We start from the raw sequence: 102,803 nt of genomic DNA on the forward strand, positions 1-102,803 counted from the left end.
ATACCCTGTAGAAGCAACTTGTCCCAAATGGACAAGTCCCATTCCCAAAGTCAAAGTGCTTGCAGTCGATAAACCTGAAACAGAGCAAAAGCATTGTTTCATGAGAGAGGGGAGTGGGAAGAGTGAGAGCCTAAGTTGTACCTCAGTTTTGTCTTATAGCTCTGAACAATTTCTTGTTTTTCCTCACTCGAGGAATACCAAACGACACTAGGAATGACAAAGTATGAAAGTCTTCGACATATAGGGCAAGCTCTTATAGCAGAATTAACATGAATCCCAGAGCTCGGAGAGCTACTACGCCAATTTCTGATACACGATATGCAAAATGAATGGTCGCACTCTGATAGAATCCCGAATTTCCTTTCCGCTGATGTAGGCTTCGAGAGGACAGCCTCCAGGCACACACTACACTCTATATCTTGACTACACCTCAGTGCTTCTAAATGTTTACGCCTTTTCTCACAAGACCTCAAGTGCTCTTCTCTTTCTTGAGGCCTAAAGGGATGCAAGCATTGTTTCTCACAGATTGGACATACATCCCCATGAATGTGAGGGCAGTCTTCCCCTCGCGGGCAATCACCAACAGCAGCAAAAGAACACATAGCATGACCAGATGGACCAGCATCGTTGGAATGGCCCATATAACTATCCTCATTTGGCATATCATTTCGTGCCAAATCTGTGGCAGTTCCAGAAACAACGGGGAGGGGAGTATCCGATGAAGAAGGAGAAAGTTTGACATGTTCGTATCTGCATCGACTACCATATGTGCAAATCCCCTTTTGATAGAAGGTACATATCTGCAATATGCGGATAGAGCAAGTTAGAAGAAATGCACATAAAAGTATTGGTAATCCAAGCAGATTGACAGAATGATACATTGTTAGTTGGGGCCTTCCAATCATGCGCAAACTCACAGTGCTCCCCTTTCAAGCAAGCGCCATGGACAAAAAATTTACATATAACCCTGTTTTCAAAACAATTATTGCTACATATTTTTCACCCACAAATAAACATGTTCCAGAAAGAAATTGCCAAAAACAATAACAATTTGTGAAATTTACAAGAATGAATTTTAATTCTCCCCCCTTCCGGAACATTTCATCATTACGCCAAACAAATGAAATGATTTGCAGCATTTGTAGAATTGTGGAGAGGTGAGAGAGGATGAATACCGCTTAGACATGGCGTTCGTGAGAATCCGTGTGGAAACTCACGAATTCGCTTGCTTGAGTATAACGAAAAGAAGGCTCGCAAGTGAAGAATGATGAATTGAATAAATTAGGAAGAAATTTGAGAGCGTATATAGGGGATGATGCAAGAGTCCTCAACTTTCAAGGATCACGCCTCGTTTAGCCATTGCTCAATATAGTAATCTTCAAATAATTACTCATAACAATTCTATTTCCATATTTTTTTTGAATAAAATCCACCCGCCATCGCTTTTTGAAAGAGGAGAAAAACAGAACACAGAAATTGGATATTGACATCTATGATTAATGTAAATGAAAAGCATGAAATTAATTAATCACTTTGTCAGGAGCTCTCCAGTGTGTATAGGACTGTATTATTTCATTTCTTACAATTAATCTTGGAGAGGTGGGAACATTAGTACATGGTGAAACCATCATCGTAGGATACATGGGGGCCTCGTTGGCAGGGAGGGGCGTTCTCGTCGTACTCAGCGCAGCAGCTCCATCGCTTCTTCCAGTTGGGCCGGCCGGTGTTGGGGCGCTCATCCTTGTCGTTCCATCTATAGACGATTACACCGGAGAGGTCGCTCCACTCTCCATCAATGCCTTGGTGAGGTGGGGCATATGCAAATAGCCCCTTCTCCCCTGTTTATATGAAGAATGGTGGTGGTCAAGTAAGTAGATAATATAGTAGGAGTATGTCTTCTGAGACAAGACAAACTAATATGACAAGAATTTCATCTAACGTTAACAGTAGGAAGATCCGTGCACAATAATCCCCATTACAAGCTGAGTTGATGCACTTTGCAAGGATGAAGTTACAGAAGTTCAAGCTTTAATAAGTCTATTGAAGCAACCAAGATTAGCTGTGTACAAGCTTCTCAACACACTAAAGAGTGCATTAGCCACCATACAAGCCTCTTAACACACAGGCATATGCGTATACCATGAAGCTAATTGCATCTTTCACACAGACTACTGTGTCATTTGTTGCCTACTTTTAATTTCTCCATTCTCTATAAAGATGGAAATGGCCAACTACTTTGGCTACTTCAGGGGGACCAAAAAGGCTGAAAACCTTCATCTGTCATCCACATTCATGAGCCCATCAAGGACAATATGTCTTCCTTTATTGAAGATTAAGACAAGTTTTCAAACAGCAAGACACAAAAGTAAGGTTCAAAGATTATGCCACATTAGGTGCTTGTATTAAAGATCTACCTAAAAGACGACATCAACGTTAAGTTCTCACAGATTTAAATTGTGTGCAGACATTTTCCAAGTTAAGCAATTTAGTGTTAGATCATTAGTATCTGATCCAATAAAGACCCCTTTTCCTTTTGGATAAACATTCTCAATATGATATCCCTCCAACTGAGGATACATTTTCTAACCTGATTCACTGAAAGAGAGTGTATATCCAAGATCTTGATTACAAATTCCCATGAAATATGTCAATTCCTACATCTATCCATGCTGGTTTATGTAAATAACAGTCTCCACATAAGTTCAACATATTCATCCAAATAGGACCATCTCCTATTCACCAGTCAATCAGTCATCAATATCACCAATCATCTAACAAAACATGGGACTGTTTACCATTTAAGATTAAGCTACCGTATTTTCATTAACCGATAAACCCTAGTTGGAAATGAAGCAGAAAGCCCCAATTCAGACCAATTCCATACATTGAGTAGTTTGAATTTACACATGTAAGATGCCAAAGATAAAAAACAACCACGCAGACTCCCATACTTTTTATGAGATTGCACAAAGAAAGCTCTGCCCTCCCAAGCTGAGAGAGAGAGAGAGAGAGAGAGAATTGGGGAATTGACACAGTCATCAAGAATGTTGCACATGTCAAACCATACACTGGAATAGTAAAGGAGGAGTATAAAGTTGTAAACTTTATGAACAAAAGTTTAAATGGGATTACACTTTAAAGCTTACAATAAACTTGGAGGTTTATGAAGAAGGGGTGGATAGACAATACCAGTGGCGTGGCCATGGAAAGAGCAAGCAGATGGGGAGTTGTGGGAGTCGTCATAAAAGGTGTTGCACCTCAAACACCTTTTCTGGGCGCTCAAAATCTTTAATTTTGGGGATGCTCTGCTCTTCACTCTTGATGATCTTGTTGCATTGGGTTGGAATTGGAATAGTGGTGAAGAAGAACGCCCATATGCCAAATTCATCTTCCACAACATTTTCTTGATAATACTCCCAATTTATGTCCACGTGTGAGTTAGTAATAAATTCCAATTTATGAATATTAGAATGAATGTCAGTATGATTTTAAAATAGTTGTTGAGTAGTAAAAATAAAAATTTGAATATTTTAATAAAAAGAAAAAAAATAAATTTATTCTAATAAAAATGAAATCTGTTACTCCTATCTATTTTCTTTTTCTTTTTTTCACAGTAAATTTTCGAGGTCGAAAATATGAAGACAAACGCGGGCCCACTATGACGTATTTTATTTTACTTTATTTGTTGCACATATTTTCTGGCATCTTCCTGGATCCCATGTTCTATGCTTTAGATTGTGGTCTAAATTCCCCCCTGTTTTCACATTCCGTATTCTTTTAATCATCATGAAAATTTGTACTGCTGCAACTACATTTTGTAAGAATTATTTTTGTGCATAAAATGATTCCAATCGAGGTTCCTCTAAACCCGGTGCATGCTTTTCTATCCGGAAGTCTTTAATCTTTATCATATGCTTTTTGACAAACTTTTTTCCCCATATTTATCAATTGTTAATAATACTCCCTTTGAATAGTATAGTTACAGTTTCTATGATCATTAAAGCTGTGGTCTCGAATCTCTCCCAATCATAAAATTATTCATCATTTTTCACAAAAGTAAAATTGCTAAATTTAAGCATAAATCTTGTGCATTACAAGAAAAAGGAATAAGGTATCCACTACATAAATATACATGTAAGATAAAATCACAGTATACAAAAGAAGAGAGGTTATCTCTAACTATTAATGGGGCTGGGGTCTTTTATTTATCGACCTAGTAACTAACAATTTATTTCATTGCAACAGAAAATGCAGTAACACTTTTTTGCGCACTAAAAAAATAATCTTTTCTTTGGACAAGGGTCATACAACAAGCAGTATTTGAAATTGATTAACCCACGCTGTCTGAGACCACTTCCACAGTCCACCCCCACCCATCTCTCTGTTTCTTTGTAGTCTTCTCCCATCAGTGAGTTTTTTCTGCCCAAATTCCTGCTAATTTCCGCCCTTTTACTGCTCTTCTATGAACATTCTTGGTGTCTCTCTCTCTCACTTCAGTTCTTTGGCTTGTGTTGTGTGTGCATTGTGTTTATGCTTGGGCCTTGGCTAGTGTAATTTTGAACTTGCATTTACTGCCCTTGTGAAATTATAGCATAAAGATTTAGTTTTTAACCTGTTCAGAAAGATTCCTAGTTAACAATAATGTGGTTTTGCTACCAGCTATTTCTTTAAGGCGGGATTTTCCACTAGATTAGCCATTCTTTGTTTCTATATTTGTTAAGTTGTGATCTAGAGAACAATATTTATATGTAGTCTTCTATTATTATATACTTCAATCTTTCTTCGAGAAAGTTTAAAACTTGTACATGGGTCTGAGATCTGTGGAATGAGCCTTAACAAGATAGTTTGGACATAATTATGCAGGTTAAGACATCTGATGGTTTAATTTAAGCTGTTTTACAGCTGTGGTTTCTCACTAGGATTGTGTATGGATAATGTGACGGCATGAGGTTGTATATATATATAGGGTTATGTATCAGCAGACCTCTTGCCTGATGATGGTTTTATTTTTTCTTCTCATTTCAGAGTTATTCACAGCATATGCATTCCTTTGTTGGATTGGATCTCTTTATATAGTAACTCGAGTTGGGTTTTCGCTGCATTCTCACTCATAGTAGTTCTGGATTCTCATACGGGCAAAACCCCGAATTGATTTATGCATGTGCTAATGTGTCTACAAAGTCCATTTGCTTGCATTTATGTTGTATGTTAGTTCAAAATTGACATACTTGAGTTCACATATTTCATGGATTTGTCTTGCTTACCACAAATACTCGGCGTATGCATTCAAAGGCTTTCTATACATATTTATAAGCTCAATTTGTATATTACTTAGTTCCCAGATTATTGATGCAGGTTTGCCCTTTGTCAATTACTAGGTCATTTGTTTGTATAAAAGGCAGAGGACCTATTTCCTAAGTTTTCAACATATTTAGTCTTCTGAGGGGTAAAACTTGCTGGTTTTCCTTTGCCAACAGCGACATTATCAAAGGACAGCGTTTCAGTTGAAGGAACGTTGAAGCTAAAAGCTCTATAGTTCTTGCTGATGATGCTCCGAATATGGCTTAACGCGGTCCTGCTAATATGTGGTCTTTTCTGCAATGCTACTGGTGAGTCTGCGAAATTCAAGCATCCTTTGATGTATATATGCTGGTCAATATTTCGGGATACCTGTCCAAGTTCACTAGATGTCAGATAAATCTTCTGGATGAACTCCAATTATTAGTATGGTGTCCTTTTGAAGATAATGTTGGACCAAACTACATTTGATTATCGTATAGACGTATACGACATCTTTAACTTTGATACTAGAGAAGTATGATCCAAATAAGGACAGTGACACCTATAGTATAGTTGTGGAAATTTCCTAATCAAATAATGTGATAGGGCTAATTGATGGCTTAGTTTCTTAGCTTGGAAATTAACATTGTTCAAGTTTCTTTTATTTATAACAAAATGTACTGAAATTTCGTGCAGGGGCGTTCGTGGGTGTCAACATTGGAACTGATGTTTCTAACATGCCATCGGCTCCTGATATAGTTGCGATTCTCAGAGCTCATCAAATAACTCATGTGCGTCTCTATGACGCGGACGCGCACATGCTGAACGCTCTTGCAAACACCGGCATCGAAGTCATGGTCAGTGTTACAAATAAGGAGGTCCTAGGAATCGGAGAACTGGCTTCAACAGCAGCAGCTTGGGTTAATAAAAACGTCGCCGCTTATGCTCCTTCAACCAATATTACCGCAATTTCTGTGGGAAGCGAAGTCCTCACTACTCTCCCACATGCCGCGCCTATTTTAGTCTCTGCTATGAGCAACCTGCACAAAGCCCTGGTTGCTTCAAATCTCAACTACCAAGTTAAAGTGTCGACGCCTAATTCAATGGACGTCATTTCTCGGTCTTTCCCTCCTTCCACGGCCACGTTCAACACAGAGTTGAACTCTACCATGATTCAGATCCTTCAGTTCTTGAGGAACACAAAGTCCTTTTACATGCTGAATGCTTATCCTTATTACGAATATGTAAAGAGCAATGGCATTTTCCCTCTCGACTACGCGCTTTTCAAGCCACTCTCGCCCGTTAAACAGATTGTCGACCCAAACACCTTGTTTCACTACAACAGCATGTTTGATGCATTGATCGATGCCACTTACAACTCCATAGCCGACCTCAACTTCTCGGGTATCCCTGTCGTTGTAACGGAAACTGGATGGCCGTGGTTCGGTGGTAGCCACGAGCCTGATGCAACTTCAGGAAATGCTGAGGTGTATATCAATAATTTGATAAGGCGCGTGTCGAATGATTCTGGTCCACCTAGCCAGCCTGCGGTCCCTATCAACACGTACATCTACGAACTTTTCAACGAAGACAAGAGGCCTGGGCCAATTTCTGAGAAAAATTGGGGGATAGTTTTCACTAATGGCACTTCTGTGTACGACCTTGGTTTGGCTGATGCAGAGATCAGTACCGGTGCAAATTCTTCACGCTCGTTTTGTATTGCTCGACCAAGTGCAGATGAGAAGTCGCTGCAAGACGGACTTAATTGGGCTTGCGGGCATGGCCAGGCTAACTGTGCAGCGGTTCAGAAAGGGCAGCCTTGCTATAGCCCGGATACGTTGCAAAACCATGCTTCTTATGCGTATAATGACTACTATCAGAAGATGCGCGGTTCTGGTGGAACTTGTGATTTTGGTGGCACAGCTACAACAACTACAGTCGATCCTAGTAAGTTTTTCGTATCTTTATTCCTTCTCCGCTAACATATAGGTAGTAGCCTATTGCATTAATAATCAGCAGTCTCTATTCTTCAAAAATATCATCAGACGTCTTTGGACATTGATATAATATCGCTAGAATAACTTTTGCACTTTTAAAGACTTTTTATGACCAAAATACCCTCAAGCTATTTATCAGCTTACATATAGTTAGAAGCCTGATGCCACATTTGTTATAATTTGTTAAACCAGATTAATACATCTATAAAGATAGGAAACTAAACTGATATCTCACACCGACTTGGTAAATGATTTTGTTTACATATTAAACTTATTGGGAAGATCGATGTACCTAATTATGTTCATCTTTCGCCTGCATTTCTAACAACCTTGGTGTCTCCGTTTTGCGTGGCAGGCTATGGATCTTGTAGGTTTACAGGAAGGTGAGCCCCAGATTTATTAGACCTGTTAAATATGGTGTGTGTATGGTAGTTTCATGATTTGTATTAATTGGGTGCAGTTCGAACTCGACCCTGGGAGGGTTGCTTCCATCTTCAGCACTAGGACCGGTCGGCCAGTCTTCGGATAGCACAAGGACCGCGGTGGGCCTTCATTTTGGCACTATGGTTGCAGCAGCAGCTGTCTGTTTGGTCATATGAATTTGAGAAGCTTTTTTGTAGCATAGGGGTTTACATGTCTCGTGTTTCCACTTATTTTGAAGCAATTCTCACACTCATTCCATCCATATTTTGCTCAAATGGTGTTTATGTTGTGTTGATTTTAGCAAATCAACAATTGTATCTTTGCATATTTAAACTTGTTACTAATTGGAGTGTGATACGTTACTGGGCATTGCTTTCCATATTGTCGTCATTGAATTTATTAGTAATATTATTTTCAAATACTCATTACTATAAAATTTCCACACAATGACAATTGAGATATATGGACATTTAGATTTGGATATCTCCATGCGTTTGACTGTTAAAGAATAAACAATACATTTTTTTATACTTACGCGTTATGTGATATTTCGGTCTATTTTGGGATAATTACACAAGGCATACAAATATTTAACCAATGTTTCAATTTAGTACAAAAAGTTTTAAGTTTACATTTTTCATTTAAAAACTTTACTTAATGTTCCAAAATCCTAATTAATACATTCAGTAAAATCTCATCTAACATCGTTACCTTTTTTTTTCATTTGCTTCTTACTTCTCTTCTGTTTTTTATTTGCTTTCTACTTGTTTTTTTTATCGATGAAATTCAATAAAAAGATAGTACACCGTGATTTTGTTGCTTAGATTGGTTGCATGTAGTTAGATACTGGTAAATTTATTCCTCATTTCTTGATAAGATGTTTCCATCAGAAATTTTGAGATGAACAACATTTAATTTATATTTATAATTGTAGTTGGAACCGAAAATAATTTTGTATCAGTGATTATTATAAAGAAATTAAGTTTGTATAAATGATTTATATATGTAAATAATATTAAGTTTTTAACATTTTATAATATAATTTGGAAGTGAATATGATGGAAAAAAAGAAGAGAAATAATGGTGTTAGATGAGATTTGACTGAATGTATTAATTTGAAACACTAAGTAAACCTTTTGTACTCCCTTCATCCTCCAATAATTGTCCACTTTGATTTCGGCACGAGTTTTAAGAAATACTCTCCCCGTCCCGCTTTAGCAGTCCCATTGACTTTTCTGCACTCGTTTTGTAAAAATGATAATAAATAGTTAAAGTGGAGAAATAATAAAGTAAAAGAGAGAATAATATAGAGAAGAGTCTTATCTACATTATTCTCTTTTTTACTTTATTATTTCTCCACTTTAACTATTTATTATCATTTTTACAAACAAGTGCAGAAAAGTCAATGAGACTGCTAAAGCGGGACATAGGGAGTACTATAAATGAAAGTGTGTTAAAAAAGTTAGTGGAATATGAGTTCCACCTTTATATATAAGTTTTATAATAAAATGTGAGTTTAATAAGTTAGGGGAATATATGGCCTACTTATCATTTATAGTAAAAGTATAAGTGGACAATTAATTGGGTGCGGATGAAAATGACAAAAGGAGACAATTAATGAGATAAATAGGAAAAGTATGAAATATATAAACTTGAAACTTTTTATATTAAATTGAAACATTAATGAAATATTTTATATATATCATGTAATTACCTCGTCTATTTCACGTTTTCAGAACAGTGTCTCCAAAAAACAATCAAAAAAGTTTAAGCGGAGAAGAGTGTTATTTGAATATTTCATTCATCCATACAAAAAATCTGAAGGATGTGGCATGAATTTTTAATATAAGTTTAATTTAATGAGTTAATTAACAAATTAATCCTCGGTTGTTCCCAAACACATTATCAATTTATTGAACTCAAAGCATTCTGACATTCCAACTCGAGAAACATGTTTAACTAAAAAAAAAAACATGTTTAACTGGCGATCATATTATACACAATTTATGCCAAAACTCTTGACACGTGACAAACACGTATATTTCCTTATTTCTGAAGCCAAGATGATGTTAAATTAATCTTTTAGGAAATTGTGTATTGATCTTTAATTTGAGCTTTTATTTTATTTTAGTTTTAGTTTTAGTTTTTTAGCCCAGTTAGAGCCATAGAGTCAAACTGATATAGTACTAAATTAAAAGTCAAACAATTAAATATGGAGGCTACTATCTAGGAGTACTTGTAAAGGTGAAAAGCAAATTTTGCAATTGGGCTTTGCGTAAGCTTAGCTAATTAAATTAAATTCCTAGAAACCGTTGGAAAACCTATTTTTCTTTCGATAAGAAAATTACAAAGTATTTTATTAAACCGATCGATAAGAAATTTTCTTTCGCTATTACAAAGTACGTTATGTATCCAGGGGGATAAAAAGAATAAAACTCTTGTGGAAACCACACTGTCTAGCTAAATCTACTTTGAGAATATAGTGTTCAAACAATTCCATCCATTGAAGGGACTTATACCAAAGTAATTTACTGTATTTTATTCGTACTAATTAACATAAATTTTCGATATTTTATATAAATTGTTATGCAAAGTTCCTACGATCACAACGAAACATAGAAATAAGAATGTGCTCAAATTTTATGTGATCAAGAATTTTATGGAAAGCATACACAACTCCAATTTTGTACTACTATAGTTATTATAAATTTTCTTTTCTATGTAAAATTATGAACTGTTTTTGTTGGCAAAATTCAAATTTGGAGTGATTTTAGAAAAAAAAAACATGTCAATGCTTTTGGCGTGTTCAAATTTAACTTTTTAGTTTATTTTACGTTTAAATGAAACTGGTTAATAGAGTTGGCATTAATATGCCAATAACATTTATATATTTCTATTTAAACACGCCAGTAGCATTGACATGTTTCTCTTCCAATGGAATAAAAAAAATGTTCTCATCAGGTGACTTTTTTCCTAAAAAATCCAAAACTAGAATCTTGGCTGTTTTTTTTACACATAATAATAATGCTTGTTTCATCTATATATAAACGTTACACATAGTCTTCTACGTATAAATACTCCATTATACTACTAATTACTAGTAGTGATCATCCGGTGATCTCAACGAACTCTTGAGCTTGCTCAAACATACACACAACGTTAAATGTGTGGCTCAGACACTGCATACCATTTAGTACAAAAAGTGAAAATCAATGGCAAGATTGAAAACCTTGATACATCACACCAACAACAACACAAACAGCAATCCATGCCATTTACAATTAATTTCACAACTGTGGAGAATAGGAAGAGCCTAATTATAATTACTAGTAATAGGAAAAAAAAAAGAAGAAAAAAAATCTTGCAGCACAGTATAACTACACTGCAAGCCAAAATCAACCTCCCAAACACAGCACATTCCATATTTAAACAGAAAACCTATAATATAATAATTATAGAAAAAAGAAAAACAAAACAAAACTAGAAGTGGTTGTTGTGAGGAAAATGATCATCCCCAGCCTGCTCAATCTCTGAGGTGGAGTCATTATCCTCGTCGTCGAGATCGGCTGGAATTCCGTGGGCGCCATGGCCGCGGCCGAAGGCCTTGATGTGGTCCTTGAGCGACCTCTTGTGCTTGAAGTCGGAGCCGCAGAAGCAGTACCATATCTTGCCGCAGTTCTTCTCGTGCGTGCGCCAGTCGCCCTTCACGGCGAACGGCTTGGCGCACTTGCGGCACATGAACGGCTTGCTGCCGTGCTTCCGCTTGTAGTGCGTCTGAAGGGTCCGGAAATCCTTCAGGGGCCGCGCGCGCGGGTGCTCGATGTTGTGCTTGCACCCCGCTGCGCAGCAGTAGCACGGCAGCCGCAGCATCGCCGTCGGCTGCGTGCCTCGTAGGGATTCCGGGCCCTTTCTGTACTGCGATCCGTGGCCCCACATGTGCATCTGATCAAGAGAGAAAGAAAGAGAGATTAGCACCTTAACCTAATAGGGAACATTGACCTAATACAAAAATTAGGAGTTTCGCATATAAATGAATAATCATTATTGATATTATTACTCACATCATCACTTTGACCTAAGTTGGTTTTTTTCTTTATTTTATCTTTTATTTTTGGATGGAAAAATGAATTACATTTCTCTCAAAAATAAATAATCGAAGTAATTCTTCAAGCTAAACAAAAAATTGTTTTATGGTTACAAAATATTCAAATCTAAATATAAAAACTAAGTAAACTCTAAACATTATGGGAAAGTGGTGAGACATGACAGTAATCAAGAAGGATTGAATTGAATGTATGTATACTGAAAAACATATTGATATAAATGGGGTGAGACAGATGAGCAGCCATTGGGTGTTTGTAAGCATTTAGAGCAGTGGATGAGTATGTATTTTGCCGTTGAACAAAGTGATGAGAAGCAAACATCTGAAACAACTATTACCTTTGCATCTTGTCAGTTTTTATTTTCAACCACACATCATTTTTAGCTCAGCTAACAGTGTTCATGCACATATTTCAAAGGTTCAACACATCTTAGCTCAGATCAGCTCAGGCCCCCCATCTCCCAGTTTCAAAACAATATACCAAACGAGCAAAAAAAATAGAGAGAGAGAAAGAGAGAGTCTAATAAGGTATTATAGGACTAACCAAGACAAGATGAACCGTAAAAAGAGGAAGAAAATGGATATACCTAATTTAGTCATATCTTACTCTATTTAATTTAACAGATCCATCAAAATGTGTAGTGACATTGTTTGGTTAAATAAAATTGAACCCAGATCTGTGTAATAGCTAAATAAGAAAGGGAGAAGTAAATTACAGTTACAAAAGGCAACATAGTTTTATCTTTCTTTTCAAGATTTGATTGAAAAGAGCAAACATAGGAGGGACTGATTGACACAACAAGTCCTAGCTGTTGATTGAATCTCAAACTAACTTTTGTTTTCCTTGACAAGACAACAATAATAAAGAACCAATCCCAAATCCATTCAACCATGGTTTTAGAAAAAGAGAGCCTAGATTTTACTTTACATTTCATGAAATGTATCAAATCAAGAAAAGATAGTTCATGTGACCCAATCAAAAGATCAATTAACAGAATTTTTTAAACACAAGTGTTTTCACTCTCTCTCTTTCTCCTCAACACACACCAAAAACACACACATACCACGAAAATTGAAACACCACTAGGTAAAATCAAAGCCATACCTGGAGATTATTGTATCTGTTGAAAGTCTTGCAACAAAGGTGACATGAAAACTGAGTAGGTCCGATGAGGATTTGGGAAGGGGTGGGAATCCAGTACTGCCCCATGTTGAGCCTGTTCAAGGGCAGCCCGGAGAGGATGTCGACGCCCTCTTTCTCCGGAGCCTCAGAGGAGCCCGAGCCTGGGTCAGAATTAGGGCTTGGAAGCCCTATCTGTAGGGCTATCGTCACATCCTCGCCGTCACAATCGCAATGCTCCTCGGGCTTGATGGGGCCACCATCGCATGATTCTTGGGAGGAGTTGAGGGTGTTGAGGAGAGGGAGGGCTTCTCGAGGAGGAGGAGAGGAAGAAGAAGGAGAAGGAGAAGGAGGGTTGATGGTATGATGAGGGTTTGGTGATGATGAAGATGAAGAAGTGGAGGATGAATAGTAGTGGGAGTGGAGATGGGAACTGAAGTTGAACCAGAAATTGTAGTAGGGCTCAGTCATGATTATTAGAGTAGGGAGAATTGAATGGAGTTGATTAATTCATTAGGGTGTTGCAGGGATTAGCTGACACAGAGGTGATGAGTTTGTGTGTCTATATATACACTGCACTGGATGAGAGAGAGAGAGAGAGGTGGCAATGGTGGGAGAGATGGAAATGAAGAAATATTGAAGCCTTGTAAAGCTGCAAAATAAAGGAAAAATACAGACAATTGGGAGTGGGGAATGAGGGAGTAAAAGGAGCAAGTTAATGCAGTATGATTTTTACCCCTTAAAAAAGCAGCAACCTTTATTCAGAAACTACATTTTTTGTGACTTGAGGAATTTTTCCATGACAGGCCAACAGTGGAATGTGTTATGAAATTTAACTTTTTCTAAGTAATACACATTTTAACAACCAAAAAGTCATTTCTTTTGGTCGCCTTTACCTTTTTTGTGTTTATCTTTGTACCTTGGCTGGAATTCATTTATGAACATAGATAAATTGGTACTTATCCTTAATAAATACCCCAATTATTCATTATAAGAAATTTCTTTATATGTATACATCTAACCTAACTAGTATAAGTTCACTAAAAAAATGTATAAGAGAACATTTTAATTCCATTAAAGATACTAAATTTGTGTTTCTAAATACAAAAACATCATCAATCTTAATATTCCAATTAAAAATAAGGGACGCAGATGAAGGTGTCCCAGAAAAAAAAAAAAAAAAAGAAGATTAAGGCCTAATGATGGACAACTGTATCCTTAACTTAAGAACAATTTTTTTGAGCTTTCAATTTTTGTCATTTTTCAAAATTTTCCAATACAAGTAATTGTTCACCTAATTTTGTGTTCAGATAAGTTTATTGAAATGAAGGAGTAATATTTTGAAAATAGTAGTAGTAGTTAATTATCTAAGTAGATAGTGTTGGAAAATTAGCAAACTCAAGTATCATGTAACTCATTAGCTATGCACCAATAACATCAAAGATATCATACACATGTAATTAAGTAATGTGCACTGATGCTATAACATTGGATTAATTAGTTTAGACATACAATGTTCAGACAATTTATATTATTAAAATTATTTCAATGTAATTTTATTTCAACTGATCCAGCATTTGCTATGAAGATTGTGCAGGCTGTTTCTTAAATACGTGCACATTAATTTATTCATCAAAGAAACTTTAAACTTAGACTGCTGGGAATAAACAACAGTCAAAAGTCAATTCCCATAGAATTTTCTCACCGTACTGTTTTCGAGGCCTAGGTCACATTTCCACATTACACATTACACAACATTATATAAATATATCTTTAATTATATTTTATGATCACGTCCCTTTTCAATTTTGATTATGTAGCCTAATACTAATACTATTGGAATGTGAGTTAACAAATGTAGATAACGATAAAAGACTTTTAAACAGTCGAAACTAGCAACAATCAGCCGACATATACATAGGTATATTTTATTTGTTTTTCAAGTAATATAAAATACACACAGCATAACGAGAGCCAGTCCATCCAACCAAATAAATGCACGAATATTTGAATTCGTCTGATTTTTTAAGTAGAAATTTTAGAATTATTAGTTACTAAATGTATGAATGTTGAATAATTAATTCTAATCAGAAGATTGTGTACTAGTATAAATTCTTGTAAACATTCTGATCATTGTAATTAATCATCATGTTATAAAAATATAATTAGAAAGTAAGATGCCATCACCCGACCTAGGCATGCACACGGTTCAAAAACCGCCGGTTCCGGTTCGGAACCGGCGGTTCACAGTTCAAAAAAATCATGAACCTGAACCGGCCCGCCAAGGGTTTAGGCGGTTCCGGTTCCGGGCCGGTTCGGCGATTCATTTTTTTTTCTTTATTTATCTATGGATAAAATTCAAAAAATCACGAAGAAAATTGCAATTTTATTAATATAAATTTAAACAAGGCTACAAGTTACAACAATTACAAATCACAAAACACTTGAAGTCTTAAACAATAAATTTAAATACTTGTTCTTTTTTAATCGTCTATTTTTATCATTATTACACAAATTATATTAATTGTTGCTTTTTTGCACATTTTAATCAATACATTGAGAAAAATGAGTAACATAACTACATTTAAATCCAATTATTTGAACATGTCCACATTCTATAAATATATAAATTATGAGCAACATGCCACATTCAAATCTAATTAAACTATTCTAGTTGATGCTATTATTAACTATAAATTTGTCTTATAAAAGGAATTATGACAAAAATAAATATAAAAATAGTAAATAATAAAATATAAAAAATAAAAAAAGTTTTGTCTTCTACGTTGAAAAAAAATTAATGAATGATCTAAACATATAATTATAAAAGAAAATACTTCAACATATTCTGTCCCACATCGAAAAGTGAAAGATAAAATATTCAAGGATGTCTCTATAAAAGAGAAACAACCAAGAATGGTTTCTTAGAATTCAGAGGCCCAACAAATAAATATGAGCTATTATGAAATTCTTGTATATATTTACTCGTGAAAATTAATTTTTAAATATAAAATTAATTTTTATAAATAATAAATATATTTTTTTAATTTTATGTGAACCGTCGGTTCGAACCGTTGAACCGCCGGTTCCGGTTTCTGAAAATCGTGAACCTGAACCGGCCCGCTAGAACCGCCGAACCGTCTGCCGGTTCGAACCGCCGCCGCCGGTTCCGGTTCGGTTCGTGAACCGGTGGTTCCAAACCGCCGGTTAACCGGCGATTCGTTCGGTTCGATTTGTGCATGCCTAACCCGACCTGATAGCAGAGGCCATGAAATCACTATTAGGTCAAAAGAAACTCATGTAACTTGGTCCACTATTAAATTTCAAAATGTGGGTGCATTTAATTTTATTGTAAAGTACTAAATCGTAGTGGTATTTAATTTTGTCTGGTTTAAATATCATGAATCTTACTCTTACATGTATTTATAATATTAAAAAACATACTCCCTCTGTCCCATAGAAAAAGGCTATATTTCCTTTTCGTTCGTTCTATAGAAATAGTCCATATCCATTTATGGTACTCCTTCCGTCCCGGCTAAGATGACACATTGCTAGCCGACACGGGATTTTATGAGTTATTGGTTAAAGTGTTTAATTAGAGAGAGAAGGTGGGTGTAGGTATTAAAGTAGAGAGATGAAAATAGATGAATATTTTAATAGGAGTGAGAAAAAGTGATTTAGTGTATTAATTGGAGAGAGAAAGTTACCAAAAAAGGAAATGTGTCATCTTAGTTGGGACAAACTAAAAAGGAAAACGTGTCATCTTAAGTGGGACAGAGGGAGTAACATTTTTCTCCTTTTATTTTCCTTTATCATTTATAGGCTCCATCACCACTACACAATTTCAACTATTTTTTCTCCTTGTCTCTAATGTTACCAATTACGCATTAAAACTCGTGTCAATCCTAAATGACTTATTTCTATAAGACGGATGAAGTATAAAATTATTACAAATCTTGTACTTTATAGCGATATGCCTCGTAGTCACTTGTCAAGTGTCAACCACCAAATGCCCCTTCCCAACTCCCCAAATACATAGCATTATATGTAACCATGTTCGGTTTACTAGATTAGATATTCTTATATTTTATGGAACTATGAGGTTATCATGTTTTTTTTTTTTATATTAAAGCATGTCTAATATTATCTTTTGTTTGATTGCTTATATTTTTCTCAAAAGTTCATCCCGTGATAATATATATTGACTCATCTCCATAGTACAAAAATTACATTATATCTCATGATTATTCATATTACCTTAACTCGTATAGCTAATTTAATAGTAATATACAAACTTTATTAATTTTATCTCATATTGTATCACCCTATTATTTTGTCTAACGAACCGAGCACTATCTGCGAATATTGTTTGGTTGGATGTATCGTCATAATATTTAATATCATGGCAGTGTCACGTACATAGATTATTAATTATGGGGTTATAAGTATTCATCTTCTCTTTAAAAAAAATTAATTTCAACAAATTCAACATCGGGCAATCTCATGTTGAATTAATCTTAAGCTATTGAAACCCCCCTATACTACTATATTAGGAAGGAAATCTCCTGTTTGAAATCAGCTTGAGTTTGATTTCATGGAAATTTTATAGTTTCTTCAAAGTGTAACGGCTTATTATTAGTATTTATTTATTCGAGAGCTCAACGACTCAAACCTCCACTTGCAAATTAGAGGTGAAGTGTCTAACGACTAAAAATAGTAGTAGTAGTAGTACTGGTACTTAGAATGATTTATATATAGTTCCTCTCAGAAAGAATTAAATCACATACTACTACATTATATGAATAAAACTATATGTGAAGCAACATAATGGCATGCCATACAAAGTTATTTTAGTAAATATTCATATAAAATAATAAATTATAAATGCCACCAAACTTGAGAATATATAACTTTGCAAGTAGCAAGTAATCATAAATAACTGAACTTGACCCGTATTACAATAATTAAATTGATTGTACATATAGTCAATCTTCTACTATATAAATTTTGGTAATTGTAGCTATAAGTGAACTATTAAGCCGAAGTAAAATAATCCCAAATTTGAAAATCAGTGTCCATGCTTTGACTGGTAGCCATGATACTGATGTTTCCAAGAGTGCACGAGTGTGTGTCTGTGTGTTTCAATGCATTTTTAAGATGTCCACATTTATCTTTGATCATCTCCATACAATCTGTGCCTTCCAATTTAGCAATTCTAGATGGACCACTTCATCAATTATATAATCTTTAATATCTGCTTTGTTTTCCAACTAATTCTTCATTTTTTCCCTCTTTGAAAATTGTTCTATTTGGAAAACCAATGCTTCAATGAGGACTAACTAACTAATAATCAATTAATGATTTTATTTTTATACAATTTTGATGTGTATAGAAGTTAAAATACTTTGTTTCAACTTGTTGTTTGCCGTTGTTCTTAACTACTCTATACCTTATTAGTTATGATATGATAGTTTGGATATATATTCTCCTCACTGAAATTGATTTATCATTCGAGTGCGTATTGTAGGTCAATTTGACTTAATATCGACCTAATTTAGAATGATGCATAAATATGGATTACCATATATAAACACATTAAGTCTCATGCTTAAGAAATTCGCGGAAAAAACACTTGAGTTCGAATCTTATTTCTGGATTTCTTAATTATGTATTGGATTTATTACGTTTATATATGCACATGTAATTTGTATTTATGCGGAATTCTTAATCCTCACGTTAAATACAATTCTCATTGGTTATCATTCCTACACATGTGTATCTATATATAATTATTAGTATGAGAAAAGAGAATCATTAATAATCAGTAATTCAACTATGATGATCTATAGAAAATGAATCTCCTATATAGTTGAATGGATGAAGTAACATAGTGGAGTAGGAGTATTTTTTTTATTGAATACAATAAAACTAAAATATGGAGTATAAAAAATTGTTTAGCAAGAAACTCGTTTTTTGGATCAATGTTTTTTAGTTAGACACATTAAATAATCAACCATAAAATTATTTTTACATACTCCATACGGATACACACATAACTTTGATTATTTTGGTAAATTGTTAATTTTTCTTGTACAAACCAAACAAAATTAACTTAACAGTTAAAAAAAACTACAACTCCTATTTCTACTACTAATAATGAATTATTCAAACTATTTACTTAAACTTTTTCATATTCTTGAATGGAATATTCACTGTCACCTCCTAAACATAAAACTCATGTTTGTTTTGAGCAGCCAGGGTTTTTTTCTTTAATGTTTTGGTGGGTGGGGCTAAAATTTTGATTATTAGAGCTGTAGATAATTTGTTGGAGGTGCATTTCTTAATCAATACAGAGATAAATATTCAAGTCTACAGTCTTTTGAACTTTAATTCAAATATTCAATGGTTCTGATCCATTTAGTTACTGCACAGCCTAATAATTACTATTGACTCTCTATTTATTGATTTAACTAGCATCTATCTTATCGAATCTCTCTGAAATGATGTTTCTATGCCATCTTTTCACATAAAGAACTAGGAATTTAGTACAAGTACAAAGGACGTATAATATATCACCAGAAGAAATTAATTTCATTTTCAAGAAAAAATTAAAATTGTAATGTTAAAAAATTGACCCTTTTCAGTGTCACCAAAAATGATACTGGTAAATTATGGAAGGACAATATTTTTTCTAGTTATTCATTGGAAAGTAATTAATGTTTCATAGTCTTTTTGACCCAGTACTATACTGTAGTATGTATGTACTATCGCAATATTTCCCTATAGTCTTTAATTTGTGACACAATAATAATATATAAATAGCATGCATAGAAAATAAAATAGAGATGGAGAAAGTATTGAATGGGAGTAGACAAGCTGGATCCCACTAGCATGTTGTGAAGAGGAGGAAAAACCTTGATGGATGAGTTCGGTTGCAGAGAAAATAACAAGGGAATTGGTGGGAGAGAGAGGTGGAGATGTGGACTTATGAGACCTTCATTTTTTTCACTTACAAAAGTAAACTTGAACATTACATTGAAATCTCAAAATGAAAATTGAATTGAAGTATTTTGCAATGATTAGATGTAACTGTTGAGATAGAAGGATGATGTCATTCATACTTTATTGGCATTTGCTTCTTTGCCTTCTGCTACCTGCCTGAACGATAGTGATATTTTGCCCCATCCTTCTTCTACCATTTTTACCCTTGCACATACATACATAATTTTTGTATATATGTATTTTCACTAGTCTTATGTAAATAGGGTTGCCGCGGCCAAAGGAGGAACCTAAACCCGCCGACAAAGAAAGTGACGGTTACAGTTCCGAATTGGAATTGGCAGTTCACTAGTCTTATGTAAATAGGGTTGCCGCGGCCAAAGGAGGAACCTAAACCTGCCGACAAAGAAAGTGACGGTTACAGTTCTGAATCGGAATTGGCAGTTCAGTTTCGGTTCAAAACTGCCGACTTTTTGTCATTTCAACCAATTTTTTTTTTCTTTCAGTTTTTAACGTTTTAAGTTGAAATCAACAGTTAGTTCAAAAAGGTTTTACTCCCTCCGTCCCATTGAAGATGACCCACTTTCCTTTTTAGTTTGTCCCAACCAAGATGACTCATTACTTAAAATGGAAACACTTTTATCTCTACTTTATTCCCTCTCTCTTACTTTACTCTCTCCTCTCAACACACAAAATAAAGTTGCATAAAATCCCGTGCCGCCCAAGAAAGGGGTCATCTTCCTTGGGACGGAGGGAGTACTATATCGGTTTTGATTCAGCCCATAAAAGACAGGCATGATTCGATAAGTGAAAACAACGATTTTCGATTAATTTAACCATGCTTCCTATATATAATTAAATATACATTAATTTGTTCATTTTCCCCGACAATTTTTATGCATGTGCTATACATGTTGATATGTACTATTGACCTACGAATTAATAATGTCAAATTTAGTGATGGATATTGTAATATGCATTGATTATTAACTTATGTAGTTATGTGTGTGTTAGATGCACTCTAGGTGTGTACGTGCCATTGAGGAATATATATGTTCATATATACTATTTGCCATAAAATTCACATAGCGGCTTGCCTCAATTGAGAAACAGATATTAATGATATAGCCTATATATGAATATTTTATAATTCCATAAATTTCTCTTGCAGAACTTAAACTGTGGCAAGAGAAAGTGTAACTGTTGGAGCTTTATCATCTTTAGAGTATACTCAGTATTTTATTTGCTCTAAGTATATTAATCGATGCACCTTTTCTTAACCGCAAATGAGCGGTGTAACGATAGTATTAATGTATAATAAGAAAAGATTAAAAAAGATTTCACACATTAGGGCTTTGGACAACAACAATTGTAATAATAAATATTTGTGAACAAGAAGAGATTAAAAGATCTCTTATTTATGTAGTTGTATTTCTTTTTCGATCATAATAAGAAAATCAGTCGTAGTTAGATTTCTATATTTATTTAGTAGGTGTTTATCTCATACCTTTTCAATTCACCCCACTCCTCAAATAATGAAAGTTAGGTTCACAATGATCACTTCTCTAACAAATTAATCATTGTTTTTTTAATTTGAAACCTTTTGCGACATCGTGTAAATGAAAACAAATGAAGGAAGAGAATGCAATGGCCTAATTTCCATTATGGTCACAAATAATCAACGACATTTTCCATTAATTAAATACCACAAATTACATTAATTTTAAAATCTAAATTAAACTTTAATTGTTACGTGCCCAATTATTTTGGATCAGATCTTGTTGAGATTCATAAAGAATGAGAGAAATGAAGGAAAAATATACGTGAATGCGGGTGTTACGTATGCCGGATGTGCTGCAATAAGACCGGAAGATCCAAACACTCGATCCAAAAAGTGGCAAGTTTGTGACAAAAGATGTAGACCTCACTAGCAAGAGAGAAAAGGCAAAACCCTAGATATATAAATAGCACTAAATATTTTGACGATTATTTGATCAATTGAGATTAGAATTGCTCAATCGAACATGTGTACTCGTACAATGCACAATCGGGTCCAGCGGTAAATTAATATCCATAAATTTGGTAATACATCATGATAAAGTAATTTATTATTATTTTATCTTTATGTTATACTCTTTTTAATGGTTAAGCTAGCATGATCGACAAAGAATTAAAAGAACCTTACTTAAGATATATAGCCTAATTCATTGAAATTAGTTAGTATCAACTATTTTCCCAAACAGAAACTATGTCATTGATGACTTCACGATGGGGATTTCAGTGAACTAAATTTAATTTGGTCGATTTTTCTCCCAAATAAATCCTTGATTAATGTATGCACGCATAGGATTGGGAAAAATTCCTACATCGACGACCCTGCTATCAGCCTATCACGTACGTAAATAATGAAAAATCCCCCACTTATAAATGGCTAATTTTGTCCCTATTTCCAAAAATGTATTGGAGTCATCCAATGACCAAAAAATAAACTGAAAAGCTTTGGTGACACATGACCCGTCACTTCATTTTCTGCACCAATATCCAAGTCCACATTAAAAACTCCTAAATTTGGTTCAAATGCATTTTCCTAATACAGAAAATTTACCCTGCCCTAAAATGGCATCATGCCTGCCTCCTCCATATACACATCCCAAAACCTGAAAATAAAAATTGTGCGTGGTCAATCTCGTATGAATTAACGTGTACTAATTTGTTTTATTCTTTTGCTTTTCAGAAACTCGGAATATCAGAAGTGTCTAATTTTCTCCTATAGTCGGTTGGAAACACAATGACTTCCCTCAATATGCATGTCCTTTATGAATATGTCAAATGTTGTTGTTTTTATAGAGTACTCCATCCGTCCGCGAATAAGAGTCTCATTTTTTTCATTTTAGTCCGTCCACGAATAGGATTCCCTGTTCATTTTTACTATAAATGGTAATAGAGTCACACATTGCACTAACTCATTTCACTCGCATTTCATTTAAAATAATATATGCAAGTGAGACTCATATTCCACTCACTTTTTTCCATCCACTTTTATTAACAATTCTTAAAACCCGTGCCGCCAGAGACTGTGACTCCTAATGGCGGACGGATGGAGTATCTTACAAAACTTATATTTTGAAATTACAATTAAACCCTCAATTAAATTAGAAAAAAAAAAAACATTTCCCTCTCGTGTTCAATCATTTTACTTCAGGCAACAAACAATGGATCCACCACGAAAATTATGTTATGGATCTGCCATTACTGGTCGAACATGTATGAAGGCGAGGAGGCATATGGGTAATGTTGAATTAAACCCATATGGCAAAGTCATGGCCTTGTTTAGTTGTTTAGGATAAACGATCAGTCGAGAAAATCAGCAAGAATCCATAGCCACTCATGCATGAGAGTTGATGCAAATTCGAGAGGGAGTGAATTAAATACTAAGTGTCCCCACTCATCATAATTCTTAGAGGAATATCATATATATCCAATTCCCACACACAATTACATAAAAATGGAAAAGAGGGTCCCTTTGTTTGTGTAGCTAAGAGTGTTAATTAATGGGCATTTAACAAGAAACAGAAGGGGGTGTACTTAAAAGGCACTGACATCATGTAGGAGACATGTGAATTATGGAAGAAGAGAGTGCACAAAGAATCCAAATAAAAATAATAATAAAAAAAAAAGAGAGGGGGGCCGAAGCAGCAACTGCAGTCGTGAAGAAACAAAGAGCAATTCTCACAAAAGTGAGTGAGGCAAGAAATAGACCACTCAACCAGCATGGGGCTCGTCATCGACAGCGACCCCTTCTGCTACCTTCGAGGCTCCCATCCATACATCCATCCCCATTTCAGCATTTTCTTAATTATCTTAATTACTACTACTACTAAAAAATTAATTACTTCTTGTTGACTTGGCAAAACTCGTTGAAGCAGTCCCATTAGATAACGCTGAAAACGTCACCCTAGGCTTGTGAAACGGGGTGACTTGAAATTTGCCATGACGTATGATGAAATTTGGCCATTTGAGCGCATTTAAGGGGTGAAATCGTCATTTTATTTTATAGGAGTTTCTATTAATTTGTGTAAGTTTGTTTTATTTTCTTTTAGTTTCTAGGGTTTTTGATCTATTTAAAAGAATGAGTGTCATGTTTTGTAGTCAATTGTTTTTTAGTAGTATTATTTTTGTAATTTTCGATTTTCAAATTTTTTGTGTTTCTCTAATATATGTGCAGTTTGTCATTCCTGTGGCACGTTTGCATCTTTAGTCCATTTGGCATCAAAATGGGCAACCAGTTCTTTTTTAAGATAAAAAATAATTTCATAAAAAATCTAGCTATTCATCATTTAAAAATAACAATTAATTTTATTTTTGTCCGTTTTTTAAAATTGCGCACTTTCTATTTAAGAAATTATGATCTCAAATGAAATAAGACACATTCTCCACAAATAGTATTTCAATAAAATTTTCCCACTATCTCTCTTATTTTAATATTTGTACATTAAGGATGTCTCCGGTGGCGCCCCTCCCACTAGGACCTCCACTAGCCCTTCCCACAAAAACTGTCTGCCACGTCAGCACTAGCCCTTCTCATTCCACTGTCACATCACTAGCCCTTCCCACTGCACTAGGACTTCCCACTAGGACTTCCACTAGCCCTTCCCACAATTAAATTAATTCACAATTAAAATTAAAATTCAAGGAATTAAAATTCGACACGAATACGAACGAGAAATACGAATATTTCATTAAAAAAACATACATCATTCGGAAAAAAAAATTACATAGTAGATAGGAAAAAAAAACAACCACATCAACGTCCACCCCTCCGCGTCCAAACCTCTTCGATGATATCCTCCTGAAGTCGAATATGGGCATTTCTTTGCCGCATGTCGGCAAATGCGCGCAACCACTCAACCTCTCCATGAGGTACCCCCATGTTCACATTCGCGGTGGCCACGCCGTGGCTTGGACCGGCATCCGTGTCATCTTCGCTGGTCCACTGAGTCAGTTCGTCCCTTTCACTTTCGACAATCATGTTGTGCAAAATGATACACGCGTACATGATGTCGCTGATGTTGGGAATATACCACTGTCGTGCCGGACCCCTCACCATCGCCCATCGACTCTGGAGCACACCAAATGCGCGCTCAACATCCTTGCGCGCTGCCTCCTGCCGGGTCGCAAAGTAGGACTTCTTTGGCCCGATTGCATGCTTGATCGTCTTCACAAAGACGGGTCAGTTTGGGTATATCCCATCCGCCAAATAGTATCCCATGTTGTGTTGGTTGCCGTTGGCGACGAAACTGATGGCGGGACCAACGCCATTGCACTGATCGTTGAACAGGGGAGACGACTGGAGGACGTTGATGTCATTGTTCAACCCGGCCACTCCAAAATAAGCATGCCATATCCACAGTCGGTAGTCAGCTACAGCTTCAAGGATCATCGTGGGATGCTTGGCTTTGAAGCCCGAAGTGTGTATCCCCTTCCAGGCGGCGGGGTAGTTCCTCCACTCCCAATGCATACAATCGATGCTGCCCAACATCCCATGGAACTCGTGCACCGACCCGTGCATATTAATCAGCCCCTGGCAGTCTTCGGGGCTCGGACGCCGAAGATACTGATCCCCGAATATCGATCTAACGCCCGCGCAAAAATTCAACAGACACTCGACGGCTGAAGACTCCCCAATGTGGAGGTACTCGTCGAACATGTCGGTCGGGCCTCCGTACGCCAGTTGCCTGATTGCGGCCGTACACTTCTGTATTGGCGTGTGTCCGGATTTGCCAACCGCATCCTCCCTGACCCTGAAAAACTTGTACCTTCTCTCTAAAGCACCAACGATATGCATAAACAGAGGACAATGCATCTTAAAACGTCGGCGGAATAAGGCATCCCCAAAACACGGTTGCGGAGCAAAGTAGTCCTCATACAACCGAATATGTGCAGCAATGTGGTCCCGGGGTACAAGCCGTCGGTGATGGATCGGCCGAGGTACCGTCGCCGCCGCCGTCGCCTGCTGCCGCCGCTGCCACCTCTGCCGGAGCAATCGATCAATCGCCTCTTGCACAGCGAGATCCAATTCATCATCACTATCACCATCACTATCACTAGCGCCTCCGCCACTACCACCCGCACGACTACTCGCCATTATAGATAATTGAAAAAAGAGGTTAGAGAGAGAAACTTGTCAACACAAGTGATGTGAATGAAATGAAGTTGGGGGAGCCCTATTTATAGAGGTTTTTTTTTTTTTTTTTTTTTTTAAATTAAAAATTGCTGACGTCCGACCGGGACGTCCGCCATTGGAGACATCCTAAAATCCATTACATTCCAAACAATACTAGTACTACTTTTTAAGATCGGAGTGAGTACTACTATTGAAACTTAGATTAGGGTTTTGTCCAAACCAATGTAAAGAAGTTATTTTCTTATTAAAAATCCTTCTTTGTAACATTTCAGAACCAAGATTATGATAAAAATCATATTTGATTTTTTTATAATATAAAAAAATATGCATGGATGGCCATGTGGACCGATTTGGGCAAACTACACTTGTACCTACGGTTTTGTCGCCTATTATTTATGGGGGTGTCAGATCATGATATAAAAACTGAATATTTTGATATCTTAAAATACATGTGAGTAATAATTTTCCATATATATACATTAATACCGACTAATTAAAAAAACCAAAAAGAGATCGAAAACCCCACAAAGCAAGAACAGTTAGTTATACATAAATCTGTGGCACATCGTATTTTGAGGACAAATGGATGAGTACAGAAACACCCTCGAAGTAGCATAGTGTCTGCATACATTTTGGCCCCTCCACACCCTTCACTTGCTAATATCCCGCAAATCCTGCAAAGAAATCGACATAACCTCTTCTTTTTTTTTCATTAAAGCCACAATTTTAGACTTTACAAATGAAATGTTTTTTTTTTCTTCTTTTTTCTTTGGTAAGTAATAAAGCTACTACAAACTATTGCAGATAAGGTACCTGAGAAATTTAACAGCAGTGGAAAACGTTAAAAGCTGAATACCATATTTTCAGCTAGTCTTTTTCGTGGAAAAGTGGAGGGTTTTTTTGTTTTGATGAAAATGGGTGGGAAAGGGTTATCAATTTTGTAAAAAGTGCATTTATTTTATTACTATGTTGATGAGGAAAGGGACTCGGATTATCCTGAGATGATGGACCAGTTCTTGTGCAATCTGCATCAGATGAGATAACACATGGCACATGTATCTCTTTCACTCTCTTAATGGAACTGCATTGTTCAATGAATGAGTTTGGATGGATGAGATATGAACAAAACTGTTTATTTATATTATAAATGTGCAAACTTGTAGTTTGGTATTGGTTATATTCAGTTATAATGTTTAATGTTGTTTGCCAGTGGCAAAATCAGTTAAAGTTTTCCTTGCATTTGTTTGTGAAAATCACTTTTTTTTTTTTTTGTCAATTTCAGTAGGACATTACTTTTAAACAATGATATGAAGAGAGGAGCTTCATGGTAAAAGGGAAATTCCCTTGTATCATGCTTGAAATAGTTGAATCAATCACTTGTATTTTTTGGTTAAAATATTTCCTTCTTTTTATAGACAGTAGGCTAATTCCTTTGTAAGGGATGCTGTAATATAAGAAAACACACTATACCTTTCAACCCTAAATATTGTGTCTATAATAGTAATTAACATGATATCATAATAACTAACGATTGATAATACAAAACCAAGCTTTCGTACTCAGAATTAGATTCATTATCGTTTGCATGACCTCCAGACCCCAATCGGATAAACCAGGGAAACAAATTTTCCTCCAATTACTATGGCCTTTTTGTTTCAAAACCAATAGCTATTCCATATGCTGATTTGTAGGCTTCTCGCTAGATGAACAACTATAGCCCATAAGACTAACCCCTAACCATTTAGTTAAGGATGGATCTCATGCCACTCGACCACACCTTAGGATTAACGTAGTTACATTTTAATTGATCATGTATCAAGTAGTCCTCCATAAAGGAGGCCATATGCATTTTTACTTATTCTGCGGGTTAAGAAATAAGTATATTTTCTAATAAAATAAGAGAAGATATGTTGAAATTAATTGAATGTATATCTGTTCGTATTAGAGAATTTGTGACACATTAAAAGTAGTTAATTTCTATTTTAGTTTATGAAAAATGAAAAAAGATGGCCAATTAATTTGGGCAGATGGAGTATCTATCAAATATCAATAGTGGGGGCATCGGTAAGTCTATAACTCGCATATTTGAAATTGTGGTTAAATACATCCAACAAAAAAGTTATTAATAGGACAGGTTTAATAGTAGTACTCCATTTAAATACAAGATCATATTTGATTTGACAAATGATAGAACTAATTCGGTTTAAGTCATTCACTGCTCTAGTCACTATACAAATCCCAAAAATGATCAAATATTAGTATTTAGTCGGGTTGACCCAATGCGGTGTATGAAATTGGGTTGGGTGAGCCCAATGTTTGATATGTCTACGTCAGGCCCATTTAAATAACCCCGTCAACGGGCCTATATATTGGGTCGGCCCGATTGTTGGTCGTGCTACCAACCATTTAATTTGGACATATGCTGAATAATTCTTATATGCGGAACAATTCATCTAGTAATTGTCTTGCCATACCAAGTTTTCTCGAGGATAAATTCTTAAACTTTGGCAAAATTTTGATTTTTTATAAATTTTTGCATGTCACCTTGAAAGAATAGGGCATGTCTAATACAAACTCAAAACTTTAATTCTAGCCATTAATTATAATAGATTTGTGGTTAATATTGCATAGAATTTTCATCTCAACAAGATGATGTATTTTGTCAACAGAGGGTATTTTTGTAAGTTAAGTTTCTGAACGGTTCTTACGTTCCTAATTTCTCTCCCACCTTCCAAAACTGAAAATATTTACATCTTCGATTCAACAAAAAACAACACATATTTTAGAATCAACATAGAATCAATACGGTTTCAACAACATATTCAACATCGGCAGAACAAAAGAAATAACACAAAAAATCACCAACAGCAGAACAAAAGAATCAACCAAATTTCAGCGCAAAAAATTAACACAGATTTCAGAATTCAACAAAAAATCAACACGATCGATTCAACACAAATTCAACAAAAAATCTACAAAAAATCAACACATATTTTAGAATCAATATGATTTCAACAAAATATTCAACATCAGCAGAACAAAAGAATCAACGCAATTCCAACTCGAAAATTCACCAACAGCAGAACAAGAGAATCAACGAAATTTCAACGCAAAGAATCAACACAGATTTCAGAATTCAACAAAAAAGCAACACGATCGATTCAACAAAAAATCTTCATAAAATTAACACAGATTTTAGAATCAACACGGTTTCAACACAAAATTCAACATCAACAAAGAATCAACGCAATTTCACTACAAAATTCAAGCAATTTTTTGAGAAAAGGTGAAACGTTGGAACGGGGGGGGGGGGGGGGGTAATTGAAATGGTTTAATTAACGTGAATAGTGGAAGAGAGAGAACGACGAAATCGGGATTACACAATTATTCTATAATTAAATGATTCACCGTATTATGAAAGTGTCTAATATACCATCTGTTGATAGATTCATAGAAATTTTAATCTGGAAACAAAATAAGCGTTGATCCGTAATAATTAGTGGCTAGGATTAAAGTTTTGAGTTTGTATTAGATATATGGTTTTCAGTATAGAGTCCTATTAACCACAAATTCACCTTTAAAGACCGAACTAGAGACCAAATTAGGGCCACTCATTTTTCTTAATCTTATGGTTATGATTAATTTATAATTAATTTAATATTTTATTCAATAAAAACGTTTTTTTTAATTTTTTTTAAATTTTTTTTATTTTTTTTATTCGATAAAAACTTGCTAGAGTAAATAATAAACTATATTCACTACATAATGAACTAAATGAATGTATGTTATGAACTTATTACTTCATTCAGTCGTGCTATTACTTTATTCCGTTAGTTTATTACTTAATTTATTCATTCTATTACTTCATTATGTTAGTTTATTACTTCATTCCATTAGTTTATTACTTCATTCAGTCATGCTATTACTGTTAGAGTTTGTATACTAGAAATCACGTTTCGAGTGATTGAATATTGTAAAACTCTTATTTTATTTTCCAATAAATAAAACAGATTATTTTTGTCATAATGTGGTTATGTTTTACATTTAATGGATGTTAATGCATGTTTAAATGTATAAGTTAACTTAACAAAGTCTAAGTCTTTGTTTTAGTAGACCGGTTGTGGGCGTCGTCCACGTTAAGGTAATACGGTCAGTTCTAAACAAAGAAAAAGATGAATTTCACAACCTAGATGGAATTTGACTATCCATCGAGAAAGGTTGCAATGTCAGTCCGCATATTTCTAAGCCTTACTGAAATAAGATGACATTGGTGTGGTATAGCACTGAACGGATCTAACAGCAAGACTTGCCTTAGGCTATCTACTGAAAAGCGAGGTCTTGATAAATATTTATTTCTTAATCAATGTAGGTTAGCATTGAGCATACGGTATTGATTATGCACTGCTTTGACTTATCAAATGGTGCGGGTTTTTCGTAACCCAATTATCCTGATATATTGGGTAGTGGTGATCGATATCTAGCGGTGCTAGGATTGCTATTATATTGAATCGTGCGCGAGCTGAGTCTCGCTTGATAATGTCCTCAAGAGGAGCGCAAAACGAGGTTTTATTATTCGGAACCTAGCTAGTTGGAGTGTGATTACTCTATGAATAATAAATAAGCGTTTCATGCTAAGTCCACTCTTGGAATTAATAAGAAGTTAATTAATTAAGTCAATAGCAGACATTAAATAATTAATGGACATTTTAATCTTAAACACGGGAAATGAAAGTTAAACAGAAACCCGGATTACTTGTAATTTCGGATTTGGATGGGAAGAGTTCAATATTACTTCTGTAGTGGCTGCTCGTAATATTCCAATTATAACTTATATTAAATTGTGGGTTCAATTTAATTAGTAAAAAGTAAATTGGATGAGCCCATATCCAAAGCCTTCCATAGATCCCTGTCTGGGCCCAAAAGGAACTTAATATAAATAGGAGAATAAAGGAGACAGAAAGAACACAATTCTCATTATTGTTTTTTTTTTCCGAAAATTCCACTCCTAAGCTGAGGAGAATTTTGAAATTCTCTTCTATTCCAAAAGGGATTTCTTCTGTCTTCTTTATTTAAGTCCTAGTATTCTAGTAAGATCAGCCCACACTGATATTGGGATACAGTTCGGGAACCAGAGAGAAGATTTGTGGTTTAGTACTCAAAGCATCACGTGGAGAAGAAGCTAGCCATCTTCAATTCTTTGGAGAATTAATAAGGTATTTTTCTGCTCCGTAGAAAAGCATGTTTTAGGTTTCAATATTCTTAAAACATGATTAATTCAAGTTATGAGCATGATACATGTGATAATTACGCGAATAGGTTTTGTCTAAATAATCTGCTAAATATATCTGATTATTATGTGATTGATTTATTTGCATGCGCTTCCGCTGCCAGCACCTACAATTACTTCATTCCATTAGTTTATTGCTTCATAATGTGTTATGACATAATTATCTTTCAGTTGTGTTTAGGGTTATTACTTCATTTCGTTAGTTTATCACTTCATTCAGTCATGTTATTATTTCATTCCGTTAGTTTATTACTTCATTCAGTCATGTTATTACTTCATTCTATTAGTTTAGTACTTCATTCCGTTAGTTTATTACTTCATTCAGTCATGCTATTACTTCATTCCGTTAGTTTATTACTTCATTCAGTTATGTTATTACTTCATTTCATTAGTTTAGTACTTCATTTCATTAGTTTATTACTTCATAATGTGTTATGACATAATTATCTTTCAGTTGAAGTAAATTCAGTATATAATGAATGCGAAAAATGACTTCATAACATACATTCATTTAGTTCATTATGTAGTGAATATAGTTCAGTATTTACTCCAGCAAGTTTTTATCGAATTAAAAAAAAATTTAAAAATTTTAAAAAAAATTTAAAAAAAAATTAAAAACTTTTTTATTTAATAAAATATTAAATTAATTCTAAATTAATCATAACCATAAGATTAAGAAAAATAAATGGCCCAAATTTGGTCTCTAGTTCGGTCTTTAAGAAGGGTTCGACATTGATCACAACTCTACACTAAAGAATATCTGCAAATTTTTGAATTAATTTGTTCTTTACTTTTTAATAAAACTAGTAATTTATTTTGATTTTATAAGCAATCATGATTTGAGCGCTAATATAGTTGGATGACTTAGGGCATCCACAATGGGACACCCTAAACGACGCCCTATGCACCGCCACGTCAGCATTTTATCCTCCTCCTATTCCACCTGCAGTGGGGCGGACTATAGCTCGCCATAAGCGACGCCCTAAGCATTTTACTTCTATTTTGTATTTATATTTTTAGCTTTGCAAATGTAAATAGAAATAAACATATAAAAACAACAAAATTAAAGGGAAATACTAAATTTACTTAATTAAAAAAAAGTTACAAATTAAGAAATAAAATAAAAAGCACTAAATACAAAAAAAAAGGAGGCTGGTCTAGAGTAGTCCCAACTTGCGGCTGAGGCCATCGATCATCCGCTGGATGCCTTCGATTTGAGCCGGGTTGGTCGCCTGCATGAGGGCGGTGTGCGCGTCCAACAACGTCCTGTAGTCGGAGGAGGCCGCCAAATCCGCGTAGGCATGGGCCGCAGTCAAAATCGCGGACGGCGTCGAACTCGGGGTCGGCTACGGGGCCTGGTCAGGCGGCGCGGCGGAGGAAGATGTGGCCTTGCCCTTGCCATTGGCAGCCTTGACGCCAGGGGGACGCCGGGAGGACATCTGTAACACCCCACTTTTTCGAACCCTAATTTTCGAGACATAAAATTTTTGCATTAAATGCTTTTAATGCTATGGAGTATGTGAATTAAATGATGAGTGATGTAAGTGCATGATTCTTTGTGACCTAATTGCGTTTTGGAGTTGAGATTGAGTTGAATAGTCAAACTTGTTGATTATATGACGTGGCTATTGAATAGTCAATATTGTGGAGAATGTGACGTGGAGGTGGAATAATAAAAAGGGGTTGAATTTGTGATGTGACCGTGTGAATATTCGATGCCGGGTGAAATAATATTGTGGTGAATTATTTACTATGAATAAATCTCCTATATATGGGAGAAGGGATTATTTTATTGTATTATTTGATCCCTTATTTATTCTCTTCCATGAATAAATATAAATATTCTAGCATATCTTACCATATCTAAGGAGATCTTGCCATATCCTATTTAAATTAGGATTTGAATTTAAATCCTAGGCATAAAATCGCTTACTCCATATTTATTTGGGAGGATTTATTTTTTTTATTTATGCTCTGTAATATATTTTATTCTACTCCGTGAAATACCAAATTAAATCATAGGCTAATTAAATAGCCTAAAATTCGAAACCCCCTTATTTCTCACTAGAATTAACGCCACTCTCCCACCATATCTTTCCAAATATTTATTTATTTAATTGTGGGATTATAATCTTGAACTCTATAAATAAGAGACAAAACTCTCTCTCAATTTTTCTTCTACTTTTCTCCAAGATTTCTTCATCTTTTGAGAAGAATTCAAGTTGAAGCCTCAAGACTTATTGAAGAATCAAGATTCTACTTTGTTTCTACCGTTCGTTCTACCGAGAAAAGGTATTTTTATATTAATCTTTTCTCATCTAACCGACAAATCGGTGTTCTTGAACCCTCATGCATATATATTTTAAGTGAAAAGAGGAAACAATTGATGAATATGGGATGATGTGTGTGTTCGTGTGTGTGCGTGTGGATGTGTTGAGGAACACTCATGCATGACATATTTTGATGATGGATCTGGAGTTGTGGTGCGAATAGAAAGTGATATGTAATCATGCCATGATTTTTGAATGATAATTAAAACGAATCGATGGGAAAAAGGGAAACGTTAGGAACATGCATGATTTTGAGTAGATGATTGTGACTTACTTGTGATATAAATAATTTAAAGGTGATAACTCGCGCTCTCGACGTGATAGAAAGAGGAAGAGCGTACTTGTGATCTAAGGAGTCAAGGTGGGCTTTATTCACTAAACTCTTTTATTACCAAAATATTGATTATGGTGTTATAAGGGTGGATTAAAATGTTATGTCATGCCTATGATTGTTTTGGTTATGTTGTGTGCCTGATGCCTAGTTTGTGAGTCCGCTTCATTAGGCTATAGGACTATGTAACGAATTCGGGTCTGAGTATGGCCGCAAACCCTATCAGGCTAGTGTACACAGTTGGGATCGGGAGCCGTCCTTGCTAGTCGGCCGGTCTCGTGGGCGAATAGTGTGGCCACACTTTCGTCGCACTATGGAATTGTTAATTGTTGAGAAAATGGGAGGAATTGTTTGACTGACCAGTCTATGAAATTATTTTGTGATACTCGATGATATTCTTTTATAAATGCAAACTCAAGTTCACTATGGTAAGGATGACATATCTACTAAAAATGTTTTGACATGAGTCCACTGAGTATGTTTAACATACTCAGCCCTGCATGGGTTTTTTCCCTATGTATAGGTTGAGCGGCTTCGAGCGGTTGGCGGTGTTGAGCAAATAAATTGATTGATAATATGATCGTCTTGAAACATTGAGTGAGGTTGTGTCTTCATACATGACTTCACTTTTCTCTTGGTTGCTTCCGCTGAAACATGAAACTTATCATCGTTTGTTTGAGTTTGAACTTATTCCTTTTGGTTTAGAATATTGAGACATAATGCGTTTTTGGATTATACTAAACCCTTGTCTTTTGAGCATATTTTATGATATCTATCCATCATTGGTTTTCTTGATTAAGTCGTTGACTTATTGCTTTAATAGTTCATTTAATACCTTGGTCAAATCCCTTTAAATGAAATCCTAGCCTATGTTCTTGTTGCTTTTAAGTCCGCCTAGGTAGCGATCGCCGTATTTATTATACCCTAGAAGGGCGGGCTGTTACAACATCGGTGTGCCGGAACTCTCATCCTCGAACACCGGACTGTTGAGGTCCATTGGAGACGCGCCGCTATCGCTACTTGTATAATCAGCGAGGGTGCGCTTCGACGCCCTCCTCCTCGCCGCCGTCGATTGGGGAATCACACCACCAACGAACTTCTGCTTGTCCCTCAAGAGCGCCCAGGACTGGTAGTGCTTGAAATCGTCGTACAATGAAATGTACGACTGCATCGCTTTGTCCCGCATATCCGCGAGACTCTCGCCACTGCCTTACTCCCTCTCGCACTTCTCGTACCCCCCCGCGAATAAATTTACCTGCTTCTTTATTTGATCCCAGTGCTTGCGGAGCTGCTCCCTGTGGCGCTTGTACGCGTACGCCGGCTTGGCCCCGTTGTATTTCTCGGTGATGCGCTCCCAATACGCAGTCACCTTCTGGTTGTTGGCGTACACCGGATCCTCCAAAACATCAATCCAACATCTCGTCAAGACGATGGATTCGGGGTCGGAGTAGTTCGTCCTTCCCGTGGCGAACTCTTCACACACCTCCGTTGTAGGCAACTTCTGGGCTCGTGCCTTGGTCCGCTTCTTCTTGGTGGCGGACCCAGACGCGGCGGCGGCGGAGGGAGCGACGGCAACGGCGGAGGGGCGGTGGCGAGGTGCGGCGGCGGAGGAGGGGCGGTGGGGAGAAGGCTCCATGTCGTACAGCCCGTACGAGTCGGTGTTGAAGTCGGGATCGTACTCGGCGTTGGTGTCGAATGGCCGGTATTCGTCGGGTTTTGTACCCGGCCATCGTGCACCACCGAACATCGGACTATTCGGATAATCTCCGGAATCCATTTTGCTTGAAATGTAGAAAATATGTAGTGTGAAGTGTGAATTTGAGAGTGAAGTGAGTGAAAAATGAAGTGAAAAGGAATATATAGGTTTTGAAAATTTAATAAAATTAAAAAGTAAAACGGAAACGCGTCGCATCGTCCGTTACACATCGTCCGCGTCGTCCACAGTGGCGGACGATGCGACGGACGATGGGTATCCTCCGCGCATCGCATCGTCCGCCCCATTGTGGATGCCCTTAGTTACGTTACATTATTGAAACTTAACTAAAATGACGTCACATTTAGGCAATTTAACAATATTCAACATATAATTATACGATAAAAAAAATTTATTTGTTCAATTATAGTTTATATTAAACAATGTTAGTATCAAATTTTTTATGAAATGTAAAATTAGAATAAGTGAATATACATTTACATGCATATTTGAAATTTGGTGTGCAAAATTAGAATTCGATAAATTTAAAGTTTTACCGCAAAAACCTTTTTTAGTATTGAAATCACAATCAGTTATCAGACATTTTTAAAAATATCTAATGACCTCTCGATCTCCAAGTCGAAGGGTGACATCAATTTCTCTAACAAAATCGATGATAGGAAAATTTAAGGGATGGTTTCAAATTTAATTAATTAAATAATAATTATTATTACTATTATAAAAAGAAATAACAGTTGAAAATTATTAAAAATATTCTTCGGAAAAATCGAATTTCTGGGGCATAGGTCCCGCAATTGTGTTTGAATAACCGCAGTTCAACTCAGTGAGTTTGTCAATTTCTCTGCTGGATTAGAGGAGTACTACTCCGTAGTTTTTATCAGGCGTTGTATGCCGTGGTCTATGCTTACACAACCATCGAGACCAATTGTTGTAACTAGTAATGGAAAGTTGCAGGTCAATTGATTCAAGTTTCTTTCCTTTATATGATTTGTAAGCATTGGTGAAATCACGTTTGAGTCAAAAGGAGATGAATTCTTTGCTTCGATATAAGGTAATTGGGGGGCCCCTCTGATCGCCTCATGTGTTTTTATCTATCTAGCCGCCCTTTTCTTTTATTTTTAAAAATCAAATTCTGCTCTGAATATGTTTGAACTCAGATCAATTTACCCAATTTATGTTAGAGAATTGGGGTTGTGTAGTTGATCAACCCAACCAAACATTAACCAATGAAGATGTTGGGGAGTAGAGCAGTTGATCATCCCAACAACGAGATTAATAATAATAGGGGATTACCATTAAACAATGAAGGAGAAGGGGGACCAAAACAAAGAAATTGGATTTGTAGATATTGTTGGTACAGTGTAGGTGTAGGGCAAAGATTTTTGCAGACAGTATTTTGGGGAATCGGCTGTGCCTCCTCCTCGATTCCCATCTCCCTCTTCCAACATTTCACTTTTTCACACTTTGTTTTATTTTATTTGTTTTTTAATTGCAAAAAGTTGTTGTAACAGAGTGTACATACAAAATAGGGAGGTTGGCGTGTAGTGCTGCTCAATTCGCCACAAGCAAACCCAGACAAAACACGCTGCCACACCCCATCACTCCCCCCCCCCCCTCTCTCTCTCTCTGTATGTGTGACTCTGAATCTACACCCCTTTCATTCGCACTCAACATCTGTAGCACCAAACGTATACACCCCCGCTATTATCTGGTTTGTGTTTTGCGTTTCTTCATCCCTTTCTTGTTTATTTCTGCATTTTTTTCTTTTTTACCTCTTTATTTTGGATTCTTGAATTTTATTAGTGTAATGCTCCTTTATGTTTTCTGGGAAATTTTAGATTTTTACTTCTGATGACTGTGGATGTGGTGATTAAATTGCTCTGCTTTTGGAATTCCTTACAGATGAAACCTAGTAATAAAGCTCTGTAATTTATAGTAGTACTATTTATGTTGCTGTGTGTGTCTGTGAATTTAAGTTGGTTCAGTTGTTTTATGTAAGACCAATGTTTTGCAGGCAAGAATGAACGAGAATGAGCAAGTGGTGCATTACATGGACAGCAGCTACTCTTACCCTGTCTCTGAGGGTTATGTTGATTTCTTCGGCGGTGTGCCAACAGTCCCTTTGAATTATCTCAACTTCGCCCCAATGCATGATCTGGTATACTGTTATGTTGCTTTTCTCATTGTTAAGGAAGAGTTACTGCATATATGAATTCAGTATTTAGTTTATTATCAGTGTTGAACTTTGTTTGCGATGCATAGTATTATTATTGTGTTGTTATGCATTTTCAACTCTATCTGCGTTGGATTTAGATTTAGTAGTTAGTACAACAATGAATGTAACTTCGTGTTGTTGGGGCTGATGACATTTGCCAGTCTGATTAATGGAGGGTTTTTAGGGATTAAGTATGCTGTCTTACTAATTACTATCAATGGTTGCATATAAATCCAGTTTTGATACACGTTCGGAATGTACTCTATGCTGAAGATGAGTTCTTGAATATTTGCTATGCCGGGGATTTCTAAGTAGCAAATATCTCCGACTAAGTTATTGAAAAGCATGAAGTATTGGTTTTGAAACTTTTCTTTTGAGCAAGATCGTATGCTTGAGAAGATGTCTGCTTTGAAGTAGAGGATATTCCTGTTAACTGTAGTCATTATTATTGGTTACCTATTCTATTTTCTTTAAAGGAGTTTCTGAATGCATTTGAATATGTCCCTATGGTAGTCTTGATTTTCTTTTGACGATTCTATTCTTGAATTTATAGTTTTGACATTATTGTGGTAGGTTATAGAAGTATCTAAAAGCATTTGAGAGTTCATTCTATCTTATGAAACTATTCATTTTCATTCAGGAAGCTTTATATTGGTCAATGCATATGAATTCATATAAATATAGACAACCTAATCCAGAGGGTATCTATTATGGACTCTATGAAGACAATGACCTTGCCCCAAGAGTGGATTCTAACAGGAGAGTTTGGGAATATTCTTCAATGACAACCGCAGAAGATCCTATAACTGTAGATATACCACCTGAACAAAGTGTGGTTTCTGAAGTGCATTCTATTCCCGAGGAAAGTAAGTTCTTAGAGCACAGGTTGAGATGAAACACAAACACCAAATTTATTACCTATGAGCAGGATGAAAAATCATTTACACATCTAGTGCCTTTTTTCTTAAAACCCAAATTATTATTCCAGTCTTGAGTTTAGCATGTTCTTATATTATTCCCCAAATACGCAGGATTACCAAATGATCAAGATGCTGCCAGTGATGAGGTTGGAATTTTAGCATATGCTCATTCGTACACATTTCTACTTTTTTCAATAGTAGTAGTAATGTAAATGCAAACTGGCTGATTGAGAACTCTGAAACATGTTACATATCCTACGTTTCTAGTGAAGTGAGACACATTTGTGAGTTTGAGACTAAGCCCCTGAAATAATTTTCACAAGTACAAAAATGCTTGCAAAATAAATGAAAGCAGAATTCTGCTAAAGTTTGATTTTGAACTTATGTTTCTTGTATGTGTTGCTGTAGGTTGCATGGCAAGATGATATTAACCCCGATACCATGACGTATGAGGTATGGCATAAACATTTATTTTGAAATGTGGATTCCTCCCTTCTTAATAACTTTTTCCTTGTAAGCTTGGCACTTATGAGTAAGAGAAGTACTGACTCTAGAGTTATGTTTAGTGTAGAATTTGTTCATGGAGTTGGGCAATGGAGGATTTCTGGGAATAATAGGAAACTATTTCAGTGTGCTATAGTTATAAATTTATATTTCGGAATACTAGTTTGATCTTTGTTAGGTATTAAGGAAAATTAGAATTGGGATGAAGAATGCAAATACTCTTCAGAGTAAGCTGTTGAGTTGTGTCGTCTCACAAGATTAAATGCTTAATATTGACAAAAAGAATGTACGTGTGGTGTTATACCACTTTTCAAAGGGTTTTGGACTCTTGCCTTACCACCCCTACTGAATTGTTGATCTGTTGCCATTCCTCTGTAGGAACTACTTGATTTAGGCGAGGCAGTGGGAACTCAAAGTCGAGGACTTTCCCAAGAGCTCATTGATCAACTTCCGACCTCAAAACACAAGTCTGGCGGAATTTTCTCACGGAAAAAATCTGAAGAGAGGTGACATTTTATGAATGATACTATTTTTTTTTCTACACAATTGTAGTGATATTATGTACAGGAAGACTTTCTCTCTTTTATGCACTACCTTACTACTTCCCCAAATTCCTTCAAATATTCTTTTCTTCCAAGTTCCAAATCATTATGGCAAAACACTTTTTAAGACAGGATCATTACTAGATTTTTTTTGGTTTTTATTCAGAGTCCTGAATTAAAGTGTTTTCATGGTTTCCTGTGGGAGAAACAGATGTGTCATTTGCCAGATGCGATATAAAAGAGGGGACAGACAAATCAATTTACCGTGTAAGCATGCTTACCACACCCACTGTGGCTCGAAGTGGCTTAGCATCAACAAGGTACACTTCGACACCATCTTTAAAAACTCGAGTGTGTTTTCTGTATTACTATATTAATAGCAGATTCCACTTCTTTCCAGACATGTCCAGTATGCAACACTGTGGTATTTGGTGATCGATGATCAGCACACAAATTGAGTGAAAGTTCCATAGAGAAGGAGCTGTTTATTGCACATTTATGCTCTCTCTCACACATAGAAGCTATGCAGAGTGTACTAGTGTGTAGTTTAGAAAATCTACTTATATTTATTTAATAGAGTGGCATCCAATTTTTTGTTTTCTAACGCTCAGAAACTGCAACCCACAGTTGCTTAAATTAAATGCTGAAATTAACATTAGTTTCACCCACAATTTATTCCTTTGTTTATTTACAATAAGAAGTGACAACAGTATTCAAGCATCTTAGTTCAAAACATTGCGTAAAGTATACATTCTTTGAAACTGCATTCGAGTATAACTGTAATTTGATGAAGCAGCTCATTTTTATTTTTCTTTTTCTTGTGTGACGAAATTTTAGTTGGAGCAAGACAAGAGTCCACTATTCGATCAATCTTTTTCTCCATGTGAATTCTGTAACTTTCTATCTCTATTTGCCTATCTAAGACAGCATGGCATGAATCCCTTATAATTCAAGTTTTAGGCTTATTTATAGGTGTTACCGTGTTAGGAAGTTGAGTGGGCTTTTTATACGAAAATGTACCATCTTTGTCTCACGGTAGTTAAGTCTGTTCTTTCTTTTATTTTTAGTTATCCTAAGGTAGTCTGAGTCATTTTATCCTCTTACGTACTTTACTTCTTGAGTTCTTTCCCTCTTTTAGATTTTACTACTTCTCTCTCTTACTTTATCATTACTCTTCACTTTAACTTTAACTTTAACTTTTAACATATTACTTAATTTCTTAATACTCGTGTCCGAAAGAAATGTCCCAACTACACCGAGACGGAGGTAGTATTAAAATAGCCCAAAATCTTGTCAAACCCATCTTAAGCGAACTACGAGGTAGGAAAGTCCGACACATGGTCCATATGACGTGTATTTCTCTTCTAACCGTGGATCTTGTTGAGGGATTGTGTTCTTGGTATTGCGCTTGTGAATTGTGTGTTGTATATTCTGCATCAATGTCACACTTTATGCAGACCATGTACTATGTTCATCCCTAGTACGCGAGCCATGTTTGTTCTAGCTTGATTCCACCTCTCACGCGGACTATGTAGAATCTCTAACCATCCACACGATTTCACATTGGTTGTTCATTTTAACTCTAATGTACCCAGTGGCGGACCTAATTGGTGTCATGGGGGATCCCCGGAACCCCCAAATATTTTCATTATTAGTATGTATAATATATTCATAGAAGAATAATGTTAGCAGATGAGGTAGTAGAGTTGGTGGCAACTGTGACTTGGAAAATTGAGGGCTAGTGTCTAGGGCTAGTGTCCGAATTCAAATGCTGAGCTAGGCATTGTTTGTGGTTTTTGATGCTACACAGTTATTTAATAGTTCATTTTATATTTTTTAACTTTAGTAAAAAAAAATTACTTCTTCATTTGTATAAATATTAAGTGATGATATTTACAACTCATTTGTATATTTTGTAAAATGCAATGCACTATTTCATACTTTTTCATATCTTTTACTTTATTATCTCTTCATTTCTCTTACTTTATTCTTTCCACTTCACATATTAAATATGTACTCCCTCCGTCCCGGATAATTCGGATCACTTTGACCGGGCACGGATTTTAAGAATTGTAATAAAAAGTGGGTTGAAAAAGTTAAGTGGAATGTGAGTCCTACCTTTATATATTAGTTTTATAATAAAATGTGAGTAGGAATGAGTTAGTGGAATATGGGGTCCACTACCAAAAATGGTAAAAGTGAAATGAGACAAATTATGTGGGACGGACTGAAATGAAAAACTGGGATGAATTATCCGGGACGAAGGGAGTATTTCTTAATCTCCGTGTCGAAAAGATATGTCTCTTTTAACATGGAACGAATCTTTAGGGTTCATATATTAATATTAGTTAATTTAGTTTGAAAGTTATATTTTGTATTTTAAAATAAATAAATTTCTTAATTATTTCGGTGACGACAATAATAACATATGCAACAATTTTTAACTATAGTTTGGACCCCACTAGAAAAATCCTGCGTTCGCTACTGAATGTACCCACGTTATATAAGTACATGCTTACGTGGTACCTTATTTGAGCATCATTTGTGAACGCTCTTTTTCATTTATTATAACGTTTGCATTAGCCTTTTCTTTTTATCCATTTGGTTTAATTAAAAACTTAAAAAGTTACTCCCTATGTTCTATAGTAATGGAGGTAAAAATTTTCGGTACGGAGATTAAGAAAAATTGTGTTAGGTGAATTAAGTAATGAGAGAATAAAGTGGAAAATGAAAAAGGTAGAGAGATGAAGAGAGAAAAAGTAAGAGAGAGTAAAGTAGTTGTGGAAAAATGTGTTGACTTTTACTAAAAAAGGAAATGACTCTATTACTATGGAACAGACGGAAATGGAAAAACGCCCCTTGTAGCAAAAGGTGATGCGGTCACCCTGGCCGCCCCCACACCCCGGCCCGACAGTTTGTGAGGGGGTTCAATCAGGGTACACAACGGCCCGTTAGAGAGGAGGCCTTCAACCCACTGTCCTGACAGGAGCCCATCTCCCAAGGCCTCACACTTGTGCCTGAGAGATGGAAGCTCCCACACGCCAGTAGTGGGATTCGAACCCAGCTCCTTGTAGCAATATCTGCTCCCCCGGAACCAACTACGCTAAGCCCCTGCGGGCTGGAAAAACGCCCCTATTACTATGGAACGGAGGGAGTATTATTGATGTCGTTAATTTTATAAAATAAAAAAAAATGAAAATATTAAAGTAGACTTAACAAGAATACTGCTCACATATAAATGCTATGTAGCTAATTGGTGCAACATGACAAATATTATTAATCTAAAGTCAAAGTGTCAATTGTAGTATACATTGTGAAAAAATGTTGAATAAGCAACTTTTAAAAGGTGCGTGATCTTTAAACAAGTAACAGTTGATGCAAGGTTATAATGTCAACGCATTACAAATACGCCTAGTTAGTTTAATAACTGTGGCTTTGCCTAATTTGATCAACAAGGTGATTTACAGTTAGGTTACTAAATAAATTTTGCCTAACTTTAGTACTACTTTAATTAATGAAGTATGAATTGTAGTGAAAGAAAAATACAGCAAGAATGAGTTGAAGAATTAGGGCATTGTGTGACGCCTATAAATAAGTGAAAGTAGTTTTGCATGGAATAGGCAGCCATGGATCTCAAAACAAGGAATATTTTGCCTCTATTGTTCTTGGCAATGGCTGCTACTACAAATGCATTTCTTGTTTGTATTCCACGTCCTCCAATTTCCCTTTCATTCCCTTTCTCGATTCCAATATTCTGCCCACCACCACCTACTCCATCTCCACCGCCGCCTCCTCCATCACCGCCTCCTCCATCACCACCTCCTCCATCTCCACCGCCTCCATCACCACCTCCTCCCCCACTTCGATCTCCACCGCCTCCTCCATCACCGCCTCCTCCATCTCCACCGCCTCCTCCAACACCAGTGATTTTGCCACCACTACCACCACTGATTCCTCCGACTCCAGTCGTTTTGCCACCACTACTTCCTCCGACTCCAGATATTTTGCCACCACTGCTTCCTCCGACTCCAACTCCTGCTCCAGATGTTTTACCACCACTACCACCACTGCTTCCTCCGACTCCTGCTCCTGCTCCAGATGTTTTGCCACCACTACCCCCACTGCTTCCTCCAACTCCTGCACCAGATGTTTTGCCACCACTACCTCCACTGCTTCCTCCGACTCCTGCACCAGATGTTTTGCCACCACTACCTCCACTGCTTCCTCCGACTCCTGCTCCTGCTCCAGATGTTTTTCCACCACTACCCCCACTGCTTCCTCCGACTCCTGCACCAGATGTTTTGCCACCACTACCTCCACTGCTTCCTCCGACTCCTGCTCCTGCTCCAGATGTTTTGCCACCACTGCTTCCCCCGACTCCTGAGGCTTTGCCACCACTACCACCACTGCTTCCCCCGACTCCTGAACCTTTACCACCACTATCTCCAGATGTTTTGCCACCACTATCCCCATTCCTTCCTCCGACTCCTGAGGCTTTGCCACCACTTGCTCCAACTCCAGCGGAAGGATGAACCAACAACACTAAATCTGGTTCGCATGACTATTACGTCCTGCACCTCTACTACTAATCTACTATCATTCCACACAATAAGAAGCCATGTGCTTCCGCCATCAATGTATCATCACAACTTAACCAGATTATTTAAACACTTGTACCATTATATTACTACATTATATTTATATATCATCCGCGTGCTTAACCATCTATATATATATATATATATCATCATGGTAGTGATATATATTGTACAAACTCCAAACTCCTCAACACAGTATCAACATAGTAACACAATGTCAACACAGTGTAAAATTTCAAAATTTTAATGTCAACACAGCATCGACCGTTGACACTATGTTGACATTTTTTGTTGCTGTTATTTTGTCACTTGTTGACATTTTTTGTTGCTATTATTTTGTCACTTGTTGACATTTTCTAACGGTCCAGATTATAGTTTGGAGTTTCTACAATACTTAGAGTTTGTATTTGATTACATCCCTATATCATCATGCCATATTCTTATACAGTTATACTATATTTTAAAAATTAAATATGCCGAATTGCCACGAGACGAGATTGACCAGTTTTCTCGAGAAAGTTTGCATGAAAGTTGAAAAAACGAAATACTATTAGTAAATCATGAAGTTTCAAATTTACTCAATTTTTCATTCATGTACAAAACGACGTCTTTGGTGATTCTCAAAACAATGTTATTAGTTAAAATCCATAAAGAAAGGAAAAAAAAGTATTGATTTAATTCAAACATCCTTTTATCAAAAGATATCATTTTGTATATTGATAGGAAAATTAAGAAAAACTAAAATTTTATAATTTAATATTTTATTTTCAATTTTCATGAAACTAATTTGAATATAACCAAAATCCATTATTTAAATGAGTGTTATGTACTCCTTTTGTCCTACAAAATTTGTCTCAATTTGAAGAAATTGTTTGACTTTGTATTAAATGGGAGTGTGTAGTGGAATAAGGCTTTCACATTAAGGAGATCGAGGGGTGTATTTAATGTCTATTTTTGGAAAGATTTCAATTGGAATAAACTTTGTGTGACGGATGGAGTATTATTTAACTAGAGTAAAAATGGATATATACTACTCATTTTCAATAAACTTAATGCATGGTTTGTTATATACTCCATTTACTGAATAATAGTAGTAGTATATTTCGACTATCGGGAGCATATTCGAGTTTAACGATACCCACCAGCTTTAAATTTTAAAGTAGATAATATTAATTTATTGCCAATAACTTTGTACTCAATATTTTTCATTAAAGATAAATATAATTAGAGACATTGATCAAAAAAAAAATTCCAGAATTACTGAGTGCGTGGTTTAAAGCTAGTAAGTCAACTTTGTTAGACTAAATACTAATCAAGTACGTATTATATACTAATACCACTAAGTCTAACAATAATATAAGTAAACTGTATTTAATTACCGGCCAAACTACATTAAATAAAATAAAGGGTGACAAAGCCAAGAGTTAATATATCGGAGACTTATCACTTCAAATTGATGAATGATGCCTATAATTATAAATATGGAAATTCATTCCTATTGCATCTCATGGAGTTATTAATTAAGTCCTAGATCATATTTATAGATATTGGGGTGCGTTAAAATGCTAACTTTTCTTAAATTGTTAATTTGTTAACCCATCAACGTAGGATATTAAAAATGTCAACACGATCGCATTAAAATGTCAACACATATTTGTGTTGACATTTAAATATCAATGTCAACATAATGTATTAAAATATTAACTTAAGTTTATGTTGACATTTCAGTACCATCGTATTGACATTTTCAATATATTGCATTGATGAGTTAGTAAGTTAGCAACTTAAGAAAAGTTAGCAACAAATCACACTCCTATAAACATCATTCTAACTTAAAAAGTTAATTGTAAGAGATGATTGAGAAATGTAAAAAATTATGATTTAATTAGTCATTTTTCAAGTTATTATAGAATTGATTAGAAGCCAATTAAAATAAAAATTATTTTAATTATCTTAGTTTTTTCTTTGTTTTTTATAATTACAATATTAAATTCAAAGATAGCGTTACAAAGAACTCAAATGTGACGGAACCTGATATTTAAACAAAGCGTTGAAATTTAGAAAAAGGTACTCCCTTCGTCTCAATTATGCTGAGACACAATTTTTGGGCACAGAGATTATGAAATTGTGTTAAAAAGTAAGAGAGAGGAATAAAATAAGAAAGATAAAGAGAGAGTAAAAATAGATGGTGGAATAAAGTAAGAGTGATTAGATGTTTTATTTTTTGTTAAAAAAGAAAATGACTTAACTTAGTTGGGACATCCCAAAGAGGAATACAACTCAACTTAGTTGAGACGGATGATGTACTAATAGATCATGAAGCTTACTTACCTTAAGAGCCGGTGTCTCCTTTCACTCTGTGTGTAGAAGCAACGCTTTAGGCTTTAGCGTATAATCTCTCTGTTTAATTAAAAATGAAATATTTTATTTTTGGATTGTCCAATAAAAAATGAAGTGTTTTTCTAAAATTGAAATAACATCTCTCTGTTTATTCTCTCTTTATTAATTTATAAAATAATCCTACCTGAAATCTCATGCCGATAAATAAATATTTCATATTTAATGAGACGAAGAGAGAGTATTAACAAAAGAAGGTGGATTGGGTTTGGACCGAAACTTTTACTGATGAAAGAGAGAGAAATATGAGCTCAATTACTTAGCCTAATAAAAAACATAACCAATTCTTAAACTATATATAGTAGCAGTATCTACTAATTTCAATTTCTCAAGAAATTAATCTTTAACTCTTATTAAAAGGCCAAGTTCAACTTTTGAATTACTTTTTACAAGTCCATATTTGATATGAGGCCCGACAACATCACCTTAATCCAAGCTTCTACCCCTCTCTGATAGCATCTCCAATAGCGGCTAGCCCACCGGCTAGTCAATTCGCGGCGCTAGCCGGTCGGCTAGCCGAACTACTGCGACCGGCAAGCGCCGAATCGGCTAGCCATTAGGCGAGCGCACGCCGATTTGAAGGCACTGGCTGATGCGCTGGCCGCCATTGCAAGGCTGGAGATCGGCCAGCGCAATTTTTTTTTTTTTTTTTTATAATTTTTTGAAACACTATATATTCGCGATTTTCATGTCATTTTCATTTGCACCACTTGTTTTAACGAGTTCTCTCTCTATCTAAATTTCTGTACAAGAACAACATCGACAGATGGACAACAACAACCAGTCTACACCGGCGACGAGCGGGTCTCAGACTCCCACGGTACCCGTGGGGTCTGGATGGGGGCAGATGGGTGGGCAGATGGGCGGGCAGTACAACATGTACCCTTGGCAACAGTTGATGGGATTGATGGCGGGCGGCAAGCCAGCGGCGGGCAGGCGATGCCGAGGAGGGGAGGTACGCCGCAAATGACGCCGCAAATGATACAGCAGATAATAGGGATGATGCCGGTATGGTAGGGGGTGCAGCCCGGGAAGCAGGGGTCGTGGGGGGGGGACACGGTCTATCGTCCCACTCTTGACTTTTTGACGGCTTCGTCTCACACATCGACCCCGGTGGAGACGCAGTTCACTGGGGATGACCGTTTCTCATTACAAGAGTTGGGGATTGATATCGATGAGGCGGACACTCCCGTTCCAACGGGGGGAGCACAGCGGGGTCGGGCCGCGCGGAAGAAGAAGTAGAAGAACAAGGGAAAGAGCAAGGTGGTCGGCGAGTCATCGCAGCCGGCTGTTGACGACACCCCCGCATGGAGTAAGTGGACGGACGATGAGAACGTCGCCCTGTCCAAGGCGTGGGTGTCGGTTTGCGACGATCCTCTGGTTGCGAACAACCAGAGGATCGTCAATATGTGGGTTAAGATTAGAGCAGCCTACAAGAGGAACTGCCCGCATGGAAAGGACTTCACCGGGGAGGAGTGCCGGAAGGCGTGGGAACGCATCAGGGCCGCGGTTGGCCGATTTTCGGGCTTGTACGCCAATGCCCTCCGCATGTAGACCAGTGGGTAGACTGAGGAGGATTGCCGGAGGATAGCGAAGAGTCTGTTCCCCAAGCCGGGGGTTTATAAGGAATTCACCTACTAGAACCGCTATCTGGTGCTGAAAGAATCCGAGAAGTTCCGGACGGGGGTCGAAGCTGTGTGGCCGAAGAAGCAGAAGCTGAACTATTCCGGCGATTACAGCGGCAGCAGCGGCGGTTCCCACGACCTCCCCCCGGATGCTGAGGAGTTTCCGTCCCCTCCATTGTTTGCTCGCCGCACTCACCCGGTTGGCCAAAAGCGGGCGCAACAGGCAGCGAGGGGATCCTCCCCCCTATCGCCCCAGGAGGTCCAGTCGGCAACCCCTCCACCCGCGCTCTCCTTCTTCTCGCGTCAAAAAATGCGGGAGCAGATGTACACGGTCTTCCAAGATTGGAAGGCCGCAACTGACCCCATGGAGAAGAGGTTTCTTCACTCGATGCTCGAGAGCATGCGGGTCGATTTGGATGCCGTGAGGGCACAGTTGGGGGGCTCAGATGTGGAGGTCTCGGGTGGCGGCGACGACGACGAGGAGTAGAGAGAGGCGGGGCTCGTGTGTGGAAGCCCGATTTTTTTTTATTATGTAATTTTTTTTATTTAATGTAATTTTTTTAATCAATGTACCTTTTTTATTTAAATGAAATTAATGAATTTTCCCGTATATGTCTCATAAATTTATTTCCATAATTTGTCATAAATTTAATTCCGTAAATTGAATTATTTTTATTGCGGCTAGCCTATTTGCTTAAAATGATGATGTGGCAGGTGGAATTTTAGTGCTGATGACGTGGCAGGGAGAGTTTGCCCCCAATTCGCTCTCATCGCCCTTTGGTCCGTGAATGTTGGAGGGAGAGTTTGCGTTCGTCGATCCCTTCAACCCACCTTGGTTACCGGCTAATAGGGGCGGACGCAAAAAATTGTTTTGTTTGAGGCTGAAAAACAATTCAGAAATTTGAGAACATAATTACCCCATGTTTTGTTGTGATAATAGGGGTTTTTGCATAACGATTAACACAAAATACTGAAAATTCGATGATGGTATATGAATGAAAAAATGAATTACGTAATTGAGTAGGGGCTAAAGCCCCTTATTAACTCCATGTAGTTCCCCTCCATTGGTTACCAGTGAGTGGGTCCGAACAATTAAGCCCTTCCTAGAGCGGCAACTTAGTCTACGTTGGTTATGTCCTGTTAATAACAAATTCAATGTTAATGCGATTTATATTTTTATCTTATAAATTCTTCGTTTACATCATATTTTTTGTATTTGAATAAAATGCAATAACTAATATGAGAAATACGGTGATAAAATTTCCCTATATGTACTAATTAATTAGATTTATACTATAGATATGAAACTTTTTAGCTTGAAAAATTAAAGAAATAATTTCAAGATATTTTTTCTCTATTTCAGCAAATTATAATTTCATGTTATATTTTTATTATATGAACATTATAAATACGTTTATTTTAAATATAAATTAATCAAAATATATTTGCAATAATGTCACATAAAAATTCAGATTTATTTTGGTATTATAGTTTTTCTTTAACGAAAAATGTTACGTTTAATAAGTGTACTTTTTTAATATTTAATTAAGGGTACTGAGAGACCGAAAGTTCAATTCACCTAAAATATAATCTAAATAATGTGTAAAATAATTTAATCAATATTAGTAGTGTTACTTTTGCTTTCTAGGTTGAGGTTGTGAGTTCATAATTAGGGGGTAAACTATCACTTCTTTAGTTTAATTTGCACGTACAAATAAGTTATTGATGACGGGCTACATATGGATCTATTTTAATTTCTCTATCTTAAATAGCATGCACTTCTTTATTTGCTCCGGCTTAACTTCTACTGTACAAGTCAAAACCTAGCTAATGTGCTCTTTATTAATTAATAATCTTCGAATATACTTTGAAAAAAATTAATTAAATGATGAGTCTCAAAATTTAGTTATTGGTTTTTGCATGATGCTTAAAAATAAGTTACTATGATCTTACAAGGTTTTTTTTTTTATATAAAAAAATGTTAATATATCCTTATTAAAATCTGTATGATCTTACAAGGTTTAGATTAGATGATATGCACAAGTACAAGGTAGCTATAATATTTGAAGCTATTTATATAAAAATATTTCAGTTATAAAAAGCAATACTTGTAAATTAAACTTAGTAAGAATTTCCGGTCAAATTTAATTCAATCGGTTATACATATATACGAAGCAAATGCTAATTTTGAGCACTATTTCAAATTTCGCTTTTTTGAGCTCATTTAGTAGTGTAGGGATGGATTAATTTAGCCAGCCCTACATATGAATAGCCATTTATAAATAAATAAAAGTAATTGAAGCATGTTGGCCTCTATATAAATGGTCTGAAATTAGTGGAATCAACAACAAACCAAGCCCTATCTGTTGTTAATTAGCCAACAAAAATGAAATTCAAAATATGTGTTTTATTAGTAGCTATTTTGTCGATGTTGGTATCAAGCATTGAGGCAACTTTCTTTTTTCACATGAAGCACTGCATAGAATGGCCTATTTATTGGTCTCCTTTTGATCACCGCGGCCACCATGGCCACCACGGCCACCACTACAAAATATATTGTCCACCACCACCTTCCCCTGAATACGAATCACCACCACCACCACCACCGCATCCACACAAACATAAACATAAACATAAGCCACCACCACCACCACCACATCCATACAAACACAAATCGCACAAACACAAATCACCACCAACAATAGAAGCTCCTTCTCCGGCACCAATGAACATTCCTCCGCCTACTCCGGCTCCCTTAGAAGCTCCTTCTCCATCACCAATAGCCATTCATCCTCCTCTGCCGCCTTCCCCAGCACCCATAGAAGCTCCTTCTCCGGCACCAACGAACATTCCTCCGCCTACAGAAGCGCCTACTCCGGTACCAATAGAAGCGCCTACTCCGGTACCAATAGAAGCGCCTTCTCCGGCACCCATAGAAGCGCCTTCTCCGGCACCCATAGAAGCGCCTTCTCCGGCACCCACTGCCATTCCTCCACCTACAGAAGCACCTTCTCCGTCACCTATAGAAGCGCCTACTCCAGCACCAATAGAAGCGCCTACTCCGGCACCCATAGAAGCTCCTTCTCCAGCACCTATACAAGCTTCTATTCCAACTCCGGCACCAATAGAAGCTCCTTCTCTGGCACCTATGGCGATTCATCCTCCTCCGCCGCCGACAGAAGCACCTTCTCCGACTCCAGCTTAAATTAATTTGCATCACTAATTATCCTTTTTCAGTTATGCACACTCCTATTATGCTTGCAACATTGTCAATTTACTAGCCTTTTCTTTGTTTAACAAGCATTACTCAATAAATAAATTTAACTTGTTTCAAAATTATATTTTTAATATCATCTATCGGTCTCCTGAAGCAAATTACATGATTTTATTCAAATTTTGTTGCAAAAATAAATAAACAACAAATAAGTACTTATATTCGTACAGATGAACTAGTACTACGTACTGATTATAGTGGAGTACTACTACTTAAAAAACATTTATTACTAGTACTATAAAATATGTACCGTAGAAAATATTATCGATGTGCATATTTCTGTATAATGTAATCTAGTGTCCATATTCAAACCATACGCAATTAAGGTCGTTTTCCAATTCTACATAGTAGTATGACGTAATCCACGTCCATATATCTATTTATCACCTCACCTCCGTGGATATGGGTGTGACTTGTGAGTTGTGAAGGGAAAAAGAATTTTATGTTGTCTATTGTAACGTTCCAAACATCGTGCTGAATTTTCAAAGTGGATGGATGTTTGGGCATTTATTACTACTCCTATAATTTTTATTTTAATCAAATCATAAAAATAATATTACATACTTAAATAAGTAAGAATCGTGAACTGTGAAAAAGACTATTTAAAAAAATTAAAATAAGAATACTGAAAAGATATTCTATTTTCATTGTTTATAAAATTTCTAGTTACCTTTCTTTTAAAAAACACATGAAAATCCGATTAGTTTCGTTGCACAAATTATGCCAAAGAAAAAGACACGGTATTATATATTCTGTATTAACATGTTTTTCAACCCCTTTTCTCGTATACCAGTCGCCAAATATATATAATTATAGACCTTATGAGTGGTTTTGTTTTATACTTATTTTTTATCTAATGAAGTACTTCAAAATTTATTAATGAGTCATTAACTCTAGATTCATATATTAATTAAAAATCAAAGTTCAATTTGTTAATTTGTCTATAAAACTTCAAATAAATAAATAAAAATAAAGCGACCTATATTTTTTCATATAATTTATAAAAGTAATATTGTCAAATAATAAATTTTAAGATATTTTAAATCAAACCACATACATATAAATACTCACATAAAGGGTCATCTTCTAATGCTTATAGCACCCTAATCCAAAATTGAGACCAAATCTACAACCTTAAATTTTAAAATGAGTGGATGAAATTAAATCTTACGAATCTCAATAAATAGTAGACAAAATATCAACAAAAGGGTAATATCGTCATTATATTATCATATGATTATTTTTGTGAGTGTTTTTTTATATTAACATAGTGTATTACAAATATCAACAATATGGCATAAGGATATCAACACTAGTACAAAAAAATATCAACACATATTTATTGAGATTTTTACAAGGTTTTATTGAGATTTTATATGCATTATATTGAATTTTTTTGATATATTTGTTGATAAAAATCTGGTTATCAACATTTACGAAAATTAAAATAAAAAATATCAAGTTTCATCATCTGAACGTCGTCGGAACATATGCAATTGTGATCTCGTTGGAATCCTTATAAAATTATCTTTAATTTGATATATTTTTTGCTAAAAAATAATTTAAATCGAAAGAGTTACGCATATTTAAAGTTTTAAGATGATTTTAATGAAAGAAAATTGACATTAATACCTCTTATTTTTATTTAACAATTTTTTTAATTAAAAATATAATCCATGTAGCATTATTTCAACCACTACATCTCCTAATCTAATGACTAAGATTTGGTTTTAATTTAGAATTGGTAATTAGTTAGCAATTGATCACATGAGATATGCAATTATGTAGGTAGAGGTATCATGATATTTTGTAGGGGAAAACTAATACGTCATATTCTTGCACATTATAATATATTCTATAATAAAATTTCATAAATCAATAAGGTAAAATGGCCTTGTGAGGATACAATATCAATATAATTTTATCAATAATAATAAACATTACTTTCTATAGTGAAATTAAGGCGGTCACTAGTTGATACTCCATTATGCAGTAGCAGTAGCAGTAGGTCCTCCTGCATAATACAATGACAAATATATATATATATATAGGGGTATGTTAGGGTCATAACAGCATCTCAGCGTAAAACACAGCACAAATCACAGCCCTTGGATCCTTAGATTGGATGGCTGTGATAAGCTACATTATTATACTAAAAATGTACATTATTCGCCGAGGTACATTATTAGAATGGAAATGTACATTATTAGACTAAAATGTTACATTATTATCATATGTACATTATTAGGCTAAAAATCTACATTATTAGATGACACGTGGCATTAATCTGACCGTTAGATCACACGATCCAATGGACTGCAAGTGTTTTAAGTTTTACTCATACTTAGCGTTTTGATATGAATACATCCCTATATATATATATATATATATATAGAGTCCTATTATCCACAAATCCACTCTTAAAGACCGAACTAGAGACCAAATTAGGGCCATCCATTTTCTTAAGCTTGTGGTTAGGATTAATTACAATTAATTTAATATTTTATTTAATAAAACTTTTTTATTTTATTTATTTTATTTTATTTTTTATTTATTTTTATTTTTATTTATTTTTTATTTATTATTATTTTTTATTATTATTTTTTTTTTAATTTTTCTTATTTTTTTTCTTCAATAAAAATTTGTCGGAGTAAATAATGAACTATATTCAGTAAATAATGAACTAAATGAAGTATGTAATGAAGTAATTTTGACATGTTATTGAAATACATTAATGATACAACAAATTTTAGTGTTAAACGTAAGCGGTAGTAATGAACTATATTCAATAAATAATGAACCAAATGAATGTTAGTAATGAAGTAAATATGACATTTTATTGAAATACAATGTTAACTGTGTTAAACGTCAAGCAGTAGTAATGAAATTATTACTTCATTCCATTAGTTTAATACTTCATCTCGTTAACTTATTACATTTTTCAGTCATGCTATTACTTCATTTCATTAGTTTATTACATCATTCATTTAGTTTATGACTTCATCCCGTTAATTTATTACTTCATTCAGTCATGCTATTACTTCATTCCATTAGTTTATTACTTCATAATGTGTTATGACATAATTATCTTTCAGTTGAAGTAAATTCGGTATATAATGAATGCGAAAATTTACTTCATAACATACGTTCATTTAGTTCATTATGCAGTCAGGGGCGGAGCCACTATATAGCCAACTGGGGCATTTGCCCCTCCACACCCTTCTTTTACTATTACATTTCTATAAGCACATTTCCAATTATATAGATCAAACACACTAATTGCCCCTTCTCAGATCTATAAAATTTTTCTATATGCTAAATTTTTGCCCCTCCTTAAACATAATCCTAGCTACACCCCTGTATGCAGTGAATATAGTTCATTATACACCGTATTTACTTCAATCGAGAGACAATTATGTCATAACACATTCTGAAGTAATAAACTAATGAAATGAAGTAATAGATAGCATAACTGAATGAAGTAATAAGTTAATTACCACCTCTTGACGTTTAACACAATTAACATTGTATTTCAATAAAATGTCATTTTCACTTCATTACTAAAGTTCATTTGGTTCATTATTTAGTGAATATAGTTCATTATGTGGTAAGTTGAATTTAGTTGTAGATGAAGTCAAGCGGAATATTTATCAATGCTGAAATCCATAGAGACCAAATCTGCCGGCAGCACCAAATCTCGGCGGCAGCATATCTCAACACTGACCGCCTCGATATAAATCGATCATCATCCAACACCGACTGCGGCAGCACACCCGCCTCCTCTTTCCTAACCTCCATCCGGCTTCCCTCCCCCTGCCGTCGTCTGCCCATTCACACCCAATTTTTTCCCCATCCGAATCCTTCCACTTCCTCACTGGCAGCGCAAGCTCCTGCTCCCTCTCCTTCTCTTCCTTCGCCCTATTCTTCGCAACAGAAGCAGCAGTAGCAGCCTCGCCGTTCGGAGCAGGCTGCGGCCGCCCCGCCTTGAGGTCCAGGTTCGAATTCGACGGCTTCAGCCTCGCATGTGGAAGCTCTGGCGACGGAAGGGCGTCAATTTGGCCGGAATCGCTGGCATAGGTCTCGCCGAAGAATTTAAAGCGGAATCCGGTGCGTTTCTCCCATAAAGAGGGGGCATTGCAGCGGAATCCTGCCCCGGCAGTGGCAATGGACGCTTGTTGGGGTCTGAACTTGCCATTGATTGATTGAGAGAGGTAGAGAGCTAGCAAGCTACAAATGCATAGCTGCTTAATTAAGAACAGAGCACATTAAATTTGGGGGCGAGAGAGGGGAAATGGGGAGTAGATCTGCGGAGATGGTTACGGTTTTAGAGTGGGCGTCCCAAATTGATTAAAGAGATTTCTCAAAAACGTATGGACCAGATTTGGTCTCTAGTTCGGTCTTTAAAATTGGTCCGACATTGATCACAACTCTATATATATATATATATACTATATAGGGATGTATTCATATCAAAATGCTAAGTATGAGTAAAACTTAAAACACTTGCAGTCCATTGGATCGTGTGATCTAACGGTCAGATTAATGCCACGTGTCATCTAATAATGTAGATTTTTAGCCTAATAATGTACATATGATAATAATGTAACATTTTAGTCTAATAATGTACATTTCCATTCTAATAATGTACCTCGGCGAATAATGTACATTTTTAGTATAATAATGTAGCTTATCACAGCCATCCAATCTAAGGATCCAAGGGCTGTGATTTGTGCTGTGTTTTACACTGAGATGCTGTTATGACCCTAACATATCCCTAGTGCTGTGTTTTAACTGAGATGCTGTTATGACCCTAACATACCCCTATATATATATATATATATATATATATATATATATATATAGGGATGTATTCAGGTCAGAACGCTAAGTATAAGTAAAACTCAAAACACTTGCAGTCCATTGGATCATATGATCTAATGGTTAGATTAATGCCACGTGTCATCTAATAATGTAGAATTTTAGACTAATAATGTAGCTCGGATAATAATGTAGCATTTTAGTTTAATAATGTAGCATTTTAGTTTAGAAATGTACAGTTTTAGTCTTACAATGTACATTTCTAGTCTAATAATGTACCTCGCCTAATAATGTAGATTTTTAGTATCATAATGTAACAAATCACAGCCATCCAATCTAATGATCCAAGGGCTGTGATTTGTGCTGTGTTTTACGCTAAGATGCTGTAAGGACCCTAACACACCCCTATATATATATATATATATATATATATATATATATTACACAATTAAGCCCCATCCCTAGTTCCCTACTCATCATAGATACATTCATTAATTAGTGTCATCTCCAACGAAATACTCCATATTTGTATTAGAAATTTCGAATACAACAATATTTATGGAAACCCCATACATATATATACACTTTTGCTAATTTTATTAACTTCATCTTTTATTCACTGGACACACTACCCTCAATTATTGATCTAGACTTTGATAGAAAAATAAGGCTGGAAATCGCCTATATATAGTTGCTTCATTGATTCGTTGGTCCATCACTTCATAAAATCAATATCTCAAATGTGTTTATAGCTTTTTACCTAAGGTGGCCTAAGTAGTAGTCTTGGGAGCCTACTGAGTAGTAGTATTACACAAGCTTATCGTTCAAATTAAATTAATAGCCAAACCTATACAAATAAAGTTGTTATTGCCTTAACTAATCTAGATTAATAGTTCAAGAATAAGTCCTATATAAATGGAGAAACATTCATCCATTTATGCATCCAGTGAGTTCATATTCGAAAATTGCATTACTACTTATAACTAGCAAGTAGTGGAGAGTAAAATGAATCTCAAATTTTGGGTATTTGTAGTTCTGTTATCTATGTCGTCCATCACAACCATAAACGCTACTTACTTTGATCATTATTACTGCAAAAAATATTACTACTATTACTCTTCATCACCACCACCACCAACTTATGGTGATTTTTTCTATCTTCTTCACAAACATTGCCACTCTCCGCCTCCACCACCAATGTACGAGCCAGAGCCAGAGCCCGAGGGTCCATCACCGGCGCCAGAAGCAGAAGAGGCTCCTCTAGCTCCATCTCCTATCTAGATATGTTTTATTAGGTTGTTTTATCGTGTCATCTTATTCTACCAATAAATCATTTTGTCACTTGTTTTAATCTCTAATTAATTAAGTAAAAAAGCTTGATATAATAAGTACTAGTATTAATGTATTATGCACCTAGGTCGAAGTCTTCTGAGAATCTAGCTACCTGAATTTTGGAGAGTTCGAATTAAATATGGTTCGATGATAAGTGAATGCAGAAGTTATTTCTAATATGAGGTGTGAATGTAATTTTGTTTTTGATGCTTATGTTGTGTTCCCTCTAGTCTACACTAATTTCCTTAATCATTTTAATGCTTACCTTGTTGTTCGCTCGATTGTGATGAAGTCTTACAACCTGGATTTGAGTGATCTTGATTTGATAGTGCACCTATAGACCTGCATCATCATGTTTTTTGACTGGAAGACTCAATGCTAACTATCGAGACTTTGGATTATCCAAATGGAGTACATACTTTTGTGAAATGGTTCATCCATATTTGGTGCCAGATTCAACAAGATTGAGTTGGTAAAGATTGATCTTTTAAGTTTTATGGAGTACTATATGATACTCATGAATAGACTCTTTACCAGTATTCCGTTTGTATATGTATGGTAGAGTAGCACATTAAATCATTTGTCTATAGAAGTGGCTTCCTGTTGAGGGACGGTATATACGCAGATAGATGCTCCACAACTGTCAGTTGTGTGAGCACCACCAGTTGGGTCGGGTCGCAGATGGATCCATCCTATAGGAATTTTGTGCTCTATAATGCATGTCTCACCTAAGATCCATTTGACCCAAAATAATAGTATTCCATTTGATGCGATAATGTCCCCAAAAATGTTTAGATTGCACCATTTACTACAGCGAGAAAAAAGTAGTTGTGGTCGCATTGAAACATTGATATACTTGCAAAAATAGATGTTAATAGTAGTCCAGGCATTTATATTCATAAAACAAGATTTCTTGATGTGGCATAACACTTTTGAATCTCAAGAATGAAGATCGCTTAATTTGTCATTTGAATTTAATGTTTTGGGGTAGCAAATATTATTTCGAAAAGCAAAGGGGCAAATCCGCAATTACAGAGAAACCTAGACTCTCTTTCCCCAAATCCCCCACAGATTCAAGTTTTACAATTTCAGTAAAAAATTTGTGATCGGAGAAGATGAGCATGTGTATGAGGCGCATGTTCCCCAAATCAAACTCAAGCTTCTTCCTCCAAAGCGACACGCCCTAAAACCGAACCGTGCCCCTACGAGAGGACACCTACGTCATCGACCGCCTCCGGACCGCCTTGGCCAATGAATTGATAGATCCACCCAAATCCGCCGCTTTCTCCACCAACGTAGGTTTCCTCCACGCCTTCAAGGGCGAATCGACGGTGAATATCTCGCTCCTGCAGCGATGTTTCGTGGATCTGGTGACCGGAGATTCCCGGACGAAGCAGAACGCCACGACATGGTACGGCAGACGGACTCCGCGTGCGGGGGCGAGCAGCCGCGGAGGCTCAGGAAGCAGCGGGTTTGGCAGGAGCTGCAGAATAAGTTGAAGTCTAATCGGAAGGTGAAGGGTTTCGTTGCCGGAAAAGTGAGGGGAGGCTACTCCGTCGGCGTCGCTGGTTTCCTTGCATTTCTTCCGGCTCGAAATGTTATTAATTGAGAGCTTATCCCCTAGGAATTTTGTGGTTACTAAAGTAGGCTGAATTCGGCATTTCCTTTGATTTTCTTATAATAATTCATGAATATGAATGATTGAACTGGTTAGAGGAATCGAAATTTGTTTTACTTGATCCTTTACATTCTGTTCTCAGATGAAAACAGTAAACGCAACTGACAATTCAATGAATAAAATTGGTAAATTCAATCGTGATGAGTAACCAAATGCACAATTAACACTTTTCAAACTGGAAGCAGATGAACCCTAAATAAAAACAAATTGGAAAATTCAAGTGAAAAGTATAGTAAATTAAAGCAGCAATCAGCCAAAACAGCAGAGTCCGATTCCAATTTATTCAATTAACAGTACAACTCAACGTATCTATCTACTCCTCCCGCTTATATAAGAAGGAAAAAGAAATAAATATTTACAGCTTGTGTTTTCGATTTGAAGTCAGGTGGAGAGCATAGAATTGATCAACCGAGAGAAGGCGTAGCGCAGGCGTGGATATAGCCTGAGAGTTTGAGCGCTGGATTCCTTCCACATAGCCTCAATTGTTTCAATGAACAGATTCAAGCTCCTCACCGGCGGGATGTAGAGCGTGAGCGGCGCCGCCGAGAACGCCACCGTGAAGAACAAGTGCAACACCATCTATTCTGATCGTCTCTCGAATTGGGCGGAGAAAGGGGATAGAGAAATGGAATAGTATGTTGTTATCTAGCTTTGAAATGGACTAAGCAGCGACGTGTTATAAATACTGCTCACAAAAATTAATTTTTTATTGTATACAAAATAGTATGGATTTTAATTTACTAAACTAATTAGTATTGGACAGAAAATTTGGCTAAAGTGTTGGTATTAATTATAATGATATCAACTCATTAGAAAGAAAAAACTTATTATAAATAAATTTAGCTTAATTTTTGGTGAATAATCCAAACAAAAAAAAAATTATTATTAATTTATTAGTGAAATTGAAGGGGATAATGAGATTGTAAAATTAATTTAATTTTGAAGAAGGTGAAAGTAATAGTGATTTGTTAAATTTCTGAGAATTTACTTAAAAGTTGAGAGGACATAAATTGGATCAACTAATCACATCTTTTATTGTGGTAAAATGATTAAAAAGGTAGGTGAGAATGACTGAATAAGCTTAGGTGTTACATGTGAGAGAAAGTTGGCATCTGTCCAGAACTTTCTATGGATTTCTGTGGGCGTATTTATCTGTTTCTAATCATTTATTGCCGACTAATACTATTGTTTTCGAACATTCATCGTAATTGAATTTATTATTCTACGTATCGTTCAAATTTTTGTATAATAAATCACATCAATGAATAGAACTTAAAATGATTTAAATTGATAAAATGGATAAATTTTGATACATTTGAAAAAATGACTAACTTAGTTGATCGGATTAATTAATTTAATTCAAATCTGGAGTTCCTTTATTTTACTACTACATTCTAAGACCACCTTCAATCATTTACACCAAACTTAAATCCATATTGAATGTATATCACACTAAAAAATAATTTTATTCTAACCATTTACATCAAATTTAAGATTTATACCATTTTTGGAATTTTGTCACACTAAACTTTTGCAATAACACCAAATATGGTGTTGTTTCACAAAAAACACCAAAAATGAATTTGAGTTTGGTGTATGGTTGGAGAAGATTTCTACACCAAACCTCATTTTTAGTGTATAATTGGAGATGGTCTAAGGATATCGACGATTGTGATTTGAAAATTAACTTAGTTACAGTCAAGTCAACCAATCATAACTCATTTTCTCAATCTCAACATTTTTTTCTTTTCTAATTTGATACTCCATAAACGTAAATTTTAAATGATTTTATATGTAATCGTGATTTTAAAGCTAAGCTGATTATTTATGAAGTTGTTTAACACGCTCATCATAAAAATCCAATTCTTAAAATAAAATATGTAGACCTATAAAATAAACGAAAAAATTAAAGGGATACAAAATGTTTAAATGCATCAATACAAAAGTCTAGTCTCCTCACGAGGAAAACACACAAAAAAGAAAGCAAAACTAAAACTATGAACTGTTCAGTCATTATCATAATCACATGTAACAACAAGTAGCTAGCCACGTTTATCGTTTGAGACCATTGTTTATTCAAAGAATTGTTGTTTACATTGCTTAGAAATTAGAATATGAGTATAACGAAATACTGGTGTGACCTTATTTTTAATATATCCAAACAATTACAATCTTTATAAAATCTAAATATTATTATATTTATTAATATGAATTAACATAAATAGAGTTTATTTTTAGGTATAATATTAGTACTATTAAAAAAAATTGATTTTTCAGCTTTTCAGCTTTTTTTCGATCCAATCCAAATCGAACCGGAAAACCAAAAAAAAAAACGAATCAAATTTTAAATTTCGATTTGATTCAGATTGAATATACAATTTTCGATTAGTTTGCTCACCTAGGTGATTCCTGAACTTACTTGAGCATGAGCATGGAAAGAATTTTAGACCACTTGATGACAAGCGGGCCTACCACAGACACGAGAGCCCCAGATGGGTTCAGGCCACTGTGGTTAAGATAGGCCTAGCGTAGAATGCAACAATGCTAACTATAGTCCATAGATTTTGTGTTCACGGTCGGAGAGTATGGAGGAAGCTGTCATTCTTAATACTCGATCTTATTTTGTGTTTCATTATCTTCAACCTCTTTCTATGTATGTGCACTCAATAACTATAAGCAGAAGAATCTCTTTTTATGGTCATTTGAACTCTTTTTGTGGTCACTATTAGTTATTTGAAATATCATAAAGAGTTCATTTTATATTTTGGCTTTACAATATATGGATGGTTGCTTTCTTTTATCTATAGTCAATACAATCAATGTACGTGAATGATACGAAAATACAATGTACATAAAACACATTCATACACTTGGAGTATATTTTTGTGCAACGGAAAAAAAAAAGATTGCGATAATGAGTAATCATAAATCTCACAATAGGCCTCTACTTACGTTCATTGGCAGATTCAAGCGGAGTCTGTGGATAAACTAACACATCACCGACCCTTTTAAATTCAATCATTGGAGTTGCCGATGATCCCATCTCATGGTAAGGTAGCTCTGCCCCAACCTTAGGTTGGGGTTCACTCTGTTTCTTGATTTCTTCATCCGCCATCCATTTTAAGCAATAACCACTGCACCGAATCTTTCTTTGTAGGCTGTTGACAACCTTTTTTGTTGTGAGTTCTATTTCCTGGATCCGACATTGATACGATGCCCTGCATTAGGATGACTTTGGAGTAATACCAATCAAACTAGTGCTGCTGTCTGATAAAACACATTCCTCTCCAAAATCAATGGATTGGAAATCAGATTCCTCATGATAAGATGCCAAAACTGAGGCTTCTTCCCTTGCTCTAATTCCTTCCATTGCCACTTCCTTCATCGTTGGCCTTTTCTTACCAATTGGATTCAGACATCTCCGAGCGAGATCTGCCATAATTACAACCTCGTCCACACTACCTTCCAAAACCTCCGGATCAAGAATGTCGAACAAGCGATTCCCCTCCATCGAATCCAAGAAATCCGCAGCTAGATTCCTCCCTGATTCCACTCCAGCAGCCGAAACCGCTTTCTCCCCTGTTAGAATCTCAACAACAACCACCCCAAAGCTATAAACATCGCTCTTTTCTGTGAATTGACTCGACCAAAAGTACTGCGGGTCCAAGTACCCAAAAGTCCCAAACACCCTAGTGGTGAGATGAGTCTGCTCCACTCCCACTGACCTCGATATCCCAAAATCCGAAACCTTGGCATGGTACTTGCCATCCAACAGTATGTTTGTCGACTTGACGTCTCTGTGATAGATAGGTGACGCCGCGGAATGATGCAAGTACGAAAGCGCTCCAGCCACCTCAGCCGCGATCCTGACACGCATCCTCCACGACAACGGAAAATCCCTGTTCCGGACATGGATATGCTGGGACAGGGTCCCGTTCGGGACAAACTCGTAGACGAGGACCGGAACCTCTATCTCGAGACAACACCCCACCAAGGCCACCACATTCCTGTGATTGATCTGCGACATTATCACCACCTCATTCACGAATTCTTCAACATCTCCAACCCTCTTCGCCTTCTTCACCGCCACAATCCGCCCATCGCGAAGCATCCCTTTGTAGACCGTGCCCTGCCCGCCACGGCCTAGTATGCGGTCTTCGTTGTACCCATCCGTCGCGCGAGCCAGCTGTGTGGGGTCGAAGAATTTGATTCTTTCCGCGGCGCCGGATGAAGAGAGGCGCTGCTCCAGCAACAACCCTCCGTTGTTCTTGAAGTATCTCCTTCTCCGGTTAGTTCTGATCTTGTTCCTGATCAGTTTGGACAATAACCATAATCCAGTTAACAACATTAAGACTGCGACGGCGCTTCCAACGCCGATGATTACAGACTTGATGCGGCTGTCTCTGCTTCGATTCTTGCAGTAGAAACTCCCCTGTGTGTTGAAACAATCACTTCCAATTCCACAGATATTGCTCAAACTGGAGCTGCTGCATTCGTCGATGTCAACACAAGACAAATATGGATTCCCCTGAAACCCCTGTCGACAGCGACATCTGCTCATGTTGAAGCTATACTCATTATCATCGAATGTATGTGCATCCACGCTCCGATTCTCACACACAACCCCACTCATCAAATTCCATTCATCGACATCGAGCCGCCACTCCAGCGTTGCTGGCACCGTCCTCATCGCTAGTTCCATCTCGGCCACCGGAGCTGAGAAATTCACGTAGTTCTCGTACTCACTCGACAGCCATCTGTAGTCTGCGAGAAAAGCATACCCACAAACTAGAGAATCACCACCACCACCACTGACGGCGTAGGCGGCCTCGACTCGCTGGGACATCTCCGGCACGATGATGGAGCAGCAGTTGATGCCGTAGCAGGCATTGGTGGAGTCGCCGCAAGATGGGCGGCATCCGCCAGAGGAGGGAGCGGGGCCCACGAGGGAGACCTCGGAGCTGCAGCCGACTACGATGAGGCGGTTGATGGAAGCGCCGTAGGAGAAGGGGGAGTGGAGGAGGGATTGGCCGAGCTGGAACTGGCCTTTGGTTGAGGAGCAGTTGAGAGGGGTGGTTTTCTGCATTACTCGGACTGTGTTGTCGTTTAATGAGAACTCGGTGGCTTCCAAACCGGTGGATTTGAGGATTGGTTTTGAGTGGTTGGTGCATTCGATGGCGTAGGAGGAGTTGAAGCTGCAGTTGGGGCCGATGCCGAAGGGGTAAGGGATGCTTATGTCTCCGCATTTTTCTTGGCACCCTTTTTTGGAAAGTGGTGTTTCTTGAGATGATGATAAGGTAAAGGTGGTGATGATGAGGAGTGTTAATGGAAGTAGATTCATTGTTCTCTTGATTCACAGCTGCAAGGAGTTGAAACAGATTATTATAACACTCACTTTGAACAATTCTACGAAATGCGTTTAACAAAAGTAGTTTGGACTTTTCGAGTCTTCCACCTAAAAATAAAAGCATGTACTACTAGATTTTATCCATGTTATTCTATAACATGTTGTGTATGTTTGATACATGTGTTCAAGTGGGAATGAGTTCAATTAAGGATTTGATGTGCGTGGCCTAATTAGAGAAAATTCCAAACAAAGATACGTCTTCAAAAACAAAACATCAAAATGAAGCAAATAAGTGGAAATTCAATGCATCAAACTGAAGCAAATAAGTGGAAATTAGCAACAACTAAAATGGACTTCAAGAAAGACTCGGTACGTTAGGGCTAAACCATTTAATTTATTCTTGTGTAATAACGTGACCAGCATCTTATGATCTTAAGAAGAAAAGAAATGGAGTAGTAGAACATACCCTTGAACTTTGATGATTGGAGTTGAAGATTGCAGACCAAAATCTGGATTATAAAGAGTAAATATTTATATAGATGGATTGCTTCCTATGATGAATAAGTATTCCTCCTATATACGTGGGAATGCAATAAGAGAGAATTTGTTGACAAGACTAATAATAGTTGAATTTTGAATTTTCTGTTATACAATGATATAATAAGACTTATACTATCTTCCTGCGTACTATTTTCCTCATCCGGTACAAGTAATTCATTAATTTCCCACTTTAACAATATTAACATATTGTTCTAACATAACTGACAACAACTTATAGGGTAGTGATAAAATGCAAATTTATATATTGTACAAACTCAAAACTCCTCAACACAGTTTCAACACATTCTTAATACAATATTAACACAGTGTAAAATTTGAAGATTTTAATATCAACACAACATCAATCATTGACTATCGTTGAAATTCTGTTAACATTCCTGTTGATGCTTTTTTGTGATCTGTTGACATTTTTCAATGGTTCAAATCATAGTTTTAAGTTTTACCATATTTAGAGTTTTCATTTGATCACATTTCACGGCTTCTAAATATGAAAAAAATGGAGAAATAGTCCACAATATTCTCACATCAAATTTCTATGCATGTGACCAAGACATTTGAGCTAAATTTAGAAAGCCAACGTTTTCTTCCTAGCAAATGTCACTTTGTGTCAAGTCAACAAATACTCATGATTATGTATTTAACTCCAGATTCAGCCATAATTATATTTTAGTTGTCAAGTTCATCATGTCATTTTTTAGCTACAATAACCAAATACTAATATTTTTAGTCATAAATTCATTCACAATTACTTTTTTTGATTTCATCATTTTTATATTATTCTCTCATTTTTAATTTTTATTTAAATTACAACATTAGTAAAATAGAATAAAATGAATGAATATTTGAAAATTATTCAATAAAAATTCAAAAATTAAAAAATAAAATTGAACGTAAAACTTAAAAATAGGAAATGCAATATTATAAAATTAAAATACTGAATGACAAAAATAAAATTATTAAAAGTAAATTTGTATAAATAATCATTATTTAAAAAGCAACATAAATCATAGATCTTGCATTGTTTATATGCATTTCGTAAAAAAAAGGCTAAATGAAGTAGTAATATTATATGACGACAGAGATGGGCTTTTGTAATGAGCATATTTCGTAATTAGTTAATTAATTAAATCATTCGGTAACACGCAAGTCCAATCAAGCAGGTAAAACCACTTGATTTTACGCTAATTGTCTTAATTTAATTTGTCGATTAAGTATATTATCATGTCAATTTAAACGATGACACACATAGATTGATCTAACTAATTAACTGCTAATAAAAAACACTAATACAACCCACAAACTAGAACTTCATAGATTATACGTTGAAAACTTATTCAACATATATTTCAAAAGCTTGTTAAATTATTTTTCTATAATAAGCAAATGCTTAAATTTATCGAAGTGTCGAACCCAAATTTAACAAAAACAAAGCTAAAAATCATCATATATATAATCGTGTTAGAAAGAAGAAAATGAGAGACACCCTCGGTTAGAAAGAACAAGAGGAAGAGACTAAAAAACAAACAAAAGAACAAACAAGCTAGCCACCAATAGGGGCTAACTAATCAAAATCTACATACAAGCAAGGAGATGAAGTTCGTATATAATCGTGTGTTGCGAAAGAACTCACTTAGCTTCTTATGACAAAATTTGATGTTTGTGTGATAATCATGGTCTCACTCAAACTATGATATTGTTAAAATTCTTAATTACTAGTAATACTATGTCTTTGGTGAAAAGGAGAAATGTGGACACCAATCTCTCACCTAAGTTCTACTCCATCTTCTACTTCAATGTGTTTAACCTCACAAGTTTTGTTCATGAATCTGCCATTGCTTGGATTGGAAATGATATGCCCCGCTTAACACAATCCTCTACATTATCAATAGATTGGACAACATACACAATACCGTCAATGTGACCTATGTCGATGGCCATAGGAGGAAATTTCACTAATAATGTGAAAATAATTACAAATGACTAACACCAATTTTTGGGTATCAGAATTAGAAAGCCCAAACTGCAAAACAGAGGAGAAAATAGAAATTTTAAAATGCTCTGTTCTGATATACTACTACTAGACACTAGTTGTGCATAAAAAACTCATTCTCCGGAGTGATCTATTATGATGTTATTAACACTCAGTCAAACACTCATATTATGATTATGTATAATTACTTATCTACTCCATGGAGACAGTCAGTTTGTCTTTGATGGAAGATTTATTTGATGTCACTTTCTCAAAAGGAAGATCAACCGTCTGCAAGAATGAAGTTGAAGCCATTATTAGAGCAGATTAAGACAAAATAAAATGATTCAACTAACTTGGGATAACTACTTAAAGACAAATGAAGTATATTAATTCATTTTTTAAAGCATTAAAACTTTATAGATTATCAACTTTCTTTATAATACTATCTAGATCAAGTTTTATTATCATGTTTTGATTTCTTCTTCAAATTAAACTTATGCAGTGAGACAAGTTTGGGAATCAAAATGGAAACGGCCTCACTATTCCTGATCACCGCGCTCTTCATCCACCTAGCAACAGCGGCGGCAGCGCAAGGCACGTCTCTGTCGAAGCCGGGCTGCCTGGAAAAATGTGGAAACGTCGTCGTTCCATATCCTTTTGGCATCGGAATGAACTGCAGCGCTAATGCAGCTTTCACGATCATCTGCAACGAAAGCTTCAATCCCCCGAGACCATTTTTTATGGAGCAAATAGGGTTCGAAGAGTTAGTAGATATCTCGTTGGCCACCAAAACAGTTAAGGCGATGCAGTCCGTCTCTCCTCTCAACTGCTCTAAAGATAGGAAGTTGCTGCAGCTGGCACAGCCCATGGCTGCATTTTATGTAGCCACCTTCTCCAGCGTCTACAACAGATTGGTCGTCGTCGGCTGCCAGAACGTCGTTTCGCTGCTCCCTTCCAACGGCGAATGCAACCCCATCTGCGCAGTCTCATCCACCTGCGAAGGTATGAACTGCTGCCAGAACGTGATCCCGCCACGGAAGAGTGAAATCGAGTTCTTCTACAGTAATCCCAACGTCGATAGCGATGCTTCTCTCACCTGCGGTTATGTGTTCATGACTGATCAAAGATGGCTGATCAACGAATACGCTAACCACACCAACTTACATAACATGACGGAGCCCAAAAAATTCTCACCCAATCTCCGTACACCTCTGGTGCTTGAGTGGGAGTTCGAGATATCCAATGCAACGACGCTGCCTGGGGTTCAATGCAACAAAATTGAGTTTCCATTTTTCCTGTTAGATAATGGACAAAACATGAGCACGACCATATGTTCTTGCAAGCCTGGTTATCAAGGCAGTCCATATTTGAGCTGTGAGGACATCGACGAGTGCCGGAATTTGTCATTGAACAAGTGCCAAAACGGGACTACGTGTGTCAACACAGTCGGTTCATTCTTATGTCAAGTTCAGGGTGATGGCAAAGGGGCCAAGACGAAAACAGTAATCATCGGTATCAGCTGCGGCTTAGGTGGGTTAGTTTTGCTAGGTGGGGCGTTGGTGTTTTCCAAAGTCGCGAGGAAGAGAATCGAAGCCAACCGTAGGAAGAAGTTCTTCAAGCGAAATGGTGGATTCTTGCTGACGTCTTCTACTAATAACACCACCGAGAATATCAGATTCTTCAACTCCAAACAATTGGCATTGGCCACTGACCGCTACAACGAGAATCGCATACTGGGACGTGGCGGGCAAGGCACTGTCTACAAAGGAATGCTACCCGATGGAAGAATCGTCGCAGTGAAAAAATCCGAGAAGATGGATGAATCGGAGGTTGGAGCATTCGTGAATGAGGTCGTGATACTGTCCCAGCTCAATCATAGGAATGTGGTGAAGTTGCTAGGGTGTTGTCTGGAGACCGAGGTTCCTCTTCTTGTCTATGAGTTTATTCCAAACGGTACGCTCTTCCAACACATCCACGATCTAGGCAACGAGTTCCCTTTGTCATGGAAGATTCGTCTCAGAATCGCAACAGAAGTAGCAGCTGCTCTTGCTTACCTGCATTACTCTGCATCGGTTCCTATCTATCACCGAGACATCAAGTCGACCAACATACTCCTAGACGAGAAGTATCACGCCAAAGTGTCGGATTTTGGGACGTCGAGGTCGTTCAACGTGGATCAAACTCACGTGACCACGCGAGTGATGGGGACTTTCGGGTACATGGATCCCGAGTACTTCCAGTCGAATCAGTTCACAGAAAAGAGCGACGTGTACAGCTTTGGCGTGGTTGTGGTGGAGCTTCTGACGGGCGAGAAAGCGGTCACTGCAGCGGCTAAGGAGGAAGGAGGGAGGAGTCTGGTCGCGCAGTTCTTGCACTCGATGCAAGACGATAAATTGTTCGACATTCTTGATCCGGATGTGGTGAGAGAGGGTGGGGTGGAAGATGTTGTGGTGGTGGCAAGGCTTGCTCGGAGATGTCTGAGTTTGGATGGAAAGCAAAGGCCGACAATGAAGGAAGTGGCGATGGAGTTGGAAGCCGTCCAAATGGGGAAACTAGCCTCGAATCTGCAAACATGTAGTGAAGAAGAAACAGAGCCTGCAGTTTATGATTCTCTGTATATCTCAGACACCACCGGTTTTAGCACAACTGCAAATTCATCGGAGTTTCCTTTTCTGTCTAGGAGTTCATGAACTGAAGTGTTTCTGTTTGTAACAATTAAGATAAGGAGGCAATGAAGTCAACTTAGTTTGTAAGACGTTTCTTCTCCAAGGACTAGGATAGCAAGGAGGTTCCTCTTAATTGGTCAGCCATGAAAAATCCTCTTTCGACATACATGCATTCAGTCATTCACAAAACAAAAATCGAAAAGATAGCAACTGCATCAGATCACAAGTCACTAGTATAAACACACCTCATATTCGTGTGGCATGTTTCCATAGTAATAAGCATTCCATTCAATTTCTTCAACATAAAACATCAATTCCCAAACCATTTCCTATACTAGTCATTATTCAACCTACAACTTCCACATATTAAACCAAAACATTCGACTTTACAACCCACAGTTGAACACCTACAACCATTTTCTAACACATTCAACATAATTACAGATTAGTTTAAGCTAATAAACAACTCCCTGACCCTAAATGAACCCTTAATTTTGGTCTTATGCATAAGGCTTTGGTCTCCTTCACCAATGCATATTCAAACCTACTACATTACCTCCTAATGAAACATAAATTAATTGAATTCAACTTAATCAAACCAAATTAGCAAAAAAATTCATCCCTAGGTTTTAATTATTTTCCCGATTTAAAAACAGTAGTATTCAAGTTCCTATGGTATATCAATAATTATGAAAGCAAAAACCCAATTTAAAAATGAAGAACCAGCTAGCCTATGTGTTTGTGTCAAGTGTATGCAGAAAAAGAGAAAAGACCGGACCTGTATACAGACGCGGCGGTCGGAGTCAGTGGTGCAGCGACGGCGTGGCGGTGGTTTCGGCGATGTCCAAGAAAAGGAATGTGACTTTGACTCCCAATTTTAGTTATTTTGATCCAATTAATTATTAATGTTTCCAAAATTATCATTAATTTTTCAATAATTTCTCAAACTTTCTCCAAACTTATTTAATTACAATTATTTTTTAATTTTCATTAAATTATTTTTATACGTAAATTCGTTGCTTAAAAAAATGAAGTACTCCACAGTCGGGTCATATTTTAATGCTATAGCATCCTAATCCAAAATTAAGACCAAATCTCCATCGTTAAATTTTAAAATGAGTGGATGAGATTAAATCTTATGAGTCATATTTTAATGCTATAGCATCTTAATCCAAAATTAAGACCAAATCTTCACCCTTAAATTTTAAAATGAGTGGATGAGATTAAATCTTACGAATCTCAATAAATTGTAGACAAAATATCAACAAAAATGTAATATCGTCATTATGTTATCATATGATAATTTTCGTGAATGTTTTTTTATATCAACATAGTGTATTACAAATATCAACAATATGACATAAGAATATCAACACTATTACAAGAAAATATCAACACATATTTATTGAGATTGTTACATAGTTTTATTAAGATTTTTACATGGTTTTGTTGAGATTTTTTGATATATTTGTTGATAAAAATCTGGTTATCAACATTTACAAAAACTAAAATAAAAAATATCAGATTTCATCATCCGAACGTCGTCGGAACATATGCAATTGAGATTTCGTTGGAATCCTTATAAAATTATCTTTAATTTGATATATTTTTTGCGAAAAAATAATTTAGATCGAGAGAGTTACGTAAATTTGAAGTTTTAAGATGATTTTAATGAGAGATAATTGACATTAATACCCTCTAATTTTATTTATTAATTTTCTTGATTAAAAATATAATCCATTTAACATTATTTCAACCACTAAATCTTAGTTTAAGATTGTTAATTAGTTAGCAATTGATCACTCCCCCCTCGTATTTCCAATTTATTTTCCAATTTCCTCAATCCAACTAAATTTAAATATCTTTCTATTTAAATAAACTACTACTTTTAAAATCCAGAACAAATTATTTGAAATTATTACCCTTTTCTCAATTTTAAGTATCTTTTATATTTCCTATATTCACTTAATATATTTCCATAATATTTAAAATAATTTTAGATTTATTTAATGTGTTTTTCTCACTTATTATTTCTTTTGTGAATCTTACCGGTTAATTAAAATATGACTTTTTTAAAATTATAAAATCTCTAATTTCTTTTAATATACTCCCTCTGTTCCTCGCATTTTTCATTTTTTTGTCGTAAATTTTGGATTTATTTTTTAGTGTAATTAAATTACTGTATTTTAAGTGTAATGACAAATCATTTAATAAAGGAATACTCAACTAACTATAATATAATATAAAACTAAATACTCTAATTCTTACTTAAAATAGAAACAGTGTCACTAGTTTGGCATAAACCAAAACTGAAAAGTACGAATAACATGGGGCGGAGGGAGTATTGAATAGTGAAAATAGATATGCATTCAAACGTCTTTCAATATCAACTACTCACCCCGTCCCTTAAAAAAAATACTCACCCGTCTATGAAAGTTTGTCCCATTTTTTCATTTCCGTCCATCACACAAAATTCGTCCCATTTCACTATTTACCATTTTTGGTAGTGGAAATCATATTCCACAAACTCATTCTTACTCACATTTTATTATAAAATTATATAAAAATAAGACTCGCATTCTATTAACTTTTTCAACTCACTTTTCATTACATTTCTTAAAACTCGTGTCGGGTCAAAGTGGGGCAATATTTGGGGGACGGGGGGAGTAATTATAATAAGAAAATCGATCAAATCATTATAGTTTAAATTCACATATAGTACTATTATTAGATGAAGTACGTGCAACCGAATATATGTTTATTATGATAATCCCTTCCTCTACGAAAAATAGATGGTTGTCCACTAAAAATAGCATCATCTAAAAATGGAAGTTTCTCTCGAATTATTAACCATACTTTATTCATTTTTTCTCTTTTTATCTCGTACTATACCCACTTGTTCTACTTCACACTCATATTTTATTCACTTTTTATTTCTTACTTCATTGGCTTTTCTTTTAAAATTTGTGTCATCCATTTATGGATTATTTTTTTTGGACTAAAAGAGTAAAGATTATGTGCAACCTAACACATGTCAGTGATGCTCATTCCAGTTCCCACTACCACTTCCTCTCTGAGCGACCACAACCACTCAATCAAGAAATGCATGAATATATGTAATTATGTAGTAATCATTCCGTCTCATAAAGATTGTTCCATTTTTTCATTTCCACTCGTCCCATAAAGTTTGTCCCATTTCACTTTTATCATTTTTAATAGTGGATCATATATTTCACCAACTCATTCTTACTCACATTTTATTATAAAACTAATACTTTAAAAGCAGGATCCACATCCCACCAACTTTTTCAACTCATTTTTCATTAGATTTCTTAAAATCCGTGTTGGGTCAAAGTGGAACTATCTTTGTGGGACGGAGGGAGTATGTGTGAATGGTCGTTGACCATTGTTGTAAAAAGTTGAGACGTATACTGAATTTGGATTTCTTTTGAAAAAGTCTTGTTCACACCAATTTAGAATTTTCAATACATTGACTGGAGTTGAACATTACAGGGGCGTGGAATTAAATCAATTTGACAATTTCAACACGTTTAATTGTTTACTAATACAATTTTCAAGCATTAAAACTTATGCAGTTAGACAAGTTTAGGAATCAAAATGAAAATGGCCTCACTCTTCCTGATCACCGCGTTCTTCCTCCACCTAGCCACGACGGTGGCAGGGCAAACGGCCTCTCTGTCGAAGCCGGGCTGCCAGGAAATGTGTGGAAACGTCGTCGTTCCATATCCTTTCGGCATCAGCACGAACTGCAGCGCCGATATATCTTTCACGATCATCTGCAACCAAACCTTCAATCCCCCGAGACCGTTTATCATGGTCCAAGTAGGGTTCGGAGAAGTGGTGGATATCTCGTTGGCCACCAAAACAGTTACGGTGATGCAGTCCATCTCCCCTCTCAACTGCTCTACCGATAGAAAGCTGCAGCAGCTGGCACAGCCCATGGTTACATCTTACGCCACCTTCTCCAACGTCTATAACAGATTGGTCGTTGTCGGCTGCCAGAACGTCGTCTCCCTCCTCCCTTCCTATGGCGAATGCAACCCCATCTGCGGAGAGTCATCCATCTGCAATGGAATAAACTGCTGCCAGAACATCATCCCGCCGCGCCAGAGAGAAATCGAGTTCTTCTACAGAAATCCCGAAGCGGGCACCAATGCTGCTCTCAGCTGCGGTTATGTGTTCATGGCTGATCAAAGATGGCTGCTCAACGAATATGCTAACTACACCAACTTGCATAACTTGTCGTACTCGTCCCCCGTTAGCTTCCGATCGGATCTCCGTGCGCCTCTGGTGCTTGAATGGGAATTCGAGATATCCAATCCCACGACGCGGCCAGGGGTTCAATGCAACGAAATTGATTTGCCACTTGTCTTGTTAGGTGGAGAGAACATGAGCTCTACCGTATGTTCTTGCAGGCCTGGTTATCAAGGCAATCCTTATTTGAGCTGTGAGGACATAGACGAGTGCCGGAATCCGTCATTGAATGACTGCCCAACAGCGGCTACATGTGTCAACACGCCCCCCGGTTCATTCTCATGTCAACTTCCGGCCAACGACAACGAACCCAGGATGAAACCAGTAATCATTGGTGTCAGCTGCGGCTTAGGTGGGCTGGTTTTGCTCGGAGGTGCGTTGGTGTCTTCCAATGTCGCGAGGAAGAGAATCGAAGCCAACCGTAAGAAGAAGTTCTTCAAGCGAAATGGCGGATTCTTGCTGCTGTCCTCTACTAATAACACTCCCGAGAATATCAGATTCTTCGACTCCAAAGAATTGGCATTGGCCACTGATCGTTACAACGAGAATCGCGTACTTGGTCGCGGCGGACAAGGCACTGTCTACAAAGGAATGTTACCCGATGGTAGAATCGTCGCAGTGAAAAAGTCAGAGAAGATGGATGAATCCGAGGTTGGAGCATTCGTGAATGAGGTCGCCATACTGTCCCAGCTCAATCATAGGAATGTGGTGAAGTTGCTAGGGTGTTGTCTGGAGACCGAGGTTCCTCTTCTCGTCTACGAGTTTGTTCCAAACGGTACGCTCTTCCAACACATTCACGATCTAGGCAATGAGTTCCCTTTGCCATGGAAGATTCGTCTCAGAATCGCAACAGAATTAGCAGCTGCTCTTGCTTACCTGCATTACTCTGCATCGGTTCCTATCTATCACAGAGACATCAAGTCGACCAACATACTCCTAGACGAGAAGTATCACGCCAAAGTGTCGGATTTTGGGACGTCGAGGTCGTTCAACGTGGATCAAACTCACGTGACCACGCGAGTGATGGGGACTTTCGGGTACATGGATCCCGAGTACTTCCAGTCGAATCAGTTCACAGAAAAGAGCGACGTGTACAGCTTTGGCGTGGTTGTGGTGGAGCTTCTGACTGGGGAGAAAGCGGTCACTGCAGCGGCTAAGGAGGAGGGAGGGAGGAGTCTGGTCGCGCAGTTCTTGCACTCGATGCAAGACGATAAATTGTTCGACATTCTTGATCAGGATGTGGTGAGAGAGGGTGTGGTGGAAGATATTGTGGCGGTGGCGAGGCTTGCTCGGAGATGTCTGAGTTTGGACGGAAAGCAAAGGCCGACGATGAAGGAAGCGGCGATGGAGTTGGAAGCCATCCAAATGGGGAAACTAGTGTCGAATCTGCAAACCTGTGATGAAGAAACCGAGCCTGCAATGTCAATTGCAGTATATGATTCTTTGTATACCTCAGACACCACAGGTTTTAGCACAACTACAGATTCATCAGAGTTTCCTTTTCTGTCCAGCAGTTCATGAGCCCAAGAATTGACAATGGGTTTTGTAAAAATTTTAGTGTATATTTATAAATTAGGGAGTAATAAATAAAGGCTAGGTCATAAGTCACAACTCAATAGGGAGTAATAAATAAAGGATAGACACGTCGCATGTTCATATGTAGGGCTGACAATTTTTGACACGACACGATAACACGACACGAACCGGCACGAAATTAATGGGTTTGGGTCAGAGCTTATCGTGTTCGTGTCCTTATCGGGTCGACCCATTAAGGACACGAAAATTTCGTGTCGTGTTCGTGTCGGGTTCGTGTTATCCGTTAACAATGCGTGTTCGTGTTGTGTTCGTGTCGTGTTCGTGTTATCCGTTAACACATAATATTTTAATATTATTATTCTTATTAACACATAATATTTTAATATTATTATTCTTATTATTTTAATTTTTCAATACTTATTTTCGTGTCATTAACGGGTTCGTGTCGTGTTGACCCGAAACGGTTCGTGCCGTTAATGGGTTCGTGTCGTGTTCGTGTCGTGTTCGTGTCTGAGGGTAGCGGGTCGTGTTCGTGTTCGTGTTTGAGGTTTTCTTAACGGGTCGTGTTCGTGTTTGTTGTTATCGTGTTCGTGTCGTTATCGTGTCGACACGATAACGACCCGACACGCACGATTTGCCACCCCTATTCATATGTGACATATTTCTATAGTAATAAGCACTCGATTCAATTTCTTCATCACAAAACATCAATTCCCAACCATTATACAACTCCTATACTAACCATTATTCAAACCTACAACTTCCACATATTAAACCAAACTTTCGACTTTATAACCCACAATTCAACACCTACAACAATTTTCTAACACATTTAACATAAATTAAGTTAAAGCTAATAAACAATTCCCTGAGCCTAAATGAATCCCTAATTTTGGTACACAGAGATTATGCAAAAGGCCTTGGTCTCGTCTCCTTCACCAACATTTCATTTCTTCTCCCGATATAAATATATTCAAGTTCCCAATGGTCTATCAATAATTATCAAAGCAAAAACCACATTTAAAAATCAAAGCAAAAACCCCATAGAGAGGGAGAGAGAGAGACAGAGAGAGCGAGAAAAGACCAGACCTATATACAAACGCAGCGGTCGGATTCACTGGTGCATCGACGGCGCAACGGTGGTTGCGGCGATGACGAAGGTAAGGAATGTGAATTTGACACCCAATTCATATCGATCCAATTATTTCTTCAATAATGTTTCCAAAATAATCAAGTAGAGCATTCAATAATTTCTCAAAATTTCGGCACTTAGAGCATCTCCAATGCTATTAGGCCAGCCATAGGCTAGCCACTCTCTCTCCGTGCCACGTCAGCAGCACTAAAAATCCACCTGCCACATCAGATATAGGCCAGCCGCAAAAAAAAATTCAAAATATACTACATTTACGGAATTAAAATTACGATTAAATTACGGAATTAAATTTACGAGACATATACGGGAAAATTCATTAATTGCATTTAAAAAGGTACATAGATAAAAAAAATTACATTTAAAAAGGTACATAATAAAGAAAAAAAACTATCGCCGTGCAGTCCTCCGTGCCCACAACTCTTCAATTATATCCTTTTGGAGTTGAATATGAGCATCCACTTGGCGCATGTTGGCAAATTCCTTGAGGCGGCCGGCTTCATCGAGAGGTACCCCCTGTCGTACACTAGGGGTGGCCGTTCCGTGGCTTGGACCGGCTTCATCGTCATTGGCCCAACTAGTCAGTTGTACGCCTTCGTCTTCGACGATCATGTTGTGCAGGATAATGCAGGCGTACATTATTTGGGATACGCATGTGACATCCCACAAACGCGTTGGACCCTAAATTGCCGCCCATCGAGACTGGAGCACACCAAATGCGCGCTCCACGTCCTTGCGCGCCGACTCCTGTCGTTCCGCAAAGTAGGCCTTCCTTTCATCACTTGTTTGCCTGATCGTCTTCACAAAGACAGGCCACCGAGGGTATATCACATCTGCCAAGTAGTAGCCCATATCATGCCGGTTGCCGTTGGCCACAAATGAGACGGCTGGACCGACGCCCTGGCACTTCTCGTTGAAGAGGGGAGACGAGTTCAGGACGTTGAGGTCGTTGTTCGACCCGGCTACCCCAAAATACGCATGCCAGATCCACAGCCGATAATCAGCTACGGCCTCGAGGATCAACGTGGGATTCTTTTGTTAGAGTTTAGTATACTGGAAAAGCATCTTTCGTATGCTTGTATATGTAATAACTCTTCTATCCATTTTTACCATTTAATGAGAAAGAATATTTTGTTACAATGTGTTTTGCTTATGGGTTACTTATGTATTTATGAGATGTTGAAATATGTTTTCCATTTAAATACATAGTTTAAGCAAAATGAGTCTAAGTCTTCTGCACAGTAGACGAGTTGTGAGCGGCGTTCACAGTAGGTAACTTGTCGGTTCTTGCAGTAAGAAAAATGTTTCACAACCTAGATAGACTTTGACTACCTATCGTGAAAGGTTGCGACGTCAGTCCGAAAATTTTCTTACCTAAGGAAATGAACGGCGTCGGTGTGGTATAGCACTGAAAGGATCAAACAGTGAGATAAGTCTTTCTTGGCTATTTACTGAAAGACGAGGTCTCGGTGATTGTCATTTCTTAATCATTGTTGACATAACATTGAGCATACGATATTAATTGAAAATAACTTTGACTTATCAAATGGTGAGGGTATTTCGTTGCCCAAGAATCCTGATAGATTGGGTAGTGATCATTAATGTCTAAGTGGTGCTAGTATTGTTATTGCAATGAATCGTGTGCTGGGAGAGGCCAGTCTGATAATATCCTCAAGAGGTGTTTAGAAAAAGGTTTTATTATTCAAAAAACTGGCCAGTTGGAATTTATTCCATGAATAATAAATAATGTTTCTAAACTAGACCACTCTTGGAAAAAGAAATTAATTAATAAAAGTCAGCTAGCAGACTTGATATTAATTAATGGATATTTATATCCTTAACACGGGAAATGATTTAATTAAAGAGGAAGTCCCGGAATACTCGTAATTTCGGTTTGGACGGGCAGTCAATATTATATCTATAGTGGATGATAATAATATTTAAGTTTGGGCTTGAATTAAATTAGTTTTAATTTAATTAGTGAAAGCCTGAATTGTGGCCCAATCCAATTCTCCATAGATCCCTGGTCTGGCCCAAAATAATTAACTGGAGAAGAAGAGAAGACAGAATTAATTCTACCGATAATTTTAGTTCTCTGCAATCTATGAGAGAAATATCGATTTCTAGGGTTCTTCTTCCTTAGAGATTTCTGTCTCCAATTCTTCTCCAGCTTTTGAGGATTTGACAAGCTTTGCCCACACAAAGGTCAATTCCAAGTTAAAGGGAACAGATCAGAAGATCCGTGGTAGAGATCGATTGAAGAAGGAGTTCGAATTCAATTGCTTGAATTCATACGGTAAATCGTTCTATTTAATTGCATATATATTCAGTATGATCTTGATTATATGCTTATGAACATGTTTCTAGTTTACAATCAGATAAAAGCATGTTTAGATGTAAATCTTTCAATCAAACTAAATAGATTTCCGCTGCAAAACCAACAATTGGTATCAGAGCCTGTTTTTAAGCTCTGATTGTTTGATTTACTACGTGCTTTGATTGTATGAATACATGTTTAAAGTTTTCGATGCATGTTTTGGTGTTTTATCAATTCTTATTGAATGGTGAACTGTAAAACTAAAACTTTCGAAAAGCATTTTGATTGTGCCCTTGGGCGAGACAATCGGTGTCACGAAATATCAATGGGAGCTGCTGGTAGAAAGCCGAGGGCAGCTCCGGATCACACATGTTCAGTCGACGGGAAGCAGGCGCCGATGGTCGACTAGTTTCGACCATGTTACGGGGCTGGCTGGTCAACGAGGAGGCTGGATCAGTGGGAGCCGAAGGGCGTTGCTGGCTGAACTTCTAGCCAAGAGCAGCGCCGGCGATTCCCTTGATCGGAAACTGACGCGGACAGCTGCTGGCTGTGGTTTTCCGGCCGAGAGCAGTCTGTTGTGGCAAACACGAGCATACAGCGGAGTCGATTGGTGGTTGGTGCTGCTGACCGAGTTTTCTCGGGCGAGAGCAGCGCCAAGGCTGCTGACCGGCGATCAGTTTCGAGGTCCGGCGGAGGCTGTTACTGGGCGTGTTTTCACGTCAGAGAGCAGCGCTGTGTGGAGTTGCCGCAAAATGCGGGGTTGTTGGGAACTGACTACGTGGTTTGTTATGAGAATATGCTTCTCCCAAACTTTCGGTTGAAACTTATTGCGTGAATTTAGAATTGGATGTTAAATCTCATTCTGAAATTATATGCTGTTATGCTTATTTTGTCAAATAATGCATGATATTTTTTTTGTGAATTGCGTGAATTGTGGACAAAGATTTTATACTCTTTGCATGATTTTGTGAAACCAATTTGTGAATAATGAATTGTTTCCTTACGTGAATATGAATGAGACTCTATGTCTCGTTGAAATTAATTTTGGTCATTTTAGTTAGCATTGATTATACTGTAATCGGTCAAATGCTATGTAGTAACTAAAATCAAAATTAAATTTAATAATTGGAATATCATTAAATTAATTTATTATGATTTAATATAGGTTTGAATTTTAATCTATATCTTAGAGATTTTGATAGATTATATCTATCTAGATATATCCTAGATAGATTAGATTTAGTTGTTCAAATGAAAATGAAACTAAAATCGCATTTATATAGGTTTTAAAAAAAAATTTAAAAATTAAAAATCGTCGCTGGCCGATCTGGCCGCCACAATGGCAGCTAGCGCATCGGCCAGCCACACGCAATCGGCTAGCCTTGGCCGGGTTTTTCGCCGAAAATCGGCTGGCCTACTCCAATGGTTCGGCTAGCCACGTCAATCGGCTAGCCGGTGGCTAGCCTACCATTGGAGATGCTCTTAGAGCATTCACAATTGGTCTAGGCTAGCCTATGGCTAGCCTACAAACTCCTCCTGCCACATTATCAGCACTAAAATTCCTCATGTTACATCATCAGGACAAGGAAAATACGGAATTAAATTTACGACACATATACAGGAAAATTCATTAATTTCATTAGAATAAAAAAAAGTACATTAATTTAAAAAAAAGTACATTAATTAAAAAAAATTACATAATAAAAAAAAATACATAAAACAAAAAAAACTATTGTGTTGCAGTCCTCCGCGCCCACAACTCTTCAATTAAATCCTTTTGGAGTCGAATATGAGCATCCACTTGGCGCATGTCGACAAGTGCCTGGAGGCGGCCGATTTCATCTTGAGGTACCCCCTTCGTACGTTGGGGGTGACGAGTTGAGGACGTTGAGGTCGTTGTTCGACCCGGCTACCTCAAAATACGCATGTCAAATCCACAGCCGATAATCAGCTACAGCCTCAAGGATCATCATGAGATTCTTTCCCTTCTAGCCGGTGGTGTAGAACCCCTTCCAGGCAGCGAGACTGTTCTTCCACTCCCAATGCATACAATCTATGCTGTCTAACATCCCCGGGAACTCATGCTTCTCCCCGTGCATCTGCATTAGATCCTGACAGTCTGCCGGGGTAGGGCTTCGAAGATACTGGTTCTTGAATATTTCAACGACGCCCTCACAGAAATACTTCAGACACTGCAGGGCAGTCGTCTCACCGATGTGGAGGTACTCGTCCCACATGTCTGCCGCGCCTCCTTAGGCCAACTGTCTGATAGCCGCAGTGCACTTTTGTATAGCTGTGTGGCCGGGTCTGCCCGCCGCGTCGTACCTGAACTGGAAACACAGGTATCGATGGTCGAAAGCGTCAACGATACGCAGAAACAGCTCCCTGCGGATCTTAAAACGCCGCCTGAAAAGGTTGCCCCAAACCGCGGCTCCGGAGCGAAGTAGTCGTCATATAGCCGCTGATGTGCAGGTTGGTGATCCCGATCAATCACTGCTCGGCGGTGGACAACGGGTCGAGGTCGAGGTACCGACGGCTGTAAGGCCCTTTGTAACAACCGCTCTGCCTCGCGGGTCGTATAGGCCTCTAAAACTTCCAACACTTGCCGTTCGAACTCCTCCTCGGCATCTCTACCACTACTACCACTACCACCCGCGTTATTCATTTCGCGTTATTGCTCCTGTACAGAAATTAAGAGAGAGAGAAAGCTCGTTAAAACAAGCGGTGCAAATGAAAATGACGTTCAAATCGCGTATATATAGTGTTGCGAATATTAAATTAAAAAAAAATGCGTTCAACGATCGTTCGCCGATCGCCAGCCTACAATGGCAGTGAGCGGATCGGCCAGCGGATCGGTCAACGATCGGGAATCGGCCAGCGCTCGCCAATTGCAATGGTTTGGCGAGCGGACCGACCAACGCAAAAACTTGATGCACTATTTATTAGCACTAAAAATACCTGCAAGCATACATGGTAGATCTAGTATAGCTAAAGGTCAGTACCGGGATATCGAACATAGGGAATAAGATTGCAACTGATTACCATATACTAAGCATCACATACTATATAGAGACACAGAGTTTTTGGTTTTGGATTAGTTAAACTAGATAGAAAATAAATAAACAAATAACAAAAAGCATAAAAACAATGATACAAAGCAGGCGTAAGAAAGCAGAATTTAAGAATTCAAAACACAATTGACTTCCTTGAATTACGGTCTCTAGAGTTATTAAGTCGGTCACTTAATTAGATTAAACCCCCTCTCAAGGTGAGAAATCCGTAGATTATGTGTAATAATTGAAGTCTCTTCTAATTCTTAGACCTAACTCCTAAAAGATTGTAAGACCAATGACCTCACATGAAACCTCAACTCTCCCGAGTTCTATTGAATTAAAGTGTGAATTATCCCTCGTCCAAGTCAATTATTTCGTCTCCCGAGTACTCTAATCAATTCTAACATGTATTCAAAAGGTAGCTAATCAATTGAATATAGAAGGCACAAGGATAAATCAAATAACTACAAGAGCTAACACGGAAAATCAATTCAATATCTTCACCAAAAAATCCACAAAAGATGTTCTACTCATAGACAAGTAGTAAAATCAATAAAAGTACTGGACTTAAAGAAATTGATAAAACCCAAAGTTGAATCTTCAATCTGCAGTCTCTCTTGTCTGGATCTGCAGAGCCCCGCTCCAATGGAAGATGGATGAATTATTTGTGGAATATGGAATGGAAGAATGTGTAGAGCGGGAAGGGTTGGAGGCTCTGAGATGAAGATTATGAATTAAGTTAGAGTATTTATAGGATGTTAAAAGGTTTATTTTTTGATAATTTTCGTGGCCTACAAGATATAGGAGAGATTTGGCATCCCAATATAATAATTTCTTTTCATCCGTGAATTTCCGCCTAAATTCCCGCCAGCTTTGACTACACTGCGCAAAGTTCGTAGAATAGTCATAACTTTCTCCACAGAACTCCGATTGAGACGTGCGAGATATCCACGCGAAGCTCTTTCGAAGAGGAAGAGAATGGTATGTATAAATTACTGATTGGACTCCAAATCTGATGGCAGAATGGGCTCGAACAGAGACTGCTGCACCTTGGCCTTTTTGCACCTTTTTTTTTTCTATCTTTTTCTATCATTTATCAACAAACACATTAAAAATACCAAATGTATAACATATGCAATTTAAGAACACAATTTGCATGAATGACATTTAAAACGAGTCAATCTAGCCCTTAAAAACATGCAAAATCCGTGTTTGTCAGCCGAAAATCGGCTAGCCGGTCGCTCACCGACTATTGTGGATGCTCTTACATTTACTTCCAATTATCTTTTGAATTTTCAATAAATTATATCGACGCGTGAATTAAAATTCGTTAGTCTCAAAATTAAGTTATTTCTAATAAATTTTCAAATATTCTCAGTCCATAATAATATGGAATAATGCCAATTAAATTCTTTGACTTTATCAATCCCACAACTTACAAACTTAGCTAATTAAATTATAACTTATCTGTAACATCCCCAACTTTTGAACCTTAGTATTATTATTATGATCTTAACTACAAATAATTATAAATAAGTGATCAATGTAGTATTTATAAACTGCCTGTTTGAATTTTTAATATCGATCTTTTGAGTTATAAAGAAATCTAAGACGAAATATACAGAAGAAGTTGATTGTTTTACCATGATTAATTTAAAAAGTCCGAATAATAGTACATGACGAGAAGTCCGATAAAAGTATACAACACAACCAAATCCTAATCTTTTACAATTAGAGATAGGCGTGCAAGTTCGGGCAGCCTTTCAACGGTCGTGCTCAAGCTCCAAGGAAAGCCGATACATCAACGAGGATAGCCCATGCTCCTTAAATAGATGCTATTTCCTACAAAAGAAGAGAGTTAGAAATGTGAGATGGGCTTAGAAATCTAGTCCAAGAACGGACATAAATCTTTATTAATGACATTAGATATAAATGTATTATGAGGATATAGTTAGATACTCAATGATACATCAAATCTACACCAACGGCTTAGATCATCCCCAAATCCAACAAATCTTTGACTAAGATCATGTAAAGATCTAATAAGATATGAATCATTAATCACCTGAGCCACTTGCCAAGATGAGAAGCCTATATATATACCTCAAACCTTTCCAAAATCAGCCACACATCACTATCAAATATCCTAAAATTCTCTTCTCACACACACCAACACAACATAGAATAGAAGAGTATGAAGGAGGAGATTTGCACAATTGTAGAGTCGAGCCCTACGACCCAACAACACTTTTTCACTGTCATAAAGGTAAACCCCAAACCCTTCCTTTCTTTCATATATGTACAAGCATGCATATTTATAAATTGAAGCTAGAATTTGCCCAAATTTGGATTTAACAATACACAGCAAGTTCAAAAAATAGTTTTACCATCAAGTCTTCTTTTAAGTAGCTAGAAAAATACTCACAATTCACAAAACACATGGAATGGAGAGATTAAAATCCTACAATGGCTAGAACTAGATAGTTAAAGAAATTTATCTCCAAAATGGGATTCTGCCGGAATTTAATTATCTTACGGGCTGGAAATGATGGAGAGTGTTTAGTCAATTCCGAAAATATTATCTTTTGGGATAAAATATAATATTGAATTTTAGTCTATGTTTTAAATAAGGTTCAATTGATATGTTTTTATATGGTTTCTTCTAATGGTGTAACTAAGATCAAATAATTGCTCTTTTGTTTTATTTTTAGAGTTTTGCATGAGAGTAAATTTTTGAAGTAAAGTATAAAGTTCAATTCAAAGTCGAGAATGGTGAAAGACGAAGTATTAAATGGTATGCGAGTTTTAGAAATTTATTAAAAAAAATAGAGAAAAAAAAATAATAAAAGGGATTAAATATGAGGCATGCATTCTAATTTAAGTAGATCTTTCCTTGAGTCTAATTAGTGCATTATTATACTGTGATGTTTTCAAAAAGGTTACCTCCGCAAGTTAAGATCGGAGCAAGAAATTCAAGTTAAGGAAAAACTAACGAGGTGGGCTTTCAAACTAAAGTTTTACTGTGGGCTTTATATCCTACATTATTATGTGGGCAAATATGATTTCAGTTGTTTAAATTCAAAGTATGTTTTGTCTTGCCATGTTTTTGTTTTGAGCATTACCTATCTGTTCGTCTAGAAAGGGGAGCGTCCCTACTAGACCAGTTATGTTGTGAATCGAATTCGGGTCTGAGTGTGGGAGAGATTCCCTGCTCAGGCTAGTGTACACCAGGGACCGGGAGCCATCCTTCGAGTTGGCCGGTCATTGTGACCATGGAATGTGGCCACATTCTCGGCACCAGAATGAAGTTCAGATATGGTATATGTTCCAGGAAAAATTAACTGCGCAGTCATAGTTTTAAAGAGAAAATGTTTTTAGTGTTCTCGGGCATTTTCAGTAAAACCCCGCGTTCACTCAGTTATGGCTTGACAAAACCAGTTTTTATGAAAATTATATTTCGGCCTTGTGTTCACTGAGTACATCAAGTACTCAGCCCTGCATATGTTTTAAAAATGTGCAGGTTAAGCGGTGATGACGAAGGGCGGTGTTGAGCAAAGATGGCGAATGTGTTTCAGTATTATAATGCTCGGATGAATCGTGTCTCCATACACGGTGTCATTCTCTCTTGACTCTTCCACTGCAGTGTAAAAGTTGAACTTATGTTCCTTTGTATCATGCACTCTGATATATTTTGACAGTTATTCCAATTTGATTTCGTTCATATCAGTTTTGCCGAGATTCCCCTTTCTTTCCCGCTGCTTTAATCATCCCCTAGTCGCGATAAACCGCGTTTGCTATCCTTAGCAAAGTGCGATCGTGACAGAGTGGTATCAGAGCAATTTTTCTTTCCGCTCTGGACCCAAGAGTCTTCTTTCAATCGTAGTCTAGATTTGTATCCCTAGACTAAAAGGTTAAATTGCCACAGGCTCAACACCCCGACTCGTCCCGCTTAGCCAAGAAAGAGGTAACTTTTTGCTTTTTGAAAAGAAAGAGAAGTTGACAAAGTTTTGTTCAGTAAAGAAAGAGGAAACGTATTCCCTTTTAAGGGACAGAATTCAGAGAAAAAGGAAAATGAGTTTTTGAGAAAAGAGTGAGATTTGAAGTTTAAAATTTATAGTTATTTATTTCCAGTTAAAGTGTTTTGAACCAAGGAAAAATAGTTTATTCTCAAAGTGAAAGTTTTACGATGTTGTTAACTTTTCGTGAAAAGTTTATAATGTTTGAAAGAAAAGGGTATCTTGTTTGAGTCAAACTTTTACAGCACGAGTCCGATAAGAATTTAGTCGGTTCTCACATAATATAGAATGTTGTAGGATGCATGCCTCTCTTCTAAAAGAATATGGTTCGACCTCGAATCACAATGATTTTACTATCGTATTCTAGAACGATAAAAATAAAACAGAACATAGAAAGAAGTTGAGTAAAGAAAAGAACTCAATAGGAAATGAATTTTAAGCTATAATAGCAAACGACTTTGTTAATCTATAGGTGTTAACAAATCAGGATGTTACCGAGGAGAGTCGGACGACCAAGAAGGAACGAGTGAGTCCCAAGGAATGAATATGAATGTTGTGAGGAACGGGATGATATGCGTCCACCACCTCCACCCCCACGACGGCGTGTAGAGGAAACATTTCTCAAACAAAACCCGCCTGTATTCGATGGGATGGGAGACCCAGCTAATGCCGAGACGTGGATACGCAGCATGGAACGTATTTTCAATCTACTACAATGCACTGATCCAGAACGACTAAATTGTGTTTCTTTTCAACTGGAGGGCCCGGCTGACTATTGGTGGGAAGCTCGGAGAAAGATCATGACTCCGAAACAACTAGCTTTAAAAAAAAAACAAATAATCTGATAGTGGAGTACTTTATTCTTCTGAAATTTTCCAAGTACATATAATTTTCAATATTGAGGTATATTAGGGTCGTTATACCTTCTCGATGTAAATCACAACACAAATCACGCCCTGGGATTATAAAACATGTATGAGTGTCGGCAATACCAAATAGTGACATTACTTATTGGGTGGGTTTACTAATCGAGTAAAGAGTGTTACATGGTTCATTAGATTGGATGGTTGTGATAATAATAGTCGAGCTACATTATTATACTGAAAATCTACATTATTCGCATTAATATCTACATTATTACACCAAAAATCTACATTACTAGACTATAATAATGCTACATTATTAGGCTAAATATCTATATACTATTATTAGATGACACGTGACATTAATCTAACCGTTAGATTACAAGATTCAATGAACTAACATGTGTTTTGTATTTTACATGTACTCCTATTTAGTATTAGGATATGAATATGCTGGCCCTAAATTAATTTCATTTTATAAAACGCTATCCGAATGTTTTTTCGAGTCCATAATATGAGTAATATCTGTTTTGCGTTGCATGTACTTTTGGTAATAATTATAAAATCAAACAAAACTAAAATTGAATAAAAAATTGGTACATTACTTATAAGTTATAAATGTTTTAAATCGGGCCTATTGGCCCAAATTTTCATCCCAGAGATCTTGTCATATATTCTTGAAATTAGAATCCATTTTCACATAAATGGGTTTCGAAGATCTATTTTGCTAAAATCTCCAAATACAATAACCAAAAAATATCCCACGTAATTTAAATATAGCTTTGACTGAGCGTAAAAATATTTTAATTTGTAGAGCACGGTGTCCTTGTTAATGACGAGATTTCCTGTATATGGAAGAATCGATTTTAACAGAATCTTCGTCAGTTCTCTATGTTAATGACAAAATTTCTATTCTTGACTTTCCTCTTCAAATTATACAATTACAACGAGTATTGGTACACTTAAGCCTCTACTATTATTTAAAAACACCTCCCATACGTGTATATATATCATACTATAAAAAATTTAATATTTTATGTAAATTATTATCAAAAGTGTTTATCATTTCAAAGATATATATACAAGTTATTCTCTCAATATATCAAATTTAATGTTTTAGATGTATGTATTTCTATGAAGTGTTCTTATGTGAGTGATAAACAGTCTAAAAATAAAACCATTCTTACTTCAATTTCAATGATTTAGGAAACTACAAAGTAAGGATAAACGAACAGCGACACATTAATTACTTTTACCAAATTCTCTTATCTATAGTAATCCTTTGTCTAATTTTTTCAGTTAAGTGTACATTGGTGTGTCGAAAAGTTCAATCATTATGTTCATTATGTTGAAAAGGTCATATATTTATCATTAATGAAATACCTAAACAACACAGTAACCATATTTAAGACATGACTTGACTTGACTTGACTTATGTTTGCCACAACAACAAAATTCAATAATGTAATCGGACAGGTGTCATAATATGAGAGGCGCAGCCATATATTATGATGATTTATTGAATATCTTTGGGTTATATGGGTGTAGCTAATTCACTTTTTTATGTAAATAGGAAAAAAACCGGATTTAAAAAACCCACCGCTCAAGTAAGAGCGTTGGCTGTTTTCATTTATTAGCAGCCCCTTAACCACGTTTCCTGCTGCAACTAAGAGAAGTCGTACAGGGCCTAATTTTTTTAGAGATGAATAAACAGAAATATCAGACCGTCTCTAACCGTACTCCATAAATGAGTTTTGGTGTAGAAATCTTCTCTAACCACACACCAAACTCAAATTCATTTTTGGTGTTTTTTGTAAAACAACTCCAATTATGATGTTACTGCAAAAATTTTGTGAGACAAAAACCCAAAAATGGTGTAAATTTTGAATTTAGTGTAATGGTTGAAGTAAAACTACTTTTTAGTGTGACGTATACTCAAAAATGAATTTGAGTTTGGTGTAAATGGTTGGAGATAATCTTAAAAGGTGATTATTCTATAATTTTGATATTTCAGTAGTACGAAGATGTTAAATATTAGCACTCAATATTTATTTTAATTATAACAATAAAAATACTCCATAAAAAATCTGAACCAAATTGCCCAAATTTTATGGGACAAAAATCTTCTGATAACTTGTTTTTAAGCAAAAAATTTAAACGTTAATATTTTTTGTAATTGCCTGGAAACTGATACTCCTTCCAACTTTGAAAAAATATTTTACTTTACTATTTTAAAATGTTCACAATTTTAAATTCTATTTACTATTTCACATAAATGAACCTCGCCATCATATTTTATTATAAAATCAATACTACTACATAAAAGTGGAATTTACATTCTATTAATTTATTTTTTTTATTTTTCTTCATAATATCTGTTGGAAGATATCGTAGGATAATTGAAATTGATCTCTAATTGATCTCCTTCCATAGATAGAATATAATCCCTTTTAAAAAGGCAAAGATTAGTTTTCCATATGTGATTATCTCTAGATCTATAAATAGGTAGAACCTTGTAACAATAATCATTCAAGTAAATACACAATTTCGATCCTCAAATTATTTCTTCATGGTATCAGAGCAGGTTTTAGGGCTCAGAAAAATTTCATCCTAGCCCTAACCATACCAAAAACTCGGCCAAGAGGCTGAAATCAAACCCAGAAAATCCATCCCTATTCACAAAAATGTCAGACACAGATCATGAAAAACCCATAATCGAACCCTCGAAATTGAGGTCAAGCAAGAACGTTACCGTGGCGTTCAAACTCAACGGGAAAAATTACCCGTTATGGTCACGACTTATGAAAGTCGCGATAGGAGGAAGAAGATGATACTCCCACATAGTCGATGAGCCACCAGAACCAAACAACAAGGGATATAGAGATTGGGAGGAAACCGATCTCGTGGTTTTCTCGTGGATAATCGACAATATTGAACATGATATTATTGACGATTTTGCTCACCATCAAACGTCCAAAGCTCTATGGGACAACCTTCGAATCACGTTCGAAAGCAAGGCGGATTCATTCCATATCTACAACCTGGAAGACAAAGTGTTATATATCAGACAGGGGAACTTAGATCTTGAGACATATTACCGTCGAATCCATGGATTATGGATTAATGTCGACAGAAGCCAAAAACAACCGGTGACGTGCTACGATAAGGGGATCAAGCAGTTCAGAGATTTCACAAGCGAGAAGAGGCTCTTCAAATTCCTCACTGGATTAAACCCGGAATATAATGCAATCCGGCGAGATATCCTCAAACTTGAGCCATACCCCTCAGTCGAAGAGGCCTACGCGTTGGTGAAAAAGGAGGCGACTCGATGCAATATCATGTCACCGGCATCCTCTTCACCAATCGGAGATGCCACTGGCGTAGGGAGCGCCGATATATCATCGGGGGAGATCGGATATGGATTCAGAGCCCAGAGAGACAGACCAACCAACCAAAACGGACCCGCAGCGTCCTCCACCCACCGGAGCCGCCGCTCACCAAGCCGGAGGGAAGCCGGACAAGAGCAAATTGTGGTGCTCTCACTGCGGCAGGAACAAACATACGAAGGAGAGTTGTTTTCTCCGGGTAGGACCCAGAATGGTGGGACGAAAGGCAGAAAGCTCGAGCCCAGGCAAGGTTCGCCGCAATCAGAATTATCGAACCGCAAAACCAGAGCTCAAATCCCAGCCGCGAAGGTGGAATCGGAGGGGGAAATCTACCGCACAACCCTCCGAATCAGGAGACCGGCACCGGGAGCGGCGGCGGCGGTAGAGTCGTGCGAGTCGGGAATTTCGTGGGGAAAGCCGGCGAGACAGAATCGCAAAAATGGGGAGGAGGCGGCGGATATTCAGGAGGTAAAGGGTTTGACATTTACCCTAATCTAACCCAGAAATATTACTTTGCACCCTTCTTTTTGCCTAAATTATGTTTGAGACCCCACTCTGTGAATAAGTATAAAAAACTCCCCCCTGAGAACTGTTAATTTCGGATTGACCCCGGATGTTGACCAAATTGAGACCCATAATCGTTTTGCACCATTATTAAATACTTCCGCTGCATTTAGTGTACAAAATATTGATAGTGTTGAAAAAAGGGGTTGGATTTTTTACTGCGGAGCCACTGATACCATGACTCCGGAACGATCTGATTTTATTAATTTTGGTAAAATTGCTAAAACCTATATTCGGACTGCAAATGGGGAGTTAATTATAGTGGAAGGGTCCGGAACTATAGAAATATCTCCAAATCTCCGATTATCAAACTGTTTATTTGTTCCTAGCTTGTCTCAACGATTGATGTCTGTGAGTCATGTAACAAGGGAGCTGAATTGTACACTGCTAATGTACCCAAGTTTTTGCATATTACAGGATATTCGGATGAGGAGGATCGTTGGGCGTGGCACTGAGAACCAAGAACTCTACTATGTGGACGGGGTAGCTCACCATGGGAGTGCAATGCTGGCTCACGGATCCACAAAAGAGGAGGCTTGGTTGTGGCACAGAACACTAGGACACCCTTCCCATGGTTATTTTAAACTATTGTTTCCCGATTTTTTGTTGCCTAGAGATTTTTTGTGTGAGACATATGTTTTGCCCAAGAGCCACAGACAATCGTTTAAATCTTCTAATACCCGTATGCAATCTATGTTTGATCTGATTCATGCTGATGTGTGGGGTCCTGCACCTGTTATTGGGGGGAATGGTTTTAGATATTTTGTGACATTTATTGATGACTGCACCCGAATGACTTGGATATATTTATTGAAAAATAAATCTGAGGTAGTTGAAAAATTTATCCTGTTTTTTCAAATGATCCAAACCCAATTTCACACTACCATCAAAGTCCTTCGATCAGACAATGGGAGGGAGTTTGTTAATAGTACCATGTCAGAATTTTTTAGAGAGAAAGGCTTAGTTCATCAAACCTCATGTGCCTATACACCCGAACAAAATGGGATGGCAGAGAGAAAAAACCGAACCATCCTAGAGGTAACTCGTGCTCTCATGATTGATTCCAAAGTCCCTACCTTTCTTTGGCCAGAAGCGATAGCCACAGCCGTTTACCTCATAAACAGACTCCCTACCAAAATCCTAAAAATGAAAACCCCCCTTGATATCCTTTCCAAACAAGCCAACATTCCAGAATCCCTTAGCATGACACCGAAAGTTTTTGGGTGTACTGCTTATGTTCACATTCCCAAACATGAGAGAACCAAACTTTTCCCATGTGCGACTAAATGCGTCTTTGTGGGTTATGGGGTAAATCAGAAAGGGTACCGATGCTTCGACCCAAACACCAAAAAAATCATCACCACCATAAACTGCAATTTCTTAGAAACCGAGTTCTTTTATTCACACCACCTTAACAGTCATGGGGACAGAGAACTTGAGAATGATCATCGGGACTGTCTAAGTTGGTTTGTGTCACCTCCAAGCCCTTTGATTGAGGAGCCAACAGAGACTGTTCCTGTCACTCCTGCCGAGCAAGCCCCGTCAGAGTCAACTCATCTGCGCCCTATTGTCCTTCCCCAACCGATATCCGAGGTATGTCTGGAACCCGAAGAGAATACTACTGTTAATACTAACGATGCAGAAACTAAGGAGAACACGGTAGATGGAGATACAGGCAGATATATGCTTCCACATTGAAACAATCGGGGAGTTCCACCAAACCGGTACTCTCCTGGTAAAATAAGGGTGAAAAGTAAGTACGGAGTGGCAAACTTTGACCAATCTAATCTGACGAAGATGGCCCGAGCTTTTGCGGCAACATTATATGAGGAGGAGGAGATACCACAAACTGCCGAAGAAGCAATGAAAATCAAGCATTGGAGAGAGGCGATGTTCACAGAGATGAAAGCCTTAATGAGAAACAATACCAGGGTTAAAGGAAAGTTTCCAGAAGGAGTCAAGGCCGTGGGATGCAGATGGGTGTTCACAATCAAATGGAGACCCGACGGGTCAATTGAGCGAATATAAGGCTCGACTCGTGGCGAAAGGATATACACAGACATACGGGGTTGACTATGCGGAAACATTCTCCCCAGTGGCAAAGATTAATACCGTAAGAGTGCTATTTTCAGTCGCGGCAAATAAAGACTGGCCCCTCCACCAGTTTGACGTGACAAGCATTTTTGCACGGAGAACTACCAAAACCTGTGTACATGGTTCCTCCACCGTGTTTTACTGATGATTTCCAACCCGGTGAAGTGTGCAAGCTTGGGAAGACGTTGTATGGACTAAAACAGTCTCCAAGGGTGTGGTTTGGACGATTCACTGAGGTAATGAAGAAGTATGGGTACAAGCAGAGCAACTCAGATCATACACTGTTTATCAAGAAGAAGGATGGAAAGATCACATGCCTGATTATTTATGTAGATGATATAATTATCACCGGGGATGATGAAGAAGAAATAAGTGAGCTACGAAAAAACCGTTCAAAGAATTTGAAATAAAGGATCTAGGCCCTCTCAAATACTTTCTGGGAATTAAGGTCCTGAGATCGAGACAAGAAATCTTCATCAGCCAAAAGAAGTATGTACTTGACTTGCTGGCAGAAGTCGGAATGATAGATTGTAAGCCTGCTGAAACTCCTATGGTACAAAACCATGGATTGCAGATACTCGAAGGGGCGAAGTTAGCCGATAGGGGGAGATATCAGCGGTTGGTGGGAAAGCTTACCTATCTCTCCCACACTCGACCTGATATAACATATGTTGTGGGAATAGTTAGCCAATTCATGCATGCACCACAGGAAGATCATTGGGAGGCAGTGCGAAGAATAGTTCGGTATTTGAAAGGTACGGCTGAGCATGGGATATTGTTCAAAAAATATGGCCACTTGGAAGTACATGGGCTCACCGATGCGGATTGGGCTGGAAACCCAAATGATAGAAAGTCGACCGCCGGATATTTCACTTTTGTTGGAGGAAATCTAGTCACTTGGAGGAGCAAGAAACATAAAGTAGTTGCACTCTCAAGTGCCGAAGCAGAATTTAGGGGGATTAAGAGTGGTCTCACAGAGATTTTGTGGTTGAAGAGACTCATGACAGAGCTCAACCTTCAGTCGCCGCAGCCTTGCAGACTATTTTGCGATAATAAAGCTGCAATCAGTATCTAAGAAAATCCAGTGCAACATGACAGAACCAAGCATGTGGAGGTGGATCGACAATTCATAAAGGAGAATTTAAAGCTAAGGTAGTTGAGTTTCCTTATGTCAAGTCAGAAGATCAATTGGCAGATATACTGACGAAGGCCGTGAACTCAAAGTTATTTCAAGAAGTGTTGGGCAAGTTAAGTATTGGTAACCACGTTACTTAACTTGAGGGAGAGTGTTGGAAGATATCGTAGGATAACTCTAATTGATCTCCTTCCATAGATAGAATATAATCCCTGTAAAATAGGCAAAGATTAGTTTTCCATATGTGATTATCTCTAGACCTATAAATAGGTGGAACATTGTAACAATAATCATTCAAGTAAATACACAATTTCGATCCCCAAATTATTTCTTCTATATCAATCAATTTCTTAAACTCTGTATCAATCAAAATTCTAATTATTTAGTAGTACTACTGCTAATTTTTTACGTATATATGACCAAATTTTGTACAATCAAAAACTAGTTTATTTGAAAAAAAAGGTTTATTTACACAATTTATTAAAATATATGGATGCATATATAGTACATGGAAAGTGTATAATATTATGGTCATATATTTATGATTTATGTATAATATTTTTTATTTTTTGAAACCATAAATGTAATTAGTGCATACTTTAATTCAAATTTTAAAAATAATAGAAAAAAAAATTAAATATAAAAATTAAAAATAAAGTTAAAGACTAATAAATCTTTTAACTTATCTACTTACTATATTTATGATTTTAATATATAATTAATATATTAAATTATTAATATTACTTTATTTTAGTCGTACAAAATTTAGTCGTTTATCATCACTCATCGAAGTGAGTGAACTATGTGCTGATAACAATGATATTTGTGATTGAAAATTTATTTTGAGTGTATCAAATTTAATGCCTTAAAAATGCAATAAAATATTAAAATGCACATAAAAGGGCGACGCTTCACAATATATCAAATCAACCACCACTAACTTTTTCTCATTTAGCAATTAGTGTGTTCTGGACTTGTAATTCCGACACGTGTCATCTACAATACTTTAAATTTTTAGGTCGCCGACATATTCTTTTAGTATTTAGATTTATTTTCTAAATTCATGTGACGCCCCGGAAATTTCGATCCTTTCTTTCGAGATAAATTGGATTTAGTAGCTTAACTAATTTTCTCTTAGAAGTTGTGTAATCGTACTTTTCCTCGTTGTATTCGACTTTGGAGTAATTTAAGTATTCTCGTTGGAGGAAATAAAGTGCAAGAAAATCTAGTTCAAGAATAGAAGTGGAGGAAATACTTTCACTAGAGAAATGTGAAAATGTTTGGAGAAATAAAAATGCATGAGAATAAAGTATTTAAGTACATACATCTTTATTTGGTACAAGAGTGAACATTGACAAGCTACTACTATCCTATGGTCTCAAGACCTAAGACTTTGGCTCCAAGCTAGAAGTAAGAATGTGAATGCAAGCATAGTAGGGATAAGATCCCCTCTTCTTCTTCTTCCCCATCCTTCTCGATTTTCAGCCCATAAGGCTCCAAAGTTCCAACCATGTACCTACAAAGTTTACACCAAATTGGGGTTAGAAATTGACACACAAGTAAAGAGAGAGGGAAACACAAGCTAAATAAAGAGATGGAGCATCTAGTGATAATGTAGCTAAGCAAGCTACAAAGTATAGCATGAGGTAAGAAAATCTTGGTCACCATCTCCTCTAACATCAAAAGGGAGTCGAGACAAAGGGGCATTGGAGAGCGAGCTCCTACACAAACCCAAAAATAGAAGATGAGACAAACTCTCATCTCCCCGTCGATCGAGGCCGAGAAATCAGCCAAGGGAATCAGCCACAATCACCAAAACGGCAAGAATCTCACAATCATCAAGCTCGAAAGTAAGAGAGCTAACAAGCCCAAAATAGGAGTCTTTGACTCCAAGTCTCAAACCTAGCTTTCAATAGCTTAGCACCATATAAGCAGCCTCTCCTCACCTCCTCCACCACCACATTCCATCACCACAAATTCTACACACACCAAGCGCGAAGAGCAACGAGGAAGGAGGGAGAGGGCAGCGAGTGGTGACAGCAAGGACAGCCACCACCGATACAAGTTCAACAAGTGAGGTAAACAACCTCAACACCCATCTCCATCGCATCATGTAGATCAACCAATAGATAGCCAATAACTTAGATTCATAGAAGCTCAATAGAATAGTCATAACAGTAGCAAGCATATAGAACCAAACACCAACACATGATACCAATGCTTAGTCAAGTATGGGAACTCCGAAATCAGTAAACCACAAGTATGACAATCATATAAACAAGACTAAGTGTAGCAAAAACAATAGCATGCTCCTTCCAGTGATTAAGTGCAGCCAAGTTCGAATCAATAAGTGTTAGAGAGCCCCAAGCTTTCGTTTTTATTGTTGGAATTTGAGTAGAAGGGGGGGGAGGAGACTTAGCTTAGGCGGAGGGGCTGCCGGGCGACGGCGAGTGTCGACGGAGCCGAAGAACTTCCGCGAAGAAGCTGCGGATCACGGCGGCAGCAGGGACGAGGCTGCCGGGCGACGGAAGAGCGTCGACGGAGTCCAAAAAACCTCCGCGGAGCAGCTGCAGGTCGCGGCTGAGAGAGGGAGAAGGAGGCGATGCCTCCTCTCTGCCGCTAGGTTCGCCAAGGACGCCGGCGCTGGACGAAGAGCGCTCGTCGGAGAACGCCGAGGCGAATTCGCCGGCGACGCAGGTGAGGCGCGATCCCGCCGAGAGGAAGGGAGCAGAGGCGGTGCGTGCTATGCGCTGCCGGCGACGCAGAGGAGGCGCCGACCGGAGCAGCGGCGAGCACGAGAAGGAGACGCCGCCGGGTTCTTCGATGTGATTCCCAATTTAGGGATTTTGAAATTCGACGAATCTGGGAGAAATTTGGAGAAGAGATGTGGAAATCGCGAGAGGTGACGGGAACGGCGACACAGAGGACGGCGAAGACCGCCGGTCGCCGGGATGAAGGGGAAGCCGCCGCCGTCCCCTTGTTCACAGAGGGTTTCTAATTTTGAGATAATTGAGTCTGAAGGGAGAAGATGTATAAGGGGAAGAAGGAGAGGGCTCCGGCGACGCCGGAGATGGCGATTCGCCGGAGATGGAAGAGTGGTTGTCGCCGCTGCTTCTTCTTCTTTAGAGAGAGAGTCATTTGGGAATGATTTTGAGAAATGTGGGAGAGAAAGAGAGAGTTGACCGATGGGTGAGGGAGTCTAATGTGGGCTGCCCATTTCTAAATTTTGGCAGTTGGGCCAATTTATTTTAAATGGTTGTTGGGCCTTAGTAGTTAATTAAGAAATTGGGCCAAGGAATTTCTATTGATTTGGGCCAGTGGATTTATTGTTTGGGCCGAGAGTTAAATTATGAGAAGTTGGGATTTAATTTAAGGAATGAGTTGGAGCTCAGTTAATTAATTCCCGAATGATTTACTAAGTTTCCAAAGATGGAGAAAAATAGAGTTGGAGCTCGAAGGCCGAGGAATAAATTCCCAAATAATTTATCTAGATTCCGGGAAAATAAAGTAGTAAAGTGGGAGACGCGAAAGCCGACCGGGGTCGCCCCGCGACGCCATGGGCGGCCTTAAGAAAAATCCGAAGAAAAGGATTTAAGAAGAGACTTTCCAAGAATTCCTATTCTTATTAATAAGTGCCCGAATATTTAAGTTAGAGAAAATAGAATTTCTCCAAGTTAATAAAGAGAATAAATAAACTCTGCAGAGTAGTAAAGCCGAGGTAGGATTAAGAAAAAAATCCTATAGGCCGAGACTGAGATGTAAGTGTTATCCAATAGGATGCATGCATTCTTTCTAGAGAGAAATAATTCAAGTATTAATTAGCGTGCTACGCTATTTATTTTCAAGGGATAAATTGCTCAAGGGCGAGTGAAGCCAAAGCGAGTAATCGAGTTGAGACATAAGCATATCAGGTGGGCTTTCTTTTAATATCCAGCACTATAGTGTGGATATAAAGCAAATACTTTTGAAGTTATGAAAATCATCTTTTCTCAAAATGAAGCAGTGATTATTTCAAAGTGTTGTCATGCCATAAAATGTTTGTTTTGAGGCCTATCTGTTGGGGTTGTAGCCTGCGGGGTTTTGGCGACGCCAAACCTAGTTTAACGAATTCGGTTCCCAATAGGACCGCAAATCCTGTTCGGGATAATGTGCACGAGAGCCGTGAGCCATCAGCTGTTGGCCGGCGATGTGTCCGCTGAGGGTGGCCACCTTCACGGTACACGATTCACAATAATGGTAGAAATTTTGAAAGAACTTAGACTGCAGTCAGACTTTTAAGATCACAGAGAATTTAGTATGCTCGGGCCTTTTAAGAAAAACCCCCGTGCGATACTGTGGACGGATGACAACTATATATTGTATGTTTTGATTTTCGGCATGTGTCCACTGAGTACTCCTGTACTCAGCCCTGTATGTATTTATAAATGTGCAGGTTGAACGTCAAGAGGATAGAGATATGATCGGAGTCGATGCTACTAAATAATCAAGTGGATCTTTCACGATTCGTGTCTTCATACACGAAGTCGTCTAGTATGGACTTATTCCGTTGCTCTTTTGTGAAGTGAGACATCTTAGAATCTTATCTTCGAACTCTGATTTATTGATGTAATATTCATTCTAGTTCTAAGACCATGAAATGGTACATTTGGCTTCTATTCTATGAAATGTTCGATTGGGCCTTCGAGTATACTCACAAGTTCTTTCCCCCTTTTCTTCCCCGTTTCTTTAATCCCCCCATTAGTCGCGATTTACCCACTTTCGCTATCCTTAGCAAAGTGCGGTCGTGACAATTCATTATCCCGAAGTCCAAGCCACAAATTTGTTCTAGGTGGAGTAAAATTCAGTGTCCGATAAATAAAAAGATCTTTTTCTATATTTTTCATACTGATATTTCTTAATACAATAAAATAATTATGAGTGTAATACATATAACAAAATATGGTCAATCGGAAAATGATGAAATTGAAAACAACATGTGGATCCATGTTTTGGTTGAAAATCTTGGTAGTGGTTTTTAGATGTGGTAAATCTGGAAAAGGACCCCGCAAATCCAAACCACCAACACCTGCCCACTTTTTGATATCAAAAATGAAAATTATAAACTCCATCAAAAATGAAAATTATAAACTCCAACATATAAATTAGTTAGTATCCTACTACTTTCATTGTTTTAAGTAAAAAGTTTGCAAGTAAACAGTCGGTAAATCAAGTAAGTAGTACGATATACTAATATTTACTGAAAGTCCAAAAAATAAATATTCTCCGTGTCTCATAAAAATATATGCACTTTTCGTTTTCGTCCTTAGATATTTCCATTTATAAAAAAATCATCTCGAGTTATTACCGCTACACATCAAATTATTACAACTGATACTACCATTAAAACACTAATAATAATATGGATCTCACTATTCCTTAATGCTACTTTAACTATTATTCATATCCTCTTATATTATCGATTATGTCTTAATTCTCGTGTCATATCATATGCTCATATTTTTATAGGATGGAGGAAGTATGATAAATTCAATCTGATTTACAAAAAGAAATATGCTAGTTTGTGCAATTAGATCCGAGTACGTGCAAATAATCTGTCGTGTATCTATGATACTATTATCTCAAAAAAAAGTCAAATATTTCGTAATGTCCAAATTCGAACACGACTCGTGAAACACAAGAAAATTGAACTTAGGAGTTTGTTGTGAAAATGTTGGTGCACAGTGGAGTTTATCCATACGATGTTGTTTGAGGAGCAAAACATTCAACTTATGATTTTTTTTTAAAATTGTTTAGGGATTCAGAAAATTTTAGGACCCCCAAATATTATGGAAAAAAATTTTAGATGCAATTTTTTATTCTGAGATTTAATTGATATTCAAGAAACTATGGTTCTTTTCGTGTTCGCTTGGTTCGGTCATTTTTGTAGGAACTCGGTGTCATTGTGTTAAAAATAGTCTCGGTCAAAGGTCAACAAGACTCTTTTCGTAAAATTATTAAGGAGTAACAAGATCTATCTCTAAATAAGTTATCAAGGTGTGTAGGCAAAACTAGTACGGAGTAGTTTCTTATTTTAATAAATTATTAGTTGTTTAAAATTTAAAATTTTATTTTACAAAACTAATTAACTGAAATAAAATTAGTTTTTCTCAATTATATAGTTTTCTTTTTAATGGTATGTAAGTAATCATATATAATGGGACTATTTTACATCACTCGTTTGTATCTCCCCAAAATCCGAGTTTGGAGATTGAAATATGACCTAACATGAAATATCATTAACCTACTATAAATATTTAGTTATTCACGTATTATCAGTGTTTATCAATGCTAAGATTGTTCATGTATAGAAGTCACATGGTAATATGGTATCTTAATTATGAAAAAATATATACTAGTTTATATAGTAGTAATATGGGGGAGAGTATTATATTGCTAACTCAATGATTAATTGCTAACCACAACTCAATAATAGCCATTAGATATTCAAATTAAAGGTCTAGATCATCAACCACGAAATGTCAATACGATCAACAAAAAACGTCAATAAGGCTATAGGATTAATTCTAATAAAAATCAATAGGGGTATTAATGTCAAGTTAGTTATAACTAACTTTTAACAGAAATCCTAAAACTTTAAATTCATATAACATATATCAAATTAAAGATAATTTTATAAGGAGTCCAACGATAAACTACATGCATATGTTCCGACGTCAAAATTTGAAAAAAAATTGAATTTTTTTTTTGAATTATCATATTTTTGACGAGCAGATTTATGTCAATACACCTTATATAATATGTCAATATTATGCTTGTAAAATGTCAATATGAAATTGTGTTGACATTATTATGTCTTCGTGTTGATGTATTTCATATACTGTATTGACATTATATTTCTAAACCCTAAATTTGATAATTGCTATTATCTTTTTAATATTAAAAAATAAAAAACGAAATTACACATGGCAAATTGTAGACCACAAGATTTCTAAAATCTTATGGTCTTAAATTAGTTGTAGTTAGCAACTAAGGGATGAGTTAGCAATTGATCACTCCCCAGTAATATTGTATCTTAATTATGAAAAATTATATACTAGTTTATATAGTACTAATTAAATGGGTAAAATCACAAATCTTGTGATCGTGGTAGTACTAATTAAGGGGGGGAAAATGCAACCTTTCTTTACGTATTAATCAATAAGAAAGTGTCCAAACAAAAGGGAAAAACTTTCGTTAGAGTGGATCGATCAACTTGACCCTAGCCACCACTCAAGTGTCACACATTCTTAATTTAAGTCTCATTCCATTTGTATGTGTTTGTGTGTGACAAATTGACATTTTATATAAAATTTTGGATGAACGTGGTTCGTATTTTGGAAACAATTGTAAAAGGACAAAAATAGAAAAAAGGACGAGTCATTACAGAATTGAAATAAAAAGTGAGACATGAGTCATGACTTGTTTAATGTGCTAGTGGTTATAAATTTCATTTCTTTTCCATAGTATATAATCTGGCAATTTTAATAATTTATGATCACATAACATAAAAATTATTGATAGGGGCATAATAAACTGATAAATTTTCTACCTAATAAAATTTTGCATGTTTCATGAATCCAATTATTTGATTTGATTAAATAAGATTTTTGTTGCCGTCATCACGATCCAGTTGAAAGTGATATTATTTGTTTAACTATATGTTAAAGAAAGAATTATTAAATGTTAAGTCGAATTTATTGGGATTTGCATTGGATAGCATATTCCATGGACGAACTTTTATTCGTTCATTTGTTTTTATACGGTTTAGCCGTTTTAATTATTTTACTTAAATTAATAACACTATGTAATTAAAAATTTAAAATATCAGGCTGTAGTGATGCAAATACCTTTTTAGCTATTACTAATATATAAAATTACTTTGAGTAATTGATCACTTTTATTTTATCTTTTTAGCAATTTAATAAATTATCACATGGGACTACATGTTCAATTAGTCTTGATTCAATATCACAGATTCACAAATATCAATTTTTATGCATGCGATTTTCACAAAATTAAAGCTCGAGTTGTCTATAAAAATAAATGAATAAAATTACTGAAAAATCAACTTAATTAAAAAATAAATGATGTTCGGTAAAGTTTTGTAGCTAAAACTCTATAGTCTATATATAGTGCGATGAAAGTCAAGCATTAAATAA

General features: G+C 36.7%; 4 protein-coding genes and 4 pseudogenes across 8 annotated transcripts in view; 5 read left to right on the forward strand and 3 right to left on the reverse strand.

Moving 5' to 3' along the window:
• LOC125191610 (putative RING-type E3 ubiquitin transferase C3H69) overlaps positions 1–3,447 on the reverse strand; it is a 4,559-nt gene extending 1,112 nt beyond the window's left edge. The window contains exons 1-4 of one of the 2 annotated variants that reach the window (XM_048089001.2): positions 3,190–3,447; positions 1,584–1,838; positions 142–800; positions 5–74 (exon numbers count right to left, since the gene is read on the reverse strand). In XM_048089001.2, the coding sequence (XP_047944958.1) occupies positions 5–74; positions 142–800; positions 1,584–1,739 (885 nt within the window). In that variant the 5' untranslated portion in view covers positions 1,740–1,838; positions 3,190–3,447. Of the gene's footprint in view, positions 1–4; positions 75–141; positions 801–879; positions 968–1,175; positions 1,839–3,189 lie in introns of those variants that run through there. The other variant, XM_048089004.1, reaches the window with a different exon arrangement.
• Positions 3,448–4,212: 765 nt separating this feature from the next.
• LOC125192524 (glucan endo-1,3-beta-glucosidase 4-like) lies at positions 4,213–8,125 on the forward strand. Its single transcript, XM_048090123.2, has 5 exons — positions 4,213–4,408; positions 5,356–5,609; positions 5,977–7,227; positions 7,633–7,660; positions 7,738–8,125. The coding sequence occupies exons 2-5, from the start codon at positions 5,546–5,548 to the stop codon at positions 7,874–7,876; spliced, it is 1,482 nt and encodes a 493-aa protein (XP_047946080.1). The 5' UTR covers positions 4,213–4,408; positions 5,356–5,545; the 3' UTR covers positions 7,877–8,125.
• A 2,780-nt stretch (positions 8,126–10,905) lies between these two features.
• On the reverse strand, positions 10,906–13,616 carry LOC125193519 (zinc finger protein WIP2-like). Its single transcript, XM_048091333.2, has 2 exons — positions 12,908–13,616; positions 10,906–11,642 (listed from the first exon to the last, which is right to left on the reverse strand). The coding sequence occupies exons 1-2, from the start codon at positions 13,391–13,393 to the stop codon at positions 11,181–11,183; spliced, it is 948 nt and encodes a 315-aa protein (XP_047947290.1). The 5' UTR covers positions 13,394–13,616; the 3' UTR covers positions 10,906–11,180.
• A 22,992-nt stretch (positions 13,617–36,608) lies between these two features.
• LOC125196493 (E3 ubiquitin-protein ligase BIG BROTHER-like) lies at positions 36,609–40,619 on the forward strand. Of its 4 annotated transcripts, none has more exons than XM_048095025.2 (8): positions 36,609–36,818; positions 37,782–37,925; positions 38,623–38,848; positions 39,014–39,048; positions 39,311–39,355; positions 39,785–39,912; positions 40,160–40,268; positions 40,349–40,619. In XM_048095025.2, exons 1-8 carry the CDS (start codon positions 36,795–36,797, stop codon positions 40,388–40,390), a joined length of 753 nt encoding a protein of 250 aa, XP_047950982.1. In that variant the 5' UTR covers positions 36,609–36,794; the 3' UTR covers positions 40,391–40,619. The 4 variants fall into 4 exon arrangements, with proteins under 4 accessions (XP_047950982.1, XP_088912091.1, XP_088912093.1 ...); XM_089055965.1 differs by lacking the exon at positions 36,609–36,818 and adding an exon at positions 36,919–37,478; XM_089055967.1 differs by lacking the exon at positions 36,609–36,818 and adding an exon at positions 37,436–37,455.
• A 21,825-nt stretch (positions 40,620–62,444) lies between these two features.
• Positions 62,445–65,047, reverse strand: LOC125195328 (putative wall-associated receptor kinase-like 11 pseudogene; annotated as a pseudogene).
• Positions 65,048–68,065: 3,018 nt separating this feature from the next.
• On the forward strand, positions 68,066–70,756 carry LOC125193527 (wall-associated receptor kinase-like 22 pseudogene; annotated as a pseudogene).
• A 3,062-nt stretch (positions 70,757–73,818) lies between these two features.
• On the forward strand, positions 73,819–76,402 carry LOC125193621 (wall-associated receptor kinase-like 1 pseudogene; annotated as a pseudogene).
• Positions 76,403–90,110: 13,708 nt separating this feature from the next.
• On the forward strand, positions 90,111–91,831 carry LOC148929374 (uncharacterized; annotated as a pseudogene).
• The last annotated feature ends 10,972 nt before the right edge of the window (positions 91,832–102,803 follow it).

The sequence above is a fragment of the Salvia hispanica genome, chromosome 4, assembly GCF_029641045.1.
Source record: "Salvia hispanica isolate PSC_SH4W2 chromosome 4, Shi_PSC_v1, whole genome shotgun sequence".
Lineage (NCBI taxonomy): Eukaryota > Viridiplantae > Streptophyta > Magnoliopsida > Lamiales > Lamiaceae > Salvia > Salvia hispanica.

What these genes read in the sequence shown, in the direction of transcription:
- LOC125192524 (XM_048090123.2), top strand. Translation starts at nt 5,546, where the DNA reads ATGATGCTCCGAATATGGCTTAACGCGGTCCTGCTAATATGTGGTCTT. An exon ending in TCTTTTCTGCAATGCTACTG is followed by an intron (nt 5,610 to 5,976) that starts GTGAGTCTGCGA and finishes AATTTCGTGCAG; the next exon opens with GGGCGTTCGTGGGTGTCAAC. An exon ending in TCTTGTAGGTTTACAGGAAG is followed by an intron (nt 7,661 to 7,737) that starts GTGAGCCCCAGA and finishes AATTGGGTGCAG; the next exon opens with TTCGAACTCGACCCTGGGAG.
- LOC125193519 (XM_048091333.2), bottom strand. Translation starts at nt 13,393, where the DNA reads ATGACTGAGCCCTACTACAATTTCTGGTTCAACTTCAGTTCCCATCTC. An exon ending in ACAGATACAATAATCTCCAG is followed by an intron (nt 11,643 to 12,907) that starts GTATGGCTTTGA and finishes TCTCTTGATCAG; the next exon opens with ATGCACATGTGGGGCCACGG.
- LOC125196493 (XM_089055965.1), top strand. Translation starts at nt 37,398, where the DNA reads ATGTGTGACTCTGAATCTACACCCCTTTCATTCGCACTCAACATCTGT. An exon ending in TCGCCCCAATGCATGATCTG is followed by an intron (nt 37,926 to 38,622) that starts GTATACTGTTAT and finishes ATTTTCATTCAG; the next exon opens with GAAGCTTTATATTGGTCAAT. An exon ending in GCATTCTATTCCCGAGGAAA is followed by an intron (nt 38,849 to 39,013) that starts GTAAGTTCTTAG and finishes CCAAATACGCAG; the next exon opens with GATTACCAAATGATCAAGAT.